The sequence below is a fragment of the Nuphar pumila genome, chromosome 13 (assembly GCF_984573655.1).
Source record: "Nuphar pumila chromosome 13, dmNupPumi1.hap1.1, whole genome shotgun sequence".
Classification (NCBI taxonomy): Eukaryota; Viridiplantae; Streptophyta; class Magnoliopsida; order Nymphaeales; family Nymphaeaceae; genus Nuphar; species Nuphar pumila.
The window spans coordinates 13,478,759-13,622,937 of NC_143261.1; the positions used below are offsets into that span (position 1 = coordinate 13,478,759).

The 144,179-nt window shown below is 37.7% G+C and overlaps 4 protein-coding genes and 2 long non-coding RNA genes across 7 annotated transcripts; 2 read left to right on the forward strand and 4 right to left on the reverse strand.

Annotated features, from left to right (window-relative positions):
* Positions 1-29,622: 29,622 nt before the first annotated feature.
* Positions 29,623-71,626, forward strand: LOC149817823 (E3 ubiquitin-protein ligase UPL3-like). Of its 2 annotated transcripts, XM_089984730.1 has the most exons (19): positions 29,623-30,719; positions 31,044-31,154; positions 31,383-31,499; positions 31,680-31,850; positions 36,865-37,026; positions 37,714-37,968; positions 38,082-38,203; positions 38,280-39,696; positions 56,531-56,626; positions 57,030-58,625; positions 58,735-58,965; positions 59,062-59,166; positions 69,740-69,820; positions 69,907-69,975; positions 70,070-70,198; positions 70,320-70,442; positions 70,827-70,905; positions 70,997-71,075; positions 71,170-71,626. In XM_089984730.1, the coding sequence occupies exons 1-17, from the start codon at positions 29,901-29,903 to the stop codon at positions 70,890-70,892; spliced, it is 5,670 nt and encodes a 1,889-aa protein (XP_089840856.1). In that variant the 5' UTR covers positions 29,623-29,900; the 3' UTR covers positions 70,893-70,905; positions 70,997-71,075; positions 71,170-71,626. The 2 variants fall into 2 exon arrangements, with proteins under 2 accessions (XP_089840856.1, XP_089840857.1); XM_089984731.1 differs by lacking the exon at positions 69,740-69,820 and having other exon boundaries at positions 70,827-71,075.
* A 4,221-nt stretch (positions 71,627-75,847) lies between these two features.
* Positions 75,848-90,188, reverse strand: LOC149817824 (beta-galactosidase 13-like). The gene is made up of 20 exons (XM_089984771.1): positions 90,159-90,188; positions 84,478-84,624; positions 83,683-83,778; positions 83,492-83,604; positions 82,860-82,926; positions 82,648-82,740; positions 82,417-82,560; positions 81,552-81,646; positions 80,839-80,944; positions 80,638-80,722; positions 80,218-80,336; positions 79,664-79,825; positions 79,194-79,372; positions 78,446-78,555; positions 78,103-78,212; positions 77,617-77,724; positions 77,398-77,505; positions 77,131-77,276; positions 76,610-76,958; positions 75,848-76,124 (listed from the first exon to the last, which is right to left on the reverse strand). The coding sequence occupies exons 1-20, from the start codon at positions 90,186-90,188 to the stop codon at positions 75,993-75,995; spliced, it is 2,499 nt and encodes an 832-aa protein (XP_089840897.1). The 3' UTR covers positions 75,848-75,992.
* A 2,936-nt stretch (positions 90,189-93,124) lies between these two features.
* LOC149817825 (synaptotagmin-2-like) lies at positions 93,125-106,550 on the reverse strand. Its single transcript, XM_089984772.1, has 12 exons — positions 106,013-106,550; positions 103,102-103,200; positions 102,949-102,999; positions 102,611-102,734; positions 95,931-96,049; positions 95,605-95,706; positions 95,405-95,479; positions 94,851-94,927; positions 94,517-94,763; positions 94,052-94,405; positions 93,810-93,938; positions 93,125-93,548 (listed from the first exon to the last, which is right to left on the reverse strand). Exons 1-12 carry the CDS (start codon positions 106,121-106,123, stop codon positions 93,411-93,413), a joined length of 1,626 nt encoding a protein of 541 aa, XP_089840898.1. The 5' UTR covers positions 106,124-106,550; the 3' UTR covers positions 93,125-93,410.
* Positions 106,551-114,614: 8,064 nt separating this feature from the next.
* Positions 114,615-115,816, reverse strand: LOC149817826 (uncharacterized). The gene is made up of 2 exons (XR_016427346.1): positions 115,569-115,816; positions 114,615-115,333 (listed from the first exon to the last, which is right to left on the reverse strand). It is a non-coding gene; the product is annotated as an uncharacterized LOC149817826 (long non-coding RNA).
* A 9,908-nt stretch (positions 115,817-125,724) lies between these two features.
* On the reverse strand, positions 125,725-133,954 carry LOC149817827 (3-dehydroquinate synthase, chloroplastic-like). The gene is made up of 8 exons (XM_089984169.1): positions 133,520-133,954; positions 132,617-132,767; positions 132,353-132,520; positions 132,018-132,244; positions 128,407-128,530; positions 126,863-126,925; positions 126,644-126,787; positions 125,725-126,370 (listed from the first exon to the last, which is right to left on the reverse strand). The coding sequence occupies exons 1-8, from the start codon at positions 133,840-133,842 to the stop codon at positions 126,239-126,241; spliced, it is 1,332 nt and encodes a 443-aa protein (XP_089840295.1). The 5' UTR covers positions 133,843-133,954; the 3' UTR covers positions 125,725-126,238.
* A 7,787-nt stretch (positions 133,955-141,741) lies between these two features.
* LOC149817828 (uncharacterized) lies at positions 141,742-142,450 on the forward strand. Its single transcript, XR_016427194.1, has 3 exons — positions 141,742-141,793; positions 141,904-141,964; positions 142,131-142,450. It is a non-coding gene; the product is annotated as an uncharacterized LOC149817828 (long non-coding RNA).
* Positions 142,451-144,179: the final 1,729 nt, after the last annotated feature.

Genomic DNA, 144,179 nt, shown 5'->3' on the forward strand with positions numbered 1-144,179 from the left:
GTGCATATCCATTTATGTTCTATATATGTAACATGCTTATGTACTGGTATAATGGCATGCATATGTCTACTGTCAAGTGTTCTCACACAATTCTAAAATATTTGAAATATACACAAATAAACCACAAGTGTTAGATAAAATCATGGTGAGACAATCACATATAAACTATAAAATGAGAAAAAAATTATCTAAAAATACGACATATATTTCTTTGACCTAAAAGTATAACTGTCTCCTCGAATAATGGTGGTATGATCATATTTCTAGCCAAAGTCATCATTGCATTCAACGCATTAGTAAAGTGCCTACTAATGGTTTCCCCTAAATGACTCAACATGTACTACAACTCAAATGTCACAACATTCATTGACATGTCTATAAGTGGCACACTCAACCTGTATCAGACTTATCATTTAATATTAGGTGTCATACTATAAAAACAAGCACAAAGAACTACTCATATATATATATATATATTCAACATAATGTAAATGCCCACTCATGCATTCAACAAATGACCACTCGTGCATTCAGCATGATACAAATGTTCACTCAAATATTTAATATAATACAGATGATTACTCATGTATTTAATATAATGCAAAAGACCTTTCAATGTCCACCTTTCATTTTAAGTACCATCGTATCAACTGATACCATTTGGAGTTTATTATGCCATGTATTTTTAATTATCCTAAATGACTAACTAAACAGATCATAAGGGAAATGGTTTGCAACCAAGATAAAAAATTTCAAAGGTCAGTCTCACTCATTATACATGTATCTAAAACTACTGCAGTAGTTGAGGATCTATCACCTAGGATACATTAATAGCCCTGATCCCCAAAACCTCCAAATGACTGAAGACCCATGGGATGCCTTGCTCTAAAAAATACTCATATGTCACTCAAAGCTTGTACCACCCATCTTCTACAATGTAGGCTCACACCAAATGAGTATAAGGGTTGTCTTTTTAACAAGATGAATCATTTCATGTGCCTCAAAATAATAGGCAGATATCAGAGTTCAGTAACCCAAGTACCCATTCAGGGTAACCACTACATTCAGTTTCACTCGTATGTACTCAACCATTCGGTATTGCTCTGGCACCTTTAGCTCATTCGAGCAACTTGCCTGTAAAGACAAATAACTACTCATTTATTTTGTGTGTATGTGTTTTTTATAGCATGGTGCATGTTCACACCTCATGGATTCCCATCAAACCTCTATTGTTTGTACAATCATGTCTCAATGACTTACAATATAATATCCGTCATTTATATGCCATACACACAAATGGGCCCAATGGCACCATTGAGGTTCCTTGAACCCCAGGCTCCTACATGAGCCATATCATTTTATGCATGCATGCATGTTATGACATTTCAATGTGCTAACATATCTAGTAAGGTGTTGTGGCCCATCACTTTATTGAGTGTGATCATTCATTGCATATATCAGTTATATGATTCAACATTTTAACAAAAAATCATAATTAGCATAAGCATTCACCTTACATCGTGCTCACACAAAATTTCGCAGTTTATCAAGTACAAGATCATCAATAATGCATTTGAAAACAAACAAGGTTACCTTAAAAAATCACTAGAGTCAAATCTGGCATTTACAAGAACGGTACCTGAACCTCATGTCAGGATGTAACAGATTTCACAGATGCCTAACGAGAACTCAATATACATGTGACCGCAGTCCACATAATTGAAGTTTCGCAACTGAGCTATCAACACATTTCCATGTATATGCATAAAAATCCATATTTTTTTATTATCTAAAGCATCTAAATAGGCGTAAATATTGTTTCGTATAATGTTTGTTATAAACATGCAAACATATGTTTTTTCTCGAGAAAATAACAATTGCAAATATAATATATATTTTTATAAACGAACACATGGGAACTTCAAATCAATGAATATGCACATAACTTAATGCCTGAGGACTTTAAAACAATGTGTGTGAACAATAAAAACATGTGCACATTATTTAATAGTATTTTTGTACATAACTCATGTATTATAGTGAAAAGTCATAAATATCTTTACACATAAAATGATGCCTATAAAATTATGGTTTCTATGTAAAATGAGATATGTGCAAAATATATATATTTAATATAAAAAATTATGAGCATTTGGTATAGGGACCTACCTCAAAAATCTTGTGGTGTGGTGAGTGTGTAGCGAGATCAAACCAAATCTAGGGGAGAACATCACAGTCTAGCTCGAACCGAGGGCAAGGGAGTCGGCTCACATGAACTGAGTAACGGGGTTAGCAAGGAAATCAGGTCAGTATGGCTAAACAAGTTATGAAAAAGGGAACCGGGTCAGCTTAGGGGAACAAGGAACTGGTAGACCAAAAAGAGGGAACTATGTCGGCCTAGGGAAAGCAGGGAACTGGGTTGGCTAGGGGAGGTAGGGAACTAGGTTGGCAAAGGGGAGTGAGATCAGCTAAGGAGAATAAGGGAAGGGGGGGGGGGCAACCACTAAAAGTGGTGGTGCTGGTAGGGGCTGAAGGAAGAGAGGGAGAGAGGAATGAGTGAAGCTTAAGGGGGGAGGGCTTTTATAGGGGAGGAGAGGGGGAAAAGGGTTGCCAAGTGTAAAATGCTTACACTTGGCAAATCCCATGCAACCCATTGGCCTAAACCCATGGGTTGGTTGGGTATGGATTATGAATCTGGGTCTTGGGATGAGACATATATCTAGTCCATTTTAAGGATCCAACCAAACCTAGTTCTAGTTTGGTTGGATTTCAACTCTTTGTTGGGATCTAGTTTTTATAAACTAGATCTCACTATTTTCCTTAATTTTTATTTAGCAACTTATTTATAAAAATGATATTTTATAAAAGGTTTGGATTGACATAAATGTTTATATATAGTTGATTGGGCTTGGTCAACAAGGGTATGGATGACTATGACCCTTGGGTCATCACGATCTATGAAAACTTTTGAAATTACTATTTTTCCATTGAAATTGTCAGGCATGTTTTGAGCTAGTACAAATTTTGATTTTGATGAAATCACTTGAGTTTTCTTCAAAATTCTGATGTGAATGCAACCATGCACTCGAATAACATTAAATAAGTCACAAAAAATATCCCTTATATTGATATGAAAATACCAAAAAATTGTTTGTTATTACAAATACCACAAACAGATGAGTTATGCATATGCTCTTTTTATCATATAATTTAATAAATAAGTCACTGCACAACCCATTGATGAAACTACTAACAAATCTTCTTAAAACCGCTTATCATCTAATGTTTCCTCATATGAATCCATAATCATCTACTACACTTACTATCATAAGTCCTTTCACATTATTAAAGAAGACAAATATCATTGCTCTTGCAACCATATAACTAAACATACATAAACTACTCCATAATAAATATATGCAAATTATATGATAATATGATAAAAAAAACATAAAGGTATCAAAGCTATTACATGCCCATAAATTAATGATCATGAAGATCCATAAATCAAAGTATCAAAACATTAAAGTATCAAAGTGTCAAAGTTATAATAAACATAAATCATAAAAGTATCAAAGTATCAAGATTATTACAAGCCCATGAATCAATGTGTCAATGGTTGTCATATTCATCCTTCAACCATAGATGCCTACTTTCAATACTCTAAAGTGACAGGAATACTTTGGCTTTCTCCTTATTACTAAAGAGTCTATAGCCAAATATTTGAAGAGCACTCTGTCTCACCAAACCCTCCATTCTCTTCAGAAGCTCGATTGTTCAACCTAAAAATTTGAACTTTGTATTCCTTCATGTATCAATTATCACCTTATACATTTTGTTATAGATGCAACATCTGATTTGCACTAGACCTCCTCCTACGAAGTATGTTGTTTTCAGCATCATCTAAATTGGATACCTCTATGAGCTCTCTACAACATCGTGTAAGTAGCACACTAGTGGTAGAAATAGCAACGTCAACAACGTCCTCCTCCTTCTCAAGCTCATCTAATCCTATGCTTACACGAGTGTTACTTTGAGTAGTTGTGATCATCGCAAAATTTTTCCTCTTTCGTTGTTTCTCTCTCTTCTTTCTCTTTTCCTTTTCTAACCCCTATTTTCCTCCTTTTTGAAGGGAGAAGAATAAAAGAAAGAAAAGAAAGAGAGAAGAGAAGAGAAAAAAAAGAGAGAGAGAAGAGGAACTCTTTTGCGGGTTTTCACTTGACCTTGATTTAAAAGATATTTAGCAAATAACTCGCCTCTGTTTTTTTTTTAAATATTGCGGGAAAATGAAAAGACGGGATTCGCTCGTCGGTACGAGGTTCGACCGTTCCTGGCGCCTTTACCAGGGGTAATCGAACCAAGGATTGAATCTATGCTTTTTGCTTTGCCTAAATATAATCTAAGAATTTATTCTAACTCTAAATGCACAAAGAATCATGCTTGTGCAATGCAAGGATGTATGCTCTTTAAAAAATTGATTTAGAAATTTCCAAGTATTTCAGGGATAAACTTGATAAGGGAGTGAAGAAATGATTGAATCTAACTTAAAACTTGAGATAGATCAGAGAAGTTCTAAGTCTTTGAAGTAATTTAAAGTTTGGAAGAATAGATCTTGGCTTTGAGACAGAATGATTTGAAGCTCTAAAACGAAAAGAAATGAAGTTTCAAAGTCAGAAATGGACTTTGAATTCAATCGTGGATTTAAGAGAAGAAGATGAAATTTTGAAGTGATATTGAATTTGAATCTTAGAATGGATCTGAGAAAATCAAATGGTATTTAAAAAATAGAAATGGATTTAGGGAGTTCAGATGAGATCTGAAAATGGAATTGGATTTGAAATCTGGAATTGGGAATGGAGTTGGATCTAAAGATGGACTTAAGATCTGAAATCTGAGATCTGAGATCTGAGATCTGAGATGAAATTGGGTCTTGGATCCTAAGATGGATTTGGATCAGAAGTCTAAGATCCAACATGTGATTGAATTCTGGATCCTAAAATGGAACTGGATCTGAAGTCTGAGATCCAAGGTGAAATTGGTTCTGGATCCTACAAGGAAATTGGATCTAAAGTCTGAGATCTAATGTAGAGTTAGATTCTGGATCCTAACATGGATTTGGATCTGTGAAATTCAGAAGATGAATTAACAACTTCCAAGTTTGAATTGAACTTTGAAAAAATGAGATTTAGAATTTGAATATACAAACGAATTTCAAAGTCAAATTCAAACTTTGAGATCTGATTTGAATCTGAATATACAAATGAACTTTGAGATCTGATTTGAATCTAAATATAAAATGAATTTGAAATCTCAAAGTTAAATTGAACTTTGAGATTTGAAAATAGAATTTTGAAAAATGAAAGGATGAATTGGATTTGATAAGGATTGAAGGTAGATTGAGGAAGATATTTACATTTACTTGGAGTTTTTGAAAAACAAATTTTTGAAAGTATGATGCAATTCTATCCTAAATGATGAATGAATTTGAAGAATTTGAATTTGGATTTTGAAAAGCTATCTTATTCTTGAAATGAATTAAAATAAGATTGAAGATATAATACATCCCTGACTATGGTCATTGAATGTATTACATAATAATCTATATTTAAATTCAGGTGAAGAATAAAATACATTTGGTGCTTTTATAGAATTTAAAATGAAATTAACTCTCAATATACCCTGACTATGGCCATTGGTATATATATTGAATTATTTCTAAGTTAAACTCTGATAAAAGGTGAAATATTTGAAGAATATGATGATTTTTTAATGAGGATCCAGTGTGGATCCAGTGTTATTTCATAAAAGATAAGAATACTAAGTCTTGTTTACACCCCGACTATGGCCGTTGGTGTAAATCATCAACTTAGAATTAACTTACCTTTTATGAAATGGTGCACGTGCCATTCGTGTTTCACCATTGTGAGAATTTGAGAAATAAAGGAAAAAAAATGTATGAACAACAAGTAATTCAATGATATTTACAATGCTCATCCATTCTACCTAAAGTAGGAAATGTAAATTTTCATTCCAATCTAACTATTACAATAGATAAAATCAAATGTACAACCCCAAGTAATGATATCTTCTACATATTTCCTAAAAAAAACAATTTGGTTAGTGAAAAGAGAAGGAAAATTGCACCTATATCAAGATATATGAGAAGATGAAGAAGGGGCATATACACCTATGTTCATATACGTACATGTATATATGTATATCTTATATATATATATATATATATGGGAATATATCTATACACATGAATATATATATATATGTATAAATATGTATACCGGATATGGGTATATGTATGTATGGGTGACATGGTGATCAGAGAAACATGGTGGATTTCTCATGGGACATGGAAGGTATTGACACCAATGAACAGGTATGGTAGCTTCATTATTTCAAGGGTTATGATGTCACTGCATACTGGACTGATGCATCTCTAGCTTGGAATTCAAATCAGAAATATGGTTTATAGGGATGCTCTGATGAAGATGGAGATTCCTTTGTGGCAGAACCAAATCCCTTGGCATAAGAGCCAGTAATGGGATTGATTCAACTCAGGTGAACCGCGACAGGTTTAGTGGGCTGGATATATAGGTATGTAAGGAGGGTCTGTGTGTAAAAAGAACCGATAAATTTCCATCCAGTCTGGTAAATGAAGCCAGACATAATGAGAGGGGATCTACAACGATATTTCTTGCTTATGTTCAAAGAAAATGAAATTTTGATGTCCCTGGAAGAAGGTGAAAGATTCCTAGCTACAGATTCTCATATACTGCTAACCGAAAAGCACATCAAAATGGGTTCACTGGCTGTTAACCCCTGGTAACATGGACAGATTGTTGATTCATATTGATATATATTATACAAACTAACTATTCCACAAGAAACTAACATGTATTGTTAACACAAGTTTGCCATGCTAGCATACATTAACCATTGACATGCATCATGACTCTTGCAGATAATCTGATTCGATACGAACATTCAACATTCAGAACTAACTTATTCAGTCACATGATCCGAGTATGCCCACGGATTATTCAATTATTCTATTTTGATTCTTTTCCGGACTCAGGGATGTATAGTAGAGATCAAATGCAGAAGAAAATTCAGATAAAAAATGAACAGAAAAGGTAAAGATTTACTGCAAAACCTGGATGTCACTTGTTTCCAATGACCACTGCCGATGAATGCAAAAATGTGCCCCTTTGATGGAATGATTCTGCTTCTTGACTATGATGCAAAAGTGAAAGCTCTCAGGCCTGTGGACCTGCAGTTAACCTTTTGACGAGTTCATAAAAAATCCACGAACTCTGATATGCGTGGGTGTAAGAATGCTGCATCAAATATCAACGATTAGCATGTTAAGTAGCTCGTTATAAATATATGATCTCAGCCCCTATTAGAACTCGAATAGCTGATATCTCTGTTAGGTGGTGATGCCATGTGAAAATTGAGCCATGTAGTGACAGTAGATATCAAATTACCCTCAGTCAGCACCATAAAATTCCCTTTGTAACAGAAATTTCGGACCTCATTGCAACCCCCATGTCTTCCTTCTTTAGTGCAGATAACTCACTAGTTATTGCAACTGTGTCAATCCGGTGGCGAATTAACCGTCATGCACTTGGGTGAAAACTCCATTCTGGTGACACACGTTGCAGAACCAGTATTTTCTGAGTAGCAGGGAACTCTTCAAGTTCCAAAGCAATGCAGAATCAATTAGATGATCAAAAGGTCTTAATTCTGCGGCATAGAGATCCTGATGGTTATTGAGCTTGGGCCGAATTATCAAAAGCCACTCAATCAGCCAATGTTGCACATACTCCCCCCCCCCCCCATCAGATTTTTATTGATCCATTATCGGAATTAGATTGGTAAAAGGGATTAGAGTAAAAGCTGGAATTTCATCAAATGAGAACCAACACATCAGATGTTAATAGGAGCCAGGTGAAGCATGGGATCACATTCATCATCATAGATTGAATACATATAATAAAGCACAGCTAAAGATCAACAATAATAAGAAGGATATGAGGCAGCTTGGCCTAACAAGAATAGGATCATGACAAACGCTGTGAAACAGGTGAGAGAACCTTACGCCATTTTCAATCCTTAAAACATACTTTAGGTACAGGCATCATGAAATTGGACATAGATATAATCAAATATTATAAATGCTAATCGCAGATTCTGCTCTTTACAAATTCAGATAAAATTGAAAGTATAAATTGAATAAGATAAAGAGAGAAGATCAAATGCTAATCACAGACACTTATGACGGTGAAAACTAAAATACCAACCAAATGGGAAATAAAGGAAAGCAGAACACTATGAACCAAATTGATAATCGGGTGCTAATTGCAAATTACAAACAAAAAGGGATGTTAGACTGATAGGATACAAATCGAAACAATAGAGTGAGATGTATACCAACTAAAGAGAAATACAGGTAAGGAGCAAAAATAAAATTTAAATGCATAACAAATGGATATCGCCAGATGATGATTTTAAAGAAAAATGCAACATGGATTGAATAACTAGTGGTGATAAAATAAAAAATAATAATAATAATAAAATAATAATAAAGATCAGTAGTAAATGCGATGACTAACACAGAGTGAATGAAACATCAGGGCAAAGGGAGATGATAAAAAAAATATATATTAATGCATAGATGGATCATAACCACACGAAACACACCGAAAAAAATAGGTGGAATTCGACCACTAAAAAAAATTTCGGGCAGAAACAAATATTCAATCACAAACTAGAGAAATTCCTAAAATGAATGTTGGGATTAGGAAAATCCCGTTGCTGTTGTACGAGATGGATTAAAACCGCTATAAGCGATCCAATACCATCTATGGTACCTAAGTGGGAAAAATATGGGAGAGCCAAAGGGAAATTCAGAGAAATTCAAGGAAAAGAAGAGATGGACTTACTTGATTCTGTGGAGATTTTGGCCACGGGATTTTGTAGGGGTTTAGATCCCTTTTCAGCAGTTGTAAGGGAGATACCTTGCAAAGAGGTCGTTCTCCTTCTTCTTCTTGCCGGGACCACAAATTAATGGAGGATCTGGCTCTTGTGTAGAAATCCTGAAGAAGAGAATCCCTCTTTCTTTCTCACGTCTTCAATGCTTGATGGAGGAAATTTACGGACACCTGAAGGGAAAGACCGATGATGCAGGAGAATGGTTGTATGAGGTTAGGGATTGCATGAAGCTTCCAGAGAGTATGGTGGAGAGGAAGCGATGAAGAGGATGCTGGGGTGAGGACGGATCGTCGGAGGAGAAGAAGATGGTGGGGTGGAAGACGGTGAAAAAAATGGAGCTTCCTGCGGGCTCCTTTTAAAGAGAAAAGAAAGGGAAGGTTCGGGGAAGGGTAGTTGAGGATGAAGGGTGATGAAGAGGGGGGTCCGAGCGATCGACCATGGAGGAGAGAGAGAGAAGGGCGATGAAGAGGGCTTTTAGGGTTTCGGTGGAGAGAGAGGGGAGATACCCGAGTGAGGGAGGCGGCTCTCTTTCCCCTTTTCTTATTCACGAAGGGTTTTCAAAAACCCTAAAAGAGCATTTCGCATAAGACCCCCTCTAATTTTTGAGTTTTTACAAAAACAGGCTCTCAGGGCTTTTTAGCAAAAATTTGACTTTTAAAGTTTAAACTAATTCATTTTTTTTCTCAAAATTTTTCCATTTTTTTTTATTTTTGGTGTTATCTCTCTATTTTTTTGTATTTTTAGAATAAAATCCTAAGATTTACGAGAAATAAAGATTTAAAACTGATTTTTTTGTATTTTTGCAAAAATATTTACAAAAGCGAGTTTTCTGAGAATTCGGGTTTTTATTTTTGAAATTTTTTTCTCAAAGAGGGGATCGGATCCGATTTGGATCAGAATTGGGTCAGAGCTAAGACTTTGGATCCGAATTCTAACGAATCCAAAGGATGATTGAAATTTTTGGTTAGAAATTTACCCGATTATTCAGAGGACGAAGGTCAGGGGCAAAAAGGTCATTTTTGGATTTTTTGGAAAATTTGGGGTGTTCACAGTAGTAGGCACCTCCACTCTTGAAAAGGTTGGAGAAAAAACTTTGGATAGGGTCAAGATATCTTCACCCATAGCAGTGGTTGCCCAAAGATAATATCACATTTATTTGGAAACTCAAGTCCTCTCAACTAAAATTTATCCTCATCTTTGAATTTCTATAAAACATAAAATGTGTATATAACAAATCAACTTAAAATTAAAGACTTTTTCTATACAAAAAAATATGTTTCAAGTATACCTTTGCAAACTCAACCCAAAATTCAGTCGATGCAGTGTATGTATGTCAGATGTGGTCTCAACCCAAACCCGTTTGTTTAGAAAGGTGCATCCACACTTTTCAATCATTTTTCAAATTATTTTAGTGGTTCTTAAACTGCTTGGACATGTAAGCAAAGAGAGTTGATTGAGCAAATTTTTTCTCCATGGTCATCCAAGACTCCTTTCTTAGTTAAGGGTGTTCCTATTCTACCACCTTTCTGAACCTCTTCTAGACATATTTCAATGAAAATTTTGTGTGTGCATTCATCCCAATGTGCCTTTTTCACAGGCACTGGTTCTTGATTATTTGCGTTGTTCATAGCCTAATACACGATAATATGTTTAACTATACAAGAGATTATAAAAAAGTCTAATTTTACCCAAGAATTGTATAAGAGATGATAAAAGTACATATCAATTTTGCCAAATATCACAACCCACCATCCATGAGTCAACATTCCCTATACTCACCACCCCACACAATCCAATAAGAAAGAAATCAAAGAGCATATCAAGTCATTCACAGTAACCAAACAAAGAAACTATATACTTGAGTCATAATAGCACCTATATACTCACATTAAAAAACTATAACAGATGAAGTCATTAACAATAACCAAACAAAAAAACTAAACAAAGAAATTACTTAATATAATAATACCTATATTAAGAAAATTTTAAATTAGCATAGTCATAATCAATGTTTTCAAATTTCATACTTGAGAAGTCCTCCATTCCCCAAGAAAATTTTTCAAATTTCTCGCTCCATCCCCACGATGAAGAAACAAACCATCCCGCTCCTTTCTACAAGAAGAAGTTATTTTCTCCTTCAAAAAATGACCATCTAAAAACAAGTTTCTAGATGAGAAGTTTTATTAAAAGGCTTCCAAACACCTTTCCATACAATATAGGGCCCAGGTCCTGGAAGAACTTCCTAAGTGGGGTGCCAAACATGCCCTAAAAAGACCCATAATAGTGTTTTTTTCTCTTTTTTATCATAAGAGAAAACCTGAAAGGCCTTGATACAAAACTTATAGGTGTGAAAACTACGAGGGCAGGTTATATGTTCCCCCCCGAAACACGCAGGTGCGTGTTCTCGGATCTGAATGAGCGCCACATATGTAAGCATGTGGGGCTCGTCTCCTCGTGTATGTCGACATCACTTAGCATCGGAGTCTGGTTTGTTTGCAAAGACTTAAGTACCCTTTCCTGCCATTAGTGCCATGAAACGACATTTTGAGTAAAGGACAAAAATGTCCTCTCGCCATAAGAGAGAAAGAGTTAAAATCATTATCGTTTTTGCCCTAAGGAGTAAACAATTATGCTTTAACAGGAGCTCCTCGCAATATGTCACCCTAAATGTTATGTCTCACCCTTTGATGATGCACCATCTGCTGTAACAGAAGCTCCCTTTGACGATGCAGCCTTTGACGTTGTCTGTTGTCGCGGGATCACTCTTTGCCATCGTTTGTTGCCGCTAAAGCACCCATTTTCGCCGTCTATTGCCGTCGGATCACCCCTTTTTGTCGTCTACTATCATTGGAGCATAGTTGAAGCATTGTTGCCAGGATCGACTGCATCTACTTTCTAGGTATTTCTCCCCCACTGTCGGATTAGCAAAACTTGTGTCCTTTCGATGAGTTTTATGTAAGGTTTCGTTATGTAAACAAATTGATTTTTGTTATGTAAATCTGAATGTTAAATCTTATAACTAGTTATACAATTAATGCTAAATAACACATATTTTCATACTGAAACAAATCAATTTGTACCTATCCACCTTCTGGGCATTGAAAAACAATTAGCATGATTTGTTCTTATGAGGGCCAAACATTACAACAATATGTACTTATGAAGGCTAAATTTCTACAACGATTTGTAAGTTTGAATTTAACAATGATTTATACATTTAATATAGTAGTGATTTGTTCGATGTAGCAACGATTTATACGTTTCAAGCAGTAGCGATTTAGCTGATTTATGATTCATGATTTATACATTTAAAGCAACCATGATTTATACATTTAATGCAGTAGCGATTCATGATTTACAATGATATGTACTTATGAAGGGTTTGATTTCTACAATGATTTGTTGTTAAATTTATGTATTGTGCAGGTTAGCAATGACTATAATTCATAAGACAAGAAAGCCTTCGTCGTTGGAGGGGATGACTCTTGGAGAAATCAGCCGCCAATCTGATATATATGAGGGTTATGTAAAGTACCAAAATATAATGAAAATTGACCATGAAAAAGACGGAAACAAATTATTGAATATTTATTATGCGGAGCCTGATCCATCAGATATTAAAGATGAAAAGCAAATGAATAAAGATGAGGAAGAACTAAGGATAAAGAAGAAGAAGAAAGATGACGAAGAGAAGAAAAAACAAAGAAATGAGGAGGAGGAAAATGAAAACTACACGCACTTATGAGGCAAAAGGATTTCTTCCTGCCGACCATGCAAAATTAAATCTACATGAACATCATTCTTCATGTTATCTGTCATGATCATCAGTTGCATCGCACTATACTATGCATCGAGTTGTTATTTACCGTGCCAATTAAAGAAATGACTTATCATATATGTGTGTTGATGATAGTGATTCACGTGACAGTGATTTAATGAAAACTACGACGCTGTGAAGTAATTTTAATCGCTAAATGAACAACGATTTGAATATGCAAATTGCCACTGCAATCGCACAATAATGTAATTGTCGTACGCACATGTTTCAATATCATAATATAAATATCTTACAAATTGATACTAGCAAACACATACTATGTTACAAATCGATATACATGTCACATAATATATTACAAATCGATACAAAAATTCAGCATAGTAGCTTACAAATCGTGATTTACGTTATATTATTCTAATATTTTTTATACAAAGGTAAATTGTTGTGGACGACAAATACATCATTACGTAAATTGCATAAATCATCAACCGGAATCCAGGTCTCACATGGCATATCGATTTTTTACAATGAGCGGGATATGAAATGATGTTTACTATTAAATCCTAAACGTTACAATGATATGTACTTATGAAGGGTGTGATTTCTACAATGATTTGTATATTTGAAACAACGATTTATACGTTTAAAGTAGGAACGATTTATATGTTTGGTAAAATAGCGGTGTATACTTGTTGATGATAGTGATTCACGTGACAGCTATTTAATTACAGGTACAAAGCTTTGAAGCGATTTCCATAGAAATCGCTAAATGAGCAACGATTTGAATAGGCAAATGTCCACCTCATGTTGCTATAATGTAAATTCCTTACACACAGTTTTCAATTACATACTACAATATCTAACAAATCGATACTAGAAAGCACTTAATATTTTACAAATCGGTATATATATCCCATAATATATTACTATACCTAAACCTATACTCTAAACCCTAAACCCTTAATATCTTACTAAATCCTAACCCTAAACCCATAATATATTACTAAACCCTAAACCCTAAACCTAAACCTAAACCCTAACCCTAAACCCTTTAATCGTAAACCCTTTAACCCTAAACTCTAAACCCTAAACCCTAAACCCTAAACCTAAATCCTAACCTAAACTAAACCATAAACCCTAAACCTAAACCCTAAACCCTAAACCCTAAAATCCTAAAACCCTAAACCCTAAATCCTAAAAACCCTAAACCATAACCCTAAACCCTTAAGATATTGTTTTGATTATTAATATCGATTTAAGATATTTTTTTATTCCAAATATCGATTTTTAAGATATCAATACAAATTTCCAAATCGATTTAAGATATTGTTCTGAATCTTAATATTGATTTCTATGTTGATTCTTAATATGGATTTAAGATATTGTTTTGATTCTTAATATCGATTTAAGATATTGTTTTGATTCTAAATATCGATTGTTAAGATATCAATAGGAATTTTCATATCGATTTAAGATGTTGTTTTGATTCTTAATATCGATTTAAGATGTTTTGATTCTTAATACCGATTTAAGATATTATTTTGATTCTTAATATCGATTTAAGATATAGTTTTGATTCTAAATATCAATTTTAAAGATATCAATACAAATTTCCAAATCGATTTAAGATGTTCTGAATCTTAATATCGATTTCTATGTTGATTCTTAATATTGATTTAAGATATTGTTTTGATTCTTAATATCAATTTAAGATATTATTTTGATTCTAAATATTGATTTTTAAGATATCAATAGAAATTTTCATATCGATTTAAGATGTTGTTTTGATTCTTAATATCGATTTAAGATATTGTTTTGTTTCTAAATATCGATTCTTCAGATATCAATACGAATTTCTAAATCGATTTAAGATATTGTTTTGAATCTTAATATCGATTTCTATGTTGATTTTTAATATCGATTTAAGATATTGTTTTGATTCTTAATATCAATTTAAGACATTGTTTTGATTCTAAATATCGATTTTTAAGATATCAATAGGAATTTCCATATCGATTTAATATGTTGTTTTGATTCTTAATATCGATTTAAGATATTTTTTTATTTTAAATATTGATTTTTATCCTGATTCTATATATCGATTTATAAGCTATCAATAGTAATTTCCATATCAATTTGTATAATATTTGATCATCGAATTGCGTTATACTATGATAATATTTTCTTAACAAAGGCAAATCTTTGTGGCCGACAAAGACGTCATTATAAAATCTTTTATTATAAAACATGAACCTCCAAAAATGTGAACCGCCAAAAAATCTTTGGCGAGTCCCATAAGCATTAAACTCCTTGGCTATAAAAGGAGCTCTTCGCAATATTTTTCCCTAAACATTCTACAAAAAATCTAATGCTTCATCTTCTTTCGTCGGAGCACCTTTTGTCGTCTTGGTGAGTTTTTGTGTTGTGCAGGTCACCAATGGCTTACATTCCTAAGAGAAGAAACACTTCGTCGTCAGCAGAAAAATATCTTGACAAAATTGTCAAACAGTATGTTTTGTATGAGCAATTAGAAGCGTACTACAGAATAATGAAGATTGAGAATGATAAAGAAAGGGAGGAATTTCTAGTAAAGTATAGAGCGGAGCCTAATCCGTCAGATATTGAAGATGATAATCCAACAAAGAATGGCGAGGAAGAAGTATAGATGAAAAAAAAGAAGGATGATGAAGAGAAGCAAAATGAAAGGAAGGAGGAGGATAATGAAAAAAACAGAGAAAATCAAGGCAAAAGAAGGAGGGGGTGGAGGATAGGGGAAAGCAAAGGAATAATAAGGAGAATGAGGAAGAGAAGTGAAGGCAAAAGGAGGATGAGGAGGTGAGGGAAAAGCAAAGGAAGAATAAGGAGGAGGAAGAGAAGTGAAGGCAAAAGAAGGAGGAGGAGGAGGAGAGGGAAAAACAAAGAAAGAATAAGGAGAAGGAGGAAGAGAAGCGGAGGCAATTGAAGAAGAAGAAGGATAAGGAAGAGAAGCAAAGACAGTTGAAAAAGAAGGAGGGGGAAGAGAAGCAAAGACAATTGAAGAAGAAGGAAGAGAAAAGACAAAGGAAGCAGATTCAGGATGAGGAAGAGAAGAAAAGGCAAAGGAAGGAGAAGAAGGATAAGGAAGAGAAAGAAAGATAAAGGAAGGAGAAGGCAGGCAAGGAAGAGAAGGAAAGGCAAAGGAAGGAGAAGGAGGACGAGGAAGAGGAAGAGAAGGAAAGACAAATGAAGGAGAAGGAGAATGAGGAAGAGAAGAAAAGAGAAAGGAAGAAGCAGGACGAGGAAGAGAAGTAAAAAGAAAGAAAGAAGCAGGAGGAAGAGAAGGAAAGGGAAAGGAAAAAGCACATGATGGTTGTTAATATCGGAAGGAAGGGAGGGAGTGAAGAGGAGAAAAGTGTGACCAAGGTACGTTAATCGCTATTATATGTCACGATGTACTGTTATAGGTATTATTATGTATAGTGATTACTATGAATAGTGATTACTTTGTATAACGATTATTATGTATAGCGATTACTCTGTACAGCGATTACTCTGTATAGCGATTACTACGATAGCAATTAATGTGGTAGCGATTACTCTGTATAGTGATTACTGCGATAACGATAGCGATTACTATGTATAGTGATTAACTGTGATTTCATATTTTGTGTTACAGGCAGGTCAGAAGAAAAGCAAAGAAGTAGGTGAAAAGCTAAAAGGGTGATGTCAGTAGCATGTAGTTCTGTCATGGTTTAGAAAGCTAAGTGAATATCAGAAGAATCGATTATGAAAGATGCACTTCGGCGGCCTTCTGAACCAACATTATTTTAAAAATTGTTGGAACACCATGACCCACCTAGTCAATAAGTGGAACCAAAAGACAAACACGTTTCAGTTTGGTGGTTTTGAGATCACCATGACCTTAAAAGATGTGGCATAGATTACAGGTCTTAAGTGTCATGGAAGTGTTGTCCTAACACGGGATTCAAACTATAACCCAATGGACAATTGCATGGCTCTTCTAGGAATGTCAATGGAGGAATGGCGTGAGTGTGTTTCTGGTGGAAGCAATTCTTCATCGATTAAAGTTCATTTTTTTGTAGTAAATGGGAAGGTCAGTCTGCTGCATGTGCATCTGAAGCAGCTAACCAATAGTTGCGCGACTTCCTTCTTTGTTTTTTTTGGACTTACTTTATTTTTTGATTATTCTGGTTCGAGAATAAGTTACTTGTGACTGCAGTTCCTAGAAGACTTAGATGAAGTTGACAACTAGGCATGGGGTGCTGCTATGCTCGCACACTTGTACAATCAACTTTACCGTGCAAGTAGAGGTACGAAAATTGTCGAGAAGGTTTAGCCATTTGTTCAGGTATTTGTTTATTACATATTTAGTGCTTGTAGACTAAGCTCGTTGAAGGTTGTAGTCTTACTAATATATTGTTTTTGTAGGCCTGGACATGAGAGTATATTGTCACCTTGCGTCCTTAGTGTGGCCTTATGGTTTGTGGTTTTTCCAAGATCGGCCAATGAGCTTCAATAAATGTCAAGGAGGAAAATGCTCAGTTTATTTTAGATGGGCTGCAATTAAATAAGGTAAATGGTTTAAAATCATTGTAATGTTTAGCATTCTTAAGTAATCATTGCTTTAGGATTTTGTCTTCCTTAGTACAAATTCTTATCTCCTTAGCATCTAACTTTCATTAGCGTAAATCATTGTAATGTTTAGCATTTTTAAGTAATCATCGCTTTAGGATTTTGTCTTCTTTAGTACAAATCGTTATCTCCTTAGCATCTAACTTTCATTAGCGTAAATCGTTATAATGTTTAGCATTCTTAAGTAATCATCACTTTAGAATTTTGTCTTCCTTAGTACAAATCGTTATCGTATTTGCATCTAACTTTTATTAGCGTAAATCGTTGTAATGTTTAGCATTCTTAAGTAATCATCGCTTTAGGATTTTGTCTTTCTTAGTACAAATTGTTATCTCCTTAGTATCTAACTTTCATTAGCGTAAATCGTTATAATGTTTAGCATTCTTAAGTAATCATCGCTTTAGGATTTTGTCTTCCTTATTAAAAATCATTATCGTATTTGCATCTAACTTTCATTAGCGTAAATCATTGTAATGTTTAGCATTCTTAAGTAATCATCACTTTAGGATTTTGTATTTCTTAGTACAAATCGTTAGCGCATGTGCATCTAACTTTCATTAACGTAAATCATTGTAATGTTTAGCATTCTTAAGTAATCAATGCATTCAACATTTTGTCTTCCTTAGTACAAATCGTTATTGCATTTGCATCTAACTTTCATTAGCGTAAATCATTGTAATGTTTAGCATTGTTACGTAATCATCGCTTTAGGATTTTGTATTCCTTAGTACAAATCGTTATCGCATTTGCATTTAACTTTCATTAGTACAAATCGTTGTAATATTTAGCATTCTTAAGTAATCATCGTATTCAACATTTTATCTTCCTTAGTACAAATCGTTATCACATTCAGTATTTTGCATGAATAATTATGTCTATATTTAAACCACAATCTCGATTGTACAGGTTGTGTGGAGACCTTATGGGGGGGAGGACGATGAGAATGTTGTAGAGGCTGCGAGATTGTCTTTCTGCAATATTTGGCTCCTAAACAAATATGAAGCCAAGTTGCAACATGGTAGTAAAGTACTCCTACAAACTGGCTTGGGACAGTCGATACCAAAATTACTTGTGGTATTGAAATGGAAGATGAATAGTGGGGGGGCCAGGAACGTGAATTGGCACGAATGCTTCAGAAAATAATTGGATAGCTGGAACAAATGAGGTGTTCGTGTCATACCATATGATTATAAAGAACGACAATATGACCCCAACTATTTCAAACAATATTGGCAACCCATGCATGGAAATCGACAGATTGAGGAGAAGCAACTTAAAAGTGAGCTCAATCTTGTCACTGAGCATGTCATCCTCCAGCATAGACGTAACGTCCATCGTGTTTATTTGGTGGATACTACGATTCCCTTTGTTGTAGTACATGATAAGGAGCAAACACAACTCCCAAAGAAGAAGGTATCATCCGATCAAAGGTTAGCAATGTTGGATAGTGAGAATAAGGAGTTACGGAATGATGTGCAAAATTTGAGTAGACAAATTGGGTCACTGGTTGATATTTTTACCAATGAGTTTAATAAGATCAAGGGAACGAAGAGGCCACCGAATAAAGAGACTCCACCAAGTCCAAGAAAGAGACGATTTCTATGTCCATCTGAGTCGTCAAGTGCCAATGAATAAACATATTATGTGATTTGTGTATCTCGATAATTTTATATTGTAATTCCATCATTCTTTGTTAATTATATTTTTTTTTCTTAATAAGTGTAACACAGAAGTGCCACTGAAAAATCGATAAGACTACATAAACTTAGGTTTGTAATTCTATAATTCTTTCATGATTTGTACTTACGTATATCGCTTACTGGCTTAGGGTTTATTATGTATCGTGATTCACGTGATAGCGATTACTCTCTATAGCGCTTATTATGTATAGTGATTATGAAGTTACCATGATTTGTACTTACGTTTGTTAAATCGTATAGCGATTACTAGTTTAGGGTTTATTACTTATAGTGTTTTCTGTGATAGCGATTACTTAATATGTCAATTACTCAGTATAGCGATTATGAAGATACCATTATTTGTACTTACTTTTGCTAAATCATATAGCGATTACTGGTTTAGGGTTTATTATTTATAGTGTTTCATGTGATAACGATTACTTAGTTTAGTGATTAATAGGTATAGCGATTATGAAGTTATCACGATTTGTACTTACGTTTGCTAAATCGTATAACGATTACTAGTTTTGAGTTTATTATGTATAGTGTTTCCTATAATAACGATTACTCAGTATAGCGACTATGAAGTTACCATGATTTGTACTTACTTTTGCTAAATCGTATAGCGTTTATCGGTTCAGGGTTTATTACTTATAGTGTTTCCTATGATAGTGATTACTTAGTATAGTGATTAATAGGTATAACGATTATGAAGTTACCACAATTTGTACTTACGTTTGCTAAATCCTATAGCGATTACTAGTTTTGAGTTTATTATACATAGTGATTTCTGTAATAGAGATTACTCAGTATAGCGACTATGAAGTTACCATGATTTATACTTTTGCTAAATCGTATAGTGATTACCAATTCAGGTTTTATTACTTATAGTGTTTCCTGTGATAGCGATTACTTAGTATAGTGATTATGAAGTTACCATGCTTTGTACTTACGTTTGCTAAATCCTATAACGATTACTAGTTTTGAGTTTATATTGTATAGCGATTCCGGTAATAGCGATTACTAGGTATAGCGGTTATGAAGTTACCATGATTTGTACTTAGGTTTGTTCAATTGCTAAACGATTACTGGTTTAGGTTTTATTATTTATATTGTTCCCTTTAGGTGCAAGGAACATCATATAACATTAGTTTAGGGTTTAGGGTCTAGAGTTTAGGGAAACGTCATCTGACATGCTATTGATGTTATGCGAAGTGTCATTCATTTACACGTACTAATGTCATTTTAATGATACTAGCAAATAAAATGACGTCTTTGAATTAATGTGTAATATAATTTATTTATTCGTTAATATTCGTTTTGCATGAATTTTGAAAACTAGCGGGACATAAAACAATGTGAAGAATAAATGAATGAAGTGTCGCATAACTTCAGTAGTGTGTTCCGCAAGGAACACAAGACGTTTTATTTAATAGCATGGAACAGGCGATGTTTCATTTAAAGAAGAAAATGAACATTTCTTATAACCTGCTTCGTGAGCAACAAACAGAAAAAATGATGTTTCCTTTAACCTCCATTGCAAAAGTTGTATCGATGTCGAAGAAGGACACTGTGATTCAGTCGAACGTCCACAAAAAAGGGTACATTCGATTCCTATAACCTACTTCATCTTTTTTACGTCATTTACAGTTCGTTTACTGAATATAATGCTACAGTTCGTTTACTGACTGGATGCGAGATGAATTTGTAGAAGGACACACTATCAATAATTTTGTATGTATGAAACCACTATCAGTTATACATTTACATATGCCATGAGTATGTATATTAACAAGTGCATATTTGTTATAAATAGACTATACACGATTTTGTCATGTATATTCAAAGCAAAGGAACAACCATGTCGGTTCGCATCGTCACCCCTTATTTTATGTTATATCGGTTATCTTATATGTTTATTTTCTTTTTTGATTTACTAATATACCTTCATGTTTTAAACTTACTATTATTACTGTTCTATTCAACAAAGTATTGTCCGTCGAATGCCATACGCTGCTAGATTTCTAGACGGACTACAATACTGGGGTAACGATTACCAAATTGCAGACTTTTGTTCAAGTGAAAAGGTTTGTGACCATATCGATTTGTAAGATGTTAAATCTATTTAAGATCTTGTTTTGATTCTTAATATCGAATTTTAAGCTATCAATAGGAATTTACATATCGATTTAAGATATTGTTTTGATTCTTAATATCGATTTCTATGCTGATTCTAAATATCATTTTTTAAGATATTGTTTAGATTGTTAATATCGATTTAAGATATTGTTTTGATTCTTAATGTCGATTTCTATGTTGATTCTTAATACCTATTTTTAAGCTATCAACATATCGATTTAAGATATTATTCTTATTCTTAATATTGATTTCTATGTTGATTCTTAATATCGATTTAAGATATTATTTTGATTCTTAATATCAACTTAAGATATTGTTTTGATTCTAAATATCAAATTTTAAGATATTAATATGAATTTTCATATCAATTTAAGATGTTATTTTGATTCTTAATATCGATTTAGGATATTGTTTTGATTCTTAATATCGATTTTTAAGATATCAATACGAATTTCTAAATTGATTTAAGATATTACTCTGATTCTTAATATCGATTTCTATGATGATTCTTAATATTGATTTAAGATATTGTTTTGATTCTTAATATCGATTTCTATGCTGATTCTTAATATCGATTTAAGATTTTGTTTTAATTCTTAATATCGATTTCTATGTTGATTCTTAATATTTATTTTTAAGCTATCAATAGGAATTTTCATATCGATTTAAGATGTTCTGATTCTTAATATTGATTTCTATGTTGATTCCTAATATCGATTTAAGATATTTGTTTGATTCTTAATATTGATTTATATGTTGATTTTTAACATCGATTTTTATGGTAACAATATGCATTTCTATATCTATTTTTTAAGATATTTTATAATCGATTTGCATATATTGATTCCTACATTATGGATGTTCGAAAAAGCATTGGGTCTTATATGTGTTGGATGTATGAGAACAAAAAATATGGTTATACAACTCCTTGGACTATGACATTGGTGTAGATTGTGACATTGTTCATTTGGTAAGTTTCTATCTTTAAGATTATATTATCTTGTACCGTGGCCCAGAATTTACTTGCTTTTGAATAAACCATATTTGTATTTTTCAGAGACATGTTTGGTTCGACATTGGCCCATGGAGGCTTCGCAGATGATGCTCCTTTATAAATTAATAGCGTTGATTGTGGCATCTTTGTAATTAAGTATATTGAGACAATATACTATGGACGAGCACCAAAATTTACCACCGTATATTGCACACTTGAACATGTTTTATTATCATATATTATTGGTGACTACATTTTTATATTGGTCTGACTTTCGGTTTTGTTTTCTCAGGATGATATACCAGGATTTCGCACAGAACTATACAAAAATTGAAGGATTTTTTAGTTGAGGAAGATACAAAAACCCAGACTGCAAGATTACCTAGAAAGTTACGAAGGACGGGATGCCCCCAGAAGTAAGAGGAAGTCCTTTTAAACGTCTACTTGTTCTCAAGGATAACGTGAAGAGGGTTACGTTCTATTGCTGAGAGAGAGAAATAACATTTTTTTGTTCAACTTTCAATTTTCAATTTTCAAATTTTTTGTGTACATACATTTGTAACAGATTTTGTAGACTGTGTATACAAATTTTATAAGGCTGTGTACAAAATTCACATTGATCTATAAACCAAAATTATGAACCTGGCACACGTGTGTTGAATACGCAAATCGCCACCTCAAACGCCCAAATCGCAATAATGTAAATTCTGCAGGCACACATTTTAAAATCATAATACAAATATCTTGTAAATTGACATATCTTATAATTTATAGGATATTATATCGATTTTGTGAGATATTGTTTTGTTTGTTAATATTGATTTGTAATATATTATGCTGAATTGTTGTATATCGATTTGTAAGATATTATGTATTTTTTAGTGTCGATTTGTGAGATATTATTTTGTTTGTTAATATCGATTTGTAATATATTATGTTGAATTATCATATATCGATTTGTAAGATATTATGTGTTTTCTAGTATTGATTTATGAGATATTGTTTTGTTTGTTATTATCGATTTGTAACATATCATGCTGAATTGTCATATATCGATTTGTAAGATATTATATGTTTTCTAGTGTTGATTTGTGAGATATTATTTTGGTTGTTAAAATTGATTTGTAATATATTATGTTGAATTGTTGTATATTGATTTGTAAGATATTATGTGTTTTCTAGTGTCATTTTGTGAGATATTGCTTTGTTTGTTAATATCGATTTGTAATATATTATGCTAAATTGTCATATATCAATTTATAGGATATTATGCTGAATTGTTGTATACCGATTTGTAATATATTATGCTGAATTATTGTATATCAATTTGTAAGATAATATGTGTTTTTCCGGTATCGATTTGTGAGATATTGTTTTGGTTGTTAATATCGATTTGTAATATATTATGCTGAATTGCCGTATATCGATTGGTAAGATATTATGCTGAATTGCTTAATATCGATTTGTAATATATTATGTTGAATTGTCGTATATCGATTTGTAAGTTATAATATATTTTTTAGTGTCATTTTATGAGATTATTTTGTTTGTTAATATCGATCTGTAATATATTTTGTTGAATTGTCGTATATCGATTTGTAAGATATTATGCTGAATTGATGTATACTGATTTGTAATATATTATGTTGAATTGTAGTATATCGATTTATAAGATAATATGTGTTTTCTAGTATCAATTTGTGAGATATTGTTTTGGTTGTTAATATTGATTTGTAATATATTATGTTGAATTGTCGTATATCGATTTGTAAGATATTATGCTGAATTGCTTAATATCGAGTTTTAATATAATATGTTGAATTATCGTATATCGATTTATAAGATAATATGTGTTTTCTAGTATCAATTTGTGAGATATGGTTTTGTTTGTTAATATCGGTTTTTAAGCTTTTATGTTGAATTTCTGTATCGATTTGTAATATATCATGCTCAATTGTTGTATATCGATTTGTAAGATATTATATGTTTTTTAGTATAAGTTTTTATGATATTTGTAGTATGATTTTTATTGTAGAATTACAACGAAGAATTATAACATTACAACAAAAAATTATCGACTTACAACAAAGAATTATAGAATTATAATAAAGAATTATAGAATTACAACAAAGAATTATTGATTTACAATAAAGAATTATAGAACTACAACAAATAATTATAGAATGCTAAACATTATAATGATTTGTAAGATATGAAAGTTAAATGCTACAACTATTTTATAGCTGAAGAATCCACACGCGATTCCTGTGTTGTGTTGCTCACTTTTGAATTGAATTGAGCCTGTCATGAAATAGAACAATATTAGACACTATATTAAGTTCAACAAGAAATGCAAACATCCTCTCAAAATTGTTACATACCAAAAGACTTGTCAAACTCATGCCATCGTTCCACTCAAACAGGTCGGTGGATTGCAGGTTCCAACATTATAGTGCATGTCTATATGATATTGTTGCATGTTGGAAATTACACACGTTAGATATTGATAGGTTGCACGAAATACAAATTACATGGAAAATAATATACTGTATTACATACCTATTCATGCGAAGGTCTTGGTTGCTTAAGGGTTTGTTGTTTCTTAGATATTTTCTTGCCAACCAATTCCAGTGCACCCTTTGCCCTCTGACGACTGCGATCAGAGGCAGGTTTTCTTCTGATACCCTTCGCTAGGTGAATATTTTCATCATAATCTATAACATTTACTCCTGACTTGTCAAAGATGATGTTTACGCTTCAACGCAACTTCTCACAAGGGTCAGAGAAAGCATGATTTTCACCTATGCTTTTCGATCCTATTTTCTTAGATTGGTCTTCACGATCTGCAACAGACTCGTGGTGAATTAACTGCACTTTTCAAGTAATTCCCTTGACACTTTTCTCATACATACATAGTCTTTTTTGCTTTTCGAAGTCAAATATGCAACATGCACAAGTGACCTACATAGTTGTTGGTAACGGGAGACTATGTGACACTTTTCATCAATACTAGATGGCCTGACATTATTTGTATCCAACAGTTCAATCTTTGCTTGTCTCGTTCATCTTCGCATTATATACGACTAAGGTATTTCTTGTATCTTCTCTTGATTAAGTGTTTTTAATGCATGATGACTTAAAATACCTTTGAATTCAAATATTTTGCATGTATATTCAACTGTTTCATTGTCAACATTGTACGTAACATGTGTTTTTTGCCTTTTGGATGCTCTTCGCCCTCCCATAAAATATGGTATTTGTGCATATTCCTATATTACATACGTCCTTCTATGTTGCAATTTATGACCTGTATAACCTCATTTTTAGTCCATTCAAATACAGTTAGTGTATACATATCTGTAGGTCGCGTCAATATTTTCATGCCCAAAGTTACAGAACGGGTGTTAAAGCATTTCACATCTTGTTCAAGCTCATTCTGTCTAAGACCGTTTATAAATAATTCATATTATTCCATGAAGCGAAACATTGTTAAACATGAATACAAGGTTTTTTTCAGTGTGACATGCATAGATTCAGCTCTTTGTGTGCTTATCATACCTGCATAAAAGTATTGTCTTCCATATGCCAATGCCCCCTTCTCTTTGTTTGCATATAATTAAATGTTTTAACCACACAAAGTCTTCAAGGTTGTACATCTGAATCATTTGCTCTCAATCAGACATAAAGGTGACCTCGTCTATGCTCTCAAGTACGCACTGTATAAACTTTTAATCAAACCTTGTCTTCTGATTAAGAATGTGTCATATGTTCTTTGTTGCATTTTGAAATATATGCCACAAACATAAGCGATGATGTGCATATGGCCATACACGACACACTGCAGCCGCAATTGCATGATCATCATCTGTAAGTACAGCTCTAGGGTGATTCTCACTCATTGCTTGTGTAAAAACTCTGAACAACCACTCAAAGGTTTCTTTAGTCTGGTCATACAAAAAAAGCGCCGCCTAATATGCAACTTCGTGAGTGGTGGTTCACTCTGACAAACTGCGCAAATGGTCATTGTTCTGTATTAATCTTCATTGTCGTATAAAAAATAAGTACATCATTGAAGCATTCATAATCTACTCTTGACTTTGAATCTGCCCAAAACATATTCACAATATACCCATCTTCATCCAGTTGCATTGCACTAAAGAAACCATGGTCAATGTTTGATTTTTTTGTAGGTAATCAACCAAAGAATATATTTCTCCATTCTTCATGTTTTCTGACCTCTTTCTTTTCAAGTGGTTTCTTAGATCCATAGGTATGAATGATACATTCTCGCGACCACCATCTACGTGCATGCACAAATTATATATCTTCCTTGGTGCAATGCCGACGCTATCAACTATTTTAGCAATTGCAATATGCGCTTCAGTTACTTTACGATGTGACCTTAACATAGGAGTCATAAATGAAACGGCTAATTCATGGTTATGATCATTGATTAAAGTACGAACTACATATTTCCCATTCGAAAGTCTTCTTAACACCGTTCTCGCTGGACAACCTCATCTTGAATCTGGCTTGCTCCTTGTTGGATTTCCACTTGACAGCTTCCAACCTTGCTTAGAACAAACATATGTCTTTTTCACCACGACACCCTGTGCATTTTTTGCCCAAGAATACCTTTTAACACTGAAGCCAAGTTTTAAGGCATAATCATTGTAAAATTTATATGCAGCATCCTCATTATTAAACAACACCTCCTCTATAGGAACATAGTCAAGTGTATTATCTTGTAGACTTGAGGTGCTTGCACCTTTGTCAAGTGCACCGTCATGATCGTATACCTCATTATCGAATTGCATTTCATCTGTTGAAATATTCAAGTCAAGAGTGAATCCAATGCCTACACCCTTCTCATTATGTGCATCATTAGTGCACATATTCAATTCTTCAGGTGTGTCGATAGTGCAGATGTCTGTTGCTCCATGGCTTCCTAATGATTGTGATACATCATCTTCACTGCAACTAGTTGATATGCTCAACACTGTCATGAGCAAAATATCAATTTGCGTTAACCAACACATACGTTTACTATGATTTATTCAATATGCATATAACAATGGCTACCGATTAGTTAAGCAAGTCAAAGAAACGATTGAATGAATCACAGTATCAAAGATTCAACATAATAGCTTACAAATCGATATTAACAAACAAAACTATATCTCACAAATCGACACTATAAAATACACAATATCTTACAAATCAATATACGGTAATTCAACAAAATATATTACAAATCGATAGTAACAAACAAAATAATGTCTCACAAATCGACACTAGAAAATACATAATATCTTACAAATCGATATACGACAATTCAACATAATATATTACAAATCGATATTAACAAACAAAATAATATCTCACAAACTGACACTAGAAAACACATAATATCTTACAAATCGATATACAACAATTCATCATAATATATTACAAATTGATTTTAACAACCAAAACAATATCTCACAAATCGACACTAGAAAATACATAATATCTTACAAATCGATATACAACAATTCAGCATAACATGTTACAAATCGATAATAACAAACAAAATAATATCTCACAAATCGACCCTAAAAAACACATAATATCTTACAAATCGATATACGACAATTCAGCATAACATGTTACAAATCAATAATAACAAACAAAATAATATCTCACAAATCGACATTAGAAAACACATAATATCTTACAAATCGCTATACGATAATTCAACATAATATATTACAAATCGATATTAATAAACAAAATAATTTCTCACAAATTGACACTATAAAATACATAATATATTATAAATCGATATACGATAATTCAACATAATATATTACAAATCGATATTAATAAACAAAACAATATCTCACAAATCGATACTAGAAAACACATAATATCTTACAAATCGATATACGATAATTCAACATAATATATTACAAATCGATATCAACAAATAAAATAATATCTCACAAATCGACACTAGAAAACACATAATATCTTACAAATTAATATACAACAATTCAATATAATATATTACAAATTGATATTAACAAACAAAACAATATCTCACAAATCGATATACATGTTACTACAACCGCGATTTGGTTACATTGCATATACTGAGTGAATGAACGACATCGGATGAGATAGAGCTTGCATCTGTAACCAAGCATTCTTTTGAGGAGATCCCACCGCCTTACAAATATCTTAAAGTTTCTAACCGTTGAAACGATAAAATCTACCTGCAATAACAAAACAATGCCTTAATGACACTCATGACGACATATGTTCTCCAACAATAGCACGATGACATGAAAATGTACTCACCACGCTTTAATGGTACTTATTGGAATGTTTGTGCGTTATTGCTTTTTTCCATACTGCTTAACAAAAATGAAGAAGAAGAGAAGACTGTAAAAAAAGATGGCCGATAAATCTCCCTTTGACGCCCACCAATGATCGAACCAGTCGTTCGATTTATAGTTATCTCCACGAGGTAGGAACGAACCCGAAAAAGTTTTCTATCTAAAACAAGGCAGGAACGAGAAGGCGGCCATGTGTTATAGCACAAGCTAAAAACAAAGGCGGAACGTGCAAATTTATATATGGGGAGCGGGGGGACATTTTCGTCCAACACATATCTATCTTATGAGAGGATATTTTCATCAAAAGCATATCTACCTTTTTTATATGTTATTTTATTACAAAGTCATCGTAAGCAACATTGGTATATGAATTATCGTGAGTCCCAAGATATTCCTCCGTACACATCGAAACACTTAAATTTGTGTTCCGAGGAGAACCCCTCCCCGAAAACTACCAATTCACATAATCACACACACACACATCCCAACCAACCAAAGTAAAAAGCACAACAAAGGAAAAATTGTGTCACACCTACACGTGGATACAAGGATGCGTGGCGCAGGTTCAACACAAAAGTTTGTAAATAAAGATGCGAGGGTGCGAGAAAATTTAAATTATTTTCTTGATATTTTAATGTTAAGAATACACTTTTTAAACTTTAATATTGAAAATAATAAAATGATATTAAAAATATAATCAGTGCGTATCAGTGTCTGTGTCCACGTGTCCGAACATGACCGCTCGTGTTGCCAGGGACATACAACCCAAATGGTGTGTCCTTGTGAGATAGAGGAAAAGCCCCCAAAAGCGCTTTTAGGACGTAACACCGCCACCAAGATAAATGGAGACGGGGCGTTTTGGCTATTCTAACTGCACCCACCGACCAAGAAGTTGCGGGTACCCTAAAAAAGTGCCCACAAAGCCTAGCTTATCCCAAAGGCCACCCAAGCCCAAGCAAGGGCGTGGTGTCGTCTATATATGAACCATCCCTCTAGTTCTCCCCCTCCCCTTATTCCCTTCTCTCTCTGCTACTCGGAAGGAAGAAAAAGAGGGGGCCAGACTCCAGAAAACCCCAATTTCCACACTTTCTTCGTTTTATCTTTTTCAATTTCTTCCTTTCCTTACGATAATTCTACGAAATTTCCTAATTTTCCTAGGGTTCTTTCCGGTCCCTCATTCATCTGATCGAGCAAAACCGGGGAATTAGGCGTGGATGGATTTGGGGTAATCGGGACGATCGTAGTCTCGATTACCGGCGACCGGATTCCTGGTGGTCGGGAGTTTTTGTATGGAAACGCGGAGCCGGAAGCGGGCGGAGGCCTCCTCAGCAGCGTCCTCTCACCCCTCGTCGTCGTCGTCGGCGCCCGTCCTCCGCTCGTCCAAGCGCACCCGCCTCTCCGCAGCCGCGGTTGCCTCGCTACCCACCACTCGCTCCCGTCAGAATTCCCGCTCCCACGACGCGCCCATGGATTCCTCCAACACCGAATCATCTGCGTCTGTGTCCGCTGCCTCCCGCCGCCGCCACCACCACCCGAAGCAGCCTTCGGGCGGCGACCGCGACAAGGATTCTGCCGATAAGGGCAAGGAAAAGGAGCCAGAGCCCCGGAACCTAGGGCTTGGAGTCGATGCATCCGGCGGGGATGACGATGATGGCGACGGCGTCAGCATCTTGCACCAGAACCTGACTTCCGCGAGCAGCGCACTTCAGGGGCTTCTGAGGAAGCTGGGCGCCGGGCTCGACGACCTCCTCCCCTCCTCGGCTCCGTCATCGTCGCAGCAGAGCGGGAGGTTGAAGAAGATCCTTTCGGGGTTGAGGGCCGATGGCGAGGAAGGACGACAGGTCGAGGCCTTGACGCAGCTGAGCGAGATACTGTCGATCGGGACGGAGGAGTCGCTGAGCTCGTTCTCGGTGGACTCTTTCGTGCCTGTTCTCGTCGGGCTGCTCAACCATGAGAGCAACGCCGATATCATGCTCCTTGCCGCTCGCGCATTGACGCATCTCTGCGACGTTCTGCCGTCCTCGTGCGCTGCCGTTGTTCATTATGGCGCAGTTTCGTGCTTCTGCGCCCGGTTGCTCACCATCGAGTACATGGATTTAGCGGAACAGGTTCGGTTCGTTTCTTTTGCTTAATTATCTATGTGGTTCGAAGTTTTCATGTGTGATTGAAATACTGATGTGGTTAGATGTTCACTGATATTGGGTTCTCAAGAACTGGGGCGTTCAATTTTATAGTTTATACATGCCAGGCTTCATTTTAGGGTTGAAATTTTGTTCGTTTCTGTGATTCGAGTTATGAACATGAGATCGATGTTGTTAGATTGGATTAGAACTTACCTGCTTTTGTAACAATTTGAGCAATTGCTTATGTTCTATGCATGTTTGTGAACATGCCTTTTGAGTATGGGAAATTTTGGTTGTGTGGGTGTGCAGTCTCTGCAAGCCTTGGAGAAGATTTCACATGAACATCCAACAGCCTGTTTGCGTGCCGGGGCGCTAATGGCTGTGTTATCCTATCTAGACTTCTTCTCAACCGGGGTTCAGGTATCCTCCGTTTCATCATTTTTGATAGTTATGGACTAACCTTTCTCACAAACTCGGATCTTCTGCAACAAATAAGAAACATGTGTGTTTTTCTTCTCCATTCACCATGATTCTGCTTCTCTCAAAAGTTGTAATTTTCTATCACCTTGTAGTCCGATAATTTGAATTTTGTTCTGTCAGTTATTTCCTGTTTTTTTTGTTCTAATGGACTTTCTTTTGTTGATCCAGAGAGTCGCATTATCTACTGCTGCAAACATGTGCAAGAAACTTCCATCTGATGCAGCTGACTTTGTCATGGAAGCTGTGCCCTTGCTTTCAAATCTTCTTCACTATCATGATTCAAAGGTTGATCACCTTCATGGCATTATCTTCCTTAGTACTTATAGAATATTGAATGTGCATTTCAGCTGTTATCACTCTAGTGCAGTCATCTTAGTTTCTTGTTATTGCAACTTTATGTTACTACTAGTTGGATCTGGAGGACATAATGGGCTCTGTTGGATAACAGGCTATCATAATTTTCAGGTATTAGATCATGCTTCTGTTTGCTTGACTCGTATTGCGGAGTCATTTGCATCATCTCCTGACAAGCTGGATGAGCTTTGCAATCATGGGTTGGTCGCACAAGCTGCTGGTCTTATTTCTGTTAGTAATTCAGGAGGTGGTCAGGCATCCCTTAGCACTCCGACATACACGGTAGATGGACCTCTCCTCATTTTAGTTTTGCTTATTTTCCAGCCTTGTATGTGTTAGAAAACAAAGGGTTCGATAATGAACCCATAAATGCACACTTAAGGTGCAAATACACAAACCCACTAAGGGGCAACCAAAAACACATAAAGTGCTAACCCATACACCCACAAATGGGTTAAAGCCAAAAGGCTAAAAGAATATTTCTTTATTATGAGAAATAGGGTAAAAACTAAAAACCCTTTTACAATGGAGCTAAAACTCCCACAAGAATGTCGAAAATACAAGGGGAAGTCCCCTATTTATAACACACAAGAGAAGCAAGGAGGGGCTCCTCTTATAGACGTTGAAGCCCCTCCAATGGTCACAGTTGTGACCGTTGGAGGGGCCCAACGTCTCTAAGAGTGGGCCTCTCATTGTACTTTGAGAAGTACAAAAATAAAAAATAAAAAATAATAAGGATTATAATCATATTCGTTAGATAGAATATGCGTAAAATTAAGTGAAATGACTAAACTGCCCCTATGGCTAATATATATATATATATATATATATATGATTACAATGATTGAAGAATACATTTTAACACCCCCTCAAACTTTGCGTGGGGGGAACCAAAAGATTGAAGAATCTCAAGACTTCAAGAGTCTTCAGTAAGGATGCCATTGAAATTTGCAAATGTCTTCTTCCAATTGTCTTTAATGGTGAGCACCTTCCATGATCTATCCAAGGTACTCCTTTCTATCTCATCTTCAAGATCCTGTGAAACAAACCAAGAAAAGGTCCAAGTAAAAGATATCTTTGCACTTTAATCAAGTGGAATATTCCAAACAAGATGAATCAATCAAAATCATATCATATGATTCATAAAAAAGAACAATGGTGCAAAAAGATATTCTATGCATAATAAAGGCATAATTATTTTATTTAAAGCACAATATTCGTCGGGACAGGATAATTACTTATGCATGCAAACTGATTTTAGAAGACCAACCTTTAAAAACTTATCCTTGAAAACAAGTAAAAATGAGAAGATTTTAAAGTGTATGCGGAAATGTATAATACCATGTAAGAAAGTAGGCGAAAAATAATAATAAGGATGCTTAATGCATTCATAAAGTCCAACAATGGACAAATACGATCCCACAATGGGAATAAAGAAATAGTCCACGAAGGAACAACACAAAAAGCCTTCAAAGCAGCAACACATAAGAAAATATATGAATCTTAATTGAGTTAGGGATTAAAAAAGCCATTGTGAGCATATGCATACAATATTATGTAATGAAATGAATCAACACTAAAAAGGTCATTTAATGAACATGCTCCAATCATACTTTAATCAGGTATATTACTTGAGCTTACAAGACGAGAAAGACAAGTGTTATTGAATTGAGTAATTCTCTTAAAGGAGATTTCACAAAAGAAATGCTCAAGAGCATATGATAAAAGAGAGTGTATAAAACACAAGAGTTCAAAAGTTTCACTTATGAGACAAAACAACCAAAATATATTCTTTGATTAAAAGAAAACATGTGCACATAGCAATTGTGCTATAAAATGAACATGAATTAGAAAATCTCATATTAAAACCAAATTTCAAATTTTCATAAATATGGAATTTTGTAAATCTCAACAATAGTTCATCAACTACAAGCAATCATCTTATCAGACCTCCCCAAACCCTCAAATCAAGTGTATAAGCGACTAGAACAAGAACATAAATATAATGCCACCAAAGGGCCAAAGACACATACGAATGTGTGTAAACATCTCTTGTCTACATATAATAATACTTGAAATGAGTGTAATAGCGACTAGAACAAGAGTATAAATGCCAACATGGACTAAAAATCACACATAAAAATGTGAATAAAAAACTCTTATCTACATATAATGACACTCTAAATCAAGTATGTTCAGCTACTAGAACAAAAGTACAAAGCCAACCATGGGCTAAAACACACACTAAGGTGTGACAACACATCTCTTGTCTACATAAAATGACACTTGAAATGAGTGTATCAGCGACTGAAACACAGACACAAAAGCCAACCATGGGCTAACATCACACACAATGGTGTGAAACAACAATCCTTGTCTACATATAATGACGCTCAAAACAAGTGTGTTCAACTACTAGATCAAGAGAACAAAGCCAACGTATTTCTTGTCTACATATGATGACACTTAGATAAGAGGCATAAAAGGAGAAAACACTTAGGTAAGGAAGCTTGTAATGGAAATACAATTAAAGAACATTAATTTTTCAATATACCTTGAAATACTATGATTTCAAACCTTAGACATCCGTCACATGTATACATAATTAAAAGCATACAAAATAAAATCAATGACCAAAAAACAAACGAGTGACACACTCATAATCGGAGATCACATAACATGTCATTTAGAGTCAAACTACAAGTTGACAATCTAAAATGACATAACACAATGTGCACATAACTTACCCCAACAAACATCTCTGTAATAACAAGGCAAAAAAGTGATGCATCATATAACTTGTGATGGACAACATAAGGGTGCCATAAAAGGCAAAGAATACGCTTTAAAGATAACATTCTTTCAAATACACAATGCTATGTGAAAGAATCATTTTGGGATAATCAAGACTAAAACCAAGCTTATTCCTTGATTGTAATGAGATATGCAGAGACATAAAAATGCTACAAGCACTTACAATGTCCTACAATGGACAAATAAAAGGGTCAATAGCCAAGTCCACTAAGGGACAATACATACACAAGCCTTGAGAAATGCACTAAAATATAAAAGCTTCTTTAAAGAGTATTCAAACAAGCACTAATAATTTCACAAAAGAGACAATACACATATAAGCACAAATACTTTGAAGAAGATGTGCACAAAGGCACTCACACAACACTTGAACAAATACACACAAAGGAGTGAAAATAAGCAAACATGCACAAAGGCATGTATCTATTGAAAGAGGACAATGCTTGAGACTCTCAAGCTTTAATTATGCAATTACATTTTCAATTCTATGTAAGAAAATGAGAACATATTACGGCCAACGTAGGCATCTTTTAATAGAAGTGATATAATCAAGAGGTTTGAAAATCTCATGTGAAAGATACAAACAAACAAGTTAATAAACTTGCACCATTAGAAGAAAATCCAAACTAATGAAATCTTTTATACCAAAAGATCTTATTATGCAATAAATACAATATGGAATTTTAACGCTTACCACAAAAACTTTTAAAGATTCTTTAAATAAACCAAAAACATTGAAGGACCTTTACAATCCTTCTTTTCACAAGATCACGTAATTCTCACAAATAGTTATTATTAACAAGAACCACTTAGGGTTCATACAAAAAAAATGAAAGACTTAATTCAAATGTGAGAAATTCATATTCAAGAATTACCAAATTCATATATCAAATTTTCGCAAAAAGAGCACTAAGACACACAAACAAGAGAGGACCTCAAAGCAAATTAGGTTTCATATGAGAGTCAAGAGTATTAAGCAAAAACCAATAATACTCATTTAGCAAGAAAACATATATAATTTTAGAAGTTGACTTATAAGTCAATCATGAAACAACTATGTAAAAATCATCAATCTTACATAATTGAAGACAATTTTGAAAAACATAAATTACTATTATACGTGATGGGTAATCGATGAATGCGTAGTGAAGTATGTGAATTATCACAATCCTTCATATACTAAAATTTTCAATCTCAACCAAACTTTCTTTAAGAGCTTCCTACACATATAAAAGATTTTTATTACAACCATGTGTGTTCATTCACGTAACAATCTTTATAAAAAATATTTGTGTATAAACACAATGCTAAAAACAAGAAGTGTGCACAAGGGCACAAGGAGAACTCTCACAAGTGCACAAAGGCATGGAAAAAATGAACTTCAAGCTTTTAATACTTGAAGTCAACATAAAAATAGAAAACTCCTAAAGCCATACGAGAGTTCAATTAGGATTGACATTATTTTTTTAAAAAATATGATATAAGACCCATTTTTGAGCAATCATATATCTAGAAAACAAACAAGTTTACCAATTTTAAAAAGAAAAATTTTAAAACATGCGAACAAGTGAAATGTGATATGCGAAAAGAAAGGGTCCTCAAGTACCACAAACACTAAAATGTGCAAAATACATGCAAGAAAATAGTTTCATAATGCACAATACTTTAAGAAAAAGGGATACATACCGAATAGCTTCAAAAAAGCAATGAATACTTCACCATTCTTTGAAGTTTCTTGAGCGAAACGCTTTTTGATGCACCAAAAGACAACCCAATCATGACCTTGCTCTGATACCATGTTAGAAAACAAAGGGTTCAATAATGAACCCATAAATGCACACTTAAGGTGCAAATACACAAACCCACTAAGGGGCAACCAAAAGCACATAAAGTGCTAAACCCATAAACCCACAAAGGGGTTAAGCCAAAAGGCTAAAAGAATATTTCTTTATTATGAGAAATAGGGTAAAAACCCTTTTACAATGGAGCTAAAGCTCCCACAAGAATGTCGAAAATACAAGGGGAAGTCCCCTATTTATAACACACAAGAGAAGCAAAGAGGGGCTCCTCTTATAGACGTTGGAGCCCCTCCAACGGTCACAATTGTGACCGTTGGAGGGGCCCAACGTCTCTAAGAGTGGGCCCCTCATTGTACTTTGAGAAGTATGAAAAGAAAAAAATAAAAAATAATAAGGATTACAATCATATTCGTTAGATAGAATATGCGTAAAATTAAGTGGAATGACTAAACTACCCCTATGGCTAATAATAGAGAAATATATATTTTATATATATAAAGGTTGATACATATACATATATACTATATATGTATATGTATCAACCTTTATATATATATATATATATATATATATATATATATATATATATGATTACAATGATTGAAGAATACATTTTAACAGTGTGGATCACCTCAACAGCTTTTATTTTTTTGTTTTATTTTATTTATCTTTTTTCCTTACAGGGTTTGATACGACTGCTCTCAACATGTGCAAGTGGCTCCTCTCTTTCAGCCAAAACCCTTTTGCTTCTTGGGATAAGTGGCACTCTCAAGGATATACTCTCTGGTTGTGGCTTGGTTGCCAGCATGGTTGTGTCACCTGCTTTGACTAGGCCCCCTGAACAGGTTTACATATGATCTCCTGGTTCATTTATTAGTACTAACTTATTCCCATCATTTGTCTTTAATCCATTAGCATGCAAAATTCGAGACTTTAACACACATAAATATTCACAAAGAACACTTATCAAACCATGGAACAATTATTGTCCTTAACAGCAAAATGTTGCTTTTGTTTTGTTGGCTGACTATAGCATATTCTACCAAGATTACTACATGTATTAGTCAACTTTTTGTTGATGCAGCTTGAGTATTTTATAGTTGTGGTTCTAGTAATGATCTTGGTTAGGATTCAGGAAAACAGATTGTCAAATAAAAATATGTACGAAGACTAATTGCATAAATGTCAGCATGCCTCTCCCACTCCTATCCTCCTCCCTTCTTGTAATGTCACAAAGATGTTGGCTTTAGTACCTAACTTTGTAGCTAATTGATAGTTTGGTACTTTCATGTGAGAACTGTGTGATGCCCTCTCTCTCTCTCAAAGTAGTTCATTTGATTTTGATTGAGTGGCTGCTGGTTGTGTCAACTAACTGAGCATTGGTTAGGTTGCTCCATAGCTTGGTTTTGACAACATAGTTTATAATGGGCACCTTGAGCACTGGAAGACGTATCTTTGAAGATACTGTGGCCTTATTGATCTTGCTTTGAAAAGATTGGGACTTATTGATTTTGCTTTGTTTCATTAATCAGATCTTTGAGATTGTGAACCTTGCCAATGAGCTTCTTCCACCACTGCCGCAAGGTACAATTTCTCTTCCAAACAGCTCCAATTTTCTGGGGAGAGGATTGATTGCCGGAAAAAGATCCTTTTCTGGCAACACTGGGAAGCAAGAAGAAGATGCTAATGGAGCCTCCTCTGAGGCTTCTTCAAGGGAGGCACTATTTCATGATCAACCTGAACTGCTGCAACAATTTGGAATGGATCTACTTCCTGTTTTAGTACAGGTTTGTGCTCTTAGTGCTTTCAATCAGCCCCTGAAGGCCTGAAATCTATTTCTGCAAGGGTTCATGGTTACACCTTCACATCTTAATGTATTTTTATTTGTATGCGCGCTCAGGTTTATGGGTCCAGTGTGAATAGCCCGGTTCGCCACAAATGCCTCTCTGTTATTAGCAAGTTGATGTATTTCAGTACAGCTAATATGATACAATCATTATTGACAGTGACAAACATTTCTAGGTAAGCTTTTGATGACCTTCTGGTTGCTTGCATACGTATCTGATTTACAAGAGTTTTGGCCTTTTTTTGTCCTTAGTTTCTTAGCAGGTGTGTTAGCATGGAAAGATCCTCAAGTCTTGATTCCAGCTCTTCAAATAGCTGAGATTCTGATGGAAAAACTTCCTGATACTTTTTCTAAGATGTTTGTGAGGGAAGGTGTTGTTCATGCTATAGATTCCCTTATTACAATCAATAGTTCAGATGCAGTTTCTGCTCAAGCTTCACCTGCTGAAAAAGAGCAGGATGTCTTGCCTTCATCACGTTCTCGCCGTTATAGGCGACGTAGTGGTGGTTCAAACTCCAAAGCCAATGCTTCGGAAGAGTCAAAAGGTTCTGTCAACATTGGTTCACCTCCAACTACCATTGAGGTTCCAACTGCAAATTCTAGCCTTCGTGCAACAGTCAGTGCATGTGCAAAATCATTCAAGGATAAGTTCTTCCCAGCCGATCCTGGGGCAATCGATACTGCAGTGACAGATGATCTGTTGAAATTGAAAAATCTTTGTTTGAAATTAAATGCCAGTGCCTTAGATTTTAAGACTAAAGCTAAGGGAAAGTCAAAAGCTTATGGTCACATTTTAACTGACTTATTTGCCGATACTGAAGAGCACCTAATGGGTGTTATATCTGAACTGTTGGCAGAACTGAGCAAAGGTGATGGGGTGTCAACATTTGAGTTTATTGGAAGTGGGGTTGTTGCAGCACTGTTAAATTACTTTTCTTGTGGAACATTCTCAAAAGAGAGTGTCTCATTAGCCAACCTAAGCAATCTTCGCCAGCAGGCTTTGAAAAGATTCAGGCTGTTTATTACAGTTGCGTTGCCTTCTGCATTTAAGGCAAATGGTGATGCTCCCATGATTGTTTTAGTTCGAAAGCTGCAAAATGCTTTAACTTCATTGGAGCGTTTTCCTGTCATACTTAGCCACTCATCCCGGTCTTCAAGTGGAAGTGCACGCCTTTCCTCCGGGTTAAGTGCACTGTCTCAGCCATTTAAGTTACGGCTCTGTCGAGCACAAGGTGAAAAGTCTCTACGTGATTATTCTTCAAATATTGTGTTGATTGACCCTTTGGCCAGTTTGGCAGCTGTTGAAGAGTTTCTTTGGCCTAGAGTTCAGCGAAATGAGTCAGGACCGAAGCCTTCTGTGCCTGTAGGGAATTCTGAACCTGCTGCATCACCTACTTCAGGTGGTGCATCTTCTCCATCTATATTTGCTCCTGCTGCATCAGGACGGCGCCATTCTACAAGATCTAGATCATCAGTTACAGTAGGCGATTCTGCCAAAAAGGAATCTCATGAAGGACATGCAAGTTCATCTAAGGGCAAGGGTAAAGCTGTTCTTAAATCTTCAGCTGATGAATCACAGGGTCCACAGACCAGAAATGCTGCACGCAGAAGGGCATCTTCAGAGAAAGATACACCACTAAAAGCCACACATGGTGATTTTAGCTCAGAGGTAATTTACTTATGACTATGTTGAGATAATACAGAATTTGTTTCCAGAGCATTTTGTTCTATATGGTGTTTCTGTTAATTGGTTGAATCTTTTGAATGGGTTTATACTCATTATATTTCTTTTTCTAGCCGCTTTGACTAAATAGTGGCCACTTTTTTTTTGGAATTTGTTCTAGTATTTCTGTTGTGAAGTTCCAAGATTTAATTTTGTTCAACCTTTTCTAAAAGGAAAATTCTAAAATGAGACAATTTAAAAGCAAGAAAATAGGAACAACCTTAGTCTCTTATGAGGAAAAGTTTCTTCACGAATTGTCCTTTCTTTTTAATAAGCCAACTAAGTATCATTGTTGGTGTAAGCTGCCATTATGAATCATGCAGCTATCAGTTTTGCTTTTAGGTTTTTATTAGAAATTTCATTTTACTTGGCTGCTTCTCTTTTTAAGAGTAGTTTCTAGCTTTCAAGTTCCTGCTTGGAAGCTGGATTGTTACAACACATATAGCCTCGTTTCTTATGGCTTTTAAGTATATTGCAGTCACAATATATTAATTATAATAGCAAATCTTTGTTTGTTGGGAATTAGAATTTTTGTTTTCCTTGGAAATAGAAGAAAAACAATGAAAAGGGAATTACAGAAAGAAACTTGAGAACAAATTAAGAAAAGTGTTAGAACTCAAGAACAAATTGCGAAATATATGTTGCGTATCTAAGTATGAAATAACAGGCTTGAGCTATGAACTTAGAACCATGAATTTGTTAAGTGCTATCAAGTATGCAATATCTAAGTATGGCTAACGGGTATGAAATATGAACCATGAACCATGAGTGTAAACTATATTAACGTATCACATGTAAAAAAAAATATTATGTAAGAATTACTAAGTGGCAGGTGATGTCGACATCCGTTGTAGAAGTGCTAATGACAACTATGTGGTTGCCTACTGAACCATGCAAGTTAATAATTAGACAAACGAAAATTTGATCATGCATAAGTCAAGGTTTTTACACCTACCATATCACTTCTGAATAACAATATCATTGACTCTCATACAGATGGCCCTTGAAAAACATTCCTGTTAACTTTGACTGACCATGTATTTTTATCATTCCCTATCTGATCAAATGTGTCAATTGGTCAATTAATTGGTTTTACTTTGACTGACATTTTCTTTCTCCGTTTGAAATTCCCTCAATTGTTTTTTTTTCTTTTAAAATGAATTTTTGACCAATTTAAGCTATAAGATTGAATGTTCTTCATGTCCATATTTATTCACTTTTGTTCAGCTAGTATTTTAATTCATGAGCATTTATTTAGTCTCCTTGGTGTTATCTGCTTAAAAATACTGCTATTTTTCCATCGCATGCTGAAGTGCTAAGTAGACGTAGTAGTTTTGGTTGTTACTTTCTGCCTGCTGGAATTGTTCCCTCCCACTACAGGCTTAGAGATCCCGTTTAGATAATTCTCAAAAATTCATTTGTGCTAAATTAATTTTGTGAATCAATTTATTAAAATCAAAACCTTAGGAGCTATTTAAGTATATGAATGATTAAAATGGTGTTTGGATGAGAATTTACCTTTCAAACCTTGTCTTATAATTTTTAATTGGACACCACTATGTTAGTCATCAAACATGTTTATAATATGATCATAAACAATCTTATGATCATCATTAATTGGTTATCTCAACATAATTGTCATCATCATTATAGTCACCATCTACTTTTTATTCATCATGAACACCATCTCCATCATTGTCATGATGATGAATGACAATGATCATCATCAACGTCATTCTTAATCACCATCACTAAAAATGTCATGATTATTAATCATCATCATCAATGTCACTCCCTCCTACCACATCACTTTGATTCCATGATATTCACCATCATTAACAAGTCCACCACCATCACCATTGTCATCTCTCTCTCTCTCTCTCTCTCTCTCTCTCTCTCTCTAGCTGCGGTCATGACCGCCGCTAATGGTCTGGGCGGAAAATGCACATTTAGTGGCTGTCACAACCACCGCTAAATATGCTTTTTACAAAAAACACACACGTTCTGCTGCTGATCTTTGCGCGACCAGTGACAGAAAATAGTCAGATAGCAGTGGACGATTTGCTTGTCTACTGTTACAGGCCACTCTCTCTCTCTCTCTATATATATATATATAAAGTTAAAGTTTGCTACAATCGTTTTGTATGTACAATTGACTTTGCAAACTCCATTTATTTGTGGGTTCAAACAACCCCATGGATGTGATCTAAATGCTGTTTTTAGTGGAAACTGGATTTTGAATTACTGGAATCTAACCAGTGTATGGTTTTTTCTGGTGATGAGAAAATCAATGGTTGTAAATGCTCTGATTTTTCTTTACTCAAAAAACATGTTTTTCATTGAAAAAACATTATCCAATTGTCATTTTCTATAATGAAATCAAGAAGCCTCCATCATAGTGAAACATTTTTATCGGCAATTTCTCGTTTTTCAAAAACTCGCGAGAAATTGAAAAAAATTCATAAATCTCGCATTTTTTTAGGCAAAATCTCAGCAATAAAAAAACAAATTAAAAAATATATAATTTATTTTTTCTAAGTAAATATTAATAAAAATTATTTAAAAATAAAAATACACAAATTTTTTTGCGATAAATAGCCTTTTAAAACGTAAATATCTTATTTAAATCGCGGTATTTATGTTTTTTTTCATAAATCTCGCGATATTCAATTTATCGCGATATTATCGCAAGATTTTCATAAATCTCGCGATATTTGTCACTATAGCCTCCATACAAGAGGCACAAAGCAAATCCTCAAAGAGGTATAAACACAAAAAGCCACTCAAGGGCTAATCAAGAACCCACACATCTAAAAACTGTCTTTTATTGATGATCATATGCGCACAAAGTGCATAACATACAAGGGACTTGAAGTCCCATATTTATACACAAAGAGGGGAGTGAGGAGCTCCCAATATAGCCGTTGGGAGTAGGGATGGCAGTGGATCGAAGGACAACGGGCCCCACCCCGCCTCGCCTCGTTTGGACCGGGGATGAAGGGCATGAAATGGGGATGGAGGCAGGGATGAAGGTTAAAATCTATCCCCGTGCGGGGATGGACTTACGTTTTCCCGCTCCCCTTCCCCGTCTCAATCCCCGCCTCGCCTCGTTCCCAATCCTTTAAAGAATAACTATAGACCGAGGGGAAACGGGGCCCCGCCCTGCCTCACCCCCGTTTGGACCGGGGATGGAGGACATGAAACAGGGATGGAGGCGGGGGCGGAGGTTAAAATCCATCCCCATGCAGGGATGGAGGCGGGAATGAAGGTTTAGATTTTGAAACGGGGCGGGGGTGGAGACCTTGTCCCCCGCCCCGGTCCACTGCCATCCCTAGTTGGGAGCTCCAATGGCTAGACAATAATGACCTTGACAATATATCAAATGCCACTAATATAAAAATAATAGAAAAATAAGAATATAAAAATACAGTTTAGCCCTTAATGGACCCTTCCTATTATAAGGGTCAAAAGACCAAAATACCCCTAGAGGGTACAATAAATTACAACCATAAAAATAATATATATACACACAAGAAGTATATCCTAACACCCCCTCAAACTCATAGAATGATAACTGAGAGTTTGCCAAGTAAAAAGTTGATACTCTGATGATACATATGGTAACAAGATATTCTTCAGGAATTCTTCATGGACATAACGATAATCCATTTCAATATGTTTTATTCACTCATGAAATGTATGATTGCTTGCAATATAGACGATGCTTTTGTTATCACAACATAATATTAAGGGTTCGTTTATATAAACTCCCAAGGCTTCTAGTAACTGTCGCAACCACACCAATTCAGAAGTCGTAGTAGCCATGACATGATATTATGCTTTTGTAGAGGACATGGACACCTTTTGCTTTTTGCATCTCCAAAGACATCAAAGAATCACCTACCAAAATAGAAAATCCAGTGGTTGAGTGATGATCATTTACATCTCCTTCCCAATCAGAGTCCAAATATGGAATAACATCTAATGGGGATGAAGATAAAATAAACCATGAACATTGATATCTTTTAACATATCTAACAATCCTCATTACAACACTCATATGTACTATAGTGTGATAATGCTGAAATTGACTAATAATATGAAAATCATGTGCAATATTAGGACGAGTAATAACAAGGTAGGTTAGGGTGCCAATCATTTGGCGATACGGAGTTGGATCCTTCAGAGGTTCTCCATCATTTTTCTTCATTTTTGCATTGATGACCTATGTCGTGTCAACTCTCTTTTCATTAGTAAGACTTGACCTTTTAATTATCTCGGCTGCATACTTAGTCTGAGACAAAAAATACCCACGGGGTGCGTAAGCTACTTCAATTCTAAGAAAATATCGAAGAAAACTAAGATCCTTTATATTAAAGGTGTTTTTGAGAACATCTTTGATATGATAACTCCCTGTTTATTACCTCCTGTGATAATCATATCATCCACATAGAGGAGTAAAACAACTATACCCGCATCAGAAGACTTAACAAACAATACAGTATCAGTGTAACAAGATCTAAATCCTAGTTGAACAATTACATTGCTAAAACGATCATACCTAGGGATGACAGTGGACCGGGGCGGGGCGGGGGACAAGGTCTCCACCCCCGCCCCGTCTCTAAAATGTAACCTTCATCCCCGGTCCACCCCCGTGACGGGGGAGACTTTGGACCTCCACCCCCGCCCCGTCTCAACATTCTAATCCCCGTCCCCGCCCCCGTCCAATCTATTAAAGAACAATTTTCAATTTGACCAAGACAATGCCCATGGATGCAAGGGACAAAAGTTCGATGCTGAGTAAAGAAGATATCCTAAAGCACAGTAAACAAAAATAAAAAAAGAAATCAATTCAAAGTGCAAACCTTCTTAAGCTTTTGTAGAATGGATTCTTCATAAGCATGGAACCCAACACCAACAAGATTGGAAAGCTCTGAAAGATTATCAACCTCGTCTGACTTCTTCTCAAAAGGGCTCAATGAAACAATTGCAATAAGGCGAACGCGCAGAGCGTTTAAATCATCAAAGCAGGAAAGGAAAAAGAAAAGAGGAGATGGCACCATAGAGGAGGCTCACGACAGTGGCACAAGGCAGCGACAGAGATGGAAGGAGGGAGAGATGGTGTCGGCCAACGGTGGTCGGTGTCGGCAAACGGTGGTCGGCGACGGCCCGACTCGGCGGCTCCAGGGTTAGGAACTTAGGGAGTTAGGGTTAGTAAACAGTAAGAGAAAAATATAAAGGGTTGGGGGCGGGGATGGGGCGGGGTCGGGACGGCGACGGGGCAAGGGCAGGGCGGGGTCGGAACGGGGATGGGGCGGAGGCGGGGCGGGGAGGGGACGAGAATGGGGCGGGGATGGGGCGGGGCCGGGACGGGGATGGGGCGGGGGCGGGGCGGGGCGGGGCCGGGACGAGAATGGGGTGGGGCGGGGTGGGGCGCGGCGGGGGAACGTGCTAGTCCATCCCCGCCTCCATCCCCGCACGGGGATGAATTTTAACCTTCATCCCCGTTTCATGCCCTCCATCCCCGGTCCAAACGGGGCGAGGCGGGGCCCCGCTTTCCCCCGGTCCACTGCCATCCCTAATCATACCAAGCCTTAGAAGCATGTTTTAGACCATACAAAGCCTTTCGCAGTCGAAAGACTTTCCCATGTATCAAACCTAACTCAGGAGGAGGTTCTATATAGACTTTATTTATTTATTAAGGGTTCCATTAAGAAAATCATTTTTAACATCCATTTGAAAGATTAACTATTTTTTAATAGATGCTATAGTGATGAGTTTGATAAGAGTTCTAACTGTGGTCATCCTAACTACTGGGGCAAAGGTGTTCTCATAGTCTATTCCATGTTCTTGATTAAACGCTTTGACTACTAACCTAACTTTGTATATTTCTAGTGTTTTATCACTTTTGATTTTGATTTTTTTCACTTTCTTTCCTATATGTAAGGATTGATTTTTCCAAGTTATATTTTTTTCTAAAGCTTCTAATTCATTATTCATGGTTTCAATCCATTCATGATGATTTTTTGCCTCACTATAAGAGGATGGTTCAACATAGGAGTGAATGACCATACGACAATGATGCAGAGCAGGATTGGGTCCAGTTTACACCAAATGACCCAGGCAAGGGACCGGGTCTGCACATGGGGATTGATGATCGGATCTAGGTGCTGGATCCGATCCAGATGGTGGTACCAAGGCGCCAGAATGGAGCACTCCTGACAAGCACGAGGAACGCAGGCCCAGACGACCCAGATCTAACAGCAAACGGATGTTGTCTCGGGTCCGGGATCGGACCGAGACCCGGATCCAACAGGGGCCTTTAAAACCCCCTCTAGGGTTGCGTGCACAAAGCAAAGAATATTCAGAAATCGCAGCAACAGTTTTCCCCTTTCAGCAGTTTCCCCCCCTCTTTGTCTTCTTTCTGTCAGTAGTTTAATTATATTAGACGTTTTTGTATTGTCGTTAGTGGTTTTATCATCATTTCAATTCAGCCATTTGTTTCAATCAAGGTTTCATTGCAATAAAGTTTACACCTTTGGGTCGGTGGTATTCAAGTGGTCGTTCTTGTGCATTGCACGATGTTGGCTATTTCTGTGCCTTGCACGACGTGGGAGCCGAGTTCTTCCTTTCAGCACCCAAGTGCCGCCACAGTCGATGTCCCCCTGCATCAAATGGTATCAGAGCACCGAGTATCCTTCGTCGCCGACAACATGCCTCCAGACGCGAGGAACGATTCGGTAGCCGAAAAGGAGCGCGACACCGACAACAAGGGTCCAGTGTCGCGTATGATGGAGATAATGACTCGAATGGAAGAAAATTTGTTGCGTGTTAGCCGGGATGTGGCCAGCATGTCAAAACAACTCGATGGGGTTGAAACTCAGATGGCGGTCATCGAGTCGCGGGTGGAGATGCACACAATGACTACATGTCAAAAGGGCTCGGGAGTGGTCGACGATGCTGCCGTCCTCATCGAAGTTGCGACAGTTGATCCAGACCAACAGATCTGTCAGCCTGACGTGCAACCTGAGAGCCCTGGGAGGGATCTGCTCAGGGATACCAGTCAAGTGACTCTCCCGCCGAGTGCACTGTCCTAGATCCTTGGCGTGACGGTCGCTAGGGTGGATGGGGGAGTGCCATCCAGCGCCAGCCTGGGTGCGTAGGCCTGGCACCGACCAGCGCAGCAGGGGCCGCATGTTAGGCACGACCTGCAGGGTCTGAACTTGACGTAGGGTATGACAGCAAGCGCACCAGCGTCAGTCTGGGTCAGGGTTGGCCCGTCGAGCTACCCAACGCCCGTGAGTGGGGGTTCGGTCGCAACCCATTCACGAGCAAAGGGGAATGATCCTCTGTGGACCGAACCTGGACCCACAGGAATCAGTCAGGAACCAATACCAATACGGCTTAGGCTCGGCTACCGAGGACCACCCTTTGGGTCCCCGGGAGCGGATTCGGGTCTAGTTGCCCCATACCCAGCCTACCTAGTTGGGTTTGATTCACGATTCGCCTCGAATCCGACCCGACCCGTCTCTTTTGAACCCCAAAGTGGATCCCATACCGACCCAAACCCATATCGGACCCGGACGGAGCTCCAGTTTGAATTTTAGCCGGGTCAAAACCAAACCCATAATCATATGGATCGTGGATCGAGTTCAAACCAAACCTTTTATCCCCATAATTCGATCCCCGATCCAACCTATCCAAATCTGGGTTTGACAAGTAGTTTAGGACTAGACCCGATTCATATCCAATCGGGTGAACCAACCCAATATTATACCAACCAGACCCAATTCCCGAACCAGAACCAACCCATTAACCCATCCCAGATCCAAAACCCAATGCCATACCCGACCTAATACCACTATCCTAACCCGATCCATAACCCAAACCCATACTATCCAATTCCTACCCACCTAGAGCCCGAGACCCAACCAACCCTTCCACCTATCGCAGGACCACCTGTTATACTGGTGCAACAACGCCGGCCGCCGATGGCACCCCCTCATGGGCGAGCTAGGCAGAGACAAATTCCTATGTAGATTCAGCAAGGACCGGCGTTGCCAGAGCGCCGACAACAGGTCGTCGGAGTTCGTCAACATCAATTACCAGGAGAGCAGTATCGTGATGAAGGAGATGAGATCGTGATGGATGATGATGCCTTCTGGAACGAGTACCCCACAGGCATGGTGGAGGCCCGTCAGCAGAGAGCACCAGAGCGCCCCTCCACGTACGGGGTGAAGCTGGAGCTTCCAGAGTTCGCAGGTCGGTTCGATGCAGAACGGTTTTTCGATTGGTCATATGCCGTCCAGTTCTTCTTCGACTACCACGATATCGCTGAGCACCGTCGTGTCTCCCTAGCCTCTACTCGGTTGAGAGGCCTAGCACAGACATGGTGGGTTGAGCTGCAGAGGTCGAGAGAGCGGCATAGATTGGAGCGCATACAGACTTGGGAGGAGATGCAGCGATTGATGCAGTCTAAGTTCGTGCTCTCAGATCACGCCGAGAGAGCTTACAAGGAGTACTTGACCCTGCGTCAAGGCACCAATAGTGTGGCGGATTACACTGCTGAGTTCCATTGTCTTTCCCTACGAGTGCAGATCGAGAAGACCACCTGCCAGCAGGTCACGAGGTATATTTCTGGTCTCCGTCCTGCTATTTCTGATGACTTCAGTTGTATCACAGTCGAGTCATTAGATCAGATAAGCAGCTATGCCATGAATGTGGAAGAAAAATTAAAAGGAGGCAGGAACATAGGACACCCCGTAGTGATCAGCCTAGTCAACCCAAGTCGAGTTTCCCAACCAGGGGAGCGAGCTCTCCTAGGAAAGAAGACCCAAAGTCCACCCCAAAAGTTGACCCTAGCAAACCCGATCAGTCTGGACCCGTGTACCACACCAGATCCAAGGGTAAGCCCAGCGAGTCCACCGTTCGTTGTTTTAGGTGTCAAGAGTTAGGTCATATTGCGTCCAAATGTCCTACCATGAGTAAGAACACTCATCTAGTAGAGGGCATTGTTGAGTCCGCGTCCGATAGTGATAATGAGGGTGAGTCGCCTGTTGAGGGAGATGACGAGATGAAAGTCGTAGAGTTCGATGGCAGCCTTGAAAATTTGTTAACCATCCATCATGTCTTGATCACATCTCGAGAGTTGGACCCGACGAAATGGTTGCAGAATAATATTTTTAGAACACGGTGCAACTGTGAGGGGTGCGTGTGTGATGTTATCATTGATACCGGGGCGTGCGAGAATATGATGTCCAAGAGTGTGGTATCCACCTTGAACTTAAAAACGGAAAAATTGACCCAACCTTATAAAATGGCGTGGTTCAAGAAAGGAAACGAGGTACCCATCACCCTGCGTTGTCTAGTTCGGTTCTCCATGGGAGAGCATTACCACGATGAAGTGTGGTGTGATATGGCCCCAGTGCGTGTCACATCCTATTGGGACGTCCTTGGCAGTTTGACCTTAAGACTATCCATGATGGCCGTAGGAATACATACTCATTTATCTTTAAGGGTCATAAGATAGTTCTTCCCACCAAGGAGATCAAATTTCTCCAGCTCGCGGGCCTATTTGACCGGTCTTACCTCATTGAGCTGCCCGAAGATTGGCACCGTTCTCCTATATCTACTATGTCTAATCTAATTACTTACTGTGGAGATAACAAGTTGTCATAACCGACTTTTTCCCAACCAAGAGAGAATGATGCAGAGCAGGATCGGGTCCAGCTTACACCAAATGACCCAGGCAAGGGACCGGGTATGCACATGGGGACTGACGATCGGATTCAGATGGTGGTACCAAGGCGCCAGAATGGAGCACTCTTGACAAGAACGAGGAACGCAGGCCCAGACGACCCAGATCCAGCAACAAACGGATGTTGTCTCGGGTCCGGGATCGGACCGAGACCCAGATCCAACAGGGGCCTTTAAAACCCCCTCTAGGGTTGAGTGCGCAAAGCAGAGAATATTAAAAAATCGCAGCAACAATTTTCCCCTTTCAGCAGTTTTCCCCCATCTTTGTCTTCTTCCTGTCAGTAGTTTAATTATATTAGACTTTTCTACATTGTCGTTAGTGGTTTTATCATCATTTCAATTCAGCTATTTGTTTCAATCAAGGTTTTCATTGCAATAAAGTTTACACCTTTGGGTCGGTGGTATTCAAGTGATCGTTCCTGTGCGTTGCACGGCGTTGGCTATTTCTGTGCCTTGCACGACGTGGGAGTCGAGTTCTTCCTTTCAGCACCCAAGTGCCGCCACAGTCGACGTCCCCCTGCATTAGACAAACTCTATAGTTGGGTTCAAATGACTCATAGGATACGAACCTACTGGGTGCATGAGATATTCTCGTAGATCTTCCAACACTAGATTAATCTATGTCTTGACTTCGGGAATACTTTTCTAATGCACATGGTGGATGGTCTTGATTAAGGTTGTAAGTATCGTATCGTTACCCATACCGGTCAGGCCCGAAGTAACACCGTATTTTATCATAAATTTTTAATATTTTTTTAAATTTTAAAAAAAATCTGAAAAAATTAGAAAAATTAGTAAAAAGTCTAAAAAAATCATATCACATAAAATAATGATGAATTGCATAAAATACAACCATAAAATCACATATGAAGGCAACTACATAATTTAAATTAATAACAAACCATGCAACTGATAACTGACAATGTAAATAAAAGGCAACTGCATAATTTAAATTTTAAACACAATTAAAGCATTAACTAACAATATTAAATTCACATCTAAGCCATACTAAAATGTCATAAGTCATAACTAAACTACTAACGCTCATGATAACTAAAAACGTTACATTTGACCAACATCTTACATGCCAATATTCATCTCTAAAGTTCTAAACTATAAACATCTTAAAACTAAAGTATCTTCTGGAGACTATTTGCTAGTATTTCCTAAGCATTGCATTTAATTGCCGCACGATGATCTCTTTATCTTCAACCATTTTTTTGGCAATTGGGTTATCATCTGTCACATGGGTGTGTGTGCGGGGGTGCAGCACTTTCAAAAAACCCGGGTGCGGGGGTGCGGCAAAAATATAAAAAATAATATATATATATATATATATATATATATATATATATATATATAAAGTCGAAAACTTGGACATAAATGACCCTGGATGTGTTGACTGCACCCAGGGTCAGGTTGACCGCATCGGGTGCGGGTGCGACACCCAGTTGAAGAGTCCCTGTGACATAAATGACCCTGGGTGCGATCAACGCACCCAGAGTCAGGTTGACAGCACCGGGTGCCACACCCGCATGCGCACCCGCGTCGCGTCTTGTCGATGCGGGTGCGGCACCCAGTTGGGAGAGTCCCCGTGACATAGGTCATCATCATCATCTTCAGAATCTGGAATAATGGTTGGAACTTCTTTGCATTTTTGCAACCTTCTTCTTTCAATTGCTTTTAGTTCAACAATAACATCAGCACAAAAAGTGGTGGGAATATATAAAGAATCGCATGGATATACTTTATGACGAAAACCTGCAATATGTTGCGTAAATCTATGCAACCCACCTCTAATAATAGCACCACAAAACAAACATTTCAAATTCAATGGTGACCCTAGTCATGGTACATCATCAATGCTTATGTAGTATTACCATGCATAATATCTCTATGACATGAACGTGAAGACGACATTGAAGTATCTAAAATAAAACATAACCAATTAAAAAACTCAATAAGACGCAAAGAATAGAAAGCACCAGACACACCTTTCCCCAAAAACACTCAATAAGAAGTAAAGAACATGGATTTTATAAATGGTGGAAATGCACTCTTGATAAAATCACAAAAATCCTCTCCCTTATGCACAAATCAGCTCCTAAATCGATTTCACAGAACCTAGGGTGCATTGGTTCCCTTCTAACGGACTCGAGACATATGGAGAGCTCGGCCCTCAAGAAGCCTTTTAAACCAAAAGTGAAAAAGACAACTTTCGGCCTTTTTAGGTGTGTCGATACCTATGTCACAGGGACTCGGTCAACTGGGTGCCACACCTGCGTCGACTTGTCTCGACGCGATGCGGGTGCAGCACCCGGTGCGGTCAACCTGACCCTGGGTCTGTTGATCACACCTAGGGTCATTTATGTCCAAATTTTGGACTATATATATATATATTTGTCGCAACCCCGCACCCAAGTTTTTTGAAAGTGCCGCACCCCCGCACCCGCACCCATGTGACAGACTGATACTGTATCGTACGATACAACACGATACATGGGTGTATCATACGATACACCTGATACAGTACGATACACACTCCTATTGTGGTACAAGTATATATCGTATTGCAAAACCCAAAAGTAACGATACGTGTGCAACCATGGTCTTGAGTACGATGAAAATAAATTTTTATTTCATTATGAGGTTCAACAATAGGAATATCACTTTCATGCGCATCATGAGTGTCATCATTGTCACTCTCGTGCATATCATGAATATCATTACTTTCATTCACATAATCATTAACAATATCATGCTCGACAACATTATCATGCACTAAATCGAACAAAAAAAAGTAATCACATGGTTTCTTAGACTGAAAAAAAAAACCATTTTCCTTTTCAAGAAAAGTTAGATTTCTTGAAACATAAAGTTTATCATTTTCAATATCATGACATCTATATCCTTTTTGGTGTTTGGCATAACCTAGAAAAACACAAGGAATAACTTTGGCGGAAAGTTTATCTCTTTTGTTAGAAAGAACAAAACATTTATAACCAAAGATTTTTAATCTTTTATAATCGGGAGGAGTTTTAAATAATTTTTCAATTGGAGAAATATTACCAATAATAGTAGAGGGCATTCTATTGATTAAATCGACCACAGTTAGAGCGGCTTCGGCCTAAAAATTCTTTTAACATTTTTTAAAATGAGAAGTGTCCTAGTGGTCTCAACAATGTGCCGATGTTTTCTTTCTGCCAACCCATTTTATTGAGGAGTATAAGGAATTAGATAGAAATTCTCCTCCAGAATCAGTTCTAAATTTTTTAGTGGAGACTTTAAATTGATTTTTGACATAACTATGAAAATTTTGAAAACACCCGAATACTTCGGATTTGAGTCTAAGAAAATAAATCCATGTATGTCTAGTAAAGTTAGGATACACCTCTTTTAGACATGATTAGTGATGGTCCCCACACATTTGAATGTATCAATTCAAAAGGTCCTTTAGAAATAAAATGATTAGTTTCAAAAGGTAGTTATTTCATTTTGCCAAAAATACAATCCTCACAAAACAATTCTTTTTCATTACAATTTTTAAGAAATGAAAACAAATGCAATTTTGACATACTTGGATGTCCTAATCTTCTATTTTAATTTTCAATATCATTCCTTTCAACAAAATTATAAACGTTTGATTTGATAATTCTAATTTGTCCATGTAATAGAGATTGCCTCTTTTATGGCCGCGCCCAATCGACTTATCAGACTGGAGATCCTGTACCAAGCAACTATTAGATGAAAAAATAATTCTACATCTATGGTCAGTTATTTGAGAAACGTATAGGAGATTTAAATTTAGTTTTGTTACAACTCTAATGTTTAAAACAAAGAAATTTTGGTTATTTTTTAAAGTATCAAAACTTTTGATTTTTAAAGAGGTTACATCGGCGGTCGAGACATAAGAATCTTTTGATTTATTTTGACTTTCAGATAATATGGACTCATTAAGAGTCATATGAAATGAAGCACTGGAATCAAGAATCTAAGTCTTACCGGGATCCACACAAGTGGAGACGGTCGCCCCGAAAAGGGAAAATGATTGGCTTTTTAGTAGTGGTGTTAGAGCCTTCATAAGTTGAGCAAAGGACATGTCTCCAATGTTTTTGGAGTTTTAATCAAAACCACCTCTCTCAAATGATGACCATATAGCAGTCATTCTCTTGTCTTCTCCTTTTAGGGCAAAAAAGCTTGATGTGCACCGGTTCATTTCAAAAGTGACATATTACTTTCATTTTGAAATCATAGTCATTTAAATTATTTCCAAAATGTGAAGGTCTATATATCCTTGTATGATTTCTGGGCTTTGACATAACAAACACAAATTCTTCATTTTTGGAAGTAGATGCTCCAGTTAGAAGGATGGAGAAATGGGAAAATATATTAGTTAAAAGAGGTCGGGGTAGGCCTAGGAAGACATGGATGGAGGTGATAGGAAAGGATATGAATGCTTTGAACCTCACCGAGGGCATGACATTGGATAGAAATGAATGGAGGAGAAGGATTCATGTGGAAGACCCAGAATGATTTTCTTTGTTGGTTCATATCGCCGACCCCAATTGTTTTGGGATGAAGGCGTAGTTGTTGTTGTTGTATGGTTTCTTTAATCTATTATCTTCCTTAGTCAATTCTTCTAGAGTTTCAACTATGGTAGGAACACCTCCTCTATGAAGGAGAGCCGATTTGGTCCCTTCAAATTCAGGTTTAAGCCCATTAACAAATTGGTAGAAATGCTCTGTGTTGATTTGATTTTCATAGAGTTCTATGTTTTGAGGGCAATGCCACTTAGGCTCTAAAAGAGCCAATTCATCCTAAAGAAAGGAAAAACATTATAATATTTTCTGATGTTCATTTCTCCTTGGGTCATGGTTCTAACTTTATTTTGCACATTATATACATGAGTTGTCTTTTAGACAATACATATCCTTGAGATACTTTCACGAATCACTAACAAAAACAAAATTTGCCAAACTCGAGCACTTCTTAATGTCAACACTATTGATGAACCATCCAATGATCTTAAAATGACCCATCCTTCATTCTTTCCATTTTCTTTCGTATTCGGCAACGACTTTAGACATTTCTTCTTCTTGAAGAGTTACTTCCTTGCCATTTTCGATCTTAGTAAGCATAAATTTAGGTTCATTTTCAGTGCCATCAACCAAACCCCATAGACCATTTTCCCATATTTTATGTTTTACATATAATCACATATCACATAGTTTGTATCATTGAGTCTCACAGGAATGGCGATGCCAACTTCTCAATCATCTTCCATTTTTACAAAGAAGATATATATATATATAGAGAGAGAGAGAGAGAAATAAAAAGAGAGAAGATTAAAGGAAAGCGAAATACTCTTTGGATACCACGAGCCCGCGATCACATGATCTACGCTCTTACGTTCACACGAGCAAGTTCCTTAACTGATGGCTCTGATACCATGTAATGAAATCAAGAAGCCTCCACACACCTCATACAAGAGGCACAAAGCAAATCCTAATGAGGTATAAACACAAAAAGCCACTCAAGGGCTAATCAAGAACCCACGCATCTAAAAAATATATCTTTTATTGATGATGATATGCACACAAAGTGCATAACATACAAGGGACTTGAAGTCTCATATTTATACACAAAGAGGGGAGTGAGGGGCTCCCAATATAGCTGTTGGGAGCTCCAACAGCTAGACAATAATGACCTTGTCAATATAGCAAATGCCACAAATATAAAAATTGTAGAAAAATAAGAATACAAAAATACAGTTTAGCCCCTAATGGGCTGTTCCTATTACAAGGGTCAAAAGACCAAAATACCTCTAGAGGGTACAACAAATTACAACCACAAAAATAATATATATACATACATATATGTTATATATATATATGTACAAGAAGTATATTCTATCTTTTTCCACTAAATCAACCATGCTGAACACATCTACAGGGTTAGATTGAATCAAAAGGACTTGCATTGTGAGATTTCTACTAGATTGTACCTGCAATCGACTGTGTTAAATATATACCTCATATATATGTATGTATGTATTTATGGCAACCCATTTGGCAACAGGTGGGATGTCTCTCTTCCAATTCCCCTTATTATGTGGTGCTTTTCTGGCAATGAAAGGGTGCTAATCTACCTTAATTGTTCCTTTCATTTGTCAGTGTCTATCCACCAACAGGCAGAGTAGAAAGTGCAGAAGATGTATATATAGGACAGGGCCCTGTCATTTTCCAGACAATCCAGAGCTGAAAAATGGCCACAAATGCGAGGATTGAGCCCTCTTCTTGCCTTCAGTTGTTCAGTGATTTCTGGTCATTGGACTACCAAATATTGGTGGGGAAGGACAAGGTGGTACCTTTCCTTTATTCTCTGGTTGGTCCATGGCCAGCCGATGCCTGAAAATTGAAAGGGGAAAATGGTGACTTGTGGGTGGTGAGACTGGAGAATGACGATGACAAGAGTGGGAGAGAGATAACAAACATGATTTAGAGAAAGTGACTTTTACAAAAGTGGTTATTTCTCATTATTGTAAACTCCATCATATTTTTAATTTCTGTTTTTCTTTTTAACCACATTGACAGCCAAACACATCCATAAATTGGTTTTTAAAATTGTCCAACTAAAATTGTGGGAATCATCCAAACAGCCCTTTAAAATGGAAATTGCATATATTGAATATTATCATGTAATTGCAATGAACTTTACTAGATAATAGTCCCAAATGATGCATAACAAATAAGCATGAAAGTCTTCTTAAGAAAGATTGTTATCCCTAATTCTGCTGGTATCAAGAACACATAACACATAAGTTTGGATACAGAAGATAGTTATCTCTAGCACTGCTATATATATATATCTTATTCTGATTGTTGTATTAAAGCAGCCCTTGACAGGTTGAAACTCATGTTGAGTCATCGTCATGGTGTCTACAAATGACTATGTTGTGGATAGATTGTTCACATCTCTTTGCTAGCCTTGTGCCTTATGACATTATATTCTCTATGTTATGCAGGATGATGAGTTGGATATTTCACCTGTTGAGATTGATGATGCTTTGGTCATTGAAGATGATGATATCTCAGACGATGAAGATGATGACCACGATGAGGTAGTCTTATTCTATGATCTCGTATGTGTTTATTGCTCTTCTTGGACCTTCTGTGAAATGATAATTGCAGCAAGATTTAATCATGAAAGTGCTCTCTCTAGTTTTTCCCCTATTCAGACATTGTGGCTACTGACATGGACGAGTTATTTGTCTATGCTTTTACTTGATGCCTTGAGAACTATTGTTTGAATTTAGCAACTGTATCCCAATTAACTGACTCACTTTCAATACCCACAGTTTTTTTACATGGTGTTCAAAGTCCTCTGGCAAGTTGCTAGCTTATCTTTGAAGCAGCTGTCTCAATCTAGGGATGCTGGGACTAGTTTGTTTTTGTCTAATTTTTGTTGAAATAAGTTTGTCAGATTGTTCATCTGATGTGTTATTATGTTTCATTCTTCAACAGGTGCTAGGTGATGATTCAGTTTCTGTCCGTGTATCAGACAAGGTACATGACGTGAAACTGGGAGATACACCTGAGGATACCACAGTTGCACCCACATTGAGCGACACCCAGGGTCATCCATTATCTAATTCTAGCAACAGGAGTGCATCTATCAGAGGAACAGAATCTACTGAGTTTAGGAACGGCCCTTTTGGCTCTAAGGGGGCAATGTCTTTTGCTGCAGCAGCCATGGCTGGCCTTGCCTCAGCTAGTGGTAGAGGTGGCATCAGGGCGAGCAGAGATCGTCGTGGATTTCCTATAATTGGCAGTTCAAATGATCCTCCGAAACTGGTTTTTTCTGTTGGTCGTAAACAGCTTAGCAGACATCTGACTATATATCAAGCCATCCAGCGCCAACTTGTGTTGGATGAAGATGATGATGAAAGGTTTAATGGGTCTGATCTTCTACCTACCGATGGACAGAGACTGTGGTATGATATATACACTATCACATATCAAAGGGCTGACACTCAAGTTGAGAGGACGTCAGCAGGAGCTTCTGCTTCTACTTCACAATCAAAGTCCAGTAGAGCTGGTTCTGCCTCCAATGCAAGTGCTGATAGTTCACGGCAACATAAATCACTTCTTGATAGCATTTTGCAAAGTGAACTTCCATGCGATTTGGAGAAATCTAACCCCACATACAGCATTTTGGCATTACTTCGTGTCTTGGAGGGTCTAAATCAGCTTGCTGCTCGCTTGAGGGTTCAAGCAGTGACTGATGCCTTTGCTGAAGGGAAGATTTCGAATTTGGATGAACTTTTTGTAACTGGTGTCAAAGTTCCCACAGAGGAGTTCATTAATAGCAAGCTAACTCCAAAATTGGCCCGGCAAATTCAGGATCCTCTGGCTCTGTGCAGTGGAAGCCTCCCTTCTTGGTGCTACCAGTTGACTAAAGCATGCCCCTTCTTGTTTCCTTTTGAGACTAGGAGACAATACTTTTATTCAACTGCATTTGGGTTGTCTCGAGCACTTAATAGGCTTCAGCAACAGCAGAGTGCTGACAATCATGGTTCAAGTAACGAAAGAGAAGTACGTGTTGGCAGGTTGCAGCGACAGAAAGTCCGCGTGTCTCGTAACCGCATCTTGGATTCAGCAGCAAAGGTTATGGAAATGTACTCTAGCCAGAAGGCTGTTCTTGAAGTGGAATATTTTGGTGAAGTTGGTACTGGATTGGGTCCAACTCTGGAATTTTATACCCTTCTTAGTTATGACTTGCAAAAGGTTGGACTAGGGATGTGGAGGTCCAATTCTTCAGATAATTCTGTAATGGATATCGACAATGATGACAAAGTCTTTGAGGAAGTAGATCAAGCTTCTGATGAAAAGAAACTTGGACGAGATTCTGCTACTGGGAGAGCCGAACTTATACATGCTCCTCTTGGGTTGTTTCCTCATCCATGGCCTCCCTGTTCAGATGCTTCTGAAAGCAGCCAATATTCCAAAGTTATAGAGTATTTCCGCCTAGTTGGAAGAGTCATGGCCAAGGCTTTACAAGATGGGCGTCTCTTGGACCTGCCACTCTCAACTGCTTTTTATAAGCTTGTTTTGGGTCAAGTAAGCTTAGCTATTTGGAGAATGTTAAGTTTATGAAAACATAGTTTTTACATATTTTCATTTTGTCGGGTAATTACTGTAAACTGTAACATATTCTGATTGGCTGCAGGAGCTTGATTTGCATGATATTCTTTCTATTGATGCTGAGTTGGGAAAGATTTTGCAAGAAATGCAAGCTCTTGTTTGCAGAAAACAGTATCTGGAATCATTGCCTGGTGACAATCATAAGGCAATTTCTGACTTGTGCTTTCGTGGTGCTCCAATAGAAGATCTCTGTCTCGATTTTACCCTGCCTGGTTACTCTGAGTATGTGTTAAAGGAAGGAGGAGAAAAGACAATGGTATGCTTTTTGTTTAGACCTTTTAATTTGTCATATGTTTCAGCAGTTTTGAGAGGAATTCTTTCTATATTCTATAAAACTGTCCCTGTGATGCAGGTTGACATTAATAATTTGGAGGAATATATTTCGTTGGTGGTTGATGCAACTGTGAAAACAGGAATCATGCGGCAAATGGAAGCATTTAGAGCTGGCTTCAATCAGGTGAGGGCGAATCTGCTTTCTCAATTTCCTCTGTATTTCTTCAAACTTCAAACACTATTCTTTGTGATAATCTCTAAGTTGTTAAATATTGTTTGAGATACTGAGTGGTACGGTATTGCACTTGGATTAACATCAGATTTTCTCTGTTTTTTCCGAAATGGACAGTGCATCAAGTCATGTTCAAAACGTTGTTAATGGCATATTACTCTGCTTCTAGTGTCAATCAATTTCCAAGAAATTGAAACCAGTGATCTAAGGCCAAAGCCTTGAAACATGGGAGGATAAATTATTGTTAGATGAAACCTTTTAGGGAAACTTCACCATGCATGAATCTTTCCATTAATCTGACATCTTATTTCCAATTGCTACTTTGTTTGATAAGCCGCACCATGATTTTTTCATGCATTATGGGCAACAATTCTATAACTAGTGCAACTAAGTACGGGTATATGTCACAACCTTTTGACCCAACTCTAATTGGAAAACACGTGGGTTATTTACAGAAACATACCGAGTTTTTTTTTTTCATGATTCAGACTTGGTACCTAAAAGAATTGGCATTTCAAATTCATACTGATTTTCATATTTAACCATTTAAATGCATCTGTGGTAACTAACTTCTTCCTAACTATGGTTAATGATCAATAAATTCCAAATAATACCAGTTTTACCCTCATCAAAATTTTCCTGTAAACCCATTTTATCCTCATTAATCTCATTTACCACAACTCTCTCTCTCTCTCTATATATATATATATATATAGCCTATCTTAGTGCAAACACAATACGGTCTTTGATGTTTAGGGAGTGGATTCAAATTCAAATACAGTATTTGGATCTCCTTAGGATGTTGCAATATTGGGTAGGGATGCAAATGAGTTAGAGTATTATTAGATCCGGGTGACATATGTCCAAAATTAGAACAAATGTGAGCGGGTTTAGCCACACCCGTGTTAGGGTCAAGTATGTTTTGGACTAGGTCTGGAATCCATATTGCCACCTAACCTGTTTTACCTGTTCCACATGAAAATCACTATAATTTGGCCTGTTTTTCAGCAGAGTCAGTGTCGCAATTGGATCTGAAAGATATTAATTAGATCTGAAATTTTACTATAATATTCTTGCCAATTCTGGATTTAGAACCAGATCCACTTTGAAATCTGATCTAGTGTCAAGCCAAGCTTAAAGTCTAGGGTGTGCCTATTAGAGTTATATCTTGGTGAATCGTTTTAGTGAACAAATTGATATTCAACTTTGGTTTTATATGTGGGAGATAGGCATGAAAAATTCAAGAGGATGTTATGTGCATAATTTTGAGGTGGTTGTGCATCCCATAACTGGCTTTACACTTTTGATCTTCGTTGTGGGATATAGAGGTTGTAGTTGTGCATCCCATAACGTGGGATTGTAGTTGTTGGAAAGAAAAAGAAAGAAAAAAGGACAAAGGTGATGGGAGAAATAGGGAAAGAGTGGTCAAAGGTAAAATTGACTATTGTCAATAGTGACAAGGGTAAAATGAAGATTAGGAGATGAAAATATGAACGATCTCCTTAAAAACTAACCACAGGTATGATTTTGGTTGACCATAGAATAAATGGAGTATACATTTGAATTGCCCATTTTTTCTAGGTATGAATCTGAATTATGAAAGAAAAACTAGGTATGGTTTTGTAAATAACCCAGAACACAATAATCTTTCCATATGTGGTTCTTCACTTTGGTCTCTGCATTTTGGATGATCTGGATAACTCATTTGGATGCTTCTTCCTCCTTAATGTTCTCAAGTTAGCTGACCTAGGTTCCTATCATAATGCTTCTATAGGTGGACAAAAGCTATGCTCATTTTCCTCATTAATTTTCACATAACTTGTGGGAAACATCATACAATTAAAAATATGGAGGCTAGTGGCAGAGGATTAACAGTTTTGCCATTCGAACAGCCATCCTGGCTTTAATCTATCTCATGAACACCCTCTCGTATTTATAAATGAAGGTTGATGCCAACCTTGTATTCGTGCTTAGTTGTCAAAAGCGCTAGTAGGAGCCTAGGCGGAAGACCCCTAAAAGGACTAGTTGGGTCCAAAAAAATAAACCATCAAGAAAAGCAAAAATATTACAATAAATAGTTAAATGTAGTAACAAAATATGATTGTAACTATGGGTGAAGTGTGTAATTCAGTGTAACATGTTATAAAATTCATGAAATTGCATAATATTGAACATACACCAAAACTTGAGGCACAATATCCGATTACTCTCTCTCTCTCTATATGTATGTATATATATAGACAGAGAGAGAGAGGTTTATCCTGCCCCTGTTTTGTTAGGTCACTGTTAGGACCCTCCAAACATCATAATTTTTAGATGGTTTATGCTCGATCTGAACTGTTAAATTGTTAAATGTGTATGATTGTTGCTGAATAAAGAACATATAATTGATTAAGCATCTTTATGCTCATCTGTGTATTTTAAAGAATTAAAAAAATCATCTGCTGATATCGTACTAAAATTTCATGATAAAACTTTCACATTTTTACATCGAATCAATTTGAAACAAAGCTTGTTTCTCAATAAGTATTGATAAACACATCTAATGATTCAAATTGAGTATAAAGCACCTAAAACTTTCATATTTGGAGGGTCTTAACACGGAAAGAAAAAAGGGACTGGATGAACCCCATTCTCACATATATATATATATATATATATATATATATATATATATATATATGTGTGTGTGTGTGTGTGTGTGTGTCAAAAAAAGATGCATGCATGTAAACAAAAAAAATAAAAAGGAAAAAAAGAAAAAGAGAGTGGAGGGGCGAGATTTGGAAGAAGGAGAAAGAAAAAATTAAGGAAAAAAAGAAGAGAAAAAGAAGGAAAAGGGGGCCAAAGGAAGAAGAAAAATAAGAAGAGGAAGAAAAAGAGAAGGCATAGGGGTGAAAGAGGAAGAAGAAAAAGAGAAGAAAATAAGGTGAAAAAGAGAAGCAAAAGAAAAAGGAAATGAGAGAATAAAAAAAAACTTTTGGAGCGGCATGAAAAAGAAAAGGAAAAACGAATGAAAGAAGACAATTTTTTTTAAAATGACAACCATGTCCCTACGGCCTAATCAAGGGTAACCTAAGCACCGCCTAGGCAGCCTAAGTAGAAAAAATGGGGCCCTATCGCCTAGAGCCACAAGTCTAGGCGGTGGCCCTATGCCTAGCCTGCCTAGGCGTTGCTTTTGGCAACTAAGTATTCATGTGCCTATTCTTTTGTGTTAAGGTAATAGCATTACTGGAGTAACCCTCATCATTAGGGGTACTTGGATACTCAAGTGTAGGGGTGGGCATCTGGCCGACCCATTGGGAAAACCCCAGCCCACAGCCTGCCCGTTAGGCTTGTGTGCCTAATCGGGCCAGGCCGGGTCCTATTATATTATATATCTAATATAATATAGGGACGTGTCGGCCTGATGCCCATCGGGCCGGGCCCATTGGTAAAACCCCGGACCACGGCCTGCTTGTTAGGCTCGTGGGCCTAATCAGGCCAGGTCGGGTCCTATATATATATATATATATAAATTGTAGCTACTTAACCCATGCTTATTCACGCTTATCGTCTATCTCATGACCGTGATGGACGGTCAGCACGCAAAAACGGCAAAAAAATGCAAAAAGCATGAAAAAATGCTTCAAAGCTTTAAAAAGGGCTTTTAGCAGCACTTTTGAAGCGCTGCCCTAAGGGATGTGCCTGACATTTTAAAAAAGGTCTTTAAGCAGCGTTTGAAGCGCTGCTAAATCTCCAAAAACCACATTTTCATCATTTTTTCTCAGAAAAAACTTTGAGAGCGATGGATGCTCAACAAAATCAAGTTCCTGTCAAGTATGTATAGATCAAGCAGCTACCACTCACTCTCTATATATTGTTAAAATATGGATCATATATATATATATATATATATATATATATATATATATATATATATATATATATATATATATATAAACTGAAATACCCCTCAGGAATATTTCAGTAATTTCACATTGTAATAGGGATCAATCTATAGGGCTGTTCTTCTCTTTCTTTTTCTTTTTTCTTTTTTTGTTTTTTGTTCATATTTTTTGTTGTGGCTGCTGGGACAACCCAACTAGCTGTTGGGCTGCTCCCAACAGTCATAAATATGATAGTTGGGAGCTAGCCCAAAAGCTAGTTGAGCTGCCGCCACTCTCCTTTTTGTTTGGTTATAAATAGTTCTTCCCTTGTATTCAATAATGTTTTTCTAAGCATTTTGTGTTAAGTAATGCAATTTATTTTTTTTGCATTGTTGTTCTCTTTGAGTTATTGTTGTGTATTTCTTTTATGAGATTGTAATTGGTCCCTTAGAGGCCTTCTTGTGTTTGTGCACTTTTGTATCCTTTTGTTGGCATCAGTGTTGTTGAAAGCGCGCCTTGAGGCGCCAGCCTAAGGCATGATAGTAATAATAATAATAATCATATAATAATAATAAAATAATAATAATAATATAATAATAAGAAAAAGAATAAGAGGAAGAGGTAGAGAAACATTTTTTATTTGTAATTTTAGATATTTTTTATAGTTGTTTTTAGTTTTTCAAAAAAAAAAAAATCGAGGCTTATGCCTCGCCTCAGATTTTGGTGGAGCGCCTCGCTTCGCCTCAACGCTTTTCACAACATTGGTTGCCATCTATGTCACAGGGACTTTGCAAAAGGGCCCTCACACCCGCATCGACGCGACGCGGGTGCCGCACCCGTGCGACAAACACGTCACGAGAGAGAGAGAGTTGCTTACCCACACAGAGAGAGGGTTGGGGTCGTCCTTCTCTTTCTTCTTCATCTTGCTGGAATATATATATATATATATATATATATATATATATATATATATATATATATATATAGAGAGAGAGAGAGAGAGAGAGAGAGAGAGAGAGAGAGAGAGAGAGAGAGCTGGGGTCCTCCTCTTTCTTCTTCATCTCACTGGAATAGAGAGAGAGAATGAGAGAGTTATCTAAAAAAAATTGTCATGGGAAGGAAGATATGTCACCCTTGTATTGTCACATCAACCGACACTTGTCATCCTCAACCAGTTGTAACTTGCTTGCCTTTAATGTTTTTTCTTTTTGAAATTTAAATCAATAACAGCCGACACCTCAGATTTTCCTTTTTTAAATCTTTTTGTAACTATTTTGTCTTTTTAAATAATCTTTTTGTAAATATGTTAAAGAAGTTGACCTAGACCTTTTGCATAGACGTCTATTGACACCCAAGTATATCCAAACTATCTCTCTTTCCGTTTTTGGAAAAATCTTGTAAGGAAAAAGACTATGCATGTAATGATTTTACACTTGAAAAAATGAAAATGTTACCTTTTGGGCCTAGAACCTTTTTATCTAATGAAAATTTTGAATGTGTATTCGGATGTATGGGGTCCGACTCTCGTTATATCAAAATGTGGATTCTCATATTATGTTACTTTTATAGATGATTTTAGTAGACATACATGGATTCACTTCCTTAGATTGAAATCTGAAGTTTTTTCATGTTTTAAAAGTTTTCATAATCTCGTAAGAAATCAATTAAAAACAAATATTAAGATCTACTCCGATTCAGGGGGAGAATTTCTTTCAAATGAATTTTAATCTTATCTAAAAACCAATGATATTTTGTATAAAAAATCTTGTCCTAAGACTCCTCAACAAAATGATATTGCCGAGAGAAAACATCATCATATTGCTGCGACTACTAGAACTTTACTTATTTCAAATGGAGTTCCAAAAAGGTTTTGGGTAGCAACCGCTCTTACTGCGGTTTATTTAATAAATAGAATGCCTTATCAAATCTTATAATTTTAAAATATTACAATATTTGTAACATTAGAAGCAACTGGACATTGAGGCAAAGTATGACTGCATCCTATCTTTGACCATCACAACAAGAAAGGGTGCATTTGAGAGCCATGGATTTCATATTCGAGGATCCGATGTGGTGTTGGTAGCCACTGATGTAGCATGGGACCTACACTCAAGCATCTCAAACATTGTATTAGAAGTGTTCATAAGGGCTCCACTCATCTAGTAGGGGCGACTTGTGGATGACAACAAGTTGATAGCACATCACAAGTTCGAAACCCATGGGTGAAATCCCTTTCCACATGGTCGAAGCTGGGTGTACTGCCTGGTGGGCGAGAGGGGGGATCAAGGGTTTAAAACTTTTTAAAATTATTCTTAATTTGAAAAGATTAAGGGTTTTTCGATGTAAATATCTTGTACTCGAAAAATATGATAAACTATCCCACAAAGCTATTGAATGTGTTTTCTTTGGATATGCCGATAACCAAAAAGGCTATCAATGCTATGATTTAAGAAATGACAAACTTTATGTATCTAGGAATGTCACTTTTCTTGAAAAGGAAAAATGATTTGATCTTGAAAAACCTAAGGAAGAATCCGAGTATGCTTTCTTGTTTGACTTATTGCCTAAGTCAAATGTTGAGATTAATGATTGTGAAAATGACGATAATGAAGTTAGTAATAATACTGAACTAAGGGAAGAATCTAGCGTTGGCGAAGAACCTACTCATGATCTTATGCATTATTCTTAACGAGGTAATTGGGTAGCATCCATGTGCACTCGAGAGATATAGTCAATCGCTTGAAATAGCAAAACCTAGTCTTAGAAGATTCAAACGAATTTCTATAACCCTAAGTAGATTTGTTTCATATGAATCATATTCTTTAAATTATAGGGCATGTCTTGTAGCTATTCATTCATATTATTAGCCATGCAACTATAAATAAGCTAAAGGCATCAAAGAATGAGTGGAGGCTATGAACTTAGAATTAGATGCGTTACATAAAACCAAGACTTGAAAAATTCAACATCTTTCAAAGGGCAAGAAGACAATAGGATGCATGCGGGTTTTTAAGATCAAAATAAAGAATGATTGTTGTAAAAAGATTTTCATAGGAATATGGTATAGATTATGAGACCTTTGCCCCAGTAGATCGTATGACCACTGTAAGACTCTAGTTGCCATAACATCCATTAGAAATTGACCTATATTTCAATTAGATGTTAAGAATGCCTTTTTGAATGAAAATTTGAATGAAAAAGTCTACATAGATCCTCACCTTGGTCTAAATATTGAAACAAGCAAGGTCCATCGCCTCCGTAAAGCTTTATACAGGCTTAAACAAGCCCTTAAAGCATGGTATGATTGGTTCAGTAGGACTATATTAAATTTTTGATTTAAATCATGTTATACTGACACTGCTCTTTTTATAAGATCTAAAGGTTCTGCGATTGTCATTTTGCTCCTATATGTTGATGATGTGGTCATCATTGAAAGTGATAAGAAGGGGGTTGAAATTAAAATTATGCTTAAAAAACCTTTTGATATGATTGACGTTGGTTTTTTGAGATATTTCTTAGGTATTGAAGTAGTTTATTCACGAAGAGTTTATATTTTGTCCCAAATCAAGTTTGCAGCTGTTGTTGCACGCTCGGGGATCACATATGATAAATCTGCTACTACTCCTGAAGTGATTATTAATGTCAAAATGAGAGTTGAAGATGGAGTCTTGTTGGATGATCCAACTCCTTATAGGCAGTTTATTGGATCATTGATGTACTTGTCTATTACTGTATCGGATATTACGCATGCAGTGCATACTTTAAGTCAATTTCAACATGCGCCTACTTCAGTTCACATAAGTACTCTGTTGAGAATAGTTCGATACATTAAAAACATTATATCTAAAGGGCTTTTCTTATCCTCTTCCTTATTTTTAAATCTTATTACATATACTGATTCTGATTGAGGAGGAGATGTCAACAACCGACACTCAACTATGAGGTTTTGTGTATTTTTAGGCGATTCTCTTATATCGTGAAGGTGTAAATAGCAGCAGAATGTGTCTTTGTCCTCCACAGAATCTGGGTGCAGGGTGATAGCTACAACAACAACCGATGTTGTGTGGTTGCGGTCCTTATAGATATGAGAGTGAATGTTTCAAAACCTTCAAAGTTATGCTGTCATAACAAGATTGCCATACATATAGCCAACACTCATACATTCTATGAACGATCAAAGCACATCGAAATGGATTGTCACTACGTTTGGGAAGAACACTTGAAGGGGACGATTGATTTACGATATCTTCCGTCTGAATTTCAGATTGCATACTTTTTTTTACCAAAGCTCTCCCTCTACCTCATTTTCTTTTTCTTCACAAACTTTCGGTGATCTCACTACAAGTTTAAGGAGTGTGTATATATATATATATATATATATATATATATATATATATATATATATATAGCTGAAATACCTTCATGGGTATTTCAGTAATTTCACATTGTAATAGGGATCAGCCTATAGGGCTGTTCTTTTCTTTCTTTTTCTTTTTTCATGTTTTTATGTTTTTTGTTTGTGGCTGTTGGGACAACCCAAATAGCTGTTGGGCTGCTCCCAACTGTCATAAATATTATTGTTGGGGGCTAGCCGAACAGCTAGTTGGGCTGCCCCAACTCTCCCTTTTGTTTGGTTATAAATAGGGGTTCTCTTGTATTCAATAATGCTTTTCTAAGCATTTTGTGTTAAGTAATACAATTTATATTTTTTACATTGTTGTTCTCTTGTGAGTTATTGTTGTGTCTCTCTTTTATGAGATTGTAATTGGTCCCTTAGAGGCCCTCTTGTGTTTGTGTACTTTTGTTGCCCTTTATTGGCGTTGTGTTTGTGTACTTTTGTAGCCCTTTGTTGGCATTGTGTTTGTGTACATCTTGTTTCATTATAAATGGATCTATGCTAAATGAAATATGCTAAATGAAATGTGCTAAATGAGTTTTTCTGCTCTTCCAGTGTTTTTTTTTTACAGTTCCGACCAGGGTTACCGGAAGCGCCTAGCTAAAAGGGGAAGCGCGCTTCGGAAGCGCGAAACGTCGCGCTTCCGAAGCGTGGGGGGAAGCGTCCCCCTTTTTTGGGAAGCGCACTTCCCTTTAATGGGGGACGCGTTTCCCTTTAATGGGAAGCACGCTTCCCATCACGCTTCCCCCTCGCTTCCCCTGTTCTTTTTCATTTTTTTTGTATTTTTTATTTTTATTTTTTTCGCTTCCCCCTCGCTTCCGAGATGCATCCCGAATCGCTCCTAAGTGATCCCACGCTTCCCCGCTTCCTAAAATTTTGAAAGTGCCTCGCTTCCCGCTCCCGCTTCCCGTATCGCTTCTTGCTCCCGCTTCCTCAACTGACAACCATGGTTCCGACCCCATAAATGTGTTGGGCATGGTCGATTTACAAGGAATCCACACCTGAATTATGTATTTTCGATGAAAAAAATGATATTTGGAGCCTAAAAAAGTTTACAAAGATTTTGGACCGCTGATTTTTTGAACATTATAAAAACCCACCCATGTGTCGGGATCGAACACTTCAAGAGCTGATCCCTATAAAATCAAGTGCATAGATCACATCTGTACGGTCAGAATTTAAAAATAAAACAAAGAAAACCCTGAAAAACTCATTTAGCACATTTCATTTAGTATGTTTCATTTAACACGGACCCATTACTCTCTCTCTCTCTCTCTCTCTCTCTATATATATATATATATATATATATATATATAGAGGGCTGGGCCAAAAGCTCGGTTAGGCCGAGTTTGGGCCTAATTTATAGGCCCAAGCCCGGCCCGTGGCAGGCTGTGCCGAGATGTGCACCCCCTACTCTAGTGTTTGGGCTGATTAATTGCCGGAGGAATTGAGCTGGTCCAAGTTCTTGGGTGGGAATAAACTCTAGTCAGTTTAGAAATGTTACTTGAATTTCTTTTTTAAGTTCTTGCCTGCAGTAAAACACACACACACACACACACACACACACACACACACACACACACACACACTTGTGCATACATACACAGGTATCACGAAATTGTCAGGACTATGTGGTGACATTTTTGCAAGAAATTAATTTATTTTATTTGAAATTCTTTAGAGTCTCTATCCTTGTTTGATCAGAGATTCCTAAGGGAAACAAATTATATACATATCTTTATATAGTTTCCCACAATTTTATACAACAGAGAAGTTTTAGAATGGAATATGATGACTTGTGCATTAATTGTGAATACTATGAGCACTTTATAAAGAAATCATGTTAAAAGACATCATGCATTTCCAAAGTGCAACTAATAAATGTATCATTTTTCTGTTTCAAAATTACAAAAATACTCGTGATATATTGACAGTCGACTTATCACAACACTTATTTTAAAAAAATTTAGGGCTATAATCTGCACGATGTACATATTCATATAGATATATATAATGCAACATTTTGGCCCTATTTAAGACTGGAACTGGTGAAAGTGGAGTTATGTATTGTGCTAAAATATACAATAGGTTGTCTCCAACTTACACGGAGACATACACACTTCTAACACATGCAGCTTTCTATGGGGGACATGATTTTATACAATATGACCTTTATTTTTTGGTGGCTTCTCTCCAAATTGTCCACCTTTTCTAATCGGTTGCAATTGGAGAATGCATCTGACTTGTTAACATGCCTATTTAGGTAGTTGATATAGCATCACTGCAAATATTTTCTTCCCACGAGCTGGACTGCCTACTTTGTGGCCGTCGGGAAATGTGGAAGGTAACACATTTCATACTGATGTTTCTGTGAATGCCCATTCTTGCTACCTGTTTTTAACTTGGACTGATCTTGTCAACATATTGCAGGCTGAAAATTTGGTTGATCACATCAAATTTGATCATGGATATACAGCCAAGAGTCCTGCGATCATCAATGTATTAAATCGTGTCTTAGTTTAAATTAAGTTGCCTTCTCGTACTTCAGTATGGCTCTTAGAACTCAGTTTCTTGATTGATTGTCGTGTCTTAGTTCCTTGAGATCATGGGAGAATTTACACCAGAGCAACAACGTGCCTTCTGTCAATTTGTGACTGGCGCACCTAGGCTTCCACCTGGTGGTCTGGCTGTTCTGCACCCAAAATTAACAATTGTGAGGAAGGTACAAGCAAGGATTCATCTGCATCAATTTTTGACTTTTTTGTTTGAACTTTGAGGAACTGCATATATTGTTTTTCCCCCGGCTTGTTCTGATCCTTTGGCTCTCTGTTCTTGTGATACAGCATACATCAAATACAATAACCACTGCATCAAACGGTACAACACCTGCTGAGTCAGCCGATGATGACTTGCCAAGTGTTATGACTTGTGCTAATTACCTTAAACTACCTCCCTACTCAACAAAGGTATGGCTTGGTTACTCTGTCTACTGTTACACGGATAAACAAAAGGGATGAATGATCTTGTGTCTGTTTTCTGCAGTGTTGTTAAAGTATATCTGATTCGGTCAATTCAGATCGAATTGGCCCTTTGTCAAACTGATACAGGGGTTAGCACAACCCTTTTCAAAAATTGGCCAATTTTTCGGTCGAATCAGGAGAATTGATTCAATTTTGTGCTCTTAAAATATATTTATAAAAAATAAGATTAATAAAAAAAAATCTTTGAATTGACCCCATTTGGAAAGGATCCAATTTGATTTAATTCATACCGATTTTATCCTTTTTTTCTAGAACAGATTCACTTAGTCAGCCAATTTTAACATTGGTTTTCTGTGGTTATGCTTGCAGGAAATCATGTACCGGAAGCTGCTTTATGCAATCAGTGAAGGACAAGGATCGTTTGACTTGTCATGAGAGTGATACACTGGTGACTAACCCCTTTTTATTATATATCTAAAATATTTCGGATTCTTTCAAATCATCTCTGTCCATTAGCGTTTGCTTATTTTGAAGATCAGATTGGGAAGATATTCTTCATTAAGTTTATGCACTCGACAAGAGATGATCCCTGAGTATTACCAGATACAGAAGTTTGAGGTAAAGCTCTCTCTCTCTCTCTCTATATATATATATATTTATATATATATACCTTGAATTCCTTTTTAATAGATCTTTTGTGATTCACTTGTAGATATGCAGAATGATTGCTGATAACTGCGGGGTTGTCATGTGTTAATCTCACGGAGGATTGCTCGATATTATGGACGGTTGGAAATGTTCCTTTCTGTGTTCTGAAAAAGCTGAACAGGGAGAAGGGTATTGTGGTCGTTTTGCAATAATAGAGTTTTTTTTGTCTTTAATGTGGTGTTAATAATTTGAGCTCTTAATCACGATCTGATTCCTGTATCTGAGAAATTCCTATATCATTTCCAGTTGTATTTAATTTATTTCCAGTGGAAGAAAGGGAAAAAAGAAACCCAAGGATAGAAATCATCTTCTAGGACAACACGGTGATGCAAAAGGATTTTGAAAACGAGCTGTTGGCCTTTGGTTAATTCCTAGTACTTTTATTGATAACCACTGTTGTACATATGGAAAGAAGGCTAGATGGTTGTCTTTTGAAAGCTCTTATATATTCTATGTTTGGTAATCTGGGTTTGATCCAACAATCTTCCTTTTCCCCCTAACCTTCAATGGGCTGGCACTGTGTTAATCTTGAACACTGAGACCCTTGTTAATTAGCACTAATGATGTTTGTGAAGCAATGCACCTTAACGACCGATGAGTCTTGTCTATGTTTAAGGCATGCCCTTCTTTTGTGTGGTGTCATGGGTTAAAGCTCTTCCATTTACTCTTGCGTTTTATCTGAGTTGAGTTGAATCTGGTATTCAATGTTGTTTAATTATGATTTCCCATACGTTCAATGCGAGGAATTTGTTTGGCCTTAACATATTGTAAAACGGTTATACGTTGCAAGGGCTGAACAGACAACTTTTAAGTGGGTCTAGCAACTCATGTAAGGGATTCCATAGAGGCTTGCTTGCATAGCGTGGATGTTTTGGTGTGGGGTTTTCAATTGAATCAAACGGCTACGCCGGTCCATGTTCAAGTCTTTGCCTATAACCCTGGCTGTTGTTGGTCAACACCTTTTTTTTTGAAAGGCGCACTTATCAATATAGCATACTCAACTTGTTCCACTTGGTCGATTTGTTTCCTTTATCTGGCCTAGGTTTTGCAAATTGGGCCATGACCAAAAGTTAGAGGTGCGTAATAGGCTGGGTATGGGCTGGGTGACCCAGTCGGGTGCCTATAAATTAGACCCAAGGTTGGCCTCAATGCCTGACCCTGCCTCAAGCGGGTGGAACATGTTAAATGAGTTTTTCAGCTTTTTTGATGTTTTTTTGTGGTTCTTCATAAATGTGTTGGGCATAGTCAATTTATTAGCATTCCACATCTGGATCATGTCTTTTTGATGAATAAAATGATATTTGGAGCCTTACAAAGATTTTGTACTGTTGATTTTTTTGAACCTTATAAAAACCCGCTCATGTGTAGGACATTTGCACAATAAACTTGGAAAACCTTGTTAGCATGTTTCATTTAGCATGGATATATATACATATGGATAAACTGGTAGCTGCTCACACGTTATGTGCTAATGGTACGTGCTAAATGGGTTTTTCTGCTCTTTTGTTTTTTTCGTAGTTTCGACCTCATAAATGTGTCGGGCATGGTCAAATTACGAGAAATCTACACCTGGATTATGTGTTTTTGATGAAAAAAAATGATATTTGGAGCCTTGAAAATTTATAAAGATTATGGACCGTTGATTTTTTGAACCTTATAAAACCCACCCATGTGTCAGAATCGAACCCTTCGAAGAGCTGATCCTTGTAAAATCAAGTACATAGATGAGATCTGTATGGTCAGAATTTATAAATAAAATAAAAATGACTGAAAACCCCATTTAGAATGCTCATTTACACGTAACGTGTGGACCGCTATCAATCACTCTATATATATCCCAACTAGGCCCATGAGCCTAATTGATGGGCTTCTGGCCAAGGGTTTGTCTCAGCTGGGCCTTGGTCTGGGCTGTCAATTGATGGGTCTTGCTTTGTCCGTGCCAGCCCAGTCTATTGACGGGTCAAGCAGGTTCGTTGCCCACCCCTATGGCAACTTCCGATCAGTTTCTGAATAAAGAATTGATGCAAAACCAGGCTATCTCTTATATAAAATATCTAAAAATCACCAAAGATACTATGAATGATCCACAAGAGGCTCTTGCTCGAATGGGAGTTTATGCATTATTAAGAACTTGGTAAATTTGTGCATTTTGGAAACGAGGTGAGACCATCTCCCCTTTATATTTGCCACTTTTCCAAATGCTTAAACTCCTTCCGACTGCCAGCTCCCAAACGGAGTCTTTGTACAAAACATGTTTTGGCTTGCTTCCTTGTCACTTTGAGCATATTTTTTATGGGCTTAAAAAATTGATAGCTTCCAATGCACAAAAGGCTCATGATTGAAAAATCATGTTTTTACATTGAAACAACTTGATCCAAGTTGGTCCATGGTTTATCTTGAATACTTTTTTCGGTGTCAGGTCTAGATAAAGTTTACATCCATGCGTATCATGCTAAATAACACGAGGTCATTTTTTATGCAGCTCCAATACCGCTGTCCATCCATCTCAACTGAGAGATGGTTGGCTGTCAGGCAGGTCGCGACATTGCATTTAATGTTAAGTCATAATACGTTTACTGTCAACAAATAGCCAGTATTTTCCTGAGAAATAATGCCATGGTATTTTTTTTTATTTTTTTAAGAAGATAAAGAAATGCCATTATTTTTGTTCATGTGCACACAAAAATAGATGTACATCTGCTTTCAAGGCACAGGGCACCGTACTTGCATCGCACTGAGGTCATTTTTATCTATATTATATATGAATACATAAATACACACAAATACAGGTAGTGTTAACTTAAAATCGTTAAAATATATATATATATATATATATATATATATATATATATATATATATATATATATATATATATATATATATATATGTATGCATAGGTTATAAGAAATCATGGGACGATGAAATACTACTGACTATAAATCTCAGTCAAGGATCTGAACTAAGATTTGCTGGTTACGTACCAAGAAGACAAAATATCAAGGCCAGATTATGTGGCAACCCTTTTTATGGGTGTACAACAACAACAACAACTACGCTTTCATCCCAAAACAATTGGGGTCGGCGATATGAACCAACAAAGAAAATCATTCTGGGTCTTCCACATGAATCCTTCTCCTCCATTCATTTCTATCCAATGTCATGTCCTCTGTGAGGTTCAAAGCATTCATATCCTTTCCTATCACCTCCATTCATGTCTTCCTAGGCCTACCCTGACCTCTTTTAACTAATATATTTTCCCATTTCTCCATTCTTCTAACTGGAGCATCATTAGGCCTTCGTCGAATATGTCCAAACCACCGTAAATGATTCTCTCTCATCTTATTTTCAATGGATGCAACACCTACCTTCTTACGTATCTCCTCGTTCCGAATCTTATCTTTTATTGTATTTCCACACATCCATCTCAGCATACGCATCTCAACTACACTCATTTTTTGAATATGATGTCTCTTGGCAGCCCAACATTTCGTAACATATAGTAAAGTGGGCCTAATAGTCATCCTATAAAACTTTCCCTTCAATAATGATTGAAAAATCCAACTTTGGAGTTAAACTCTACAGATAAGTGTGAGATATATCATACAGTCTAGCACCATGATGCACAGTCTCATGACATCTCTCCGATGTATTGAAGACCTGGTTTCATTCTCATACCTTAGAATCCTAAAAAGTACTTTTGCATATGAATGTAGTAACGGGTGCAAATTGTGAAGTCCTTTGAGTTTTTCACTTGTGAAAAACAAGACATAATCTTACCGTTATAATGGCATCCATAAGCTCCTCGATAGTCGATAGGCAATGGAACCTTAAATAGCTCGAGTGTTTTACGAAGCTTGGTAATTCAGTAAGGTTGTCATCTTTGGCTTGCTAAAAATGTTGCTTTCAGGGTACCAAAAATTCTGAGAGTTTCCAATTAAATGCCATGTGAATTTCGGAGATTTCTTGCCTTGTATAGCACGGTCGATGCACAGGAAAATTTGCTGCATCTGTAGGCAGAGTAAATTGAGATTTGGAAAATTTGCTGCATGTAACAGTCGATTGAAATTGGCCACATCTAGTAGTTCCTACTTATCCGCATATGATCTTGGTTGACACTTATCAAGACCATTGGAAGAAAATCTTAAGCAAATATTAATGTACGATATACATGTGAAATTAAAATGTCAACGCAGGTATATATATATATATATATATATATATATATATATATATATATATAGAGAGAGAGAGAGAGAGAGAGGTTATGGTTGTTCACACATTATGAACTAGATAAAATGAATATAACTCGTTGTTATTTAGAGCTCACAACTTAAATTATCAGCGGAGAGAGAGAGAGAGAGAGAGAGAGAGGTTCTACGTGTTATGCTTGTACACCAATTATGAACTAGATAAAATGAATATATCGTGGTCATTTAGAGCTCACAACATAAATTATCAGCGCAGAGAGAGAGAGAGAGAGAGAGAGAGAGAGAGAGAGAGAGAGAGGTTCCACATGCTCTGTGTACCAACCGATGAACCGGACAAAGTGAACAATTGGTGGTCATTCAGAGCTCTCACTTGTGATAACGCAGATGCTTATTGAACTGAATATGACATATGTAGTTGCAGCCGCAACATTTAATCCTTATGCTCTTATGGAAAAATATATGGAAAATGTTTTGCAATTTTCTCCCTTAGGTCTTAACGCAACTTGTTTACATTAAGTAATTAAAAACTCTTAAAAAAAGAGGACTGAATACACGGACCGGGGATTCTCTTCTTGATATGCATGGCAAGCTCTCATTACAAGCCGAGGCATTTCTCATTTATGAGCTGGCGGTCCCTGCTGCACCACACCTGGCCTGTACTGCTAGGGTCTTGGTGGTTCCTGGGCATGGATCATTGCCAAAGTTGCTTGTCAATGTGGGAATTACACATGATGTCTTCCCTAAGCAAGCCTGTTCCAGTTACACAAGACAATGAATTAGTTGAATGACGAGATAACACCAAACTATACTTATCAGACTTGCCAAGATGATTGCTTTAGTTTTGCAGATTCAAATGTAGATGAGGTGGCATACTTTTACACTAGAGGAGAACCAAAAGGATATTAAGAAAAATTGTCCCCCCCCCCCAGTATAAAAAGTACCCACAAATTTCACTTTACAGAAAAGATTTTGTTCAATAAAAATTGACACTGTCATTTAGAAAATTGTCCAAAAAGAGAAGGAAAAAAACGTGCTGCTGATGCCATGCAGCTCTCTATGTGCTCGTGGACCAATAATTCAGATATATGGTAGCATAAGATCATATGGATTTAACATGACCAGATCATGATCTCCAGCAATTTTTCAAGAGAAACTCTGCAGTTGCATGAATGTGGTCACGGTTTGCTTGATTATTAGCTAGAAACCTAGTGCTAGTTTGGGTAGTGTTTTTTCACCTTCTCAACGACTGACTTTGATGAGGGAGCGTTGCAGGTGCCCATTGTGTAGCTTCCACAGATTCCCAAGGGATCTCCAAAGCTTGCAAACTCTATGGTGTGGATTACCTTGTGGTTGTCACATTTTATGTTGAGCTTGGGCTTCAAGTCCTCGGTCACTACTGGCCGGAGCTCTGCTTCCTGCATCGCCCATGATTTGACAGAAGGAGGATGGCCTTCAGAGACATACCCACAGATTGTGTCTCTGGCAACTGTGTTGACAGTTATGAGATATGGGTTGCCTCCTGTTTCCTCAAAAATAACCATAAGGTTTTTTGTTGGCTTCAGGAATGCTCTGGGGACGTGATATCTGAAAGATACAAGTGCTGTTTAGTACAGTTATCTCAGTAAAACAAACGAGAGAGAGAGAGAGAGAGAGACCATGTATGGTTTCATGCAAGCGAGAATTCTGGGTTGTGGAGCCAAATGAAGCCACCATATTACATGTGCACGTATGTTCTTGGGATGGAAATGATACTTACAGGGACTGAGAAGGCTGGCCAAGAGGAGTGAGGTAGGAGACCCAGTAACGACCAATGCTTTGACCGTTGATCCAAACCTGACCTTTTCCCATGCTCGAGAGATTCAAAGCAACAGGGTCCTTTCCAGCCGGTGTATCAAAGAATTTCTGAAGAATTATTACAATTATTAGCAAGTGACATCATTCTGTTGAATAGCTCTTTGTATGCTTAAAAGTTGGGCATGTTTGAAACTCCATAGTGAATGAAGAAGCTGACTAGCATTGGTACCTTGTACCATGTGATTGCTTCATTAATGGAACCCTTAGCATCAGACCATGTAACTTTTTCTGATCCCTTAGGGTTATATAGCTTAAGTTTTTCACCTCTCAGTCCAGCCTGCAAACATAGCTTCTTAGCTTTTTGTTCACTGAAGAGAAATACAAGTTCTGTAATTGTTTTCTTCAAACAGAAAAAAAGGACCATGGTTTTTCACTCCTTAAGAATCACCTCATAGCCCCAGGTAATCTGGGAAAGATCCTGGGCTCCACTGTTCAAGCCTTGGATTGTTACACTATTTAGACCAGCAACTCTGTGCTCCAAGTATGCTCCATTGTCCTTCACATGTGCAGAAAATATATTAACACATAAGAAATGATAAAACTTTTAGTCCAAGAAGTAGATTGTCTAGTGGAAGAAAAAGCTAAACATTCAATTGGTTTCTTGAACTGGACATTCAGAAAGAAGCATATGAGACTTGGCTGAACAAGCTGGCCTGAATATGGAGGATAGCTTCAAGAATTGGACTTGGGCAACTTGAAAGTTCTTTCTGACACTAAAAGGGACACACCAAGTTTCCCAAGTTGATGGCAAATCATACAGATTCGGTAATGTCAGAAGCTTGACTGACCAAACTCTAGCATACCCTGGTCTGAAATCAGGCAGCAAGTTTTTAACATATATTGATTAAAAAACAAAACAAAAGAAGCTTCTTACAGGTAGTCCAACTGTCATGCTAATTATGGATATCTTGTTCCTCCCAGTCTGTAGAGGTGCCACTTTAGCAAAAGAAAAGGTTTTATCTACATTTGTACCGTGACCACTTCCTGGAAGCCAAAACCAAATTAAGCATAATATTAAATTTGAAGAGATTTTTACCTGCAACTTAAATGGCAACCATAAAACACAACCTACGTGTGTTAAAATTTAAAATATTTTAAACATAGAGATGGCGAATGTGTCTATCTGAAATATCTTTGTACATATACTTGCTAAACCAAAAGATTTGGTAAAGTAATGAAGGGAAAGATTCTTATTTCAATACAGGCAAAGGCAATACCTATATACTTATCATTGACAAATGCATGCAATGCATGGCCAAGAGAGGTAATCTGGAGGACAGGCCGGATGTCGCCTCTTGTAGGCAAGTCATTGAAACCTACATCAAAGCTGAAATTCTCATAGATTAATAGGGTTCAAATGCATGATGAATACTTTAGTTGCTGTATAATTGAATTTCTACTGCATCTCTAGATCATTGGAATACTATCTTAAGTCCTGCATTGAAACATTTATCCTCTTTAGATTTTATAGCAGCAGTGCACTAAAATTGGCTACTATTACGAGGAAAGGTACTTGCAGAGTTGCAAAAATCTAATAAAATGAGGTTGTGTCTTGTACCGTTTCAACTACTGCTATCCACAAAAGCAATGGATTGAGCAGCTTATCATAGGTATGCCTGAATCAGATCTGATCACTGACGGAGTCAAGAGCATGTTTTGTTCATCATCAACTCCACCAACTTAGACCAAGCTAAGTGTGAAAGAAAGCTCGAGAACATCTGTTTTGTCCATTCTTTGGATAGTGCTGCCCCAGGTATAACAGGCATCACATAATTCTTAACCAAATCATTCAGACTTCCATATGGGGTTTCTCAGAATTTTTGAATTTAGGACTCAATTTCAAAGAAAATGTAATTGTGAATTGGCAGTGTTACCTGACTGGTAAAAAGTCACAAATGAGATAGAAGTGCCAACTATCAGAAGTGTCCTAATTTAAGTACTATAGAAGGATGAGAAGTCACTTACTGTGTCGTGTGCCACAGGTAATCAGTTGTATCTTTTGTCATGTTCATGTGTTCCAGGAAACTATTTGATTTTATATCAACTTCTTCTAGATATGGATTTTCCTCTTTGTACATTTTCCATGAACCCTGACTTGCCTTCTTTGATACTTGGTAAATCCTTGCATTGTGTTGAGAATTCACCTGTTAGAAATTAGTCAACTTCAGATTAGTCATGTTGAAAGGCGGTTTTGAAACAAGATCGTTTATATCATAATGGCAATACTGCAACTGATGCAGAGCATTTGTGACTAACATCAAACGATCTTTAATGGAGATCACTTGTAAGCAACAAAACACTCAGCACTGTTCTTGAGCAACAAGACAAATGGAGCTTGAATTGTCTGGACCTCCAAAGTCACACTTGCCAGCATCTTTAAGATTCAAATTTGTACTCATAGACATGCTTCACTAGTGAGAATTTGCAGACTTCACCTTTGCAGTATTGAAGACTACAGTCTTGCAATCTGGAAGAATACTGATTGAATGTGGTGGCAGATAGTACAATTGATTCCTGAAAGAGATGGATGCTCCCTCTCTTGTGCGATTGTTTAAAAGAAAAGCAGAGCACACACTGCCAGCCTCATAAATGCGTGCCTGCATGACCAAGACTGCACTTCAGCATCTGATGTTTAAAATCAGTGGTATCACTTTATATTTCACAAATAATAAGCCACATGGCCTTGTTTAATCCTGAATTTATAGATCCCCACTTGATGTGAGTCCAATTTGTTTCTGAATCTCATAAACTTTATGACAGGCTAACTGTTTCAGTGACTAAATGGCAGCGTGCCTGGTTTGACATATTTGGAGGAACTTAGACTGAGATTAAAAGTCTAAGCCCACCAAGTCTATGTTGAGGCCTGAACTCTATTTTGATTGCAAAACAAGCTAGAGTTCTGCTTCCAACTGATCCGAAAATCTGTATTAGTACATGGACTAACTTTTCTGCAGTTGGTGGCCTGGTTGGTTATGTTGGTATTACTAACCTCAAGTTTGTCACCCAGAGAAAGAGTGGAAGGAGTTCCCCATAGTAGAGCCTTCTTGCAGAGTCTCAGAGCAGAATGAAGGTCCTTTAGGTGGCCCCACTTTGGCTCCTTTATCAAACCTACATGAACATGGATGGAAAGAGGATTGATAAACATTACATGCAACATTTTAAAACAATGGTTGGCTAGGAATATATATGTTAAATGCAGGATGCTTTATGGAAAACAAGCAAAAGATTCAACAGAAATCTTTAGTTCTTTCTCTTGATTCTTGGAAAAATATAGAAATCCAGAATAAGCTGGATTCTAAACCAAATGGGATATGCATTATGGTGCGGGATTGGCAGTCGACTTAAGTCACCACCTTGCTATTTTAAAACTTAATAAGCCATGATGGTCCTTGTTAGAGAGAGAGAGAACCATATTCATCTATGGGTGCCTCATCATAGTAACGTGTCGTCGAAAACGCAGAAGCTGTCCTTCCAAAGTTTGTGCCACCATAATACTGCAAATTGGTTGAAAGAAATTTAATAGCCCAATGATTCAGGTCAAGCTTTCACAAGACAAACATAAGAGGAATTCAAACACATCTCTTGAATGGAACAGGCTCTGTGATATTACCATGTAATAATTGACGTGGGTGCCATTCTTTGAGAAGAAGCGCGCCACAGATAATGCAATATCTTCAGCTGATCTCTGTGATGGAGGGTCACCAAATACTCGGTACCTTCATCCACCAAACCATTGCATCCTCATCAGTTAAACTACGAGGAATGCTTATTTATTTGCTATACATCATTGATGAATGGTGGTTCGGCTATTATACTAGAAATGGTTTTCTTGTTTATTTCAACTGCAATGTGATTGTATAACGCTTAAACGTTAAAAGCCAATTCTACCAAGTTAACGAAAGTGACCCTTTTTTAAAAAAAAAAAATTTACTAGGAATCCTCACTGAGAACTGGGTCACTTAATGGGCCCTCCTCCTGCAAGGTAAACATAGGGTGGGGTCAGAGGCACCCAAGCCCTTACGGAACCCACTAGTTAAAGGCACCTGCACACCCCATGTGAGTCAAACCTGGGACGAAGGGGTCAGCACCTTCTCCCAAGACCCGCTACCACTCTGGCCAGAAAGTGGCTGCCATTTTTATCAGAAGAAATATCATGAGTTAGCAAACTTGGCCATGTCTCCAGTAATGCTGACAGAAATATTGGAGTTACTGAACTTGGTCTCTAGGCAACTCTAGAAATGTTGAATATCTCATAGTATGATTTGTTTTGCATGTCACAAGATCTTAAAAATTTTGAGAGAAGATGATGAGTGAGGTGCATACTGAGCTGTCCAATTCTCAGTCCACAGAGCCGGCTTGTCTGGTGAGTTAGGCCCGTCAAAGGTATCTCCACAGTACCTTCCGTTGCATGCGTTAATCTGAAATTCCAAAGAAAAATTACCCAAACTTAGAGCACAAGCACAAATCTGGTTGTTGGGCAAAATCTTGTCATATTTTCAAAAATCTAGTTTTAGCAAGACAACCTCAAAAGGTCTTGTGTATGTATATTCTTGACAAAGAGAAGTGAAACATGCCACTCAAAGACTACTGAAACAAAGATAACTGTCAAGAACGTAGAGGAGACAGGATGGACAGTTGGTCAGTGCAACAATATGTAAAATATTAAAACACTAATTTCAATCTAAATTGTGATATTTTCAAAACATGTATTTTTTTAAATCACATTTTTTTATTATAAAATTGGCCATGGCAATATTAAAAACATTATTTTCAAAATATAGCAAATGTTTGTTACTATGATCATGACTCCTAAGCACATACTACTACCACCAACAACAACATGATAAAAAACAATAACAAATAATAGCCAGCACTTTATGTGCCCAAGAATCTTTTCTCACATGGTTGGCTCCGCTTTTGGAATTGAGATCAGGTGCAATGTGATTGAACACTTTAAGTGCGCTGCTAAACCTGATCACCCACTATTTGCTGGTGGGTGATCATGTGCAACAGCATACCAAAAGTGTGCAATCACATTTTACCTGATCCTCCCTCCCTAGTGTGGATCGCTAAACAAGGTTAACATGTCCTTAACCAAATAAATGGTTAAACTTATGGAGGCTAACCGTTTTTTTACCATGCTTCAAGTAGTGGTTATTAGAACTTATAGTTGAGATAATTTACTTACAACTGGACCCGGGGCATCGCGTTGCTTGCACATAACCCAAGGTACGCCGGTATCGAGACCGACGGCCATGTTTCCTGCCCATTGTACGTAATCGATTCCGGCTTGGCGATATGCTAGCTGGACACTGTTGTATTCATTCTCAATCTGCAATGAGTTTGCATTAGATGAAACTCTGTTTGGTAGATCATCTTTTCTAGGAAAAGCTATTGAGCCAAGCTCAAGCTATCAAACCTGGGACATAATTATGGGACCTCCTTGAGAAGCATACAATTTCTCATCCTTCATCATCTTCACTATCTTCTTGGCAAACTTTTCCATGTGATACTACAACAACAAAATTTCTTTCAGTGACTTGACTTGTTTCATTTTAAAAAGAACCTATATACGCACATGCACACACATATATAGGCACCATCAAGAGAACTATATAGCCATGTGCTCACCTTGAAGGGCTCATTGTTGGAACGGAAAGTGATGTTCTTCACCTCTCTTAGCCAATATGGGAATCCCCTAGTACATACATGTCGAACAAGTTAGGAATAGGCCACCCAATGTTCCAATAATCATATAACAAGCTTGCCAGTGGACATTGGATCTTGAGACGGGTCCATCAGATAATACTCGGGCTGACCCTGCCCAAACTGTGGTGGCACGTTAATTAGTCCGGCTTAAAGACCTAGGCCTGAGCCCACTTGATTCTAGCTCGAACCCGACACATTGATTAGACCTAGTTTCAGGCCTAGGTCTGGTTTCAGCCAGTTGAGGCCCCCAACGGGCCTTGGCTGGGGCCTGTAACCTGTTTACTATTGTCCACCCCTAGGAACCAACTAGGGCTCCGCTTGTTTGGTAGGAGCAGCTAGTGCACGTCACCTTGTGTTGGATCGTCGCAAGTTCAAAACCTAATGGTATAGTTGTATAACTGGTAGGGGTCTGCCCAACCCCAGCTTGCCTTTAAAAAAAAATTGTCCACCCCTAAGAGGGCAGCCACTAAAAAAATTGTCCACCCCTAGGAGAGAGAGAGAGAGAGAGAGAGAGAGAGAGAGAGAGAGAGAGAGAGAGAGAGAGAGAGAGTTACCCATAGTTCCATTCAGCCTCGATGAAGGGTCCAATCCTAAGAGTAACATATAAGCCTTGCTCCTGGATTATCTTGATGAATTTGACCAGATCATACTTTCCTTTAAAGTTGAACTGAAAGGTCATTCTCAATTGTTAATAGCATGGCTTGCATATTTCCTTTGTTTCCACAGAAAATTCTTCATTCCTTACCTTCCCTTCAACTGGCTCATGAATGTTCCAAAACACGTAAGTTTGAATCAAATTGATTCCTCCATGTTTGGCTTTGGCAATCACATCAGGCCACATCTAACATAATTTCAATGCCAAATTTAGCAATAATGATGGAAAAAGTGAACACTAAATATCAAAGGCAAGGTTTTTCTTTATTTGTTTTTTCTTTTTTTTTTAGGGAGTGGGGGGGTAGCTAAGCAAAAGGAGAACTCCCCCCCATCATGACCCAACATTGGCAGGCTCTGGCTGGTAAAACCGTTGAGGTATCCCCTGCCCACCAAAAAGTACACCCAGCTTCCACCTTTTGGGAGGGGAAAACCAATATGGGTTTTGAACTCGTGACGTCCCATCAACTTGGTGACTTTCACAAGTTGCCAGAGCCCTTGTGGGCAAAAGACAAGAACTTATTATAATAACTTTGTAAAAGAATCTCAAACAAGGGTCGGTAAAACTCTTGAGGTCCCCCCTGCTCATTGGGGACATTGGGGCAAAGGGCACCTCCCAGTTGGTCTCTAACCATGGCTGTTTTGTGTGAAGTGACAAACCAAGGTTGCCCCTGGCCAGCAGGAAGGTGGAGTCCTTGTGGGTAAATGATGTAGGATTCAAATGGCTTGAGATTCAAATCATGGCTTCTATTTGTGACACACACATATATATATATATATATATATATATATATATATATATATATATATATATATATATATATATATATATATATATATATATATATACACACACACACAAATATTCATTTAGAAATAAAAGTCATACATCAGGAGTACTCCGAGGATAATGAATTGATCCGGAGAAGAGAAGCAACCGACGGCCATTGATCATGAGTGACCTCCCATCATAGGAGACCCCTGTATTTTTTCCTTGGACAAGTATGGAAGCAGAAAAAAGCACCAAGCATAAGAGCTTGACATGATCCAATCTGTTTAACATCCTTGATCACCTTGGTCTTCTTCCCCTCTTCTTTTTCTTTTTTTGCTCCTCCTCCTTATGTCAGTTTAGGCATCAAACGGGCTCCTCATACTTGGAAGAGGAACCCTGATGCAGAGGAGGCCTTCAAGGAACTATTCTTAATCGCGTTTTAAACTATTAACTGAATCGAGAAGCACGGGAAAATCGGGTCTCTCATGTCACGAGCCATAAGTTTTTATGTGTGTTTGTTACGTATATTACCAAACACATGAGCTTGTTATGTGTTAACCAGCTAACGAGTGTTATGTGAGTTCATAGGTTCATGGTCTTTTCTAATAAAAGAAGAAACTGTTCTTGTTGAGATCAGTTATTGAATTTGTCTCTTTCCCTCTAAGAATTAGGAAGATCCAGTGGGGGTTGGTCCAAGGGGCACCACTTTTCTTGGGGAGAATACTAACGACTTTGTGGATTGGGAGCCAGGATATATATGGTGCATCACATGGCACACTTTGAAGTGTGCCGCTGCGCCTGATGCCCTCCATCTTTGGCTGACAGTCTGTCAGTTGTGGGACACAAAAGCAGATGGAGGGCAGCCAGGTGCAGAGGCACACTCAAAGTGTGCCATGTGATGGCACCTGATCCTTGTTGGTGGATTGGGATGGCATGTCCCTGGAAAAAAGTTTTACAAATGCACCTAGTTTTTTCAAAGATACACCTAAATTTTGAAACGGGCTCATAACTTTTTTTTAAAGTCAATTTTAACCCTCCTCTCATTTATAATGTCTTTTTTTTTAATCATTGATATAAAAGTATGCTATTCTCCAAAACCTTCCAATGGTATTCAAACAGCAAAAATTGCACGAGGTTTTGGCTCCACACGGTTTTCCTATCAATTTAATTGTGAAAAATGAGGAAAAAATAGAGGTTTTGAGTTTCGTTTGGGAAATTGGTGTTATGTTACATATTAACCAGTATTAAGTTAAGCATAACAATAACTTGATTAATAGAAGTACCTCTTTGATTAAGAAGGCACCTAGAATAAAATTCTACCAGCTTGTGTGATTTCCCAAAAGAGCCCAAAGCTTCGGTAAACATTAGGGATTCAAATGGATCGTATGCAGTATGTGGGTTTTCCAATTTTTGGCTGTTCTGGATCTGATTCCTATCCAAATCTCCATGTATTTAGTTTTTCCTGATCCGAACCTTTTGCATCCCTACTAAATATCCTTCATGGATTTGGCTACCACCTCTTTAGCACTACCTTACTGTTGTAAGTATTGAGGCCTCTTGTTATGCAGGACATCTTTAGGGGTTAGATGGGACTTGTGCACCAGCCATCCAAACCATTTCAGGATTTAACAATCTCTTGATATCTAATTATACAAATGGTTGGATATCTACAACGGTGCGTCCATATTTAGATAAGCAAATTGTTTATCCTCAGCACATAGAACTTGAAAAATTTCTGATGTTTTTTTTTTTTATGTTTATATGGAGAAACCACCCTCAGGATCAGAGACCTAGCCGCGCCGACTCTGTCTACCGTACTTACGGTCGCTGTTTTGGTAGAGTAAAACTCCGTGAGCTTACCCCTTCGATCAAGGCTCCTCTGGTAAACAAACTGAACGAACTGAATATAATGTGTTCAAGCTTGACTTGTTTTGGCAACGAGTCAAGCAGTGTTCAAGCTCGGCTTGTTTTGGCAACAGAGTCAAGCTGGGCTCAAGCCAAACATTTCAACTATGTATTTTGTACCAACATTATATGATATAATAAATATCTCAAATATATTTATTACTACATGACAAGCACGTAGGGCTGTAGGAATTGAGTTGAGCTGAACCTTTGCTATTGATGTTCGACTTGCCGAGCCTTTTCACAAGTTTAAACGAGCCCTTTACAAGCAACTTTTGGGTGCCTAAGTTCAAATCTATGAGCGTCACTCCCTGCACACGCCTAAGCGTGGCGACTCCCCGGGGGCAAGGGGTAAGCCTCGGAGTTCTACGCTGTCAGGATAGCGATTGTACACTACAACAAAATGTCATTTCTTATCAAAAAAATAGCAACAATAAATTATCATCATTACTAATAATTTAATCTCGATGACATATAATGTCATAGCGAAAACATCTATTGCCAGCGATATTTTATCGTCACTCTTATCATGTCGGTAATATGAATAGAAAGACAAGGAAGATGGTCAAAAAGAGATAATGCCGACGATATTATCGTCGATTTTGAAATTACAATGATAATTAATCATCGCTAAAAATCTTTTATAATTATAATGATAATTAATCATCACCAATTACAAGACAACGATAATTATCATCGATTTTAAACTAACATGGCCGACAATCCTTGATCTTCGGTATTAGCAATATAGCCGACGATACTTGATCGTCGGTATTAGCAATATAGCTAACGATTTTTATCGTTAGCTATGTCCATGTTTTTTATTTTGAAACTAACATAGCCGAAGATAAATTATCATCGCTATAAGAAACATAGCAACGATTTTTATCGTCGGTTATATCTCTTTTTTTATTTTGAAACTAACATAGCTGACGATAATTATCATCGGTATAAAAAAAATCATTGACAATTTTTATCATCGGTTGTGTTAGTTTCAAAATTTAAATCAAAAAACAAAAATTGGATATAGTCGGTGATAAAAATTGTTGACTATATTGCTTATACCAACGATAATTAATAGCCAGCTATGTTCGTTTCAAAATTTTAAAAAAATGGATATAGTTGACGATAAAAATTGTCTGCTATATTCCTTATATCGATGATAAATTCTCATCGATTTAAAATAATATAGCCCATGATATTTATTGTCGGTTTTAAAGTAACATAACCGCCCATAGATTACAGATAATCAGCATATTGACGACAATAATTGTCGTTGTCAATAGATTATAAATAATCAGGATACTTTATTTCATTGAGTAACTATAAGAATGATTTTAAACGAAAAATGATCGTACTATAAGGCAAATATCACTAAAAAATAAAATGTGCACAATGTTTTTGCGAAAATCACTCATTTCACATGATATTTGTTGCAAAACTCTCGACAATCCTTGCAAAACTCCCTCATGACTTTCGCACATATACTACTAAAATCGTGACAATCCTTGCAAAAATTCCTTACGTGTGAAATTGTTATATATATATTAAAATAGAATTGTGCACGCTATAATGGAATTACGCAATGCATAAGTTGACATGCAAAAATCTTGAAGAATTTCATAGAAAATATTTTAAGAATTTTGTACGCTATAACAAAATTTCATACGCTATAACAGAATTGCGCACACTAAAATGAAATTGTGCATGCTATAACGAAATTCTCATGAAGAAAATGAATTTTGCATCAATTTATGCAACATTTAGTGATTTTTGCAAACATTCATCGTTAATAAGCTGATTATTTGTAATCTATTGACGATGATAATTATCATTGTCAATATGTTGATTATCTGTAATCTATTAATGATGAAAATTATCGTCGTCAATATGCTGATTATTTCTAAGTCATTGATTTTTAAGCCTTAAAAATCATTCTTATACATCATAATCAGATGATCCAAGAGTTTGTTTATATAAAACTATGCATCTAGATCACATCCGTATCGTAAAATTTTAGAAAAAAATAAAAATATATAAAAATCTTGGTGTATGTCAGTTTACATATTTGACTGGTTTACATATTTTAGTTATCGTGGATCAAAGGAAATTAGAATATGTAAACTGGTATTAACTGAGATTTTTCATTGGTTTTTTGGCAAATTTAACCCTGCAAATGCATTTGGTGTGGTCCATTTGCTTGGAATCGAATATTGGATCATTGTAATTGAATCAAGAAGTATAATTTTTTATATTTGCATATTTACAAAAAATATGAGTCATTGATTTTCAAACCTTAAAAAATCCTTCTTATACATCATAATCGAAAGATCCAAGAGTCTATTTAAATAAAACTATGCATTCAGATCACATTTGTACAATGAAATTTTAGAGAAAAAAAAAAACCTATAAAAATCTTGGTGCATCCCAGTTTACATATTTTTGTTACCCTTAATCAAGGAAAACTGAAATATGTAAACTAACAAAATATGTAAACTGGTATGAACAAAGACTTTCATAGTTTTTTGCAAATCTAACCCTGTAGATGCATTCAGTGTGGTCCTCTTGCTTGGAATCGACTATTGGATCATCATAATCAGATCAAGAAATGTGATTTTTCATGCATGCATATTTACAAAAATTCTGAGCCATTGATTTTCAAGCCTTAAAAGATCCTTCTTATACATTGTAATCAAATTATCCAAGAGTGTTTCTATAAAACCATGCATCTAGATCGCATCCGTATGGTAAAATCTTAGAATAAAATAAAATAAAAAACCTTTAAAAATAAACGATAATTATAACTCTAAAACCGACGATAATTATCATCCATCTTAATAAACAACCAACGATAAATATCGTTGTTGATGCTAAAATTTCAGTTTTTTGCGTGCGAGAGTCTTCCCTCCCTTTTTATTTTTTTTCCTCCCGAAAACCTCACATTCCTCTTCTAAGCTCCCTTCGTCCACCATTGTCGCTGACAACCTCTCTTTGGTCATCGTTGATCTTTCTCTCAGTTTGAACCCTCTGTTGCTCTAGAGGACCTCTTCTTCACTCTCAATCATCACATCCACAACTCAGAGTTTGAGCAATTCATCAACTCTACCGATTAGAATAAAGGTTTCACCCCTTCTTCCTACAATTTCTCGTTCTATTTTTTTACTTTTTTATATTTTTTGTCCTCATTGTGGCCAAGTAATGTGTAATATCTACATTTTTCTTTCATTATTCTATGTTCATTGGATCTTTTGAGGTCATCTCTATTCTGAATCTCTGTAGATTGAATAGAGAAATATGAATTTTAATGCATATTATTATACCACAAAAAAATAGAGACAACTTGCATCATTTTAATTTTTTATGCATGTGGACACGTGCATGAAGATCCTCTGCCTAGATTTGGATGCATTTGTTTTGTCTTTTTCTTTTGATAAAAAGAAAGTGAATGAAAAAAAGGTTCATGATGTATTTTAGTGTTTGATTGATGATTTGAGGTTTGTAACAATTATAGAAAAATGTACACGATTTCATGAGAATTTTTTAAGAATTGAGCAACTTTTCAAATAACTATGCAAAATTTTGTGAAATTTTGCATGATTTCATGCATATTTCATTCTAATTGAGCAAATTTTCATGAAATTATATGAAAGTTCTATACAAAATCACATAACTCCATGCGTTTTTTTTATTGTGTGAATTTTCATTAAACTATGCAGAAGTTCTATGCAAATTCACATAATTTCATGCAATTTTTCTTCTAATTAAGTGAATTTTCATCAAACTATGTGGATGTTATATGCAAATTCACACAATTTCATGCAATTTTCCTTCTAATTAAGTGGATTTTCATCAAACTATGCGAAGGTGGTATGCAAATTCGTACGATTTCGTACAATTTTCTTTTTAATTGAGCTAATTTTCATCAAACTATGATAAAGTTACATGCAAATTCACATGATTTCATGCAATTTTCTTTCTAATTGAGCGATTTTTTATCAAACTATGTAGAAGTTTTATGTAAATTCACATTATTCATGCAAAAACTGTGCCATTAAAAATATAATTAAAAAAAAAAGACTTTTGCCGATGATATTTATCGATGGCTATATCAAAGTTAAGAGCGACGATATTTATTGTTGATTTTCTTAATATAACCGATGATATTTATCATTGGCTATTTGAACATGTATGACTTTTCAATATATATACGATGATAATTATCGTCAACTTTTAATATACTGGCGACAATATTTATCGTCGGTTTTAATTAGTATAGCCGACGATAAATATCGTCACCTTTAATTACTATTATCAATGACATTTTAGAACCGGCTCTGAGTAAAAAAATAGCAATTGGGTGCTATCTCATTCTGCAGTGAGAAGCATTCAAGAAATTAACAAAAATTATAAAGTGGATATTATTAGAGAAAATCAGCCGCTTTATCTGGAATTTTTGTTTTCTTTCACAACCTGACTATACAATGATGCAATTGTTTTCCTATGTTTCTCTACTTCTATTTCGTTATTTGGGTTTTGTACTCATGATGGCCGGGGTCATGTTTGGTAACGTCTCATGAGATTGAAATTTTCATACAAATGAGAAAGTGAATCTCATTTGCACAAGCAACCAAACGTTATAAAGTGAGCTATGAGAAACAGTTGTTTTCTCATTTATGTGAGATTCAGAATCACATAAGACCTCATGTGATTCTGAATCATATGACTCCAAATCAAATTTGATTTGAAGTCATATGGGGTCCAGCAAAATCACGATAAGAATGAAGAGAACTTCAAGTTTAGGTGCAACTGTGTTGTCATGACATAGACCAACATAGTCCTATAGAGACATAATAACACCAAAATTGCTCCATACACTTGGCTAGGTTGGTTGGTTCAAGGTGTTCAATTTGAAGCATGCCGTGAGTTTGATAATTATGTATCCTATATTACAAAATTGAAGCCAAGGAAAAAAAATATCCACGGTGCCCACAAGGTCTTTTTTTTTTTTTAAAGGCAAGCTCAGACCCCACCAGACTGGGTTTTGAACCTGCAACGTCTCACCACAAGGAGACGTGCACTGACAGCTCCTACCAACCATGCGGAGTCCCAGTTGATAGTGCCCACAAGGTCTCTGCTCATCTGCCAGGAGCAACTTGTGAATGTCACCAAGTTGACGGGACTTGAGCCCACAGGTGGCGTCCCTTGCCGTAAGGTTGTAGTTGGGTGTACTCCCCGGTTGGCAGAGGGGGACTTCAAGGGTTTTACTAATCCGAGGCCAGCTAATGTGCTGTGGACACCGATCTCCTCATGAAAAAAAAAACAAAACTGCTTCTAAAAAACAATTTCTAGGTTGAAGAAACATACATAACTTTAGAATTGTGGTTTTTAACTGTAAAATCAGAACTCCAACAGATAGTTCTTGCTTCCGGTTAAAACAGATGAGTGAAACATGGATGATGAAATAATCTTGAGACTTAAGAATGAATAGGTTGCATTTCAGAATGGCTCAAACATAAATTGAGATGGATTGCAAAGAAGACATGCATGAGCTTTTCTGCCAACTTTGAAAGTAATGGATTTTTTTTGCTACATGTAAAACACTTCGATTGGGAACAAACGCTTTAGGTGACAAAGTGTAGATGGATCTAACAGACGTCAAGTTGACGACCACGATATATAAAATAATTTTCTTTTTCTATAATTTAAAATCAAGCCAATGTGATTGAGTTCCTAACTGTATTTTCAAATCTAGAATTAAATAAGGATTGGCCTCAAGAAATTCTTAAAAGCGAGTTCAAGCATTCTAACTGAATGTCCCAAAGGGGGTTAGCGTAGTGTGGTGAGGCCTTAGCTGTTAGACAGGCAGTCAAGGTTCGATTCTCATGGACATCACCCATCTACGCAAAACAACGCATAGCATAGGCCCCAGGGGCAGGGGTCCGAGCCTCGGAGTTTTGTGCTGCCGGCACAACGACCGTAGGTATGGCAGGCTGAGCCAGCGCGAACAGGTCTTCCTACCGGGGGCAGTTTCTTCAGGTTGTAAATTAAAAAAATCAAGCATTCTAACTGAATTTAAAATATCATGAGTTTGAGAAATTTCACTACTTATTCTCTTGCTAAAAGGAACTTTATCAAATTAAAAGGCCAGGGCTCCGCTTGTCTGGTAGGAGCAGTAAGTGCACTTCACCATGTGTTGGGATGTTGTAAGTTCAAATATATTCCACTGGTATGTAGGTTGGTTGAATAACTATTCTAAAAGGAAGGGGCCTTAATTCCCACAACTCTGTTATAATAATAATAATAAACCGAAGCAGCAGGCTTAATTGTGGGAGAGTGGGAGAAGCTTTGGGGGGTTTCGCTACTGAGATGTTGACCATAGCTCAGCAGAACTTTCCCGTTTGCTTGCTGCGAAAAGCTGTGGCCTGGCCTACGGCGAAAAAGTATTACCATCGATGTGTTTCTGTGGGGCCCACTGTGACAACGAAAGGGAGCCTAAAATCGATGCTGGAATCCCTTTCAGCAGAAACGTTCCCCGTTGTGGGTGGGGGGTCTGATTCATTTACCGTGGAAGGAGGCTCCACGCAGAATGAAGAGTAGAGCCTCCTTCCACGACATGCAAACGCACCCTATAAGTCTCCTGACCTACAATTGGTTTATCTGTGAATTGCTTTGCTTATAACCTTGTACTGTATGGTTTCTTTACTTTAAACAATTCTAATGCTGAGTGACAACTGACCATGAGCTCCACTCATCTGGTAGGGGCGACTTGTGAATGTCTCAAGGATACATGCCCATTGCTGCGAGACAAAAGCTGGGTGAACTCCCTGATGGGCAAGGGGACAATTATCATCTCATTCAATGAAATCCTGAAATGTGATGGATGCAGTCCACCTCTGTCTCATTCATAAAAGCATAAGTACTTCATATTAGGGAAGAACAAGAACATGTCATGCAATACACTGAACAAATCAGCGAGCTGTATTTACAAGGATTCATCTTTCAGTTATTGTTGGACAAACACACACTTAAAAAGCCCAAATAAAAGGAACTAAAAGAGAAAGGAAACAATCCAAGTAAAATTCCCTTTACCAACAAGTACCAGATTGGATAGTGGAGCAAAAACCCATTCAATGACACAAATAGAATCATACACCTCCGCCAGTTCTCCATTGCAACTCGATTTGAATCCTTCCATTTCTCGAATCGATAAGATGGTATTTCTCATTGATTCTTCTGTTGCTGACAACATCAGAGAGATTGATATCAACATAACCCAGAGTCTCCTGAAAAGAGGGGGAAAAAAAGCCATACTCTCAGTCAGGCACTAATTTCTATCTATTTGTATGAAAATCAGAAATGAAGTATCAAAGAAATGCAATGGTTGAAACCATTCAGAGAAAGCCAACATGCATCAACCTAAAACCTTTACTGCTGCTACTGAAAAACAAGACAACGACAATCAAGAAAAAGGAAACCATTTTGCTGCATCCAAAAAATCAACATGCTCATACATCCTGACCTAAAATAGCAAAAATTTTATGTACCTTTGAATACAAGCCAATGCTAGGTGGCCGACTAACGACCTCGACATGGAGCCGTTCATTAGTCGGTGGTTCCTCCAGTGTAAAAGTAAACTCCTCCTCCCACCTTGGGTCTCTATTTTTCTTGACGTGCTGAAGCCGCAATAGGAAAAGAAAATCAGTAAATAATTGAAACACCAAAAATTGCATTGAGTAGAAACTGATAAGCAAATACCAATTGGCACTATACATATAACCGATGATACCTTCGTTTTCTTCTCCTCTCCCTTGAAAAGAAGCCGTACATATGGATTGGTGTGATGCTTGCCTTCAACATCTTGAGCTTCATGAACAATTACTACAAGCAGACCTCCACCAGCCGGGGTTCCTTCGGGTGCTTTCTCAACTGCACCCGAGTCTTCTTCAAATTCACTTGCTAGATCCTCTGTCTTAAAAGGCTTATACATAACATCAAAGGTGATCTGCCCGCGTGACTTCTCATTTAGTGGATCATTAGGATCCATATTTTTAAGCAGGTCAAGCGTCAAAGATTTTTGCTCGTCTGGAGGTAGATCTTTTAATCGAATAACATTCATTCCCATCTTCTCATGCTTACCAATCTAAGAGACACAGAACAGAAGTGCAAATATTAAAGAAAGCAACCATGATATCATAAATAGCAGAAAAACATAAAGAAGTTCTAAAGGGGAAAAATTAAAGAAGGAAAATACCTGTTCCCAATCATAAACAACCAACTCAAGGGCTTGAGATTCTGTATCCCTCACAACAAACTTGAATTCCTCATTCCATTCAGGGTTTAGATTGCCATGCTTGACGGTTGTTTTTTTAGATGGAAGTTTATCCTCTGTAAGCTTCAGTTTCACGTAAGGATCAGACTTACCTAGTAAGTCTTTCTTTTTCAGCTTAGTTGCTCTCACAACCTTGACATGGAAAATGCCAACAGGTTTCTTCATGGCCCTGAGTATTCATAGGAAAAATTCAGTCTTGGTCACAGTTGATAACAGAAGTAACAAGGTGAATGAGTAGAGAGAATAAATAACGCACTTCACAGGATCCATTATTTGAACTTCCAATGTTTTAGGCCATAGATACATGTTTGCAACCTGATCCTTGATGGTCTCCTGCAGAAGCATGATATTAAGAAAATCATAACAGCGGCTTCCAATGGTCAAAACACCAATATTCTCTCTTGAAAACCAATAACAAATAACCATCTCCAAGGTCTCCGTTGTCATATCTTGGTACAGGTGATGATGACACAAATGAGAATTTTGTTTTACATTGCACGCAGAAGCATGTCCAGAAATAGGACCAGCCCAATTTTTGAGTAGCCACAGGTGATCAAATGGATCTAATGTGGAAGGAAAAGTGGATATGAAAACTCCACAGAAAAAGTACAACATGCATCCCCACAAGAAATAGCTAAACCGCAAATTCTATAATCAAGTTCTCTTTCAGTGTCTGGCGATAACCACCAGCACTAATTGAATTTGAAATCCTAGAAAGGAAATTAAGCCACCCAAATCAATATGGAAATAACAAACATCACCACATGCCAAAACAAGGAACCCCAAAAATAAAATAAAAGGTCAAGCTACCTGAACAAATCTGTAAAGGCCAGGGATTGACATTACATCTGCCCCAAGAAGTTTAAGCCCAAAGTCAACATGCGGCTACAGCAACAAAAAATAAACCAGTTAACCTTGTGCATTTAGTAAACAACGGAGAAAAGGCTAAATGGAAAGATAAAATCTGAATAAATATATTACCAACAGTATCTGTCAGAACGAGTTAATACCTTCTCCATTAGAGACACAAGAATGTTTGCGAAACAAGGAAATGTATTCACCAAAGGCTTCAATGTGATACGTGGAGCAGCAAAGACTTGCAAATCCACCAGCTGAAATTGTCCAATTGAAAATAGTTAATATCAGCCATCCTTCAACAGAGAAGTCAAAAAGCATTGGCAGTACACAATTTTTACAGTTCTGGCCATTTTGTGAACCTAAATATTCAAAATAAAAAGCTAAACCCTGCTATGCCACATGGCAGTAAAGAAGACAAGAAGTTGGCCAGTATTCAGGTGCAATGCCATCCACTTGTATGGTGAGATAATGGAATAACCTGCACAGTTGCTTTTAGCCCAAATGTTTTCACTGCCACAATAACATTAGGGTTTCCTGCCCATTTAAATGACGGCTCCATAATCAGCTCCTTCTCATCGGTGGCATAAACTTTCATTCCTAAATAATATTCAAATTACAATATGAGTAACAGTTCTAGATAAGGATATAGTCTGATCATTAAAAGAAACACGAATGAAGAGATGAAAATAGCATATTCTAAAGAACTTAAATACTATTGAATTTTTCAACTATTCCATGATGGAGACAAGAATGAGTCACATGCAGAAAAAATTACCTATGATGTCAAATTAATAGATTGAAGTGGAAAGATACACTTAACACTGAAAAAAGAGACAGTAGCATCATCAATTCACTAAGGATACCACACAAAATATTGAAGAAAAAGCTTCATAAGCAACACACAGTGAAATGACACATTGTTTTCCAAGGCATTAGATGAGGCATGTTTAGAAAGACCTGAACGAGATTTTCATCACAACCAAGTATGACATCCTTTTTTCAACTCTTACAAAATAGAAAAAAACTGAATTCAGCACTCTGGCTTGGTTGCATCGTGAAGAACGCAGCCAAGGGGGTGACATCTTCATCATGATCCTTGTCCATAATGGGCAGAGAAACTCAGCTGAACGACAGTTTATATGGACAAACTGTGACTTGAGATGCAAACTGGCCAAGTTTGTCCTGCAAGCTGAAGCCTGCCTGACCAACTGCCCAGGCTGAACCTAGCAGATACCACATTTTCAATGTGAACCTGATGTATGATAAATAATAAATATACTCAAGGTTAAATATAGTCCAAGCTAGGCAAGCCAAAATAGGATCAGAAAACATGTGTGAACCCAATGTTAGTCAACCCAGACCATGTGCAGCATACCCGTGAGTGAAACATCAAAATTCCTCCACTGTATGGTTCCCTTAACACACTGAGTAAACCCAGCAATTAATTGAAAAGGTACTCAAATATTTAAAAGGTAAAACAGTGCCTCCTGCCCACAAGGGCTCGGATCATCTGAAAGGGGTGACTTGTGAACGTCACCAAGTCAACGGGACGTCACAAGTTTGAAACCCACAGGGGGCATCCTTTGCAGCAAGGTTGAAGCTGGGTGTACTCCCCAGTGGGCAGGGGGAACCTCAAGGGTTTTAACAACCGGAGGCCAGCCAATGTGTGGTTAATCAACTTAAACCACCTAGACACAAGTACTTATCCTGGAACTGGCTTTGAAGAGTGTTCAAGCCCAATCAAGACAATTTTGAAGCAAAACCAAATTAGTGTTATATATATAGTTCATATAAATACATAATCATATATATGTGTGTGTGTGTGTGTGTGTGTGTGTGTGTGTGTTTTGTTTGTTATTTTACTTTTGTAATAGGTCATGCCCTCTAGGGGCATTTTTGTATTTTTACAGGATGTAATAGGTCCTGCCCATTAGGGGCAGTTTTGTATTTTTCTTTTTTTGTTCTTTTGTCTAGATGTTGAGACTAGCCCAACTAGCCGTTGGACTTAGGCTAGTTGGACTAGCCCTTTTACCTCTCACTTGGTCTATTTAAATGAGATCTCTCCCATTGTGTATGCAAGCTTTTCTTGAGCATTTTTTAGGTTAATAAAATAATATTTTTTATATCGTGTGTTAAAGCCCATTAGTGGCTTGTGTATGTACTCTTGATAGTTTCTCGCCCTTAGTGGCTTATAAGCACTTCTCTTAGTGGACTTGTGTATGTGCACTTCCTTTCCTAGTTTCATTACATGGTATCAAAGCCAATAGACTCTTGATTCTATTGGTGGACCTTCGTGGTGATCGAACTTCTTCTTGGAGATCATGCCAAAGCTCCAAATCTTCATCAACTCTCTCTCTCTTGCTCATCATGGAGAAGGAGTTTGTGTTCGTCATGCCCATCAAGTTGAATGGCTCCAATTACCGCACTTGGGGCCTCTACTATTGAGAACCACATTATTCAAAAGCTCCATCAAATATATTGAGGGAGATTGTACGGATCCTCAACTTTCATTTACAAAAATTATGGATGAGAACTTAAGGTTCCTTGAAGAAGATGAGAAGACCATTGCCACTCTTGAATTCGAAATAAGACACATGGAGTGGCAGATGGACAATGCAAAAATCTTAGCATTGATTGTGAGAAGTGTAGATGCTTCCATTCTTAGTAATGTGACCCAAATTCAAAGTGGCCAAGAAAGCATGGGAGTTCTTAAGAGACAAGTATAAAGGACATGGCTCATTGACACCTTCACAAGATGATGATGTCTTTGAAACAAGGTGACAATCCATCCGAGACTACTACAACGAGATGGCCCTTCTATGGAGGGAACTTGCCGTCTTGGAACCTAAGTGAGAGACCACAGGGGATCTTCCCCTTAGACAAGAACAACTCAAAAGGGAATAATTCTTTATGTTCCTTAATGGTTTAAGGCTCAAATTCAAAGGGGTAAGAATGATGTTACTCAATAAATCAAAAATTTCTTCTCCATGAGACTCTTACCGAGTTAAGTATGGAGGAAGGAAGATTGAAGGGGGAGAAAGAAGACAAAGTTAGTTACACCACTCTTGCTGCCTCCAAACCCAGTGTCACTACCAAGGCATATATAGACCTCAACATTTTGGAAAATAAAGCAATAGAGGATCTAGGAAAATTATTGGTTATTTTTAAAATGAGTCGGGACACATAAATCCAGCTTGCCAAAAGTTGAAAAAGGTCGGGTATGTCGCCTTGAATCCTTGATTCAACCTCTTTTCACATAACACCAAATTGATCTCTATTATCTAATTGTCACACCAATAAAGATTTTTCTAGTGTTTCAACAATCGATGGCACCTCTTTAGAAATCACAAGCATTAGAGATTTAAAAAATGATTCCAATTTTTTTTGTTCCAAAAGTTAGAGTTATTCCTAAATTAAATTTGAACTTACTCTCGGTTTCTCAAATATCTAATCATGGTTGTGAAATCTCCTTCTCATCTACAGGTTGCATTGTGTAGGATCGCCAATTAGGAAAGTTGATTGGGGAAGGCTATAGACAAGGAGATTTATACTACATAGGCTTCTTATATATTCCAAGAAACTCTTTTTGTAAACATGCCCAAGAAAAAATATTGAAATCCAAGTGTATTTAAACTCCCTTTTTCCTTTTCTGAAAAAATTTTGTAACGAGAAAGAATTTGTGTGCAAAGATTGTATACTTGGAAAAAATGAAAACTCTTTCTTTTTATTCTAGATCTTATGAAACTAAGAGACCTTTTGAAATTGTGCACTCGGATGTGTGGGGACCCTCTCCGGTCATGTCTAAAGGAGGGTTTTTCTATTATGTTGCATTTATTAATGATTATACTAGATATACTTGGGTTTATTTTCTTAGCAAAAAATTGAAAACATTCTCTTGTTTTAAAAAAAAATTATAATTTAATTAAAAATCAATTTCAAACTAACATTTATATCTTTCGTTCAGATTCGGGAGGTGAATTTTTATCAAATGAGTTCAAGTGTTATTTGAAGAAAAATAAAATTTTACATCAAGGATCTTGTCCAAAAACCTCACAACAAAATGACATCACCAAAAGAAAACATAGACACATTATAAAGACTACTAGAACATTACTTATTTCGAAAAGAGTTCCTAAATTTTTTTGGGCTGAAACCGCTCTCACCGCAATCTATTTAATAAATAGAATGTCATCTTCCGCTTTGGAAAACAACTCTCCCTTAGAAAAGCTTTTTGTTATTGAACCAGGTTTTAAAAGATTAGGAGTTTTTGGTTGTGAGTGTCGTGTGCCTTGTGAAAAAAATGATAAATTATCTCTTAAGACCGTTGAATGTGTTTTTCTTGGTTATGGGGAAAATTAAAAGGGTTATAGATGTTATGACTTTTCGAGAAATGTAACTTTTCTTGAATATGAGAATGGTTTTGAAAAAGATATGACTAAACAAAATACTGATTATTCTTTCTTGTTTGATTTATTGCCTAAGTATATTGTTGATAATGACTCTCCAAACATTGTTGGTAATAAAGACAATATTAACAAAGTCAATGATATTCAAGAATCTAAGGTCTATTCTGGCGTAACAATGAGGATAATCTACGTGCACTTGATAAGTACATGCAAAATAAATCTATAGATGAGACCAATCTTAGGAGATCAGATCGTATATCTAAGGCCCCTAGTAGATTTGTGTCATATGAGTCCTTTTTCCTAAATATAAACCTTGTTTATTAGCCATTAATGCTTTTTATGAACCATTTACATACAAAGAAGCCAAAGATTATCCTCATGTTGAGTTAGATGCCCTCCATAGAGCAAAAACTTGAGAAATTGTGAACCTAAGAAAAAAAACCACAGGATGTAAATAGGTAGTCAAAGTTAAAATCAACAGTGATTGAACTTTAGAAATATATAAAGCTAGGTTAGTAGCCAAAAGGTATGCTAAAAAATATGGGATCGACTATGAAGAAACCTTTCCACCTGCAACTAAAATGACCAATGTTAAGACTTTTATAGCGGTAGCCTCGATTAATAAATGATTGATTTACCAATTAGACGTCAAGAATGCATTTTTTAATGGAGATCTTAAGGAAGAAGTATACATGGGCCCTCCACCAGGGTTTGACACTAAAAATGGTAAGGTTCTTACACTTAAAAAAAAAAACTTTTTATGGACTTAAACAAGCTCCTAAGACTTGGTATGATCGTTTTAGTAAGGTTATTATTGATAGTGGTTTTGTTTCATGTTAAAATGACACTGCTCTTTTTATTAAGAATGTAGGAACTGAAATAATTGGTTTATTATTGTATGTTGATAATATGATTATCGTTGAAAGTGATAAAAAGGGTATTGATGAAGTTAAAAATATACTTAAAAGAAATTTTGATGTTTTACCTTGGTTTTCTGAGGTATTTCTTAGGTATCGAGGTTGTGTACTCCCCAAGAGGATATGTACTTTCTCAAATGAAAATGACATCTGATACAATTGCTAAATTAGGTCTGACAGATGAAAATATAACAGATACTCCTAAGGTACTCAACGCAAAAATGAGAGTCAATGATGGCACTCCATTAGAGGATCCTACTCCCTATCGCCAACTAATTTGGGTCTCTCACATATTTATCTTTCATTTGATCCGACATAGCACATACAACTCACAATACAAGCCAGTTTCAACATGCGCCCACTTTAGTTCACAACTTCACATAATTATTAGATATTTAAAGGGCATTATAACTAAAACGCTTTTCTTATCCTCTTCCTCATCTCTTAATTTGATCGTTTATAATGATTCAGATTGGTGAGGTAACACTAATGATCATATTTCCACTACAGGTCATTGTTTTTTTCAACAATTTACTTATATCTTAGATGTGTAAAAAGTAGGGGTGTCAACAGGTCGAGTTTGGTTTAGACCCAAGTGGAATTAGACCTGGCCCCGATTTTCAAGTATGGTATCATGTTCGAACCTGGGTTTAAACAAACCCACCATAAGAGAAACTATACCAAGACCGTATAAGAACTACATGAACCAGACCCAGGCCATACCCGATAAAATAATATTTTTTATTATTTTTACATTGAAAATTTGTGGGTCTTAATCGAAACTCAGGCTGGGCCAGGGTCTGATATAAAATTTCACAAACTATACCTGTCTCCATGTATTAATCAAACCTTTGAGTTCGGACCCGGATCTTAATCGGGTCTTCTTATTTATCACCATACCCAGACCCTATAGGGTTTGGTACGAGTCGAGTCCAGGTAAACCCAACCCATTAACACCCTTAGTAAAAAGCAACAAAAGGTGTCACTCTCTTCCACTGAAGCCGAGTATCAAGCAATGACAACTACCACCACCGAGATTGTTTGGTTAAGAAGTCTATTCAAAGATATGTGTGTCATCATCTCTACTCCATCGAAGATGTGTTGAGCTCTATCTAACAATCGCACCTTCTATGAGCGGACAAAGCACATAGAGATAGATTGCCACTATGTTAGGGGGGAGTTCTTAAGGAGAGCTATTGAACTCCCTTATGTCACATATGAATACTAAATTGCAGACTTATTCACCAAGGCTTTGTCGGCACCTTGTTTTTCTTTCCTCCTTAAAAAACTTTTGGTTATTTCATTGTCAGTTTGAGGGGGGGGGTATACATATATATGTGTATTTTTTGTTTGTTATTCTACTTTTTATAATAGGTTGTGCCCTCTAGGGGTATTTTTGTATTTTTATAGGATGTAATAGGTCCTGCTCACTAGGGACAGTTTTGTATTTTTATATATTTCTTTGTTCCCTTTTCTAGCTGCTCAGACTACCCAACTAGCCCTTGGGCTAGTCCAGCTAGCCATTGGGCTAGCATAACGCCTAGTTGGACTAGCCCTTTTACCTCTCACTTGGTCTATTTAAATGAGATCTATCCCATTGTGTATGCATGCTTCTCTTGAGATTTTTTGAGGTTAATAAAATAATATTTTTTATATCATGTATTAAGCCCATTAGTGACGTGTGTGTTATTGAGTGTTTGTTCTGGCCCTTAGTGGCTTATGTGCATTACCCTTAGTGGATTTGTGTATGTGCACTTCCTTTCGTAGCTTCATTACAGTTAGACCACCTAACAAGATGTCATAGGAGGAAAAGACTATAAATTGAATAAGCTCACCTTGAAAAGTTGGTGGAAGGGTGCCCAACGTAAGAGTTTCAAACTCAACCGAATCAATCTTGAACTTTGGAATCTGCTCGGCAATAATTGGCTTTGAAATCTCCCTTACCATCTTACATACAGCCTAAATAAATAAATAAATTGAAAATTACAGAAAAACAAACATATAAGTGAAAATAAATTTTGTACAACCAAATATCCAAAATAATGGTTAAATTCTTAGAACAAGCTTGTCATCGCCTAAATACTCAACTTACTGAGATGCAACCATGATAATCAGAAAGGAAATCCTACAGAAGATCTTGTGTTCTTACAATCAAAGGTACATGCAGCAATACCTTATCCAAATATGGCCACATATTCGCAAGAAATTTGTTCAGCCAATCAACCTTCATGAAACAAGTTGAATAAACTTATCAGCAACCAGACTGTTCAGCTCTATCACAACCATTTTGGAATACTAACCATCACATAGTAAAAGCTATACATACTCGATCGTAATCAGGATTTTTCACCCATAAGGGTATTTCTGGGAGCATGCGCTGCAATGATTTGGAGTCGTGTTCAATAAGAGGCTGAACTATAGGATCCTGTTCAATGGATGAAAAACATCATATTAATGAAGTTGCAAAATATAAAATTAAAAAGAAAGCATAAAAAACATATATAAGGACTGTTGTATAGGTAGGAAAAATCAGAAATTGAAACTGCATAATAGATGCTCTAAGAATTCCTTATACTCCTAATTCTTTAGAATTTTTCAACAACTACAAGAAGTCCAGGCAAGTGTACCCTAATTTGCACTACATTATAGGATATGTCAAATGGATGCATTTTGGTAATTAAACAACCAAAAAAACAAGATAGAACCAAGAGGAAAAAATGACCTTTTTATAGACTTTGTCACTTTGATGATAACAAAGATCAAATTCTTTGTACAGATGGAAACATGGAAGTATTTCTTATGCAAAAGCTACATTAAGTTCACAAGCTGTTTCAACTCATAAAACTAGAAGAAAAGTGCTGATTGATGATGCATGAAAAGAAAAATACAAACTATCCGCACCCATTTTCATGCTTCCAAGGTCTCTCCAGAAATGATGAGAAAAAATAATAAATTAGTTAACATGCTTGCCCAAAAAACTCGTGAGATGAGACTATAAGAGGAGATAAGAAAATCTGAGGAAAGGTATCTGACTACACAAGGAAACTATATGCTATCAACAACATCTATCCCAGAAAAGAACATCCTACTACATACTCCACAAATCATGCACAAGAAATTATCAGGATCTGAAAATAGGTAATCAAGACCCAGTTCAAGAGTTGGATTGCTGCAACACCAATTTCCATGATGACTACTATAGCACCATAAAGAACCTTGGACCCATACCCATACCATGCCTGATCTTATACCTCACTCGCTGTAAGGTAACCCGCACTCACAAAAAAAAAACTATGACTCCATCCTGGTTTGAGGATTGTGTTGTACTATGAACACTAACCAAGGAAAAAAATAATAAATAGAAAGACCAAATTGGGTCTTCCCTATGAAATTATGTTTCCAGATCTCCCTACTAGCGTGACATAACTCTAGGCCATTAGCACACAAAAAAACCAACTTAGAGACCCCTGTGCCAGTTACAGTTACATATATGAGAAAACAAAGTCGAGTAGTGAACCACTGAACCCTAAGAAGATAGCCATCATAATGATACTGCAGGAGCTGTACAAAGATTGAATGGCAGCGGCAAAATAACTATGACCATCAAACATGCAAAAACACATCCTCTCTAACCAAAGTTGAAAACTCGATACTCGAAAGACTAAATTTAGCATGTGATTAAGCTGAGCCAACATTTTTTCCATATCAAGTGTCAAAGAAACAATCAGCTAAAATGGGTGTCCAACCTGGTGTTCATTGCTTAACCAAGTCATTCTGTATCCAGTGGCTTGGCCTAGTGATACAGTACAAAGTGGGTCAGTCAATTAGGCCAACCTGTTTCACATCTGACCCAATTTGACTCATGCAGGCAATGGCTCAATTCAGAGGGTTTTCAAACTATGGTTCCCCATCAACTCCATGATCCTAGTCATGTAACATACAAATGCTTGATACGCCTCCCACCATATAGAATGAGTTTAAGAAACTTTTGTTTAACGAGACCCCAAAAGACACTAGCCCCCAAAAGGATAATCCTCCTCTTATCTTGGACTCGGATTACCTTCATCAGGATCCTACAGTTACCAAAAAAAGAAAACGTAAAATCATATCAGTTACATTCTTAACCTAATCCAAACAACATAGACATCACCTAATACATATTCCTTTGCAAACACTCGAGGAGCTGAACGGCCAGATTGTTCTTCAAGATGTTCACTGGCACTTGCAGTATCTTTCATTTTTTTCTTACTAAAAGATGGGGGGGAATATCTACAGCAACATATCTGATGCCAAAAGAAATCCTATTGTTCAACCCCATATCTTCTAAATGATCATGAACACAAATTTATCTCCTCAATATATCTAGCAACTCCATCCACTGACATCTAACGTCACCAAATTTCACAATTCACAAAAAAAAAACTCTACTATTATCAGCATAATCTGCCATTCCCAGTCCCCTGTCCCATGCCAATTCCAATCCCAAAAAGAACAAAACTAAAAGAAGGGTGGGGGAACCTCTTCTTTCAAACCAAAACAAGCAACGCTCAACTATTTTGGGTCTAATAAAACTTGGATGAACATTTTGAAGAAAAAGGTTTTAGATCTCATGAACCTAACCAAAGTAATCTCCACGCAAATTCTGCACTTACAGATTTCGCCATCAACAACACCACCACCACCCCAAAAAAAAGGCAAAAACACACACTAAAGAGCTAGAGAAGCGCCTAACAAAAGTATCAAGTGGGCACAAGAAAACATAAACTTGGGAACAAATATACATATTCAAACTACAAAACCAAAGTACATGTCCATATCCCTGTAGATAGCTAGATAATCACATAGAAATGCAAAAGTGTGAATTCATCCTCAAGGATGAAATCTATGGCCAAACACAAGCAAGGCAATTATGATTCCCCCGTGTAGACATCAACATCAACAATTCTGTCCTTATGGTCGCCGACATAAAAAAAAAGAAATAACATAGTTCACGACCAAAATAGTGATCCCCGCCTGCACCAACCACTTAAGAGCCCAAGAAAAAACTCCCCAAAATTCCCATACCAAGCATGACACCAAAACTATACGAACTCGAGCGAAGATTTTCCACTCACACGATGCTGCAAACCAAGCATGCAGAAACTCCCACTCCCCAAACCAAAAACGCAGCCAAGAAGAACCCCAAATCAAGAATTTCAAAGAAAACGAGAAAAAAACCAACTCGAGCAAAGGCATACCTTCACGTCAGTCGGTTGGAAGAAAATGAACATATAATACCCAACTACAAGTCCAACCGAAATCCCCACACCAAATCCGGTGAAACCCAACAAAGAACTCACGAAACCCATCTCTCTCTCTCTCTCTCTCTCTCTCTCTCTCTCTCTCTCTCTCTCTCTCTCTCGGATCAGAAGAATCAACCTTAGTCAGAGAACAATCTTTTTCTCTCCCACAGTCCACGGAGTCTCTCTCTCTCTCTAGGATCAGAAGAATCAACCTTAGTCAGGGAACAATCTTTTCCTCTCCCACAGTCCACCGGAGTCTCTCTCTCTCTCTCTCTCTCTCTCTCTCTGATCTGAAGAACCAATCTTAGCTACAGAACCATCTTTGCTTCTCCCCACGCTTAGGCCTCCAGAGTAATCAAATCTGCCTTCATTAATGGAATCAATTTTTTTCAGAATATAACGTGATGGTGTCGGTAACGCATGAATGTGTGGTGGGGATGGTGGTGGTGGTGGTGGTGGTGGGGTTGAGGAGAGGGAGCCTCTCAGGTCAATTGCTATGAAACAGTGTAATAAATGATATCTTTATAAGATGATTGAATTTTAAATAGGCGTTTTGAAAACAGCGTTTCCTGTGCCCTTAGCTGCTTCTATTCTTTAACCCCTCACTAATCCCCTTCATGGGGTCCAAGGCATCATCACTTGGCTTATATGGGTGATTATACTCCTTATCAATTTTTCCAATTGATCAAGTATCCCTTCGTTATGACTACTGCCATGACATGGGGAATGACCCAAATGACAAGGTTCAAGCTTGCTGATGCTTTTTCCCGTAAAAAAAAAAAAAGTTTGCTGGTGCTTTTCTTGCTGAGTTGAACCAGGCTGTTGGAACATGGGTCCAATAAGGTTCTGTTTGGGTCCAACGGGGGCTCCGCTTGTCTTCTAGGAGCAGCTAGTCCACGCCACCTTGTGTTGGAAAGTTGCAAGTTTAAATCCCAATGGTATCATTGTACAACCTTTCAAAAAAAAGGTTCTGTTTGGGAGCTGCTCTGCATCCGACTTGGATTTGGTTTTCAGAAAGTGAAAAATTCATGAAGATGAAGATAGTTTAAAAATGACCTCAAAACAAAATGTTAAGTCAGCTTCAAAACAAGGAAATAATAAATTGAACATGCTAAACATGATCTTAGGGTTAGTTTTTGCTTTTGGATATTAGATGTATTTACATCTGGTTCAGTGCCACAATAGAAGCAACAATGAATAATTTATGGTTTGCATATATATTCGTGTGGAGCCATGTGCTTGCATCAATTTCTTAGAGAGAATTCAAAATTTACCATGCAATTGATAGTGACTTTATGGACCTGCCAAAATACTGAGTTTTCAATTATTGAAATGCATTCACTACTAACCAGAACCGCATGTGCACGAGAAAACACCCCAACCTCACTACTTGCTTCAAAGGCATGTACGTTCCACTACATGGGGCACTCTAATTTGCCATGCGATGAAGGGATATCTCAACTTCCAAATACAAGGATGTTGTAACCCCTGTGCAAGCCAAAGCGGAAAAGTTTTTTTTGCTGGCAAAGAGGATAGTTTTACATCAAGGATGTTGTAACAGAGCATGATCAGTGTTGCAGCCCTTCATTATCAAAAGTAGGGGTGTCAACAGGTCAGGTTTATCCAGACCCGACCCGTACCAAATCCTATAGGGTCCGGATATGATGATAAATAAGAAGGCCAGACTAAGACCCCGATCCGAATCTGAAGGTCCGATTAATAGATGGAGCAGGTATAGTTTGTGAAATTTTATACCAGACTGAGTCTGACCTGGGTTCTGATTAAGATCTACAATTTTTCAATGTAAAAATGATAAAAAATATTATTTTACCAATCCTGATTCATTTAGTGCTTATCGGGTCCGCGTATGGATTCTCTTATGGTAGGTTCGATTAGACCCGGTTCTAGACCCAATACCAGGTCTGGTTTTATCTGGGTCCAAACCAAACCTGACCAGTTGACACCCCTAATCAAAAGACAGGTATGTGTTTGCGTGTGTGTGAGAGAGAGATGCTGGAACACGGTAAATGGTTTTTTTTGTCTTTCTAGTAATTTTTTTTTTCGTGATTCCGACCCCATGTATTCCACATGGTTTATTTACTAGAAATCAACACCTGCCTGGATGATCTGTTTTTATGGAAAATGATATTTAAAATTTTACAATAATTTTTTTAAATTTTTTTTTTTATATTTACACAGAGAAACCACCCCTAAGATTAGAGACTTAGCCGTGGTGGCTCTACCTGCCATACTTACCATTAATTATTGTCTTGGCAACATAAAACTCACTGGGTTTACCTATTGCCCCCCCCCCCCCTGGGCCCCATCCCACATAGCCAAACCCCTTTGGAGAAATTTACAAATATTTTGAATCGTTGATTTTTTGAATCTTATAAAACTCACCCATGTTTTTCAAATCTTATAAAAATCCCAAAAAACTCATTTAGTATGGTATGAGTGGTTGAATAACTGGGGGGCTTAATCCCCTGGTCATCAAATATATATATATATATATATATATATATATATATATATATATATATATATATATATATATATATATATATATATATATATATATATATATATATAAAGAGAAAGAGTGTGAGAGAGAGAGAAAGCACATTTGGTCATGTCGCCATGACCAACACGTCCCATTTTTTTATTTTTTGGTTGTTTTCCATAAAAGCAACCTTACTGATATGATATACTTGTTTCACTTAGTGGAGATCTGATTAAGACACATAGAAAGGATTTTATAAGGCTTCAAAAATTAATGGTCTACAATGTGTGATACTTTTTTGGGTCATAAAATCGTATTTTTCATCAAAAAAATATGATCTAAAAGCCTCTTCCCACTATCTTGAAGGTATTGAATCCATACATGAGGTCAGTTTGGATCAAAACAACTAGCACATAGAAGATCCAAACTCTTTTATTTTTAATGTCATCATTACCAATCCATTACTCATATATATATATATATATATATATATATATATATATATATATATAGTGACTAGAATATGAGAACTAGAAATATGGGCATTTTCAATATTTTTTGCAAATCCGACCATGTGGATGTGTTTGGCATGATAAGTTTGGTAGGAATCAACTGGATTATGAAAAAATACAATCTTTGAATGCTTGAATATTTATAAAGATTATGAGCTATTGATTTTAAAGCCTTAAAAAAAAATCATTTATGCATCAAAATGGGATGATTCAAGAGCGATTTCTTATAAAACCAAGCATGTAGATCACATAAATATGATTAGATTCAAGAGAAAAGAACAAAAAAATCATGAAAATCGTGGTTCATACAGTAGTTCTCATATTCTAGTATATATATATATATATATATATATATATATATATATATATATATATATATATATATAGAGAGAGAGAGAGAGAGAGAGAGAGAGGGAGATGAAACATGAAACTTAAGATTTAAACATTTGGTTTTATATATTTCCCTACGGTGGAATAGATAACCCACACTTGAAATTCTTATGGTCCATGTACATTGCCAGCAAGCTTTTTGGGTTTTGCATGCAATCATTGAAAGTGTGGTACAAGTAAAGAATGGCAAATTAAGACGTTAGGTGGGTTGGCTGGGCCAAAGCTCATACTCAAAAGGGTGATATCGGGAGCACAAGTTGCCATTTTATTTCTAGGGCATCTTGTCAATGTAAAGATCACGAGCTAGTGTGATATTAAAGATATAACATGGATCTACCTATAAGTTTCATTTATGTAGATCACATGGTTGAAATGCATAGACAACTAAGTGAGTGGGACATGCCTACGTAAAGCATAAAGCCATATAGAGGGAGACGTGTCATTTTATCAAGATAGAAAAATTTATGATTTTTTTTTTTTAAGGCAAAGATGGGGCCCTACCAGAAGAACTTCCGCCCCATGTGGCAGAGGGATTCGATCATGGGCCTTCAGCTTGACAGAGGACCCTGCTTACCACATGGGATACGGCTCCGGTAAAAAAATTTATGATTATTGCCAACCATTAGGATGTCAAAACCAAACACCCAAGAAATCTCTGTATGAGGGGCACGTTTCCTTTGGTCACAGTTGTGATTCCTTAGCTTGCGATTCTCAGCTTAAAAATATATTTATTTGATTTTTTTCAGTGTTGGGAGAGAAGCTTGTCATATAAAAAATTTCTCCATCTCCATGGATGGAGATTTTTTTTATATTATAAGCTTAGGAATTTTCCATCTCCATAGATGGAGAATTTGTTTTATGAAAAACTTAGGGCACGTTTGGAAGCAAGAAAATGGTAGAAAAAGAAAAAATGATGACTTTTTCAACTATTCCAAAAGAGATTTTTTTTCTTCTAAAAAGTGTGATTTTTTAATAGAAAAAACTCTTTCACTTAGAGGGTCGAGAAATTTTTTCTATCAAATTTCTTTTTTGATTAGGGCAACCATTCACCCATAACGCATCTCATGCTATGACCTTCCACAAGAAGAGCTTTTTTTATCATCTTCCTTCCACCTACCACCATTTTTAGGTCGCTCTCTCTCATTTTCTCCCACTTTTCATTCTGTTTTTCTCATGAGACAAAAACAAGTGCCATTTTCATTTAGAAAAGTTATCATGTTAAAACTTCTCATAGGCAATTTTTTTTTTCCTGTGTGAATTTTTCTTGATTCCAAACATGCCCTTAATTTGTAAGAAATTGTGTCAAAAAAATTCTCTTGTTTGAAAATTGGGAAAATTGTACCTTTTTTCTGCTGACATTTTTCATCACTTTCTTACATCCAAACATAAAGTTATATGAAAAAGTCAATTTACAAATACCAAAAGAAAAGTTGGCTGTATTTGAGAGTTCAAACTAGAAGACTTTTTTTGTGTTGTGATGTGAAAATTTTATATTCAAGATAAAGGTAGAATGCATATGGCGCAAAAAGTTTATATATTTTATATATATATATATATATATATATATAACTGAACATATTAGGCTTCATTTCTTGTTCTGCCCCATTATGCGCTATAGGTTTTAAGTGTTTTATGATAGATCTGAACCGTTCAATGTGTTTAACATGCTCAATTTAGTGGGAATCGACTCTTGAATCATTTTTTCTATGAAAAAACATGTTTTTGTGAGCCTAGAAAAATTGATACCTTTGTAGCCATTGATTTTGGATCACCGAAAAAACCTATATACAGGTCAGATTTGGACGATCCAAAAGCTGTTCCCACTAAATAAAACCTATAAATCACAACTACGGTGTTAAATGTGAGAAAAAATACATAAAACTATGATTTTTGAAGGAGCCTAACGAGACCTAAGGAATACATTACTATATAAATATATATATAATTGGCAAATTGGGGTTAGTCAGACCCAAGACAGTTACATAAAAAAGTCAATTAAAGATCCATGCCAAAAATGTGTGCTATGTGATTGCACCTGATCCGGACTCGGAATAAGCCCAATTCAACTTAACTTGAATTGTGATTAGGTGTAATGTGACTGCACACTTTAAGTGTGTTGTTGCACCTTAATTATCACCCTCCATAGTACTTGTAAATCAAAAGTAGATGATTGGGTTGACAGTAATTAAAAGATAGTTCAGGATGGTTCCTTCAAATCAGTTAGCTGGCTTAGACATTAGGCTCGAGGGGAGAGAGATTAATGGAAGTGGTGGTATTGCATGCTAAGGAATATTTCAGCTTCTTTTATGATCATTCAATCATCAAGAAGGGACAGTGTGAGAGTTTCAACAAGCCTTTATAAGGATAAAGGCTCTATGAGATAGGGTGGACAAGTCAGTGGTGGATTTTTTCTTGGGTTTTTCAGAGTGGGATTCCTTGGAATCCAAAGGAGAACAATTATCTTTCAAGAAGCTTAGCAAAAGTTGGAATCTTTGGTTGTGATCGTGTTTGAAAGAACAAGCCACCCAGACTGGTTTCCTTCTGCTAGTTTTATATAATATGATTGTATTCTTGTTTTGTAACGGTAGCTGTCTACCTAACCTCAGCTTGATCATAAAAAAAAAGTTATAAACAATTAAACTTTAATCTTTTATTTTTATCTTGATTTGGATTGGAGATTCAAGTGATTCAGATCTGGAACAGCTAAATACATGAGTATTCAAATCGAAATCAGATCTAAAACAACCCAAAATTGCAAAACCTCTCCATTTTGGATCCACTCATTAATTTGCATCCGTAGATTGGGCTACTTAGGGCCACCACATGCTTTTGTGTGTGTGCGCCTGGAATCAGTTTCAAATAAAATGAGCTGCTCCATTTCTTATCACCTGCACACGTGTGCATGCATGTGCTGGTGCTAATGTGTGGTATCGCATGTGACTTCACAAGAGACTGCCAAGTTGACGAGACTTCATGAGTTCGAAATCTACTGGTGTGAATTATTTGCGGCTAGACAGAATCTATATAGGTGGTCTTCATTTTATTTTATTTTATTTGAGAAACTGCTCCAGGCGCAGACACCGAACCGTGCTGACTCAGCCTCCTGTACTTACGGTCAATGTAAAACTCCGAGAGCTTACCTCTCGACCCCAGGGAGTTGCCAAGCTTCAGCTTACCAAGGGGTTGACGCTCATGAGATTTGAACCTAGACTGCCCGTCAAACAGTCTGAGCATTGGGTCATGGCACTTAGGGTTTTATGCAAATGAACGTGATGAATTCAAAAGCAAAAGGGTTTGGCGTAGTGGGATGGAGCCTAGGCAGCTAGTCTGGTTGTTTAGGCTCAAATTTTCATGGATGTCTTCCCTTGAAGGCGTGACGACTCTAGGGTACGAGTTTTACGCTGCCAGGACAGTGATCATAAGTTGTCAGCGTGGCTAGGTCCATTATGATGCGTCTCGTGAGGACTCTCTCCCTCTCAATTGACCCACCCACCCTAGCACGTCTGGAGATTCGAACGTCGGTCGGACCACCTAACCATTCTCATTTAGAAAGATCCAAACTACACACGTACCCTTAGCTTTATAACAATTTCAGTCCCACCCATAACGATTCATCACTTTTCATGGACTCAGAGACAAAGTGGGTGCGCTCGACTTTGGGCTGCGTATGGAACAAGACGAGTTCTGAGCAAAACCTATAACACTAGCAACTCAAATAGCCGAGATGGAATCGTGACCATCAGTCTCAAGTCGAAGGAGCTTCGTGTAGGCAGCCGAAGCATCGGATCGCCTACGACTCGGTCAAAAGAGCTCAATCCAGACCACCAGAAACGAACCAGATCGAGGGCATTCCTGTTATTTCATTGATCATCAGGGTAGCGTGAAAAGAATTAAACAGGACCCTACGATCGGCAGGCGCGCGTCTCCCTGATCTGTCCACGTCATTTTCCCGTTGGTTTCCCTTTTGGGGGAAAAGTTTGTCTTTGAGATCGACGGTCGCTATCGCTTTAACGGTCACCGAGGGGAGATCGGAGATCGACGGCACGAAACGTTTGGGCGGTCGCCGACCGTTTGGGGGGTTTATGGGCCGTACGATTTGTCGGCAAATTATTTTGATTTTTGAAAAAAAGGAAAAAAGAGAAAGTTGACCGTTGCGAGGTCGGTGTATAAAGGCAGAAGCCTCTTCCCTTCTTCCTCTCGACCCCCCCCCCCCGCCCCCCCTAACACTAACTCTTTTAACTCTTCGTATTCTGGTTCTCTGAAAGAAGAATTTTCTTTTAGTTTTCGTTAGTGGTTGACGATTTGATTTTTGCGAGATTTCTTTGATCGTTATCTCCCTCCGATTCAGTTTTTAGCGTTGAGAAACGAGGCTTTTGGGTGAAATCGAGTAAGGATTTGCGTAGATCTCGATCTTTTGGTAACCTTTTATTTTCTACCGATCTCCCAGACAAAAAAGGGTTTTTCTGCTGGTCGATGCTTTTGAACGGCATCCGAGTACTCCAGATCGGGGAGAATCGTGTCAGTATTCGTCAAATTTGAGATTTTGGAGGAGTCCGATCTAGTGTTGCCGGTTTCCTGATTTTGGAACGGGATCTGAGGTTTCTATCGGTGACAGAGAGGGACTTTGGTCGTTTAGATCGAGATCGGAGGGTTTCTCGGTCTTGTGGTTTTTTAGCGTCTTATTTTCCCCAATCATTTCTCCTTTTGTTTTTGTACATCTCATGATTTGGTGTAAATTCCCAGGGTTTTCTGTTAAGCTCTTCGGTTAAGTGCAGGATTGGGGATTCCTTCCCTGATCTGAAAGTCTAGAGTAAGAAGTTTTCTGACACAAATCGCAACCTTTCTAGGTTTTTAAGTTTTTTGCTGAAATTGTGGGAATTTCGTTCGCGTTGTCTCAAATCTCATACTTGGGCTAACTTTTTCACTTTCTTCTGTAAATTGCGATAGTGAAATTTTATGATATTAACATTTCCAGTAGCAAAGTTAGTTTTAGAAGGAACGATATCTAAAAGAATCTGAAGGAAACCAAAGGTCTTGAATTTTTATATTTTCAAAAGTAAAAGTTTTACAATTTTTTCTTGCTAATTTGGATCTTTCATTCTGCACTTTGCAGGAATTTCTCATTTCCGATTTTTTTTCAAGGAAGTTGAGGATTTTTCTCTTTTTTTTTTTTGTTCTTGGTGTAAATAAAACTATACTTCTTGTAAATCGTTCTTATCATACACTAAATTTGATCATACATAATTTTTTACAAGTAGGGAAAATCCTTTTATTTTCATGGAAGGATTGCTTGTTTATCACCCTGAAAGAGCTGTCCTTTCTCATAGAAACATGAGAAACTCCCCCAAAAGAGTATACCCCAAGAGGAAGAAAATCGATTCCCGGAGCCCCCCGGCAAACAGATGCAGGAAAACTTTTCCTACTGAGAATATCAATAACTCTGATATTGGTGTGCTTAGATGTGCTCCTCCCCCCAAGCCCAACCCTTTCCTGCCTTCACGTGAACCTCCACTCTTGCCTCTTCCTTCCAAAATTTCCTCCGTCTTAACTTCTTCTTCTCAACCATCATCAATCCTCAGCACGGACCGATCGAGGCCTGTCTTAAGAAATTATCGGAACTCGGTTCGGGATTTGCCGAAAGGAGGAAAGCCAGATGAGAAGAAGAAGACAGATAATAACTATCTGCTGATCGCATCATCCAGCCCATTAGGCCCAGACCCTAGTGAGGTTTCCGGGATTTTCAGATCGATGGGAGTTGCAGAAAAGTGGTCTGGCTCGGTTTTCTCAATTTCGCCTCCTCCAAGCAGCCTGCCTCTGCCGAGTTTTTCACTAAAGCACAAGGGGAGATGTAGCTCCGATGCCACTGATGGCCTTCGCCGTCTGCTCCGGATTCTCTGAATTTGCATCAAAGTTGCAACTATCTGCTGATCACATCATCCAGCCCATTAGGCCCAGACCCTAGTGAGGTTTCCGGGATTTTCAGATCGATGGGAGTTGCAGAAAAGTGGTCTGGAGGTTTTCTCAATTTCGCCTCCTCCAAGCTGCCTCTGCCGAGTTTTTGACTGAAGCACAAGGGGAGATGTGTAGCTCCGATGCCACTGATGGCCTTCGCCGTCTGCTCCGGATTCTCTGAATTTGCATCAAAGTTCTTGTTTGTTTTCTTTCTTGCAAGTTGCTTTTTGCATCAACTTTGTTGTTCTTTCTCTTGTAAGTCTTTTTTTGTAGTGTGTGTATCAGCCATTTAACAACAGATGGTTTCTCTCCTCTGCATTTTTTTTATGATGGAGAACATCGTGGTTGGCTTTAGAAGTTTATAGTGTTTGGTTCTGCAACTAAATAAATGCTGAGTCAGGGATCTGGGATGTGATTGCTTCTGCGTTTCGAACTGTCATGTGGAGTGCTCGTCTCTTTTTTCATTTCTTTTCCTCTCAAGAGAGAGAGACTTTTTTGACCTGTCCGCTTGGTCAATGAGAGGGAATTTTTTACCTAATTGCTAATGGTAAACTTTGAAAGAGAGAGAGAGAGAAAGAGAGACTTTTGACCTATCCTAATGGCAAGCTTATTCAATGAGAGAGTTTTGAGAGTTTTTTTGTTTGACCTACCCTGAATCCTAATGGTAAACTTAGTGAGGGAAACTGAGAGCGAGAGACACTTTTTTACCCTATAACTGGTCCAGCCTTTAAAACTAAGGTTAATGAAAAAGCTTAGTTAGTGAGAGTTTTTGAGAGAGAGAGAGAGAGAGACTTTTTTAACTATCCTAGTGGTTTGAGTGAATGACACTTTATTCACATCACCTTATGTTGGGAAGTGCAAGTTACCATTGGTAGTGCATGTCATCACCTTGGGTTGGGATGTTGCAAGTTCCCAATCTGGTGGGGCCTAATGAGAGCGAGAGAGACATTTTAAAAAAAAACTTAGTTATTGAGAGTTTTTTGAGAGAGATAGAGATAGAGGTTTTTGACCTATCCTAATGGCACCCATGTGGCAGAGGGATTTCCAACCTGGACCTTCAGCGTGGCCTTCAGTCTCGGTGGTGAGCGTGTTTGACCTATCCTAATGGCTAGATTAGAGTGTTTGACCTAGTTTAATGTTAAACTTTAGGGAGAGTTTTTGAAAGAGACTTTTTTTTGACATATCCTCCTAAGGGCAAGATTAACCATTGAGAGAGAGAGAGAGACTACCTATCCTAATGGCAAGCTTAGTCCATGAGAGAGAATTTTTTACCATCCTAATGGTAAACTTGAGAGAGAGAGAGAGACTTTTTTGACCATCCTTAATGGCAAGCTTAGAGGGATTTTTGACATATCCAATGTTTTATATTAGAGAGAGACTTTTTTGTCCATCCTAATGGTAAACTTTAGAGAGAGAGACTTTTTTGACCATCCTAATGGCAAGCTTAGAGGGATTTTTGACATATCCAATGTTTTATCTTAGAGAGAGACTTTTTTGACTTATCCTAATGGTAAACTTTAGAGAGAGAGAGAGAGACTTTTTTGACCATCCTAATGGCAAGCTTAGAGGGATTTTTGACATATCCAATGTTTTATATTAGAGAGAGACTTTTTTGTCCATCCTAATGGTAAACTTTAGAGAGAGAGAGACTTTTTTGACCATCCTAATGGCAAGCTTAGAGGGATTTTTGACATATCAATGTTTATCTTAGAGAGAGAGACTTTTTTGACCTATCATAATGGCAAGCTTAGTCACTAATGGCAAGCTTAGAGGGATTTTTGACATATCCAATGTTTTATATTAGAGAGAGAGACTTTTTTTGTCCATCCTAATGGTAAACTTTAGAGAGAGAGAGAGACTTTTTTGACCATCCTAATGGCAAGCTTAGAGGGATTTTTGACATATCAATGTTTTATCTTAGAGAGAGACTTTTTTGACCTATCATAATGGCAAGCTTAGTCAATGCGAGAGTTTTTGAGAGTTTTTTTTACCTATCCTAATGGTAAACTTAGAGAGAGAGAGAGACTTTTTTTACCTATCCCTAATGAGAGAGAGAGAGAGAGACTTTTGACCCACTTTTTTCCCATGTTGATCCAAAAGTCTGAACAGCTTTCCCCTCCTTTCCAGCGTACAAAACCACACCACGCGTGACATGCTCAAACGTCTTTTTTCGGCCCTTACATGACAGATAAATCAAACCAGTCATACTCAAACGTCTTTTTTGGCTAGATACATCACACCCACTAGTCATAACCACGACTAGTGGAGGGGGGGGGCTTCCACCTTTTTCATATATATATAGTTGGTGTAGTTGGTTACCACATTATATACTTAAAAATCATGACATTATCAAACTGCTAGTCGCTAGATATGCAAAATGAATAGAGGCATATTACCTAATCCAATTTGATCATGTTAAACAAAGTTGGACCTTGGATTCATCACTCAACTAAACCTGAAACCAATATATGAGAAGGGGGGCGGGGGGGGGGGGGGGGGTCACCTTCTAAACAGTCCATCCACCACTTGTCCCCCCTTCAAAATCTATACGTAGATACGATTCTTACATTAAACTTTGATTTTATAACCAAAAAAATTGAAGAAATTTCAGAACATTTGAGTTTTAGATCCTTGTAAAATTCTAGCTACATGCCAAAAAAGTTTAATCACATCTGTGCGGTCAGATCTGCCAAAGACCATGCGCTTAAATGCAGATTTTGAAGGGAGGACAGATGGGTGGACCATCCCCCCTTCTCCAAATATATAAATATAAAATAGATAATTCTGCCAGCATTTATGTAAAATGGCCGTACCCAATCCACCCACCTGTCCTCCCTTTCAAAATCTATACGTAGATGCATGTCACGGGCCTATTCTCTTCAATGAGCCAGCGCGACGCGGCGGTCCTCCTTCACCGTCGCAAGCCTACTTGTCAGCTCGCTTGTCGATCGCAGAAGCTTGTAATCAAAGTGCAAGAGAGCAAGAGAGAATAGAGGAAGATAAATTGCAATCAAAAGAAGCAATCACAACGAAGGTGAACAAAAGAAAGGTCAATGCATTTACTTCATTCACAATTTTGCCCGCAGGCTATTACAGTTCAAGTATACGGGCTGCCCCTTCGAGGTATTGATTCACCTGAACCGGGCAGCTTACATTAGACTCAACAAAAGCAAAACAAACTCTAAGTGCAACTGTACAATGTAAGTCGCAAGGGAACATGCTCCCCCCTTCCAATCATGCGTTGTCCTCGGTGCCATTTGTTTCGTGGTAAGCTCTGACTTCAGCCGGGTATCGACTGTTCATTCGGAATGCAGGTTCCCACGTTGGTTTCGTTGTTTTCTTCCACTGCACCAAGTATTTCTTCGTCTCCCCCAAGTAGTTGACCTTGTGGCGAAGGATCTGACTGAGGTACTTTTCGGCCCGTTGTGCTGCCGAGACCCTCTGCATGATGGGAGCGCGTTGTGGCACACTGCGTTTCGGGTCTCCATCATCCGGATGAAACTGTTTGAGGTTGCACACGTGAAACATCGGGTGCACCTTGAAGTCTGGGGGCAACTCCAGTTTGTATGCCAGCTTGCCCACCTTCTTTATGATGATTAAGGGTCCTTCATACTTTCTGAGCAGTCCGCGGTGTCACCCTCGGAAGATGCTTGTACGACCAGGATATAGCTTCACCAACATTTGGTCCCCAACTTGGAACCCCGCGGTCCGACGATGCATGTTCGCCCACTTCTTCATTCTCTTTGCCGCCTTTTGTAAGAATGTCTCTGCCAACTCATTCTCCTCATGTCAGTCGCGAACAAACTGATAGGCGAAGGATGGCCTTCCCTTTTCTTGTGCGACAAGAGTGTGCGGGGTCAGTGGCTGCTGCTCCGTGGCTATCTCAAACGGGTTGTAGCCTGAAGACTCGCTCTTCTGCAGATTGTAACAAAACTGTGCCACATCAAGGAGCTTCACCCAATTTTTCTGATTGGCACTAACAAAGTGCGTAAGGTACTGCTCAAGTATCCCGTTGATGCGCTCTGTCTGCCCATCTGTCTGCGGATGGAAGCTTGTTGAAAACATCAATCAGAGTCAAGTAGCCGAAATACTTCATGCTAGAACTTGCCCATGAAGCGAGCATCATGATCACTCGCAATGCTCTTTGGTATGCCTCAGTGCTTCATCACATGCTTTACGAGCAACTCTACAGTCTTCTCTGCAGGGCACTCCTTAGAAGCTGGGATGAAGATGACATACTTTGATAAAAGATCCACCATAACCAAAATAGAATTGAGGCCCTCTATCTTTGGTAGACTAACAATAAAGCCTATGAAGATGTTATCCCAATGATGTTCTGGAATTGGTAGAGGCTCAAGGAGACCAACAACCTTCTAGTTTGTCCCCTTATCTTGCTGGCAGATGAGGCATGTCTGCACATACCCCTCAACGACGTCTCTCATCTGCGGCCAATAGTAGTCGTGCTCAAGGAGTGCTAAGGTCCGCTCCTAACCAGGATGACCGGCCCATAGTGTATCATGACACACTTTAAGTAGTTCTCGGCGAAGGCTTTCCCACCGGGGCATGAAGATGTGTCCCCCTTTTGTTACAAGGAGGCCATCCTGTAGCCAAAATCGCTGAGTCTTTCTTGCCTGCGCCAGAGAAACAAGGTGTTGTGCAATCGGATCCTGCTGCATACCTTCACGGATGTGGCTCAACAATGCACCCTCCAAGTGTACTTCAGAAGGCTTCGCGCACGCAGCTGCCAGTTCAGCCCTACGGCTCAAGGCATCTGCCACAACATTGGTCTTTCCAACCTTATACTCTAAGGCAAAGTCGAACTCAGCCAAAAACATCTGCCATCGAGTTTGTTTAGGCATCAATTTCTTCTGCGCTTGAAAATAGCTCGTGGCGACATTGTTCATCTTGACGATGAACTCATCACCCAAGAGGTAGTGCTGCCAGGTCCTGAGGCAATACACAATGACGGTCATCTCACGTTCATGCACTGTGTAACGCCTCTCTGCACCTTTCAGCTTACAGCTCTCATATGTGATCGGATAGCCATCTTGCATAATAATTCTGCTAATAGCAAAGTCTGAGGCATCTGTATGGACTTCAAAGGGGCTCGAATGATCAGGCAGTCGCAACACTGGCTCCCTCACTAGGGCTTTCTTCAAGCCATCGAAGGCATCTTGGCACGCTCCTGTCTAGAGCCATACCCGATTCTTCTTTAACAAATTTATGAGGGGCACAATAATGAGGGAATGACCTTCGATGAAACGTCGATAATAGTTTGCCAAATCGAGGAATGATCGCAATTCTGACACTTTGCTTGGTGGAACCCATTCCTGGATGACCCTTATGTTCTGCCCATCCATACGTAGCACACCACGCCCCACAACATGGCCAAGGAAGCTGATCTCATCCTACCCGAAGAGACACTTCTCTCGTTTGACACAGAGGTCATTCTCCTTCAACACCTGAAATATTGTTCGCAAGTGCCCAACATGTTCCTCCATGTTGCTGCTTTAGATCACGATATCATTCAGGTAGACTACCACAAACTTGTCTAAGTAAGGGTAGAAGATCTGGTTCATTAAAGTCGTGAACGTGGTTGAAGCATTTGTCAACCCGAATGACATTACTAGGAATTCGTAAGCACCATAGCGGGTGACGTAAGTTGTCTTCGGCTTATCACCTTCAGCAATCCTCACCTGCCAGTTACCCGATCGCAGATCTAGTTTAGAAAAGATACATGCACTCCCTAGATGACCGAACAAGTCCGCTATCAGTGACAATGGGTACTTGTTCTTCACCGTGACCTTGTTCAAAGCACGGTAATTCACACATAACTGTTTGAAGCCATCATGTTTCATCTGAAAAAGGACTGATGCACCAAATGGGGCTTTTGATGGACGAATAATGCATGCGTCCAACATCATGTCTAGTGGCTTGCACAACTCCTTCAGCTCAGCTGACCCTATACGGTATGGAACTATTGTGGGAGGCTTTGCTCCTGGGATCAACCCAATCTTGTGATGGACCTCACGTCTTGGTGGAAGACGCTTCGGCAATTCTGGAGGCATCACCCCCCGAAACTCCTCCAATAGTGGGGCTAGGGTCGGCGGTACTGCTGTTTCTACCTTCCCTTCTTCTGCGCGCATTACAACTAAAAATGTATGTTTCCCATGCTTGACACCCTTCTTCAGTTGCATTACCGATAACACCGAAGACTTGCATTTCTGCGTAAGACACTACACTGTGTGGGACAGGTCTGACCTCATGATCGTCAACATGTTAAACTTTGACAGCATCATAACATTCTGGCATCATAGAAATTCCATACCCAAAATCACCTTGAAATCGTCTAGGAGCACCACAAAGAAGTTGGCTTTGCCGACCCAACTTCTCACTTGAGTAGCCATATCTCTTGCTTCGCCAAGGATGTACTTGGCCTCAGAGTTTACCGTCTTGATGGTCCTCTGCTTTGGCCCAGGCTTCAAGTCCAACCGTTCTATCTCTTTCCGCTAGACAAAGTTGTGTGTGGCCCCATAATCTATCATTGCTGAAGTAGACTTTTCATTCATAATGACTTCCAAGTACATAAGTTCCTTCGTGACCTGCATGTTCTTAACCGCACAACTTCTATCTGCGTTAATCGATTGCATCACCCCCATCCTTGGTTGCATCACTTCAGTGTCACTGCATTCAGTATCGCTGCATTCTTCCTGTGCAACATTGGCTTGCTCGTCGTCCTTTACGAGGCACTTTGGGCACTGCCTGACGATATGTCTATCACCATAGAACAAATATGTCACAACCGTACCCTTGTTGCTGTTGTTATGCTTTGTGAAGTTCTGTTTCTTTTCGAATTAATGGCGTGTTGACGCCTCACCTTTATCATTTCGCTGCTCATCCTTCTTGCCTTCGTGGTCAGACTTCTTTCCAACTTTGGTTGTTGGGGTAAAAGACTTGCGTTGAGTGTCAACTAAGCGCTCGACCACCATATATGCATCTTTCAAAATACGGGGGTTGCTCATTTCCACTTCAGACTGTGCCCATGGCTGAAGTCCCACAGTGAACTAGTTGATCATATTGTCTTCTGACATGTTAGGTATCTCCAACATAAGTTTCTGAAACGTTCTAACAAAGTCTTGCAACGAACTAGAGTGTTTGAGCGCACGAACCATCCAGTACACCTGCCTCTACGCATTTCTTGGCATGAAATAGTTGCGCAACTTCATTTTGAAGTCGTCAAAGGTGTATATCACACATTGACCCATCTCCATGTCGCTGCACTTTCGCCTCCACCAAGCGATAGCATCTCTATCAAGTAAGGTCGTTGCAGCCTTAATCCTCAAATATTCAAGGGTCACATTTTGGATATCCAAGTAGTCTTCTACTTGGAACAATAAGTTCTCAATGGCCTTGCTGTCACGAGAACCATTGAATTTCGCGGGTCTTGACACATCAATCCTTGATGGCCTCTCACCATTTCTGCCATTTAGGGTCACCATCCGCTGCAACGTATGGTTCTTCAACTGAAGCTCCCCTACTTCAGTCTGAAAGTCGGTCACTATAGTCGTCAACGAAGTGATCTGCCCCATTAGTAAGTTTACCTGCTCTTGCAGACTTGCCACCACATCATTCAGTCCACTGAATGATTCACATGCGCGTGAAATCGCTTCCTCATGCGAAGTCACAACTTCTACCAGTTTGTTAACAGTTGCAGCCAACTTTTTTTGGTCCCGAGGTGAACTCATCTCCTCAGCTTCGACAACTGCATTGCTTTTGGTGTTGCGCAAGTTTTGATAAGGCGCCACGATGTCTTGCTCACAAATCGCAGTCGGTCGGCGTGTCTGTCAACACTCACTCCGGAGTCCCTTTCTCAGCACGAGAACAGACTCTGGTACTACTTGTCACAGGCCTATTTCCTTCAATGGCCAGCGCGGCGCGATGATCCTTCCTCACCGCCGCAAGCCTACTTGTCAGCTCGCTTGTCGATCGTGAAAGCTTGTAATCAGAGTGCAAGAGAACAAAAGAGAATAGAAGAAGAAAAATTGCAATCATAAGAAGCAATCACAACGAGGGTGAACAAAAGAAAGCTCAATGCATTTATTTCATTCACAATTTTGCCCGTAAGATATTACAATTCAAGTATATGAGTTGCCTCTTTGGGGTATTGATTCACCTGAACCGGGCAGCTTACATCAGACTCAACAAAAGCAAAACAGACTCTAAGCATAATTGTACAATGTAAGTCGCAAGAGAACAATACGATTCTTACATCAAAACTTCATTTTTATAACAAAAAAAAATTAAGAAATTTCACAACAAATGATTTTTATATCCTTATAAAATTCTAGCTACATGCCAAAAAAAGTTTGATCTAAGCGACTATTTGTAGGTTTTGGAACATGGAGATCACATCTGTGCGGTCAGATCTACCAAAAACCATGCCCCCTTCTCCAAATATATAAATATAAAATAGATGATTCTGCCAGCAGCATTTATGTAAAAGAGTCATACCCAATCCAGTCCCCAAATCTGGGGTGCTGGAAAAGAGCATGTTGTGGACAGTCCTAGCTAAATGGTTCGAGCACTTCACAATTGTCCTGTGCCGTACTCTGAGGTGCTGGGGAAGCGTGGCTCGGGGATTGTCATAACCTTCTGAATTTGCAAGAAGACGCTGCTCTCAAGATTCGAACTCACGACGCCTCACTATTAACAGCACTTTATAATTTGCACCTAAACAATGTACTTGATTTGCACCTTACAAGCTTTATTCCAGCATTTATATGGACTTGTGTCCGATTCGGCTTTTCCATCAAACTACAAACGGGGCTCCCGTTGTCTGGTAGGAGCAGCTAGTGCACGTCACCTTGTGTTGGGATGTTGCAGGTTCAAAACCCAACGGTATAGTTGTATAACGGGTAGGGGTCTGCCTAACCCCAGCTTGCCTTTCAAACAAAAATGGTAGAATCAAAGTATCAAACTAATGGGGTGGCCTATAGGAGGAAACTAATGAAAAGATGTAGGATATTTTGAGAAAATTGCAGCCAGACACAACTTTAAAGCTTAGACGCTAGATAATTCAATGACTTGATTATAGAATTCAATAGGTGCAGTTAAAAAAAAAAAGACTTCAAAAAAAATCACAGTAATTAAAACTAGAAGTGGAAGTAGTGTTTTTATGAAAATAGCATCCTACTCTTGATTGATATTGATGAATTTTTAACATTTTTTTTGGGTATGTTCCTACCAAGATTGAGGTAAAGAAATACACCTTGAGATACAATGTCCGGGATGAATCTTTGGTGCCGGATCGTTGTAGGCGTTGATACATAATACCTAGGGGTGTCAACGGGTCGGGATTACCCGGACCCGACTTGAACCAATCCTTATAGGGTCTGGGTATGGTGATAAATAATAAGACCCGGGTGCGGACCCGATGGTCCGATTAATACATGGACCAGGGTATAGTTTGTAAAATTTTATACTAGACCCAGAACCGACCTGAGTTCCAACCCGAAAATTTTCAATGTAAAAGTTGCCAATGTTTTATATATTTCTCTACTCACATCCGAAAAAGTGCACAACCACAGCTCAACCAAAAGTTGCTTAAGCCATTCACTAGGAGGTGCACTGCTCTATCAAAATGGATATATTTAAGCCAATTTTATTATATCTCTTTTTCTTGATCGACACTTGTTCACTATCTTCTAAAAAGTAATCCTATCTGCCTGGCTCGGTGAAAAAGGTCAGTTTCATGAGCCTATCAAAAATCTGTTCAACTCCAAATTTAAACTATTATTATTATCCTTAGCTGAATTTAGTTCGTCCCCATCCAAACCTCACCATAACTATTCTCCATATATTTTTTTTAGGTCACCGACACCCAAGCCCACCAGTAAGACATGAAGAAATTACAATTCCTATATTGGCATGCAGGGATTGATAAAGTCTAAGAACTAATTATTGTTTTTCTATGATAATTCCTTTCTTGCAAATCTTTTTCTATTTAACATTTAAATAAAATACTTATGATATTAATACTAAATATTGCAAGAGCTTTCTTAGGACACAACTACTTAACCTTTTCTTTGGTTACTCTATGAAGAAGATATGATAATAACTATGAAAGAGAAAGAAAGAGAGTATAATTACGGGTGACATGGAAAAGTAATATACTAATATTACAAGTTTTCCTTTTAATAAAAATAACTACAATAGAATACCATGGTTATAACATAATAAGAGTTAGCATTGAGGGTGATTTTTAGGGAAAAAAATTTAATAATTTTACAAGTGAAAAGAAAAGCTGTCAGGATCAGGAATTACTTTTCAAATTCCAATCTTGATATCATTCTCCAAGTAACAATAATAATCAACTACAGGTGCTCAACATGAGCATCAGTTCCAATCTATATGCATAGTAATCACAACCTATGAATCATGATCTTTTTGATTGATAAACAACCATTTGGAGTACAAAGGGGAACCATGAAATGGGAGCACTGTCCTTTGGGAGAAAGGGCCTTGATACGGGAGACAGAAGAACGAGACCTTCAGTATGATTACAGAAGAAGATCACATGATTTGATCTGTTATATTATTTCTAAAAAAACTACTAAAATGAGCTCAATCTTCAGAAGGGACCTGGCTAATGAATAAATCGGCCTACAACAAAAACCAGTGACAAGGACAGATGATGATCAACCAGATGTTTCTCGTTGAGCCTTCAGTCATGACAACTCGGTTGAAATTCATATAAGCAACAATTTCATCAAACACAGAAGCAGAGGCTTGAACATACACAGATCATCTTGATATGGCAGCAATCTAAGACTTGCAGAAGGCACGAAGGGTTTCATCAAGAGTTTTTCTGTCATAATCTCCGGTAAAAACACAATTACCAAGTGGTCCTTTCAAAAGAATGAGCCTCAGGAGTCCATCAGCAACCTTTTTGTCGACCTGCACAAGAATTCATCAAGATTAGAATATCAAACGATGTGCTGATCATATATTAGAAATTTCAAATGCTTAAAGAATTTCTCTATTTTTGCCTGTGTCAGGATAACTAAGCATCAACCAAAGCTGAGCTATGATAGTCCTAAATTTTCAAACAGCTCATTGGATTCCTGCTTCTGTGGACTTAGAGTCTTAGACCATAGAAGCAGAATCCTGAAACCAGGAACTAAAAATACTAGTTCAAATATGTGACTTCAAACATTTGTTCATGCTTACCGCCATGTAAGTCTTAAACATGTCAACCGTCATAACATCTGGAGGAGCAGTAGGAAGCTTAGCTTGCTGTAAAATACCAAAAGCCCGTTCTACGATTGAATCATCAATCCAGCCAAGACGGCGTGACATATCGACAGCCATAACCTGTGGAACACTCATTATGAGCCGCTGATTATATGGAGAAAGCAAATACATTAACATAGGGGAAGGATGTCGTACTGTTCCAGCTGCAACAGCTTCACCATGGAGCCACTCCCCATATCCAAAACCTGTTTCTATAGCCTGCAAACGCATCAGGGAAAGTATTGAACGTTTTGACTAGAAAGTGAGAGTACATTAAATTAGGCTGCCCTGTAGACCCAATAGAACTAACAATTGAGAGTTGGATGAAAACCACCAAAAGATCAAAATCTTCAACAACAATCATAGATCTCCAATGGAAAAGGACATTCCCCAATAGGAAAAATATAGAGATCATAGAGTTGAGTGATGGTGTTAACACATTATTAAGAAAAAAGAGGTGCCTATTACAAGAAGATGAAGATGCCGTAAGAGAAGGCACATAAACTACCTACCCCATGCAAAAGCAGTTGCATCTCATTCATCCAGTTGTGGTTTCATTATTATTTAATTATCTTAGTTATGCTGAATAAACAAATTTTAATGTTTGCACTCACATGGAAATAATTTGCTTATCTCTACAAGCAAGGAAAACTTTGTATAATGCAAGTTAATTCTTGACCCTACACAAGACAAGGCTAGCTAAATCTGATTCATGCATAAAATAGTACCATGGCTTAATGTGCACTCTACAGCAACCACAGCAATTATAATTTGCTTCCACAGGCATTTATGCTTTTGGGCTACTGATTGTATTTGCTTTTGCTGTTGAAGGACATTATATACTTTGTCCCTTAATTCTAATCTTAATGTATGTGGCTGCATTGTATGCTCACATATAATTTAAGCATTGAGACAGTTGTAACTCTTCACTTGTACACTTTCTGCAATTTCAAAGGACCACTACTTTAGAGATACATAAGGGAAGTCCAATTTTCTTCTGAGACATCATTTTTACCTGAGAAAAGTTTTGCATTCATCCATAAACAACTGTATTCTTAATAAGTCATGCTCTAGACATCTCTAAAGGCCTCTTTCCACTCTTGACATCCACAACTACTGGTCTTTACGCAATAGGCAAGGTGGTCATGGACCCCATCCGGGGTTTACCTTGAAAATGGGAAGGGGGGGGGGAGGCCCATTAAGAAACTGGTTCTTGGCAAGGATTCCTCATCATAAAAAAAAACTACTGCTCTTCACGGCAAAGATCATGGGGCAGATCTATGTGACATCAACAGTAGAGACCAAAAAGAAGCTTTCGGTTTAGTTTCTAAATTTCAACTGAGTACTTCAGATTGACTTTCAAGGACACTGAACTCCATAAACTGTGCACTGCTTGTTCTTCATCATTCCCTTCTGTTTACCAAGGAAAAGTTCCAAACAGCAGAAAAAGATAGGATGATCCTAAAACTTTACCTTCACAAAACTATCAAATATCAACAATCACAAAAAACCAAAGCACGGGTAATGGATGTGTACTACTGCAACATGTACAGAAAACCAATGCAACTGAAGTATGAGCGAGATTAATGAAACTTAACACATTCTGCCATCAATACATGTAAGAATACAAGAACAATTGCAAAGTTCAGTCAAACTGGACATAACTTCAAAGATGTGACTAGCAAGGCATAGAAACTTACATGCCCAAATGTGTGGCCCAAGTTTAATATTGCACGCATGCCGCTTTCCCTCTCATCTGCTGACACAACCTCAGCCTTGTTTTGGCATGAGCGCATGATGGCATATGCCAAAGCACTTGGATCCCTGTAAAATTTTAATAATTAAGTGTGAGGAACAGGGTATAATAGATCAACCAATTGACATACGCAAGATGATAGATGCACTTGCTTTGCAATTGTGGAACTATGCAAGGAAGAAGAACATGTGTTAGTTATTCTTTTTTAACTTATAAAGAGTATTCATCATAACTCCGCCTGTGTAGTTATACACTGCCGGTCCCAAGCCCGGATAAAGGAGGAGGGTTGCGGTAGGCCTGTGACAGCCAACATAAAAACTTTGTCATATCCTATGAAAATGAACCAATATGAGAATTTCGTTGGGGCGTTCCCTACTGAGCGACGCGCTGTACTCTCTAGGTCCGGAGGCAGTGATAAATGTGCAAGGGTTGCTAGGTCGTCGCCCAGAAGCGACGCGTCACACCGGCGCCCGGGTGTGGTGTCAAATAGGCAAGGGTTCCCTCACTTTGTTGGACGGGTGGGGGTAAAGAAGTTAGTCCAAGACCATAAAATTAGGTTAGCCACTTGGAACATAGGGTCTTTAACTGGTAAGTTGGTAGAGTTAGTAGATGTTATGTGTAGGAGAAAGATTGATATTTTATGTCTTCAAGAGACCAAATGGGTAGGTGAGAAAGCTAAAGTGATAGAACCTTGGGGATATAAGATTTGGTATACAGGAATAAATAGGAATAGGAATGGAGTAGGGATTGCTATGAGTCGTCAGTTTATAGATAATGTAGTTGAGGTCCGTAGGAAGGGTGATAGAATTTTACTTATTAAATTAGTATTAGGTACAGATATTATTAATATTATTAGTGTTTATGCACCTCAAGTAGGTTTAGATGATTCCATTAAGCATCAATTTTGGGAAGATTTAGATGGAGTAGTACAAGAGACATCTTATGGAGAAAAGCTTTTCATCGGCGGTGACCTTAATGGACATGTAGGCATTAGTAGGGATGGATTTGAGAATATCCATGGAGGCTATGGTATAGGAGAAAGAAATGAAAGTGGAGAAAGGATTTTAGATTTTTGTTTGTCCTATGATATGATCTTAGCAAACACTTGGTTTAGGAAGAGGGAGTCTCACCTAGTAACATTTAAAAGTGGGGTTAATACGAGTCAGATAGATTTTTTCCTACTTAGAAAGAGAGATAGGGGTTGTTGCATCGATTGTAAGGTTATACCAGGAGAAAGTGTAGCTACACAACATAGAGTCTTAATTTTAGATCTTAGAATTAGACAATGCCGCAAAAGGGATAGACATAGGATATATCCTAGAATTAAGTGGTGGGCACTGAAAGGAGCTAAACAAGGAATGTTTGTAGAGCAGGTAGTTAAGGAAGTTGATTGGTGTCTCGAGGAGGATTCAGAATCAATGTGGAATAAGATAGCGGGTGGTATGAGAAAAGTAGCTAAGGAGGTATTGGGTGAGTCTAAAGGCGGTGCACCACTAGGTAAGGATACATCATGGTGGAACGAGGATGTCAAATTAGCTATTAAGGTTAAAAGAGAGTGTTATAGAAATCTAAGTAAGAGTCGTGATAATGAGAATTTGGAGAAGTATATGATAGCAAAGAAGGAAGCTAAAAAAGTTGTTCGAAACGCGAGGGCTAAGGTATATAAGGAGGTTTATGACAAGTTGGATACCAAAGAAGGCGAGAAGGATATTTATAGGCTTGCAAAGATGAGAGATAGGAAATCGAAGGATTTGGGTATGGTTAGATGTATCAAAGATGAAACGCAAAGGGTTTTAGTCAAAGATGAGGAGATTAAGGAGAGATGGAAAGATTATTTTGATAAGCTATTTAATGATAGTCATGCTCAAGATCTTGGAGACTTCTCCATTCCTTTTCATGAGATAAATCGTGACTTCATGCGCAAGATTCAAAAGAAAGAAATTGCAGAGGCTTTGAAGAAAATGAAATCAAGAAGGGCAGTTGGCCCAGATGGTATACCTATCGAGGCTTGGAAATGCTTGGGAGAGAAAGGTTTAGAATGGTTGACAAATCTTTTTAACTTGATTTGGCGAACAAATAAGATGCCTAATGAGTGGAGGAAGAGTACTTTGGTGCCTTTATATAAGAATAAGGGTGATATACAAGATTGCACAAACTATCGTGGTATAAAACTCATGAGTCATACTATGAAACTTTGGGAGAGGGTGATTGAGTCTAGGTTGAGGAAGGTTGTCATGATATCGGAGAATCAATTTGGTTTTATGCCTGGAAGATCAACTATGGAAGCTATACATCTTCTTAGACAATTTATTGAAAGATATAGAGAGAGGAACAAAGATTTGCATATGGTTTTTATTGATTTAGAGAAGGCATACGATAGAGTACCTAGGGACGTTCTCTGGTGGACAATGATGAAGAAAGGTGTTTCTCTCAAGTACATTAGTATAATTAAAGATATGTATGAAGGAGTAGTAACCAATGTCCGCACTTGTGGAGGGGTGACAACCAATTTTCCGATAACGGTTGGGTTACATCAAGGATCTGCTTTAAGCCCTTTCCTATTTGCGATAGTGATGGATGAGCTTACGAGATCAATTCAAGAAAATGTACCGTGGTGTATGTTGTTTGCTGATGATATTGTTTTGATTGATGAGTCTAGAGCTGGGGTTAATGCTAAGTTAGAATTATGGAGACAGACATTGGAAGCTAGAGGTTTTAAGTTGAGTAAGAGTAAGACTGAATATATGGAATGTCGGTTTAGTAAGCAACGAAGTAGTGATGGGAGTGTAGTGAAGCTTGGTGAGCAAGATATACCGGTGAATGATTATTTCAAATATTTGGGATCCATCATTCAAAAGTATGGAGAAATTGATGGAGATGTAAATCATAGGATAAAGGTTGGGTGGATGAAATGGAAAAGTGCTACTGGAGTGCTGTGCGATCGTAGAATGCCATTGCGGTTGAAGGGAAAGTTTTATAGGACGACTATTAGACCCGCTTTACTATATGGTACGGAATGTTGGGCTGCCAAGAGACATCATATTCAAAAAATGAGTGTAGCTGAGATGCGGAAAGTTTTATAGGCGTTGCACCCATTGAAAATAATATGAGAGAATCGTTTACGGTGGTTTGGACATATTCGGCGAAGGCCTAATGATGCTCCAGTTAGAAGGTTGGAGAAATGGGAAAATATATTAGTTAAAAGAGGTCGGGGTAGGCCTAGGAAGACTTGGATGGAGATGATAGGAAAGGATATGAATGCTTTGAACCTCACCGAGGACATGGCGTTGGATAGAAATGATTGGAGGAAAAGGATTCATGTGGAAGACCCAAAATGAATTTCTTTTTTGGTTCATATCGCTGACCCCAATTGTTTTGGGATGAAGGCGTAGTTGTTGTTGTTGTTGTTGTTGTTGTTGTTGTAAAGAGTATTCATCATCCAGGATTGTGTTTGCAAATATGCTTTATGAACAGAAAGAGATGTTATAGACACACCTTGACTTGATTTCAGAAAAAAGAAATGCAAATACCAAGGATAGAGCTTGGAAATGCTACCTTGCTAGTAAAGCCTGCATATTCTTCTCTTGCCACTCGAAAAAGGGGGCATCTCTAATTAGACCATACTTGACAACTTCAGCAATCCCAGATGCGAGTTCTCTATCCGGCAATGTATTCAATGTGTCTGTATCTATTAACACGCATTGTGGTTGGTAAAAGGCACCAATCAAGTTTTTCCCAAGTGGATGATTTATTCCAGTTTTACCACCAACAGAAGAATCCACCTGCAAGGAGAAGCTTGAAAATATATTAAGAAAACAATTTGAAGCTTGAGAATATATCGAGATAAATTTTTGAATTAGCAAATCAGGCATAAGAAGCGGATAGCAAACCTGAGCCATAAGTGTGGTTGGGATCTGAATGAAGTTAACACCACGGAGGAAAGATGCAGCAGCAAAACCACACATATCACCAATCACACCACCCCCAAGTGCAACGAACGTACAACGGCGGTCCAAACGAGTTTCGATGGCCTTGTCGAAAATCTTCATCATAGTTTCCTACACAACAATGAGGATAAACATTTATCAAGATTCAGCAAAGAAAGGACCATCTGTTTAAACTTCAAGATCCATGTCTTAATTTTCATCACCAACCATGTCCTTATACTTCTCGCCATCCGGTAGAACTACATGTTCAACAGAAATATTTGGGTTTCCATGAGTTAAAGCATCCACGACTTTGTCAAGGTACAGAGGTGCAATTCTGGTATTGGTCACAACAAGAACCCTTTTTCCTTTAACATGCCTGCAAACAATCGACGCCATTTATTTGCATTTCTTACCACATCTTGCTCAAACTAAACAATGCCCAAGTACAAATATTTTGACACAAAAGACATATCAACTGGATTGTAAAACTCAACAAAAGTTCACAAAGCAAAATCCCCACTGCTATTGTGGTTATACAAAAAATAAGCCAAGAATCAATCACAACAACCACATCCACTAAAGCGTACAATTCAAATTCGAAAACCCAACAAAAAAGCCACATACATAAGAATTCAGTTTAACGGCTTTAGTAGTTCACTGGTAACACTGCTTGCATGTAAGAAATGTATGTTTTGGACAACTTTCGAAGAGCGCAACTCAATTTTTCCAAATTAACGTCATCGCAAGAAACGCGTTTCTGAGGAAACCGTTTCTGAAACGCGAAACTCAACATTTTCCGAAGCGCGTGAGAAACGCCGTTTAGAAGCGGGGAGACGCGTTTCTCACCCTTTTTCTCTACACGAGAAACATGTTCTCCCTCTAAAAAAGGAGCTGAGAAGCATATATATATATATATATATATATATATATATATATATATATATATATATATATATATATATATTGCTTCTGGGGAAAAACCTTATACCCTTTTCTACAATTTTTAGCAGATCGGTGATAATTAACACCATATTTTTGCTCACAGAACAATCGAATCATAACGATTCTGAAATCGAAAAGCAAAAGAAAAAAAAAATCAGAAAAACGAGAATTTGCATCTCCATCTACCTCTGAAGAAACTCGGGCTCGCGAAGAAGGCCGGAGCCGATGTAGATGGGGTAGCTCCGGTTCCCCAGATCGACGTCCACGATCGTCTCGAGCGTGGGGCTCGAAACCGGCTTCGCGGGCTCCATCGTCCGAGCGGATTTCGCGAAAACCTTCGCTTCTTCGCCGGATTTTCGACGGATTCTGAGCGAAAGAAGATCGGAGGGCCTGGAGGAAGAGAACAGGTGGACGAAGGAAGGCGATCGAAGCGAGGGACGATGGCGAAGAGGGGAGAGAGGGTTCGGTTTGGAGGAAGAAACGAAGCTCGGGTTCGCGATCGTCGCCATGGAGCTAGGGTTCCGGGAGGAGAGGCGAAGATCTTTCGGGTTCTTGTTCTTCTTCGCTCTCTGCAACTCCCGCCGCACCGTCTTTTCTGTAGGGGCGTCTGCTCGCCATCGGCACTCGGGGTAGGTGAGGGAGGAGGGGACGGAGAAATTTTTTTACCCGAAATGCCACTGAGTTTTCCCCAAAAGACTGAACTACCCTTCAATTGGATGGCGTTTTGTTTTTAGGTTGACGATAGATAATACCCTGGCGGAAGTGGGTTAAGTGGACTGGTCCGGGTCTAAAGTGAAAAGAACTCGGACGATTCGGATCGGGTTAATTAGGAGCCAGTCCGAGTCAACCAATTGGTTCACTCTTCGAGCCAATTGAATTTTTGACGAGTCTTTTGACTTGGTCGTTCCCCATGGCTTGGGATACACTAGGACTAAGTTAAAAAAAATTGTTTAATATTTTTTTATTGTTTAATGACAGTCAGATCGAATCGGCCCAATGACGATTCAAAATTGACCCGTTCACAACCGATTCAATTCATTTTTTAAATATTTTTTGAGGGAATTAAAAAATGGTTTAATATTTTTTATTGTTTAATGACATGTGTCATCTGATGATAAAAAGTTGAGTCACAAACGATTTGATTCCATTCGTTTCGATTCTTGGGTTTTTTTCTTAAAAACCGATTCACTGATTTTAACAACATTGCAACCGAGCCTTAAAAGATATGGTATTTTTGGAAGAAAGCGGAGGTGAATATGGTAATTTAATTTCCATAAGGAGGCCATACGGTCAAGGAGGTGAAGGTCGTTGGTTGGAAGGTAGCGTGGCGAAACGCCACTCTCCATGCACACGTGTAAGAAGCTCACCACCAACCCCTTCACCCAAAAGATTATAGTGTCTCTGGTGGCTGCTTCACACGTGTGTACCATACAGGGTGGGGGCTGCTTGAGCCCATGCATTTGCGCCTTCGGACAAAGCATGAAAGCAACAAAAACCATATGACTCCATGAGTACCTCTCAGCTAACGTTCTAAACCCGATTCAGATTCAGATCCAGATCCAAACCCATCAGTGCAAGGTAATAATGTAATGTGCTTGATGTCCACCGTCCTTGTGTCACCCAAATTCACAATGTGGCAAATCCAGTTTTTGATTCTTTAACATGTTTTTGATGCACTTCTATATTTGAATCTGAATGGACCATTTGAATGGATCCAGATTAGACCCGCTAGCATCCCGACCTTCTCAGTTTGTATTCACCAATCTTGTTCAAGACGAAGACAACTAACTTTCCAGGTATTCGTGGGTATGATGTCTAAGCTAACCCGGTTTGAATGGAAGGATCAGAAAACTCACCCAGATGGGTTGAAAGTTAGATCAGTTCAAAGTGGGTGCATCAAAATAATACCACCCTCGGGATCAGAGACGTAGTCCCACTGACCATACCTACCATACTTATGGTCGCTTTTCCGACGGTGTAAACCCATGATACACCTCCGCCCACTACTCAACCTTTTAGTAGGCTCACCTTATGTTCCTCTACCTAGGGATGGCAGTGGGGCGGGGCAGGGCGGGGGATAAGGTCTCCATCCCCCGCCCCGCCTCAAGATTAGAACCTCCATCATCATCCCCCATCCCTACACGGGGATGGATTTTAACCTCCACCCCGTTTCATGTCCTCCATCCCTGGTTCAAACGGGGATGAGGCAGGACAGGGCGGGGCTATTGCAGGGAAAAGTGGTGGGGACGGGGCGGGGATGAGGCAGGTATCGTGGCAAGGCAAAAAAAAGTGTACGTTCATCCTCGCCTCCATCCTCGAACGGGGATGGATTTTAACCTTCGTTCCCGCCTCCATCCCCATTTCATACCCTTCATCCCCGGTCCAAATGGGGCGAGGCGGGGCCCCGCTTTCCCCCCGGTCTACTGCCATCCCTACCACTACCCTTTTTTTTTTTTAGAAAACTGAGCTAACTTTCCTAGGAAGTAAACCTTGGCTGGATCAACGGCCACGCTGCATTGCGTATCCCAACTGTCGAAAAGCTGTTGACATGCTCACACATTACTCGGATAGTTGGACCTTAGATCTACTCAAATGAAGGTGGTTTTGTTGTTAGGTTTAAAACTTGCAATAGAGCATTGGGTTTGAGTGTTAGATGATACACAAGCTAGAGAGGGCTCGTCTAACATTCAATCCGTTTGGTTTGGTGCTATTATCTATTCCAACTTTTAATCATCGATCAGTAGACGAGAACTTAGGATCTGTTTGGGAGCCTTGGATTAGAGATGGCTTGCGGTTTCTCCGATATCTAGGGATGACAGTGGATCGGGGGAAAATGGGGCCTCGCTCCGCCTCACCGCATTTAGACCAAGGATTGAGGACATGAAATGGGGATGGAATAGAGAATGGAGGTTAAAATCAAAACCCGTGTAGGAATAGAGGCGGGGATGGACTTACGCTTTCCTTCGTCCCCAATCCTTCTTTAGGGATGGCAATGGATCGAGGAAAAGCGCACTCGCATCACCCCGTTTGAACCAGGGATGAAGGCGGAGATGGAGGTTAAAATCAAAACTCGTGCGAGAATGGAGGTGAGAATGGATGGTAGGATTTTGAGATGGGGCAGGGGTGGAGACCTTGTGTCCTGCACCGGTCCACTGGCATCCCTACCAATACCCTCTGTTGTTTGGCAATAATGCATTATTGCAATGACACCCTCATTTGTTTGGGAGCAGCAAGTTTTGGCTGTCCTGGATCTAAACCAATTTGAGTCCTCAATGTATTTTCGGATCCGAAATCCAAACCTCTTGCATCCCTAATGGCAATACAACTCTTATTCAAGGCTCCAAACAGAGCCAAAATGAACCAGGACTGAGAACCCGTTTGGATATGGGGTGGATCAAGCTAAATCATCGTCTCAGTTCTTGCTAGATCAATTTCAAATTCAGATCATATTTGTATCTCATGAGAACCTGTCTATGATGCCCCTCTATGAGTTTGCACTCCTAAGGCGCATCAGGTTGGGGATCCCATTTGTTTTAGAGAGTATCAAGTCAGAGGCACCTTGGATGACTTTCATCTAAAAAATGAACTGCACCCATCAAACGGTGAATAAGGCTCATTGTTAGCCGTTCATTTTAACCATCCAGATCCATCAAAAGGCGTGTTGGGTGCCACACCTGCATGTGTGTCACACCATATCAATAGGGGCTACAAGCACACTTGTTGCATAGTGTTGCAGGAAATTATCTTTTTTCTCATGTGTTCCCAAAATCATTGATCACATCTGTAACTGGAATAATGTAAAGTGCCAAAGTTACTCTCCATATTTTATTGTCTAGGGTAGTGTTGTAAGTATTGTACTGTGCCGAATGATACAATACGATATGTATTGCTACTTTTGGCTTTTGCGATAGGATACACACTACACACTCGTATTGCAGTACAAGTGTGTATCATACCCGTATCGAGCGTATCGTACGATACACCCATGTATCATGCCAGATCGTACGATACACCTTCGACACACTTTAAAAAGGCTGAAAGTTACTTTTTCATTTTGAGTTTTAAATACCTTTTGAGGGCCAACTTCTTCGTTTGTCTAGAGGGCACTAGAACTGCATTTCCACCAATTTTTCACCCAAGGAAGTGGGTTAAAGTAAAAAAGGTGCATTTCACCATTTTTTCACTCAAGAAAATGGTTAAGGTAAAAAATCTTTATTACGAGTAAAATTACAAAACTACTTTCCAACCTTCCTTAAAAGTTGAATATGTGAAAAATAAAGATTTATATCAAGGTAGAAATCAAGCTCCACGCTCCTTTAACAAAGATGACATCAGATAATCTCACATGTCAATGGGGCACTCAAGTGATGAGTGAAAACTGATTGAAATTTGAGTGCAACTATTGTCATAATACTTTTGTTTATGTAATATGAAAGTATGAGTCTTGTGATGTGTTCTTAATTGCAAGATATTTAATATTTTGCACTGTTCTTGTGAGATAGTTGATGTTTGATGGTGTCTTATGCAACTCATAGAGACATAAATGCTTCATATGTGATTTTATGGTTTTATTTTGTGCAATTCTTCATTGTTTTATGTGATATGATTTTTTTAGATTTTTTACTATTTTTCTAATTTTCTTGATTTTTTGGATTTTTTTATTAAAAGTTTATGATATTTTTACGATACAATACGATACGGTCTTAATTTGGTCCCGATCGATATGGGTAACAATACAATACTAAAACCTTGGTCTAGGGCACTCTTGTCTTTATTCTCTGCTACAAAAGGAAAATCTTTTTGTTGGTGCAGCTACTTGTCTTTTGATTTCATAGGACTATGTAGCATGGGTGCTTCAAAATTCATAGTATGCTCGTGTCAATGCTGGTACTTTTGGGTGCTAGTCTTGGATGCTTCCAAGTGCTGCCATTTGTATGCATATAACATATTATCCAGATATATGAGTGTATATATTCAATGCTTTATATTCTTTTCTTCATATTTATGATGCTATCTCGTTCGTCAGACGGTATGCCAGTTTTAAACAGTCAACTGTTACTCCATTCCCATTTCAACATATTTAACTTTAAATTGTGTTTATTTGTATGTCTGTTACTTTACCAAATGTGATTGCACTGCATACTTTTTTTCCATGCACTTAAAACATTTTCTTTTGTCTGATAGGAGATAGCTGCTTTCCTTTAAGAAAAGAGTTAGTGAGATTTCCCCTCAAAATGGATTCTCCTGAGATGATCTTTTTGCAGGCACATGGCGAGGCCAAGCAGGTTCTTGATCTCCTACATGAGAATGGTAACTTTGATGTTCTTGTTTAACTAATTCTTTTCATATGTGACATCTGATTCCATTGAGAAAGAGAGAGGTGTTTCTTTTTTCTTCACATTTTATCCCAATGCATTGCTTATTCTATTGTACTTGCTAGGGCATTTGCATCTTTCCTTATAGAAACATGTCCTCTAAGGGGTGTTAAGTTGGGGTCGGGGGGGGGGGGGGGGTGTCGGTGTAGGGGTGAAGAGGAGGGAGAATACACAACCAGGTTCTTGATTTCCTACATGAGAATGGTAACTTTGATGTTCTTGTTTAACTAATTCTTTTCATATGTGACATCTGATTCCATTGAGAAAGAGAGAGGTGTTTCTTTTTTCTTCACATTTTATCCCAATGCATTGCTTATTCTATTGTACTTGCTAGGGCATTTGCATCTTTCCTTATAGAAACATGTCCTCGAGAGGGGGTGGGGAGGGAAAGGGGGGGGGGTGAAGAGGAGGGAGAATACACAACCAAATCTACATGGATCATTTCTGACATCATGTGGACAGTTGGACTAGATTCAATCCAGCGATATAGTTTTGATTTTGAAAGTCAGGCTCACATAGATGATACTGCATAATTGATTGTTATAAATGTTAAATGATATATATATATATATATATATACACATTCAATATTTTATTTTTGGGTAGAATAGGAATTTTTTAATTTTATTTATTTCTTTTTTTGTAGGAGTCAACCATGGTTGACTAGCTGTTAGAGCTAGTCTAATGGCTAGTTGGCCTCCCTCTTATATGTATAGGTAATCTTCCCCTCCTATTCTTTTAATGCATTTTTCATGCATTTTATGAGTGATTTATTAATAAAATTAGAATTTTTGTTGTGAGTGTTCTCTTGTCCTTGGTGGCTTGTGCTATTAGCCTTATTGGCTTGTGTTATTAGCCTTATTGGCTTGTGTTTATGCCCTTGGTGGCTTTGTGTGTATTCTCTTCCTGCTTCATTACATGGTATCAAAGCCTTGTAATCTTGGACCTTGGAGTTTGAAGTGCTTGTAGGATCGTGAAGCTTGAGGATCATGCGATCGTATCTCCTCTACTATTTTCTCCTCCTTGAGCTTATTATCTCTTTGTCATTATGAATGACAAGGAGAATGTAGCCCCATTCTTGTGAAGCTTAATGACACTAACTATATTATGTGGGCATCCATTGTGAAACACCATATATGGGGTAAGGGTCTTTGGGGGCTAGTGGATGGGGTACGGAGAAGGAACCTAAATTAGTTCTCACCAAGACCGATAACGGGAAGGAAGTGGCTTTCCAAGGAGAAGAAACGAATAACGCCATTGCGAAATATGAAAGAAAGTGGAAGGAATGAAAGATGACCATTCAAAAATCATGTCATGGATCATCAATAGTGTGAATATCAACAAGTACTCTTGTTTGGCCAAGTTTGACTATGCGAATGAAGCTTGAAAATATCTTCGTGATATGTATTATCTCAAAGATATTGCACATATATGCAATCTCCAAGAAAAAGTGAGAACAATGGTGAAAGGAGATATGAGCATTCATGAATATTACAATGCTATGCCCCTCTTTAGGATGAGCTTGCTCTTTTAGAACTTAAATGAGCTTTGAAAAGCAAATTGAAGCGGAGCACTTCTATCAATTTATAAATGGATTTAGGCTTGAGTTTGAGACCACAAAATCCACTTTACTTCATAAGGGAATTGAGATTTTGGGTGCTATATGTGAACTGAACTTCTTAACTCATCAGTGCACTCTTATTTTCATGACATGCTTCTTGTGTATGTAGTGGTCAATGTGTATGTAATAAACCAAGCACAACAAATGTCAAAATTGAGTACTCTAGATTCTTTGAAGAGTCTCAATATGAGTTGTCATTAATTGATTGATAAGCACAAACTTTGTTTGAAGGCCTTCTCCAAAAATATCTGTTTAAATTTAGCACAACAATACATGATTTGTGCCTATGATTATTCTTTGGTGTTTTCTCTTTTTTACCGTGTCTTGTCATGATCTAAGCTGATAGAAGTCTACATGCATCAAGTATCAATTATCAAGACACCTGCTGCTACCATTACAGTGATGGTTCTATTTTATTTAAGGTTTTGTTTTTTATGTTCAAAAAAGACAGCTTTGCTCATGGTTTGGAAGCTGAAAAATTGGGCGTTGTGAAACATTTAGTTTTTGCTGAAGTATACGCCCATCTAGTGGCTCTGCAACAGTTCTCTTTCAGAGGGTAAATCTCCACCTGTTCACTACTCAGGAAGTTGCAGGAAGTTGCAGGAATTTTTGCAACTCAACAAATAGTTAGTACAAATTTGGCCTCTCTCTCTCTCTCATGTCTCCAATGTTTTGAAAATATTGACATCTTCGGCAAGTTTTTCAGAAACAATAATGTGCCAGATTATTTTTCAAAATATCACTAGATTTGGATTTTGTTGCACTCTCACCATGAAATCTTCTTTATGTATCCAAAGACTTGGAAAACATTTAGTTTTTCCATCTTTCTCCTTGTCTCTTGAAGTGTTTCTCTTCTGGAATTCCATCAAAATGTTTGCCACTTCTGTTCAAGCAAAGGTGTACAAATTGCATATAAAGATAAATAGGAGGCCGTGAAGTGGCTAACTAAACACTCTTGTTGTGTTCATTTGTAAGGAATAGAAGTTGGGTCTATCTGGAGGTTGCCCGACTCTGCTAACGTCCATGCACCATCTCGTCCACCCAATACAATTTTCTGTTGGATATGTGAATCAAGCTTGTGCTAGCAATGATCAGATATGGGTGATCATGAACTCGTCCCTGTGGCTGAGAACAAAATCCTATCAAAAAAATTATTCCCTTCTTTCATTCTAGTTCTTTCATGGGATATTTTGAGCAATCATTTATTCCTAATATTTTCTCTAGTGCGTATTATGTTGAATATATGCACGTCTGCCAGTTCTGGATTTTGTATGTGATGAAGCAATCAATGATGTGTTCAGGGTGGCTTCTTATTTTAGCGATGCTGATGGGCTTCTTGCAACCTCTTATGCATCTAAGATTACAGTCTGGTGGATTTGTCCCAAGAATCCTCACACAATCAATAGCTGCTTCTGTCACCATTCGTGGTGTGCTCTTTGGAAATTCACAACCTTCACATTCCAGGTCCTTTTTTCCCAATCTATATTTTTACTTCAGATACTTCTGCATTTTCTTGTACCATATCCTCTATGGGGGGTTTTGTTTTGACTCTCATCATTCCTTGTGACGTGCAGGCGGCATTCCATACGCAGCCCAATGCTATGGCAGGTTGAGCACTCGTTGCAGCGGCAAAAGGTGTCTTTGATCATTTTTCCGCATCATCTTGACCTTGTTTACTAATTTTGCAGTCTGTGCTTTTGATCTATTTCTCCTAATTCTGCCTGTGATATTTGGTGCAGTTGCACGTATGGTGAATTAAGTGTGTTTATATGGTCTATTTTCTTCTTTGATTGTGATGCAGAAGGAAATTCTTGAGAAAAGATTTGAAACTTGCAGCAGCAGCTTCAGCTCGTCTAGCTTATCTGTCTTTGCTACTGAGTTCAAACCCAGTTTGAGATGGCCTGGAATCTCGAGATGTCATCACTGTTGAAACTGAAGGGGGACTGGCGCAGTCTGATGGATTTGATGAGGACGAATCCAATTGGACGCATTCTGTTAGAATACTTCCAGCAGTCATACTAGCTTTTGTAATTTCCCTAGTGAATTAGAATAAAGCGAAGACGAAATAGAAGATTGGTGAGTTTCCCTCTCTTAGGTCTAAATAATTCAGTTCTTATTTTATTTAAATGAAATAGATGTAGTGTCCCGGGCCGAGTTTGAAATGGGGCATGAGCAGTGCAGAGCTCTACTGAGTGGAAAATGCATCGAGCGTAAGAACGCGCGGTATGCATCAGCTTGATCGGTGACCTGCGGTGGTAGCATGACATGCGATAGGCAACAATATCGTTGTTAGTGCATCGCTGTATGACGACGCAGACGTGGAGCGTTGCTTAAGAACCTCTCAACTTGCGGTTCCCACGCGAGGCGATTGGATGCACGGGGGTGCGTGTGGGTTAGGAGTAATTCCCCCAGGAGTCACACTAGGTGATTCCAACCAAGTAAAGATACTCGGGGCTAGGCAAGAGAGAGCCTATGCGCCAGCGAATGAGTTTGGGTGGTGCTCTTCGCTATGACATGAAATCATCAACTGGTCTTCGGACTGGGGGTCGAAAGACTTGGATCCTTCAGTGGTGAGGTTTCAACTGGCTTGCGCATGGAGTTGTGATGTGCTCCATGGCATTCCAAGCTAAGGCAGGTTGGTGCCCTTCTCGGAAGCACTTAAGCGCTTAGTTGGTATGGGACGACTATGCACAAAGTGACATTGACAACATAGAACGCATTTGAAGATGCGCTTGAAGAGCTTCCGCTAGTCAGCTGTGCGCGGGGTAGCGCACAGGGCCAATATTCTGATTCAGCACATTGAAAGTGTTGGTGAGTGGCTTGTGGTCATTAGTCTGGCCATATTGGCTAGTCTAGCGTGTTACAGGTTGCGAGCTATTCTATGCCCGTGGCAAAAGTGACTATGAGGTAGCGATTAGAAGGCTTGTGGCAGTAAGGAGGATTATTGCGCCGCATGGGCTTATTGAGCGAAAATTAGCCCGTGACATGTAGAGTTTTGTCTATATAAATAATTGTATAGCCCCTTTGTTAATATTGTTATGTCCATGTCTATGCCATATCGAGCATCTTTTTCTGTAGTTTCTTACCAAACATGAGTATATAACATGGGACATCAGACCGGTTCCTCTCGTCCCGATCTTCATACAGTTTCTTGGGATTTCATTGTTGCAAGTTGTTTTGATAAAACAGGACTCCACAGATGACATCATTCACTTAGTGAAGATAGACATTTAAATCACCAAAATCTGATTTGTGTGCAAGGTATGTTGTCGATTCAAGAATCAACAGTTGACAAAACCCAGAATTTTGTGATTTAAGAATCTTTTTTTTTGTCGAAAAGTTACAATGCAATGGTTGATTCTGATTAAATCAACCATGCTGAATCCATCCATAAGTTCAGATTTGATCAAAACAACTTGCATCATAAGATATAAGAGGGGTATGAAGATGGGGGATGACATAGGGGACAAGTGGAACCAAACGGGCTGGATGCTTCCTGATCTGAATCTAAATCTAAATCTGGATCTGAATAAGATCTGATGATGCAAAATTGAATCTGGATCCTAAATATGCAGATAATACTGGATATGTATGCCGATCTGATTTTAAAATGTTTGGTCTGAATCCAATCTTAATCTGAAAATAATCCAAGTTGGTAAATCTGAATCTAAGCAGAATATCATTTGAGATCTTGGTGATGGGAGGCTCGACGTGCCTTAGAATAAAAGAAAGAAACCGAGGAAGTAAACCAACGTGTAGTAAAGTGATGTCAAACTTGGCCAAACCAAGCAACTCCAAACTGGACCTGGCTCATATATGAATCACGTAGGATGGGTCAGCTGCAATCTTT

Bases quoted from the DNA above. Each gene is read 5' to 3' on its own strand.
- LOC149817825 (XM_089984772.1), bottom strand. From the start codon at position 106,123: ATGGGTTTCGTGAGTTCTTTGTTGGGTTTCACCGGATTTGGTGTGGGG. The intron at 96,050-102,610 runs GTGAGCTTATTC...AATATTATTTAG, and splicing joins CCTTCCACCAACTTTTCAAG to GAATGAAAGTTTATGCCACC. The intron at 93,549-93,809 runs GTACATAAAATT...CCCTCTTTTCAG, and splicing joins GCATTGGCTTGTATTCAAAG to GAGACTCTGGGTTATGTTGA.
- LOC149817824 (XM_089984771.1), bottom strand. From the start codon at position 90,188: ATGAAAATTAGCTCAATTAAAAAGAAAATT. The intron at 81,647-82,416 runs GTAAGTAAATTA...TTGGAATTTCAG, and splicing joins GCGATGCCCCGGGTCCAGTT to ATTAACGCATGCAACGGAAG. The intron at 80,945-81,551 runs GTATGCACCTCA...TGGTGGATGAAG, and splicing joins ACTGAGAATTGGACAGCTCA to GTACCGAGTATTTGGTGACC.
- LOC149817827 (XM_089984169.1), bottom strand. From the start codon at position 133,842: ATGGCGACGATCGCGAACCCGAGCTTCGTTTCTTCCTCCAAACCGAAC. The intron at 132,521-132,616 runs GTTGGTGATGAA...ATTGTTGTGTAG, and splicing joins GCGAGAAGTATAAGGACATG to GAAACTATGATGAAGATTTT. The intron at 126,926-128,406 runs GTAAGTTTCTAT...ATGCGTTTGCAG, and splicing joins TGGGCCACACATTTGGGCAT to GCTATAGAAACAGGTTTTGG.
- LOC149817823 (XM_089984730.1), top strand. From the start codon at position 29,901: ATGGAAACGCGGAGCCGGAAGCGGGCGGAGGCCTCCTCAGCAGCGTCC. The intron at 31,500-31,679 runs GTTGATCACCTT...CATAATTTTCAG, and splicing joins TTCACTATCATGATTCAAAG to GTATTAGATCATGCTTCTGT. The intron at 37,969-38,081 runs GTTTGTGCTCTT...ATGCGCGCTCAG, and splicing joins TACTTCCTGTTTTAGTACAG to GTTTATGGGTCCAGTGTGAA.